Consider the following 112,083-nt stretch of genomic DNA (forward strand, 5'->3'; position numbering starts at 1 on the left):
AGAAGAAGGTGGAGGAGGGAGAGGGTGTCTCCTCTCTAGCTGTCCCAAGATGATTCCGAGCAGTGTCTGCTGTTTCCTAAAAGACAGGGAGTCCCTTGCCCTTCTTCAGTGGGATTGGTCCAAGGTCAGTGACTCCTCCTGCCCAATGACTAGTGAAAGCATCGGGGTGGGTGCACGCTGTCCCCTGAGGTCCTTAGCCTGCAGTACTAGTGGGAGTGGGAGGCTAAGGGTAGCTTCTTCTGTCCAGCTTATGTGGGGCTGGGGGGGCATGAGGGGGACTCCTCTCTCTCTCTCACTGGAGTAGCAAGCCGCCAGGGTGTAGAGCCCAGGGAAAGCCTTCCTTGCAAGGAATCAGAAGCAGAGCAGAGCAGCAGCATGGCCTAGTGGAAAGAGCATGGGCCTGGGAGTCAGACAACGTGGGTTCTAATCCTGGCTCCGCCACTTGTCTGCTGTGCGAGACCTTGGACAAGTCACTTAACTTCATTGGGCCTTAGCTACCTCATCTGTAGAACAGGGATTAAGAGTGTGAGTTCCATGGGGGACAGGGACGTTGTCCAATCTAAATAACGTGCATCCACCCCAGCTATTACAGCAGTGCTTGGCACATAGTAAGCACTTAACAAGTACCATATCATTATTATTGTTATTAATAAGGACCAAGGAACATCTAGGCCCAAAGGCCGGGGAAGGAACAAGATGACCCTGGTAGTCCTGGCCAATTCTGGGCCTGAAAGAAGACTGCAGCTGGACTCTGGGAGGCCAAAGCTGCAGTCACAGTGGAGTGGGAGGAAGTGAACAAGATTCAGATTCGCACCAAGGAAGTTAATTATGGGTTTAACCTTTTCGGGGAGGAGCATGTTGGGTACAGAAAGGCTGTAAATCTGAGCTAGCACCTGGGAACGCAATCCTCTCTCCCTCGTAACCTGCCTCAAATGACACGTTTGGTTCTGGAGCACAAAGCAGAAGGCAAGTCATCCCCATGCAGACTCAGGTTTCAGGGGGAAAGGGAAGGGCTCTTAGGAGTGGGAAATAGTGGGGGGGGGGGCGAGTCAGAGGCCCAAAATCAATCTGTCTGCATTCCCCCTCTCCAATTGTTCCATCCCAACTCAAGTCCACCTCCTCCAAGGAGCCTTTCCTGATTACCCCCTCTCACTTTTGTCTGTCTGTACTAATGAGAAATGTCTATGAACATCCCTGAGGGTAGAGATGTATTTGGTCTCCAACCGGGACCTCCAGTACCTGGAACTCTTTCCCAAGATAGATATGTTGGCCCCCTGCCTAAAACTGCCTATCTGCTTTCCTATCCCATTAGTCATAGTTTGAATTAATCTCCTACTCTGCGGAATGCTTTCCTGAGCCCTTGGGTAAGAATACCACAGAATTAGAAGATATGATCCCTGCCCTCAAGACGCTTGCATTCTAGCGAGGGAGACAGGAACTAAAATAAATTGCAGCTAGGAGGAAGAAGGAAAGGGGATTTACACACAAGTTGGTGCTTAAATAATTGGATCTGTACGATATGTACGTAAATGCTATGTTGGGCCGTGAATATTTATGTGCTTAGGGACAGAGGAACTACTGAATGGAGACTGGGGGTGGAAATTAAGGTGGAGAGAGTAGAGATAAATCCAGAAAGGGATTTTGAGGGAGGACTTTTTTTATGGTATCTGTTAAGCGTTTACTACTTTCCATGCACTCTACTGAGCGCTGGGATAGATACGAGACAATCAAATTGGACACAGTCCATGTTTCACAAGGGACTCAGTCCTAAACCCCCTTTTACAGATGAGGTAAAGGAAGCACAGAAAAGCAAAGCTTTGAAGATGGGAAAGGCTGTGGTCTGTAGAATTCGAAGGGGAAGAGAGTTTCAGGTAGAGAGTCAGAGGGAACTGGGTTCTAATCCCAGCTCTGCCACTTATCTGCTGTGTGACCTTGTGCTTCTCTGTGCCTCAGTTATTTCATCAGTAAAATGGGGATTAATACTGGGATCCCCTTGTGGACTGTGGACGGTGTCCAATGTGATTATCTGTTTCGATCCCAGATCTTAGTTCAGTGTCTGTCATATGGGAAGCGAGTAACAAATGCCATTAAAAAAAAAAAAAGGAATAGAATGCTCCTTCCAGAAGTCGCCTATAGGCGGCGATCTCTACATCCAGGGCCAGTTTTTGACGCTCGTCGGGTCATAATAGTAAAAATAATAATAATTGTTTTTTTGTTAAGCGCTTTCTTTGTGCCAGGCACTATACTAAGCGCTGGGGTGGATACAATCAAATTGGGCTGGACACAGGTGGGGCTCACAGTCTCGATTCCCATTTTTACAGATGAGGTAACTGAGGCCCAGAGAAGTGAAGTGACTTGACCAAGATCACACAACAGATGAGTGGCGGAGCCGGGATTAGAACCCTTGACCTTCTGACTCCCACACCCGTGCTTTATCCATTAGGCCATATCGCTTCTCTTAGTACTTGCACCGCTGACAGGCTGAGTCCTGCTTGCCCTGAAAGCTGACAATTTCGGGGAGAACGCCATTCAGAAGGGGCAACCAAATGGGAATCCTACCCTCCCAAGCCCCAAAGCCCCAGCTTTTCCTGAAAACCCAAATATTAGGATGTTCACTGTCAGGGAGGCAGGGAGTTGGGCCGGATGACCCTCTGAGCCCCTTTCCAGCCCTGGAAGTGCAGGATTCGTATCTGGACTGATCAGGGAGTCCAACCCTTTGGGACATAAACCATCCGGTGACAACAACACATAGACAATTTTCAAGGAGTTATCCCATCTCTAAATCTTCTCTCTGGGCTGCGAAGCCTCCTTGTCTGCCTGGCTTCCGTTCAGTGTTTGAGATCCACCTCTTTTCTGCTCCCAGTAACAGCTAAAATAAGGACGGAATCTCTCCATCCCTCCTCCTCCCCCTCTGCCTTATGCCTGGGCTCAGTGAAGTCCAGCGTGGAGACAAAGGGATTGGCTAAATATCCCCTAGAAGGCCTAAAATCCAGGGTCTCCATATTGATCTCGCTCTTTTTAGTTCTCGCTGGGTTACAGATCTACACCGATTTCAGGAGCAAGTGACAGCAGGGAAGGCAAGACCCAAAAAAAGGGTTGGTGGTTTGGAACAAGGGTTTGGGGCAGGGTTGGTTAGGCCAGAAGAGAGGGCTGAGGGCTGTGGAGGGGAGTTGGGGACGGGTCCCCGAGGGGCAGGGGAGGGGGCACCCGAAACCCCAGCTTTAGACGACCTGGAGAGCAAGGGACAACTCAGGCTGATGATTGACTGATGGATGGATTCGGTTCTCCCAATTCCAAAGAACGAGCCCCTTCCCCCGGAGACCCCATTCCCAACCCTCTCAGTCAGCCCGACCAGCCTCTGCCGGCTCTCCGTTGTTGTCCGGAGTGAGAAGGATAGGAGTCGTTGAAAGTTCCTTTTGCGTTTTAATAGACGAACCGCGGAAAGGGAAGACCGACGCGCGCGCGTGGACGCGCACACAACACATATACACGAAAGCATACACAGTCACACACTCGAAGGCGTCTTATGTACACACAGCGTGGGACAGGACTACTTCTGGAGGAGGGGAAAAAGCGGAGAAAGGAGGGGACCAAACTGGGCAGGAAGGGAGAAATCGTGGGGGGGAGGGTGGGTCTGGGGTCCCTCCAAGTGGGAAATAAGTTGTGCTGGGCTCCGAAGGGTGGGTCTGGGGTAACCAGAGAAGGGCGTCTCCAACGGGACGCCTCGAGGAGGAAGCGAAAGTTCCGAGCAATAGCGGCGCCTTTGAGGAACCCGGGAGAGCAGACAGCAGCAAGAGGGAGCGAGGGTAGAGCGGGACGTCCGCAGGAGGCGGAGGTTTTAGTGCTTGTAGCTCTTGCGGCTGGATGAGGTGGTGGACACAAACTTCACACTGGAGCCGCTGCCCCCGCCGCTGCCGAAGCCCCGGCCGCTCCCGGCGCTGAACCCGGCGACCCCCAGCCCGTGCCCGCTGCCCCCTCCCAGGCTGTGCCCGCCGCTGGTGGTGTAGGAGTAGCTGCCTCCGCCTCCGCCCAGCCCGTGGCCGCTGCCCGAGCCGAGACCGTAGCCGCTGCCGCTGCCATAGCCGCTGGACATCGTGGAGGTCACCACGGCTGTGGAGGGAAGGGAACGATCGCAACAACATCTCTTTCTCCCCCCACCGCTCCCTGCTCCTGCGGTTTTCCTCCTCCTGCCTCCTCCAGGAAGTATTCCCAGATTCACCCCCTCCATACTCTCCAGAGCTCCCCCCATCCCCACCCTTCACAACGGGTCTGCCTCACTCGGGTCTCCCCGATCAGACTGGAAGTCCCCCGCTCCAAGAGCAGGATAATTATTATTCTAACAGATTCCCTCTGCTCATTCTGAACCCACCCGCCAGAGACTGACTAGCCGATAGAGTCGATATCGGTTGTCTGAGCGTGTTTCCTTCTCTCCCGCCTTTTCTTCCCGCACTGTCGTGTCTTCGTAGGAGTGTGACCCCGGTTAGATGAAAGTCATCCCGTCCAGCCCCCAGGAAACCTTCCTCCTGTTGACACTCCCCTCGCCTCCGGCCTCTTCTCTCCTCAGGGACCCCGGGGAAAACCGCACCACCTACTCTGGTTCTGCGACCCCAAAGACAGAAGCGAAGGGATACTCACAGACGTTGACTGGAGACACGCCTTCGCCGCTCAGCCTGCCGCGAAAAACCCACAGTGGCCACGTTTGTACTCGGTTGGACCTTTTCACCGCCCCCCCCCCCCACGGAGTTCAGTCTGAGTATGACTCCTAACCCCCTACCCTCCATCACCCCTTGGGCAGGAACCACCAGTCTCCACCTGCCCTGGGTGGGCTGCGCTCTGGTTTGTCTTGTTTAGGCCACACCTCAGAATAGGGTTCTTGGGGTCCCCCCCACCATGGAGTAAACGTTGCTGTTTCCTCAGGCCAGAGGCCTCTGGGGAAGGTGCACCTGAGGACTGAGACTAGGTGAGGGAGAAAGACAAAATCCAAAGCAGGAAGAGATAGATGCTGCAGAGGGAGAGTGGGTGGGTGAAAGAACAATTTTTCTAGTGGGAGAGAGGCTCACCATTAGGGAGATGGAAGAAGGACCCTAACCCTAATCCTAAAAGTAAGAAATTAAGTGGGAGACAGGTGAATAGAAGTAGGGGCTACAGTCACTGTAGAAACGACTGCTTTTTGAGCAAGAACAACCTGGAATGATTCTAAACTGCCTGTCGCATAATCAGGAGGTTTTATAATAATAATATGTTAAGTGCTTTTTATGAGCCAAGGACTGTTCTAAGCGCTGGGAGAATACAGGTTGATCAGGTTGGACACAGTCCCTGTCCCAAATAGTCCTTATCCCACAGTCTAAGTAGGAAGGAGAACAGATATTGAACCCCCAACCTTCAGTTGAGGAAGCTGTGGCACAGAGAAATTCAGTGACTTGCCCAAGATCATACAGCAAGCAAATGACAGAACCAGGATTAGAGACCAGGTCCTCTGACTCCCAGACACATGCTCTTTCCACTAGGCCACTTTGCTTCTCCTAATCTCTTATATTTCAACAAGAGATGATTATCATGTAGACAGTAATAGCTTCCTTGTTGAGTCTAATCAGAAATACATTCACCGGGGGAATATAATAATGACAATGATGACGATAATATCTCAGTCTTGCAAACAGCTGCCAGCAGACGCTGGCCCCATAAGATACTCAAGCAGGAAAATTAATTACCCTGGCCTCCTTTCCAATTGCCTGCTGGAAATATCCTGACCCTGGGCGGGTGGACAGGTAGAAGGGTCTACAGTTAGTTATGTCCCCACCCTCAATTCGCACCCTCCCAAAATGGAAAAGTGGTAAACCCACCTGCACTCCTCGCCCTCCAGCAGCTTCCTGTAGGTAGCGATCTCGATGTCCAGCGCCAGTTTGACGTTCATCAACTCCTGGTACTCACGTAGCTGGCGAGCCATGTCCTGCTTGGCTTTCTGCAACGCGTCCTCCAGGTCGACCAGCTTGGCCCGGGCGTCCTTGAGGGCCATTTCCCCGCGCTGTTCAGCGTCGGCAATGGCCGTCTGCAGGCTGGCGCACTACAGGGATGTTGAGAAGTGGGAAGAGAAAAAGGTGACCGTGAACCTGGGGGTCTTCAGAAAGGGTTACTGAGTGGGAACTGGAAATATGAATCTAGAAAAACATTGGCTATTGAAATGTGGGGGCTTGAAGGCAGAGGACCAAAATGGGGGCTGGGGGGAACCAGGAGACTGTGAACGCTCAATAAATATGATTGAATGAATGAATGAATGAATGAATGGAAGGAGACTAGAATGAACATGGGGCTACGGGTCGGGGCCCGGAGATAACCCAGCAGTGGGGCCTGGGACCCCCGGATTCATTTCTGGGGCGTGAAGAGGAAGGGTCAAGGTCATCGAGCCTTGGGTGAGCCGGTCGCATGGCACCAGTCCGCCCTACCCCCCGAATAACGCGGCCTCCACGGAGCAGGGAACACTGGGGCGGGTGGGACTAGGCGGGGTAAGGAGTGGGCGAGATGGGAGGCGGTGGGATCAGGGAGTTGGGTCAGAAGGGAATTAGGAATGATGGAGCATGGAAAGGAGCAGGGGTGGGCAGGGCGGGGCGCGGACAACGCGCTACCTGCTTCTTGACGCTGTCAATCTCAGATCGGAGCCGCTGGATCATGCGATTCATCTCGGAGATTTCGTGCTTGGTGTTGCGCAGGTCATCCCCGTGGCGACCGGCGGTCACCTGCAGCTCCTCGTACTGAGATCAGAGAAGGAGACCAGAAGGGGCTCAGCGTCTCTCAAACGGCTATCCCGCCCAGCTTGGCCCAGCACGACGCCCCAAACCCTCACGCTCCTCTTGCCCCTCTCACCTTGGTCTGGTACCAGGATTCGGCTTCTGCTCGGCTGCGCTGGGCGATGTCCTCGTACTGGGCCTTGACCTCGGAGATGATGCTGTCCAGGTCCAGGCTGCGGTTGTTGTCCATGGACAGCACCACCGACGTGTCCGAGATCTGGGTCTGCATCTGGGACAGCTCCTTCAGGATCGGGGTGGGAGACAGAGGGGAACAAAGGCGTGATGGCACCTGCACTGTGTGCAGCGGGAGTTCTGGGAACCAGTTTCCCCCATTCCTCCAGCCAATCCCTTTCTTGCCCACCCAACCATGGGATCGAGGGCTAATTTTCCGTCCAGCCAGTTGCCAGAAAAACTGGACAGTGCCACCCTCTCCCACCCCAACCTGGACTCCACGTCGAGTAAGCATATTTACATATGATTTGCAGACATCTACATCTGGATCTGCTCTTGGATTTGTACCCATTATTCGCCTCTCCCTCAGTCCACAGCACTTACATACTTAACGGTAGTTTATTTATTCCCATTATTGCCTGTCTTCTCTAGGCTGTAAACTCGTTGAGGACAGGGAACATGTCCACCAACTCTGTTATTGTATTCTCTCAAGCACTTAATAAGGTGTTCTGCGCCCAGTAAGCGCCCGGTAAATTTGATTGGTTGATTAATTGATTGGCTACAGCCAATTTTCCCGTTTGGGAAAAATTTTCTAGTCCTCGCCTCGTCTTGACTCTCCTTCTATCTTTACTGCCTATTTTTCCCTTGCCCGCCCCTGTCCGTTCTCTCTCTTCCCTCAACGAGGCCCCCACGAAGGCGGGATGACTGCCTCCACTTCCCATAGGGGAAATCGAGGACACAGAGAGGGCGTGCAGCTCCACCAAGAACACACAGCACAGAGAAGCCGAGCCAGAATTAGAATTCAGAATCCGAGGGGATCTTTTCGGAAACCCACCGCCTCTTTGATCCATCCAGCTTCTTCCACCCCCCGGTAGGGAGCGGCAGAGGATTCTTCAGTGGGGCGGGAGATGCACAGAGCCAGGAAAGGGAGACAATAGGGACAGGGTGAAAAAATGTAACCACGCCCCTTGTCTAGTTTCTCACCGCCTCATACAGCACCCGCAGGAAGTTAATTTCGTCGGACAGAGAATTCACTTTGGCTTCCAGGTCCACCTTGTTCATGTAGGCACCGTCCACATCCTGAAAGACAGGAGCAAATCCTTAGCCTAAGAAACCAGGTGATGGAAGCTAAAGGAAACCGGGTGGTGGGCAGAACAGCTATGGAAATATGTCTCCGCCAGCTCCTTCCCTACTTCTCCGCCCCTACCCGTTGGAGGCTGAGGTCGGGGGGGCGGTCCCTGAATAGGATGGGCTTCAGGCAGATGTAGCTGGAGTCTGGGCGGAGGAAGCTGGGAAGCGGCTGTGGAGGAAAGGAGTGTGGCATGGGGGAAATGGGGACGGGGCCAGCACGGATTGTGCAGGCTGATACCGTTATGGTGGGCCTAGATCCATCTGCCAGGTGCCTTGGTTCTTTGGTTGAGGACGTGGGAAGCGGGGAAGGGATTGGGGCAGGGGAGATAGGAAAGGGGAAAAGGCAGGGTGGAGGGAGAAGGAGAATAGCCTAGGGAATCCCCCTTTGAATGGGACCACCTATACCCCCATTTCCCCCTGAAGAATCCCACCTTCTTGAGGGCCACAAACTCATTCTCAGCAGCTGTGCGCTTGTTAATTTCATCTTCATACCTATTGGGAAAGAAGTGGGGAGGTGAGTTTGGGGGCGGACAGTCTCGGCGTGAGGCAGAGGATGCGTGATGGGGTGAGAGTCAGGAGACCAGGGCTCATGTGCCCAGCTCCTCCACTGACATGCTGTGTGACCTGGGGTGAATCACTTGACCTCTCTGTTCCCCCCACTATAAAAATCTCTGCCCCCTCACTGGAATGTTGTAAACCCACACAACATGCAGGAACCTGGATGAAGGAGAATGTTTAAAAAGGCATGCACCCGTTGCTCCTCCAAACCTACACTCACACGCACCTACAAACCCCCAAGTTCTTGGTCTCATCACCTATCCTCTCTGGACTTCCAAACCTTCCCCTGCCATAGGGGAAGGGATTCCAAAATCCCAGGACCTGAAAACAATAGGGTAGGAGCTAGGGAGAATCTCAGTTAGAGAGAACAAGAAAGGAAACACATTGGGTGCAATAAAGGATCAAGATTTATGTCTGCCCGGTTGGATATCTGCCTGAAATCCCTCTCCCTGCAGATGAAGTCCATTCTTCAATTTTGGATCTCTTTTGTATGTTCCTTAAGTGTCCAGTACTGCATTCTTCACAGAGCTGGCACTTAGTAGAGAGTTTCCACCCAGCTGACACAACTGATGCCCAAAGCTGGTACTCAGCACAGTGCTCTGTACACAGTAGTTGCCCAGTACAGTCCTCTGTACCGAGCTGTTGCAATTCCGGTGCTCTACCCCAGCGGCAGCTTGGTCAAAGCTGGTGATACCGATGTTACGGTGGGCAGTGCTTGCCCCATCATCTTCCTCCTCAGGAAGCTTGAATTCCAGCCCTAAACTGAAGGGCTTAGGACAGTGCTCTGCACATAGTAATCGCTCAATAGATATGATTGAATGAATGAATGGCCCTTCGGCCACCAAACACAGAGGGATTGGCAGATATTGACCTTGGCTCTTAAACTCTCCGGGACGACGATGCCACACCCTTCCATGAGCATTTTTTAAAAGTGCTATTCATTAAGTGCTTATTTTCTGTCAAACACTGATCTAACACTAACACTCTCAAACACTAAGCTCTGGGGTAGATGAAAATCAATCGGGTCGGACATAGTCCCTATCCCACATGGGGCTCGCAGTCCTAGTAGGCGGGAGAACGGGCGTTAAATCTCATTTTTACAGTTGAGGAAACCGTAAAGAAGTTAATTGACTTGCCCAAGGTCACATAAAGCAGGTAAGTGGCAGAACCGGGGAGTACTCGGACTTCCTGGTCCGTGCTTTTTCCACTAGGCCATGCTGCTATTCCAGCGTCGAATCCCCTATCAGGACGCTCTTTCTCAAGTCTAACCCACATCTCTCTTGCTGCAGTTATTCAGTCCTCGACGGAGCAGAAGTTCAGCAGCTAAACCTCCTCCTAAAAACCCTTCGAGGCTCATAGTTCGTGACTCAGCGCCCCTCGGCCTTCTCTTCCCCACCCCCACACCTTATTTTCCTCTGCTGGATTTCCCACTACCGGGAGCCCGACCTGTGGAGGCAAGTGAGTTGGAAGTTGAGATGTCCCAACTTACTTGGCCTTGAAGTCTTCCACCACATCCTGCATGGACCTGAGTTCTGAGTCCAGTCTGCCCCGCTCGGCGGTCACCGTGTCCAGCTGGCGTCTCAGGTCACTGATGTAGGCATCGAAAAGCGGCTCCAGGTTCTGCCTTACGGTCTTGGTCCCCTGCTGCTGCAGCAGCTCCCACTTGGTGTCCAGTACCTTGTTCTGCTGCTCCAAGAAACGCACCTGGAAGCCACGGGAGGAGACTGACCAAGCATCCAGGGACGGAGGGAGAAAGTGATGGGGGACCTGGTTTCTAATGAAGCTGGCGTACTGTGTGACCTTGGGAGAATTGCCCACTCTGTCGGGTTTTTTTTGTGTGTGGTATTTGTAGACTGTAAACTCGTTGTGGGCAGGAAACGTGTCTGCCAATTCTATTGCACTGTACTCTCCGAAGGACTTAATACAGTGCTCTGCACATAATAAGCCCTCAGTGAATACCCTTTGATGGATTAACTGATTAGCACTTACTTTGTGCCAGGCACTGAGGTAGATGCAAACTAATCAGGTTGGACACCGTCCATGTCCCCCATGAGACTCAGTGCTGATCCCCAATTTACAGTTGAGGTAAATGAGGCACAGAGAAGTTAAATGAGTTGCCCTAGGTCCCAACCCAACTGTGTCCCCCAACCTCTCCCCGGCTCCCCCAGGATTGTATGAAGAGAAGGTTCCTTTTCCTCCTTATCCATCATAACCCCCGACTTCCAAACCGGGTTACCGACCAAACACGGTAACTGTCCTAATCTACGTGACTACTGATGGATAACTACCAGAAGAAAATCTCCTTTTTATGTGTCAAGTGTCGAGAATCAGTGACCTTTTGAAGGGAGACCGAGCGATAAGGAATCAGGGTTCCTTTCCCCGGAGAGCGAGGAGTGGCAGCGACCCCAGACTCCAGAGTTCTCTAAGAGCGGGACCCTAGGCTGGCAATCTCCACTCCGCGGGGATTCCCGGCCTTCTCACCTTGTCGATGAAGGAGGCGAACTTGTTGTTGAGGGTCTTGATCTGTTCGCGCTCCTCCTTCCGCACCCGCTGGATGGTGGGGTCGATCTGCAGGTTCAGCGGCGCCAGGAGGCTCTGGTTGATGGTCACCTCCTGGATGCCGCCCGGGGGGCACACGGGGAAGCCTCCGCCGAAGCCGCCCCCGAAGCCGCCGCCGAGGCCGGACCCCAAACCGTATCCGCCGCCGCCTCCGGCCCTCCCGCCGTATCCGCCCCGGAAGCCCCCGGAGCTGATGGAGACCCTCTTGGAGCCCCCCAGCCCGTAGAGGCTCCGACTGCCGAAGCCTCCGCCGCCGCAGCCGGTCCAGGCGAGTCCCCCGCCGCCGCCCCCGGCCCCGGAGCGGGACACCGACACGGAGCTGATGCGGGTGCGGCCGGCCGAGGGGGTGACGGCCGAGGCGGCGCTGAAGCCCTTGCGGCGGCCGCCGGTCTGGAAAGTGACGGTCGACTGGCGAGACATGGCAGCGGGCGAGGCGGGCACTGGCGGTGCGGGAACGGTGCGGGAGCAGGGCGAGGAAGAAGAGCAGGGCTCTGTAATCGGGTAGCTAGCAGGCGCCCCGGTTTTATGGGTGAGAGCCGGGGAGGGGGCGGGGGCCCTGGAAACGCTGGCAGACCCATTGATGCCACCCCCTTGGCATCTGCCCCCGCCCCGATCCCGAGTGGCGCAAACCCCCAGGTATCCCTGAAGAAAGATCTTTGCCTTCCAGCCCTGACTTGATCGGCAGACAATGCGAGAGGCATCTTAATTGCCCTAAGTGACTCTCCCCCCGCCGCCCCCCGCACCCCGCCGGGCAGACAACATACAGACCCATCCTACCTCATCCCAAGCTGCTTTCTTAGGCCGCGGCCTCACGCCGTGCCATCCAAACAGCCGGTGTCGACACCCGGGCCCGTTCATTATTGTCTCCCGAACCCTCCTCGCCCGCCCATGGCGGGACGCCTTCCCAGCTTGGGTCCCCGGCCAGCGACCTGCCCTTCCCCGCCCCCGCTCCCAACCTGCCCCGTTGAATTTTCCACCGGGGGCGGCGAGGGAAGACAACGCGGATGACGGAGGATTTTGTGTAAGGTGTTTGGTTTTCTTTTTTTTGGAGGGGGAAGCGGAATCTCGGAGCCCGGGGGCATCTCAAGGAAGTCATCTGGTCCGGCCCCCTGCCTTCCCGTCCGGGAGGACTGTTGGGGGCTTGGTCTGGGTTTAAAGGAACTGTGGACACACACACACACCCCACTCCGTAATCTCGATCCAGGATTGAATTCTAGGAACCTGGGAGTCAGAAGGTCGTGGGTTCTAATCCCGACTCCGCCACTTGTCTGCTGTGTCTTGGGTGTGTGACCTTGGGCAAGTCACTTCACTTCTCTGGGTCTCAGTTCCCTCATCTGGAAAATGGGGATTGAGATTATGAGCCCCACGTGACACAGGGACTGTGTCTAACCCGATTTTCTGGTACAGTGCCTGGCACATAGTAAGCGCTTAACTAGTACCATTATTATCATCATTATTATTATTATTATTAATTCCCCCCCATTAAAGAGTCAGGATGTTCTCAGTTATGTTCAACCTGATTCTCTCCTGCTGCAGTTTTAGCCTCTCTCGATGGGACCCTGGAGGGCGGTCTCTTCATGCCGTGTGGCTTAGTGGAAAGAACATGGGCTTGGGAGTCAGAGGACGTGGGTTCTAATTCTGCCTCCACCACTTGTGCTGTGTGACCTTGAGCAAGACACTTAATTTCTCTGTGCCTCAGTTACCTCATCTGTAAAATGGGGATTAAGACTGTGAGCCCCACGTGGGACATCCTGATTCCCCTGTGTCTACCCCAGCGCTTAGAACAGTGCTCGGCACATAGTAAGCGCTTAACAAATACCAACATTATTATTATTACTTCATCTGTAAAATGAGGATTGAGACTGTGAGCCTCATGTGGGACAACCTGATTACCTTGTATTTCCCCCACCGCTTAGAACAGTGCTTGGCACACAGTAAGCGTTTGACAAATACCATTATTTTAGGGTCAGAAAAACGGGGATCCAATCCGCTCTGCTCTGCCCACTCCCCACTCTCCCGCCCCTTCCTATGCCACCACCCTCAACCTTCTCATCCCAGTGCCCACCACCCGGTCCTCATCCCCCTCTTCTTGTTTTTAGATGGTATTCGTTAAGTGCTTACTATGTACCAGAAACTGTACTAAGCTCTGGAATAGGTATAATTCCACAGTCTCATTCCCCATTTTGCAGATGAGGTAACTAAGACCCAGAGAAATGAAGTGACTTATCCAAGATCACACAGCAGATAAATGGAAGAGTAAGAATCAGAACCCAGATCCTCTGACCCCTAGGCTTTCCACTAAGCCATACTGCTTCTTCTCTCAGGAACCTCTCTTCTCTCTGCCTCCCTGTCCCAAATCCTCTCGGGGATCATTTCTCTCATCCCCCCAAAGATGGGACCTCCAGGGACCCGGTTCTGCCCGCTCCCTGCGGGATCTTTGAGTCACAGTGTCCTTTTCTGGCTCAGGCCGAGAAGCGCCGCCGACGCAGAGCCCCGAAGAACGGAAAGTTCAGCAGGTTGGAGGGGCGAGGGGTGGGAAGGAATGGTGACTGTCACGGCCGAGCCTGGCCGGGTGCTGTGGGCCCCGGGATCGCTGCTCGGGGTCCCCTCTGGGACTGGTGCGGGGTGGGGCGGAGGTGGGGGAAGGTTTCGGAAGAGCCGTATCTCCAGGAGCATCTCCGGGCTTCGGGCTCCGGGGAAGGTCCGGTCTCCACCGCTGCGTCCCAAGGCTTGGGGGGGGGGGGGGGAGACGGGAGGGGAGGGAGGGAGAGGAAGTGGGGAAAGAGGGGGCGGGCTCAGCCCGTTGTGCGAGCCCTCTCCTCCCCGACAGACGCGCTGACTTCACGGCCTCAGGCTCTGCTACTCCGGAAATTATCAGCCTTGCTATTCCTGTTCACGGCCTCTTCTGTCTGACTGCCTGTCTGCCTGTCTGCCTGTCTGCCTATCTCTCTGTTTGTCTGCTTCTGCGTCTGCTTGACTGCCTGCCTCTGTCTGTCTGCCTGCTTCTGTCTGTCTCCCTGACTCTATGTCTGCCTGCCTCCCCCTCTATTTGCCTGTCCGCCTGATTGCCTGCCTTTCTGTCTCCCCCCCTCGACGTCTGCCTGCCTTTCTGTCTTCCTGTCTTTCTATCTGTCTGCTTGCCTGCCTGTCTGCCTGCCTCTCTTTGTGCCTGCCTTCCTCTACATCTGCCTTTTGCCGCTGTTTTTCTGCAGGTTGCCTGGCTGTCCAAGTGTTTTCCTCTCTGCCTATATCTCTGCCTACTTGCCGCTCTTTCTGTCTCTCTGCCTCTTTGGCTATCTCCTTCTCCGTCTTGTCTGCCCTCTTCTTTGTCTATTTCTTTATTTATCGGACTGTCTCCCTGCCTGCCTCCCTCTCTGACTGGCTGCCTCTCTGTCTCCCTGATTCCCTGTCAGCCTGCTTCTCTGCCTGCCTATCTGTTTGTCTTCCCGCCTCCCTCTGACGGGTTGCCAGTCTTTCTGTTTCTCCACTCTGATTCCGAGTCTTTGTCCCAGTCTTTTGTCTCTCTCTCGGTCCCTGTCTGGACCAGTTGCTGCCTGTCTCTTTCTCTCGCTCGTTTATCTAAGTTCTTCTTCCCTGTTTCCCGCCTGTCCCTCTGTCCTCCTGCCTGATCCGGTCTCTATCTGCCTCTGAATGTCTATTGGTAACTCTCTTTGTCTCAAGCCTTTATTTCTCAGACTTGTTCTTCATTCTTTGTCTCTGCCTTTTTGTTTGTCTCTTTGACTTCACTTCCATCTCACTGTTTGTCTCTATCTCTCTGAATGCCTCTTTCTTTATCCCCACCTCTCTGATGACTCAATACTTCTTAAGTGGCATTCTTTTTCTCTGCCCCCCTCCGCCCCCCGCCCGCGTTGTCTCTGCTTCTGAGCTCCGATAAGGACTGAGGCGGGGTTACCCTGCTTATTCGGGCTCTGTAGGGAGCGGGGAGAGGAGTTTAGTAGATGTTCTTCATTCCCTGACAGCTGGCTGTGGAGATCCCGGCTCCGCTCAGGGGAGGGGGCGTCAGTGGGGCGACACTCAAGAACTGAGACAATATCGAGGCGGTATCTTTCAACCCGGGGCAGAGAAGACTGTGGGAACACATGTCTTTCCGGCTGAAAAGGAGTGTGGTCTAATGGATAGAGCACAGGCCCGGGGATCAGAAGAACATGGGTACTAATTTCGGCTCTGCTACTTGTCTGCTGTGTGTCGTTGGGCAAGTTACTTTACTTTTCGGTACCTCAGTTCCCTCGTGTGTAAAATGGGGATTAAGACTATGAGCCCCATGTGAAACATGGACTGTATCTGACTGGCGTAGTTTGTATCTACCCCATAGTTTAGTGCAATGCCTGGCAGACAGTAAGCTCTTAGCAAACACCATAAAAAACAAACAAAAAAGGGCAAAGGGGAGGAGGGAAATTAGATAGAGAACCTTCCTATCTTCCTCCTACCCTCGATTCCTCCTCTCCTTTGTTTTCCTCTCCTTTTCTTCCTGTTGCAAAGGTAGGGTGCAGAATTGGAGACAGAGGGCTGGTTGGGATGGCTCCGGAGGTGTTGACTCGAGGAGAAAAGGAGGTTCCCCAGGACAAGAAGAAGGAGGAGGAGGAAGACGAGAAGGACTGAGAAGAGGAAGAGGAGATCCTTCCACATAGCTCATGCAGGACGATCTGTACCCCTTTAAGCACTTGATAGTCATCCCACATTCAACTCCACAGCACTTGCACACTTATCCTTATACTCTACCATTCTATCAGTAATTTATTTTAATGTCTTCCTTGATTAGAGGAAAAAGAGGTGGCGGAGGAAGAGGAGGAGGAGCAGGAAGAAACGGAGAGGAAAAGAGGTAGAGGAGGAATCGATTTATTTATCGAGCACTTACTGTATTCAGAATACTGTACCTAGCCCTCGGGAGAGGAAGAGGAGAAGGAGGGGGATGAAGATTGCTAGGATTGGACACGTCGGTGGGCGTGGTGCCTCTCGCCGTTTCAATTTCCCACTCCTCCCACGGGAGGAGCCCTTCTATCCATGGATTTTCCAGGGAGGGACCGCCGCGTCCCGCTTCGGTTCCAGGCAATAATGCCCCGTTCGTTCCCTCTTGTCTGCAACCGTCAAGATGCGGGTCTCGGGCCTGTCCCAACGATCCCGGCCCCCGCGACGCACTAAAACCCTTCTTTTCCTCTTCCGAGCAGGTTCGGGGAGTTTTTCGTTTCCTTGTCTTGGCGGAGGGCGGGGATGGGAGGGGCCGCGAGATTGCCAGGGTTGGAAGGAGACGGTGGGAGTGCCGAGAATCCCGGATCTCCGAGGCAGGAGAGAACCGCCAGAATCTTCGGAGCCAGCCCCCTGCCTCCAGGCAGGGAGAGAATGATATTCATTCGGGGCAGTGGTATACTCCATAGTCCGTTTCTAGCCTCCACGCTGGGGACACAGACTTGGCTGGGCGTCAGGAGTGGGCAGAAGGAGGAGTAGTCAGTCAGTCGTATTTATTGAGAGCTTAGTGTGTACACTATAATAAGCGCTTGGGAGAGTACAATATAGCAATATAACAGACACAGTCCTTGCCTTCTAAGGGTTGTTAATCTGATGGGGAAGACAGGACACACACAAACACACACAGTACTGGGCCCTGAGAGAGGGACTGAAGGAGATTCTGTCGCTCTCCTCAAGCACCTGCCAATCTAATGGAGGCGACAGAATCCGGACATACGCAGACACAAACACACTTAGAAATCAAGGAAATGGAAACTAAGAAACCTGCCCAGATTTTTTAATAGTATTTGTAAGCGCTTACTATGTGTCGAGCAGCGTTCAAGCTGGTGTAGATGCAAGTTAATCAGGCCGTGTACAGTCCCTGACCCACATGGTACTCTCAGTCTAAGTAGGAGGGAAAACAGGCATTGACTCCCCATCTTTCAGTTGAGGAAACTGAGGCACGGAGACGTTAAGTAACTTGACTAAGGTCACATAGGAGACAAGTGGCAGAATTGGAAACCGGGTCCTCTGGCTCCTAGGCGCTGGTTTTATCCGCTAGGCCACGCTGCTTCTAATATTCACTCGTGGATGCACGCCAGACACACAGGCACAGGGACTCAGGGACAGATCTCCTCTCCTTCCCAGCGTCTCTTTTTCCCGATTCTCCCCCAGCAAGAAATTTCCACGGTTGAATTTCCCAGGCTACCGCAATACCAGCTCGAGGCCCAGTGCGTCCACGTCCCCGGAAGAGGGCGCTCTCTGACCCGCTCTACCCCACCTCCTGCGCCTCCGCGGCCCCAATGGAGAAGGGGTGAAAGGATTCGGGTCTTGGGGAAAACCCGGGGCTCAGCAGAGTTGAGTGATGGGCCACAGTTGGCTCTGGTATGGTGTCCGTAATTCCCCCCTCCCGGGAGGAGAGGAAACCCTAACCCCTAGGATCTGCCCCCCCACCATCTCGAGAATCCAGTCTGACTCCTCCCCACCTTCCCAAATCGTTGTCTAACCCAAATCCCTCGAGCAACGGGCATGCCTTTTGTTGGGAGCGGTCCAGAAAAGGGTTACAGAGTGTGTCCGTGGCCCGGTCCTAGAAGAATAGAACCAAACAGCCCACCCCTCCCTCAGCTTTCTCTTCCCCAGGATGAATGCGCGGAATGCGGGGCAGAGAGATGTGGTCCTGCAGAGGGCGCTGAATCAGTATTGGGTGAAAGCAGCGAGGCCTGATAGATAGAGCTCGGGCCTGGGAGTGAAAAGGACCTGGGTTCTAATTCCAGCTCCACCACTTGTCTGCTGTGAGAACTTGGGCAAATCACTGAACTTCTCCGTGCCTCAGTTACCTCATCTGTAAAATGGAGATTAAGACTGCTAGCCTTACGTGGGACAGAGAGTGTGTCCAACTCAATTACCTCGTATCTACCCCAGCTCTTAGTGCAAAGCTTGGCAGATAGTAAGCGCTCAACAAATGCGATTGAATGAATGAACTCAGTCTCCCCCTTGCTTCCCCCTTTCAGTGCTGCTCCAGGTCCCAACGACCTCACCGCCCCCCGCCACACACACACAACCCCGCAACTGTAGAGCCAGGTGGGAACCACCACATGGACGAGGGAGGGCCATTTTCGAGCCGAGGGAAGAATCGAGATGCAGATAGATATCACAAATGCGCTTTATTGGACAAACAGGAGGCAGGGGAGGGAGCAGAGAAACACACATCCCAGAGAGAGGTTCTGTCCGCCCCGAAGGGGGATGCCACTCCTGGATTCAGCCTCCCCGCGGGACACGGTGGGGAGGGAGGTCTGGCGAGGGAGCGGGAGCCAGGCGAAGCCCACAGTGCAAGGGGCCAGGCGAGCCGGGGCCGAGAGCAGCCCCCAGGGGACGGCCGGAGTGGGCAGGGGTTGAGAGGCGAAGGGACGAGACGGTTTGAAGTACCCGCCTCTAGTGCTTGTAGCTCTTCCGGCTGGAGGACGTGGTGGTACTGAACCGGACGCTCGAGCTGCCGGTGCTGCCGGAGCCGAAGCCGCCGCCGAGACACCGCCCGCTGCTGGAGCTGAACGAGGAGCCGCCCACGCTCAGGCCTCCGGAGAGCCCGCTGCCTCCGCCCAGGCCGTAGCCGCTGCAGACACCGCTGCCGCCACCGTGGCCGCTGGACACGGTGGAGCTGACCACGGCTGCTCGAAGAAGGGAAGGGAGAGAACAGATCATGCGGTGAGAAGAGGGGGGAGGACGGCCCGAGACCCTCGCGGCGTGGGGACGGGTGGGAGGGGACCCTCGGGGGACGGGACAGTGGGAGGGGAGAGGAGACCCTTGAGGGCTGCAGAGAGGAAAGGGAACCCTTGAGAGGTGGGGAAGTGAACCTTCGAGCGGAGTAGATCGGGGGGGGCGAAGGGAGAAAACAAGCAGGATTCTGAGAAGAGACACTTACAGATATTGACGGGTCCGACCCCTTCTCCGCTCAGCCTAAAGGAGAAGCAAACGAGAGGTCAGCGGGCAGATGAGAGGCAGGGGGAGTCGTGGGGCAGAGAGAGTGGTGGAAAGAGCGTGGGCTTGTACTTGACCAAACGCTTAGTACAGTGTTCTGCACACAGTAAGCGCTCAACAAATGCGATCGAATGAATGAATGAGTCAGAAAACCGGCGTTCTCATCCCGGCTCCACTACTTGCCTACTGTGTGATTTGGGGGCAAGTCTCTTAACTATTCTGGGCCTCGGTTTCCTCATCGGTAAAATGGGGGTTCAATACTTGCTCCCCCTCCCCCTTAGTTTGCCAGCCCTGTTCGATCTGTTTGTATTGTATCTCCCTCAGCGCTTGGCATTATTAGTAAAGCGTTCAACAGATACCACGGTTAGTATTATCAGGGTTAGCCAAGGGCCCCAGGACACCGTGGAGGACATCTGCGAGAGTGGAGGTCCAGGTGGCGGGCCCCAGGGGTTTCCCATGAAACGGGGAACGGTACCGACTAGTTCCAACACGCGTCGTGGGCGTTTGAACGCAGGGCCCTCACCTGCACTCCTCGCCCTCCAAAAGCTTGCGGTAGGTAGCGATCTCCACATCCAGGGCCAGCTTGACGTTCATCAGCTCCTGGTACTCGCGCAGCTGGCGGGCCATGTCCTGCTTGGCCTTCTGCAGGGCGGCCTCCAGCTCCTCCAGCTTGACCCGGGCGTCCTTGAGGGCCAGCTCACCGCGCTGCTCCGCGTCAGCGATGGCGGCTTGCAGGTTGGCGCACTGCCAGAGGGAGGGGCGGGGGAGTGAGCGGGACGGAGCAAAGGATGAGCTGCCCCTCTTCCCCCCACCTCCCCGGAGCCGGTCTCTTTCCCTGGACCAGAGTCCGGGTGCCCAGTGGGTTTACGAAAGGGTGTCTTTCCCAGATCCCATCTTTCCCCACCGGGACCCCCAGGGAAAGGCTCCCTACCTGCTTCTTGACGTGGTCGATCTCAGACCGGAGTCGCTGGATCATGCGGTTCATCTCGGAGATCTCGTGCTTGGTGTTGCGCAGGTCATCCCCGTGGCGGCCGGCGGTCTGCTGCAGCTCCTCGTACTACCAGGCCCCAGTCAGAGAGAAAGAGGTTAGGGTGAGCGTCCCAACCACCGCCTTCGGGACATCAACCCTGCCCAGGCCCAGGGAAGGAGTAGGGAGGGAAATGGGTGGAAGGGGGAAGACAGGGAAGGAATTGGTGGAGGGTAAAGAGAGGGGAGAATAGGGAAATCGAGGGAGGCAGGGAGAAGGACGGGAATGAGTCGGACTGGTTACCCGCAGATCTCACCTTGGACTGGTACCAGGACTCGGCCTCGGCCCGGCTGCGCTGGGCGATCTCTTCGTACTGGGCTTTGACCTCGGCGATGATGCTGTCCAGGTCCAAGCAGCGGTTGTTGTCCATGGTCAGGACCACCGACGTGTCAGAGATCTGGGTCTGCATCTGGGACAGCTCCTAGAGGATGGGGGCATTTCCGACTTTCACCCCTGGGCCCTCCCGGGCCTAGGGCTCCACACCATTCAGCCTGTCCCACAGGAAGGAGACCGCGTGGGGCAGCCGGACTCCTTACCATCTCGTACAGCGCCCTCAGGAAGTTGATCTCGTCCATCAGGGAGTCTACCTTGGCGGTCAGTTCCACCTTGTTCATGTAAGCGGCGTCGACATCCTGGGGAGAGGTGGGGAAGGGACCGGCCGTGAGCACACCCAGTGGATGAAGCGGGCTCCCTCGGTGGGACGGGGAGACAACCTCCCTCCTCCCATCCTGCCCTGGGAGACCCCCAACTTACCTTCTTCAGGGTCACAAATTCGTTCTCGGCCGCGGTACGCTTGTTGATTTCGTCCTCATACCTGCAGAGATGGGGAGGGAGTGGATGTAGTAAATCCTGCGTGTATATGTGTGGGGGGGGGGCGGGTTGGGGGGGGGGAGGGCTAAGGTGGATCCGTCGACCTCTTGGCCAATCGAAAGCCGCCACTTTGTGGGACCACGAGGCCACAGGGAAGGAGCTTTGAAAGGGCATGGGACTGGGAATCGGAAGCCGAGGCTGCAGGCCCAGCTCTGTCACTAATCTGCTGTGTGACCCCAGGATAGTCGCTTATCCTCTCTGGACCTCGGTTTTCTCATCTGCAAAATGGATAGATTCTGCTCTCCTTCCTGGGGGACCCGCGTGGAACAGGGACTGGGTTACTACTGATCCTCTCGATCGTTTCCCCCAGGGCTTATCATGGGGCTTGATAAATAGTAAATGCTTAATTAAATATAATAACTAATAAAAAAAGAAGAGGCCAGCTCCCAAACAACTAAACTTGTGCCTTCCCAGTCCTCTCCCTGTACGTCTTTCATGTGGCTCGCTGGACACCCGGAAACCTCCCAGTTAGACAAAGATTTTGGAATCAGTCATGGGGTGAAGGGTAGATAGAAAAATGGTCCGGTGCTGAAAGAGTCCGAAGAGAGAACGGCCCTCCGAAGGACGAGCAGAACGGCTCAGTCGGGGAAAGAGAAGGCTTGGCAAAGGTTCAAGTAAGCCCTGCGTACAGTAAGCGCTTAATAAATACGACTGATAGATTATCTGATAGACAGGTGTCTACCCTTGTTCTCCAGGTCCACTGAAGAGGAGGAAAGAAGAAGCGGCAGGAGGAGGGACATGGGTTATGCATTAAAGAACTTCCTGGTTGCCTCACTCGCAACGGGCAAGCAAAAGAGGGTAGAACGTCCCTGGTTTGGGCTAATTCAGACTTCCCCACCTGGAGGCAGGGTGTTGAGCCATTTGACCATCCCCGCCCAACCACGAGGACCTTCTTATTTCTAGAATTCCAGTGTCTTGCTTCCCATATCTAGGGGCTTGTGCTTCCTAGTTCAGCCCCTTCCCGCTCTCTGGCCCCGCTGCCGTCCCTCCGTCCTCACTCACTTGGCCTTGAAGTCCTCCACCAGGTCCTGCATGCCCCGGAGCTCGGAATCCAGCCGGCCACGCTCGCTCAGGATGGAGTCCAGCTGGCGTCTCAGGTTGCTGATGTAGGACTCGAACAACGGCTCCAGGTTCTGATTCACAGTCTTGGTCCCCTGCTGCTGCAACAACTGCCACTTGGTGTCCAGCACCTTGTTCTGTTGCTCCAGGAAGCGCACCTGGAAGTCACGGGAAGAAGTCGGTCAAGAATCCAGGGAGCTGGGGGAAAGAATTGAACAATCTCCATCTCCCTCAGTGCGTTTTCCTGGGTGCTGTGTGTCCTTGGGAGAGTCACCCAACCTCTCTGAGACTCTGTTTCCCTCCCTCTGGAAATAGGGAGAAGAAACTCTGCCACTTAGTCTTGGGGAATGTGGTGTAGTTATTTAGGATAATTAATGGGAGAAGCGTTGTGGGGAAATAAACGAGCCGTGGAAACTCAATAAATCATAATTAAGTAATTGGGTAATAAATGTTACGGTATTCTCGCCCCTCCCAGAAAGCCTTCTGGCCGCAGCTTTACCAAACCCACGGCCCTGCCTGCTTTCAAAAGTTTATGAAATCACTTCGTCCAAGAAACATACCTGGATTAATCTACCCAAATTCCAAAGTTCCGACCACTCGCTCTCGGATACCAATAACTGTGGTCTTTGTCAAGCGCTTACCATGTACCCAGTTCTGTACTGAGCGCTGGGGCCGATACAAAATAACTTGGTCGGTCACAGTTTCTGTCCCCCACGGGGATGACAGTTTAAAGGAGAGAGAGAACAGGAAATTTCTCCCCATTTTACAGTTGAGGAATCTGAGGCACAGAGCCGTTAAGCGACCTGCCTAAGGTCACACAGCAAGCAAGTGGCAGAGCCGGAATTAGGACCCAGTCCTCTAATTCCCAGGCCTGTGCCCTTTCCCCTAGGCCACGCAGCTTCGGATCATTTATCTGTTTCTGATTCGCACGAATGGAGAATTTCTGACTATTCTTTAGTGTCCCGAGTTCTCTCGCTTGCCTCCCCCCCAATAGATTGTAAATCCCGAGAGAGCAGGGCTGGAGCCGTATCTTCCGTAGGTTGCCCAGAGCCCAGTATAGCTCCCTGTCCTCAGGAAGCGCCAGTCGACGGCCAGAGGAGCTGGATTGGGCGATCCGGAGTCTTCAGGCCTCTGCCCTGTCGTCAGCCCTCCTCAAAAACAACCCTCGCCCCTTGCAACCGGAGCTCAAGACCCCGGAGGAACGGAGGGAGATGTCCACGGAGTGGCAGTGCCCCTGCCAGCCTCTAGTGGATCCGAACTCTGACCCCAGGAGAGAGACGGGGACACCGGGGGGACGGGCGCAGGTTCAAGCCAGAGGCGGAGGGAACGGGGGGGTCCCGGCCCTCTCACCTTGTCGATGAAGGAGGCGAACTTGTTGTTGAGGGTCTTGATCTGCTCGCGCTCCTCGGTCCGCACCCGCTGGATGGTGGGGTCGATCTGCAGGTTCAGGGGGGCCAGGAGGCTCTGGTTGATGGTCACCTCCTGGATGCCGCCCGGGGGGCACACGGGGAAGCCTCCGCCGAAGCCGCCCCCGAAGCCGCCGCCCATGCCGGAGCCGAAGCCGCCGCCGAAGCCGCCGCCGAAGCCGGATCCGAACCCGCTACCGACAACGCCACCTCTCCCGCCGTAGCAGCCTCCGGCACTGATGGAGATGCGCTTGGATCCGCCCAGGTTGTAGAGGCTGCGGCTGCCGAAGCCGGCTCCGCCGGCGCCCCCGCCGCAGACCCGGCCGAAGCCGCTGCCCCCGGCCCCGGAGCGGGACACGGAGAGCGAGCTGAACCCGGTCCGGCAAGCTCCGGGGGCCAGGGCAGATGCGGCGCTGAAGCCACGGCGTCCGCTGCTGTGCATGGTGACGGTCGACTTGCAGGACATGGCGACTGGAGGAGAGCGAGGGAAAAGAGACAGAGCGAGAAAGAGAGAAGAGGGAAGGCAAGATCCGATGTCGGGGTGTCCGTCGCCGAAGCCTTATATAGGGGCGCTGAGGCCCCGGTCCCTCCCTCTTAGATGACCCCGCACATTCCGCGGGGCAGGCGTGACGAATCGTGATATCACCTGGGCCGGGCCGCGAGCGGGTGGGAAAGCGGAGGTTCGGTAACTCTGCGCACCTTCGAGGATGGAGAAAACGTCTCTTGCCTTCCAGCCTCGACTTGATCCGCATACAATAGCGCCCGCTGATGTCATTCGCCAGCCATGCCCCGCGCCGCGGCAGAGAACAGGGGCTGGGTGGGAATCGCTGACTCAGTTTCCAGATAGGTCTCCCCCCACACCCCACTCCGCCCTGCCCCGCCCGCCCCGCACACACTCCAGTTCTTCCTGGATAAGCGTCTCCCTCTCTCCCATCCGCCTTCCTGGGGCCCCTCGGGGGCTGCTCTCTAGGCAGGACTGGCTGGTTGGGTGCCACAGCGGGGAGAATCCGAACTGGGGATCTCTATTACCTGCTGGGGGGCGGGGGCGCGGAGAGGAGGCAGGAGAGAGGGGAAGGGGAGAAAGGGGAAGAGGGCGTTCTCCCCGAAACGGTGAATTCCACTGTTCTCCTCTTGGGAGGGTTCCCCTGGCAAAGCCTATCCAGTCGGAGCAATCGTCAACCTTGTGAGTTCCGAGATCTAGAAAGATGGGAAGGGTCCTTCCGGGTGTGGGGAGTTGGGGACATGCTCCCCGGGGTGGATGAGGAGGGTTGCCCTGTGCCTCTGGGAGTGGGTGGAGGGAGGGTCCCGGTAGTCTTTCCGTGTGTGGGGAGTCGGGGAGGGTCGTCAAGTGTCTCCGGGAGTGGGAGGGTCGCATCAGTCTCTCGGGGGGGGGGGGGGGGGACATGGACAGGATCGCGGCAGTCTCTCCGGAGGTGGGGGGTGGGGGCGGGGGAGGAATGGGAAGGGTCTTCAAATGTCTCCGAAAGTGTGTCGGTGGGGAGGGGGGGGCGAGGCAGACTCTCCGACGGTAGATGGGTTGGGTCGTCAAATGTCAGCAGCCGGTGGGCATTCGCCCTTGCCCCGACTGTGGCTTTGACGGAGCAGCGGACCTGACTCTTCTCTCTTCCCCACCGTCCTCCACTTTGGCTACTCCGGCCTCCCTTCCTGTCCTCCGGCCGCAAGCGGGGAGCTGTCCGAGGAGGATTCCAAGACAGAATTTCTGTGGCCACTTGTCCTGCGCTTCTACGGTGGCCCCTTCTGGGGAAGGGCTGTGGGGAGGGGCCGGACAGGGCGGTCACCACCAAAAGTCCTTCGAATTTGGTACAAGGTTTGTGGCTCCTGTCACCCCCTCCCCAGTTAGCTCGGCAGCCCCTCGAGGGCAGGGAACGTATCTTCTCCTCCCTCTGTCCCTTTTCCAATATCCAGCACGGCGTGTGTGTGTGTTTGTGTGTGTGTGTACGTGTGTCCTGTTTCCCCCCCTCAGGGCTCGGGTTAACCTAGAACTGAATCTATCCCCTTTGAGCTGAGGATGACCTGCAGCTGGACAGCACTGATGCGTTTCCAAGCCCCAGAGGAACGGAAGACCTTTGACTCGGGGAGAGAGGGGAGCTAGCACACAGTAAACACTGAATATATATTAGAAAAAAATAACTCGTTGTGGGCAGGGACCAGGCTAGGACTCTCAATTCCAGCCGGGCGGGACCAGATCGGGGGAATCCTCAGGGGAACACGGACCCCGCCCCCACCTCCACCCCAACCCTCTTCAGACGCTTTTGGGGGAGGCAAAGCAGACCAGAGGATAGAGACACATAGCGTGAGCAAACTCTACACCCAGGAGTAGAAAGATCAATTCAATAGAACATCCCTCGACACATGGGCTGATGGGGCGACTGATTGGGGACTGGGTGGGATGAATCTTGGAAAACTTCTTGAAGGAGGAAGAGGAGCAGAAGGGAAAGGACATAGTCGGGGTTGGAAGAAATCTTGCCGTCCGAAGTCTTTTTCTTCTCCCGAAACGCAATCCACCTTCACTCAGCACTAGAGGGGAGCGGGCGTGGGAGGGGAGAGGCTGAGCCAGCGCGGAACAATGCGCTGACTGTCGAGACCCAGGGCCAGAGGCCCTGAGTAACAGCAGGTGGCAACACAACCACCACCCTGGTGGGTTGGTCCAAACCAGCCCATCCTCGTTCCCGGTACAGCCACGGTGACTCCATGCTCTGCCATGGGCTTTGCCCTCGAGGGGCTGCCAGTCTATTCAAGAACACACACACACACACAAACACACACACTCCCCCCCACACATCCCCAGTGGGTGCTGGGGGGGAGACAGCGGGAGGGGATCTCTACCTCTGAGAGGCTGCTAAACTGTTGGTACACATACACACACACAGAGAGAGAGTACACTAGATTCCCTCTAGACTGCAAACTAGAGGAATACCGTGAAGCAGCGTGGCCTGGTGGTTAAAGCTCAGGCCCGAGCCAGAGGACCTGGGTTCTAATCCAGGCTCTGTCACTTGTCTGCTGTGTGACCTTGGACAAATCACTTCATTCTTCTGTGACTCAGTTACCTCATCTTTAAATGGGGATTAACACTGTGAGCTCTGTATGGGACATGTACTGTGTCCAATCTGATTGCCTTGTATCTACCCTAGCGCTTAACACAGTGCCTCGCACATAGTAAACACTGAACATATATTAGAAAAAAATAACTCGTTGTGGGAAGGGACCATGTCTACCAACTTTGTTGTATTGTACTCCCCTAAATGCTTAGTACAGTACAGTAAGTGAAGCAGCGTGGCGCAGTGGAAAGAGCACGGGCTTTGGAGTCAGGGCTCATGAGTTCGAATCCCAGCTCTGCCACTTGTCAGCTGTGTGACTGTGGGCAAGTCACTCAACTTCTCTGTGCCTCAGTTCCCTCATCTGTAAAATGGGGATTAAGTGTGAGCCCCACGTGGGACAACCTGATTCCCCTGTGTTTACCCCAGCGCTTAGAACAGTGCTCGGCACATAGTAAGCGCTTAACAAATACCAACATTATTACATTATTACAGTGCTTGGCATGCAGTAAGTGCTCAGTAAGTACACTTCATTGATTTTTGTCTTGACTGTCCAAAGAACTGCCCTGTATTTTAGCGTCTATCTCCCCAACTCGACTGTAAACTCCTTGACAGCAGAAATTGTGTCTACTCTTTCTATTGCGTCTTCCCAAGCCCTTAGTACCATGCTCTGCACAGAATGAGTGCTCAAAATATATGATGGATAATAATAACTGTGGTATTTGTTAATCACTTACTATGTGCCAGGCACTGTACTAAGCGTGGTGGCCGGGGGGTTCGGGGGAGGGGGAAGACTACAAGCAAATCGGATTGGACACATTTACATGGAGCTCACAGTTCTAACCCCCATTTTACAGATGCGGTAACTGAGGCCCAGATAAGTCAAGAGACTTGCCCAAGGTGATACAGCAGACAAGTGGTGGATCCGGGCTAAGAGCTCATGACCTGATTCCCACACCCATCCTCTATCCACTGGACCATTATGACTGACTGAGATTACATGAGTAGCAATATTTATTCCTACCCTTGAGAGGGAGACAATCTAGCGAAAGTGAAGCAGAAAGAAATTAATCACAAATAGTGGGGGTAATAATAATAAGGATAATAATACAATGATATAAAAGGAAATAGCACAGTCTAACTGAAGAAACGATTGAACAAGGAGATATCCATAAGTATAAAAATACCAAGGAGAGCAATTAAAAACATAAGTGCTCTGGGTGACTATTGGGTTGATGTGGGGCCCTTGAAGAGTGTACAGAATGATGTTAAAGGCAAATGCTCAGTACAGTGCTCTACACATAATAAGCACTAAATAAATAGCATCGACTGGTTGATTGATTGATGGACAGATACAGCCAGATGGACAAATAATATAAGGCGTAGTAGCAAGAGAAGCAAGAGTAACTGAAAAAAAAAAACAGATGAAAATATAAATAAGGGCAGGGCAAAGCATGGCGTTAACCAGAGTTATTCATAAGAGACAGAAAAAGGTTCAACAGGGGAAGGCTTCTTGGAGGAGACAGGTTTTAAGGACCATTTGAAAAGAGGAGGGGACAGGATTTGGAGAAGACGGGGAGGGCATTCTAAATCGCATTAGCCATTGGTGCCATAGGTCAGGTACAGAGTTGGGAGATTTCTCCTACATCTCCCTCCTCCCCAGATATTTCTCCAGGGGTCGTCTGGACATGTTCAATCTTCTCACTGGAGGGTTGGGTGGAGGGGAAACTGGCAAGTAGGGGGCTGTGCGGAGTGGGGAAACTGGCATCTGGACAATTGCCCTGGTGAAGCCTCCAGCTACCATGAGGAAGCCCATGGTGAGGATTTGTGTGTGTGTGTGTGTGTGTGTGTATGTATGTCTTTTTTTTAAAATGTGGGTGCCTGTCTGTGTGTTTGGGCGTGTGTCTATGTGTGTATGTGCGCCTCTGTGTTTTGTTGTGGGTGTGTGTCTGTGTGTTCGGGTGTGGGTGTGGGTGTGTGCCCTCAATCACTATTGCCTTTGTTCAGCTCTACCGCTGTGGGAGGAAGCAGGGACTGGGGAAAGGCCAATGGGTTGGGAGTCAGAATTCCTGATTCCTTTTCTTAACTTTCCCCTAACAATGCTGTCCGTCATCCAGTGGATCTCTTGCTCTTTCTGGACCCCCAGTCTCCCTTTCTGGAGACCGAGGAAGGATTTCCCCCTTCCCTGATAGACGCCCCATCCCAGCGAGGCTGCCCCCGGGTGAGATTCTCCCCCTGAGAGAAGTTGAATTCTCCCCATTTTCCTGCTGGGGTAGGCAGAAGCCCAGAGAGGTTAAGGGTCTTACTCAAGATCACCAGCACAGCCAGGGTTTGAACTGCTAGCACTGGATCACGTGCAGGGCAGGGAACCCAGTCGGGGGCAGTGCAGTAGGGACATGGCGGGGGTCTGGGTCGTCGGGTGGCAGTGACCTTGGGCAAGTCCCTTAACCTCTCTGTGCCTCAGTTCCCGCATCTGTAAAATGGGGATCAAGACTGTCAGCCTCATGTGGGACAGAGACTATGTCCAAACCAATTTGCTCATATTCACCCCAGTGCTTTATACGGTGCCTGGCACATAGTAAGCACTAAACAAATACCATTATTATTACTATTAACAATAATACTGGAGGGGTCTCAAGTGGGATGAGCAGGGAGGACTGGGAAAGTGGGCTGGGGGGCAGGGAGGGGCCGGTTTCGGTTCGGGAGGGCACCTCCGTGAAACCAGAGCTCAAAATCCTCGTTTCTTCATCTTCCCTGGCCACCCCGTGAGTCACAGATTCCCGCAGCCCCACGCGGGTCGGCACTAGAGGGGATCTGGTCCAGCCCCCTGCCTCCGGGCGAAGAACGCTTAAAGCTGCCAGATCAGCCGCCTGCCTACTCTTTCCTCCAAGCTCTCCTCCTCCCTTAAATATCTGATCCAGAGTAGACTTCCTGGAAGCTCATCTTGAAGTCTAAACCAACTCCCTCTTGCTGCAGTGGAGCCCAGAGAGCTGCAAGTACTCTTCCCCCTTCCTCCTTTCTTTTTCTTTCTTTTCTTTTTTTTTGGTATTGGTTTAAACACTTACTATGTGAGACGCAGCCTGGCCTAGTGGCAACAGCATGGGCTTGGGGGGTCAAAGGACATGGGTTCTAATTCCGGCTCTATCACCCGGCAAGTTACTTTACTTCTCTGTACCTTAGTTACCTCATCTGTAAAATGGGAATTAAGGCTATGAGGGATAACCTGATTACCTTGGGCCTACCTCGGCGCTTAGAACAGTGCTTGGCACATAGTAAGTGCTTGGCAAATACATTATTATTATTATGTGCCAGGGACTGTGTAACGGAGGCACAGAGAAGTTAAGCGATTTGCCCAAGGTCCCACAGCAGAGAAGTGGCAGAATCAGGATTAGAACCCACATCCTCTGACTCCCAAGCCGGTGCTCTTTCCACTAAACCATGCTGCTTCTCGTTGAGACTAAGATTAAGACTGTGAGCCCCATATGGGACATGGACTGTGTCTATCTTGATTTACTTGAATAATAATAATAATGTTGGTATTTGTTAAGCGCTTACTATGTGCCGAGCACTGTTCTAAGCGCTGGGGTAGACACAGGGGAATCAGGTTGTCCCACGTGGGGCTCACAGTCTTCATCCCCATTTAACAGATGAGGGAACTGAGGCACAGAGAAGTGACGCGACTTGCCCACAGTCCCACAGCTGACAAGTGGCAGCGCTGGGATTCGAACTCATGACCTCTGACTCCGAAGCCCGTGCTCTTGCCACTGAGCCACGCTGCTTCTCTAATCTACCCAGGGTTTAGAACAGGGCCCGGCACGTAGTAAGTGCTTAACAAATACCATTAAAAAAAAAAAAACACACCCAGAAAACGAGTTTGCAGTCATGTCGAACCGGAGACCTCGCGGCGGTCCGCGGCTTGGGCCGGTGGTTTTCCCTGCAGGGAAGAAACTTTGTCGGGCCTTGAGTTTCTCTCCCGGCTTATCCTGGGAGGTAACACTCCTCGAAAGAGCCAGCGCCGCCGGCGGACCCGCCACCCCGCCCCGCCCTACTCTTTTGTGCGTATTGTGTCTTTTGTCTCTTCTTCCCTCTAACAAACTTTTTAATTTCCCTCCGTCTGGGAACTCGGATTAGCTTTAGATCCTTTTAGATCCAGACGGCCTTGACTCAGATCCGGCCGCCTCTGGCCAAGGAGGCCGTTCTGGGAAGCCTCTAGAGGAGGCTGGAAGTCTCTCCCTGCCGTCCCCTCCCTACCCCGCCCGTCTCCTCCAGGGGAACCAGCCCGGATTTCTCCTATTCAGGAGTTGCGGTGGTGGTGATGGTGGGGAGGAAGTGGGGAGAAAGAATCAGCGTGGTCTAGTGGCAAGGGCATGTCCCATGTGGGACATGGACTGTGTCCAATTGAGGGAGTCAGGACACCTTGGTTCCAATCCCAAGTCTGCCACTTGGCTGCTGAGTGACCTTAGGCAAGTCACATAACTTCTTTTTGTCTCAATTTCCTCATCTGTAGAATGAGGATGAAATACCTGTTCTCCCTTAGCCACTGAACCCCATGGGGGCCAGGGGAGTGTCCGACTTGAATATCTGGTACCTAACCCAGCGCTTGGCACATAGTGAGGCTTTAACCAAGACCACAATTATTATCCTTATTAGACAGACTCGTAGAACTGGCATAAGGCGGCTCTGTGAGTCAAATTCTCTTTTGCATTGTATTGTAGTCTCCTAAACCCTTAGTACAATGCTCTGCACACAGTAAGCACTCAATAAAAAGCACTGATTGATCGATGGCAGGAGAACCGGCAGGGAAACGGATCACAGCTCAGAGTTGGGAGGTAATGTAGCCTAATGGAAAGAGCACGGGCTTGGGAGTCAAAGGACCTGTGTTCTTATCCCGGATCTGCCGGTTGTCTGTTTGTGTGCCTCAGTTTCCTCAACTGCAAATTGGGGGTTTCCTCCTTCTACTCAGACTATGAACCCCATGTGGGACAAATACTTGGGACGACCTGATTAACCTGTATCTACCCCACGGCCTAAAACAGTGCCTGTGCCAGGGATTGTCTTTCGTCCGGCGAAGGGTAGAGTAGCACTTATGTACATATCTTTAAATTATTTATTATAAATTACTTATTAACGTGTGTCTCCCCTTCTGGATTGTAAACTCATTTAGGTCAGGGAACGTGTCTTTGAATTCCGTTGAACTGTACTTTCCCAAGCGCTTGGAACAGTGCTCTGCACGTGGTAAGGGCTCAATAAATACTACTGATTGCTTAATTGCTGTGAATGGATTAGGAACGGGAGAGCGCAGAGATGGCGAAGAGATTCAGCAGGTTTTTCTACTACTAAGAAGAAAAGGCTCTTGCGCTCAACCCTAAAACCAAAAACCAAAGATGGAAGCTGTCCCAAAAGTCTATCGCATCCAGTCCCCTGCCTCCAAGCGGATAAAGACCTACCCACGACAGACTGGTGTCTATTTAACCGTCTACAAGTCCTCTAGAGACGGAAAATTTCAGTTCCCGCTTCCCTTGCCTCGGGATGGGATAGCCCTATCCACGTCGTTAAGCGGAAAATTTTTCTTTAAGTCTAACCCTAGTTTCCCCTGCTGTAACCTAAGATCTCTGGCTGTGGTCCACCCCTTGGTGGGCGCGGAACCCGACCAATCAGCATCCTCCTACCAGAAACCCTTCATCGAGACAGTGATCTGCACATAGTAAGCGCTCAATAAATACTATTGAATGAATGAGATGGGGAGAAGGCAAGGTTTCACCACTCCTCTCTCCCACCACCGTCCTTATTCTCAAGGCTCCCAGTACTGTGAACTCTACACTGTAAGGTCGTCGTGGGCGGGGAGTGTGTCTGTTTACTGTTGTACTGTACTTTCCCAATCGCTTAGTACAGTGTTCTACACGCGGTAAGCGCTTAATAAATACGAATGAATGAACGAAAGAACTTTCCCATGCAGCCGTGGACCGTGGAAGGGGAAGAATCCGGGTGGAGAGAGGGAAACTCAGATCTTCTTGGTTCCACCCTTCCCGTTCTTCGGGCCCCCTCCCCAGTGTGTATAATAATAAAAATAATAATTATAGTATTTGTTGAGCGCTTACTATGTTAAGCCATGGGGTAGATGCAGAGTAATCAGGTTGTCCCATGTGGGGCTCACAGTCTCAATCCCCGTTTTACAGATGAGGTAACTGAGGCACAGCTGAGGTTCAGCGATTTACCCAGAGTCATGCAGCAGACAAGTGGCGGAGGCGGGATTAGAACCCACGCCCTCTGACTCCCAAGCCCGTGTTCTTTCCACTAAACTACGCTGCTTCTCAATGTGTGTGTGTGTGTCTGTGTGTATGCGCGCAAGAACGGGAGACAATGACGGGGTAAATTAGAAATGCATTTTATTGGACAAACCCTAGCGAGCGGAGCGCGCCGAGAATCAACGATGGAGGATTCTTTTTATGCACACGCTGGGGCTGGATTCTTTCGGGGCCCCTGCCACCCCCACCAGGGTTTCCAAGGTCAATTCCGGCGGAGCCTCTCCCCACCCACCCACCTCCCTCAAAAACAGCTGGAAAGAAACCGCTGACCCACAGCTCCACCCTCACGCACCTCCCTCTTCCCGCAAACGGAGCGTGCGGTGGGCCGCAACCTGGAAAGGCGATCTCTGTGCGGGGGGCTCTGATGGAGGCAGAGACCACCCGGGGCTGGGGGAGGGTAGCGAGGGCTGGAAGGGGGGACGACGACGACGACGAGAAAGCTTAGGTGTCAGAGTGTTGGGCTTAGAACTCTCCGGGCCTGGATTTAACGTTTTCTCCGATTAACCGGGTTTATGATCGTGTAGGGCCCGCGTCCCCCACGCCGATCTCCCGGGAGGGGCGGGATGAGGAGGGTCGGGGGGTGGGGACAATAGGCCCAGAGAGGTTGAGCGATTTGCCCAAGGGCACACAGCAGTGAGCGGCAGAGCGCGGAGCGAGGCTCAGATCCCCGATGGCACAAAACTCTCACCTACCCAACGGGGCAGAAGGCACTGGAAAGAGGGGAAGGTTAGTTTGAGGAACAGAGAGACCGTCCCACCGCCCCCCCAACCCCGAGACTGGAACGCCCGGCCTGGAGGTGGGGTAAGGGGGTGGGAGGTTGGGTAAAGGGGGAGGGATCAGTGGGCCGGCGCACCGGACGGGTCAAGGCGTTTAGCTCTTGTAGCTTTTCCGACTGGAAGTGGTGGTGGAGACGAACTTGACGCTGGAGCCGCTGCTCCCGCCACTGCCGCCGCCGAAGCCCCCGCCCAGGCCCCGGCCGCTCCCGGCACTGAACCCGCCGCCGCCGGTGGAGACGCTCAGCCCGCCGCCCAGGCTGTGACCACCGCCGCTGGAGTACGAGTAGCCGCTGCCCCCTCCCAGTCCGCCGCCCAGTCCTCCTCCCAGGCCGAAGCCGCTGCCGCCCCCGCTGCCGTAGCCGCTGGAGACGCTGGACGTGACCACAGCTGGAGAGAGAGAAGAGAGGGGTCAGGGCTGGGTCCGATTTGATTATTCCTTTCCTGCCCCAGCGCTTAGTACAGTGCTCGGTGCGCAGTAAACGCTAAACAACTATTATTATTAATAAGCGTGGCCTAGTGGAAAGAGATGGGCCTAGGAGTCGGAGATGATGGGTTCTAATCCCGTCTCTGCCACATGTCCTGCCCCAGTGTGACCCTGGGGAAACCCCTTCCTTCTGTCTGTTCCCACCCCGCCTCCCCCGGGAGAGGCTATGGAGGCGTGAAGGGTGAAGGGAGTCTGCTGGGTGACCTTGGGCGTGTCGCTTCACTTCTCTGTGCCTCAGTTACCTCATCTGTAAAATGGGGATCAAGATGGTGAGCTCCATGAAGGACATGGACTGTGTGCAACCTAATGAGATGTACATCACCCTGATTCTATTTGCCATTGTTTTTATGAGATGTTCTTCCCCTTGACTCTATTTATTGCCATTGTTCTTGTCTGCCTGTCTCCCCCGATTAGACTGTAAACCCGTCAAAGGGCCGGGACTGTCTCTATCTGTTGCCGACTGGTCCATTCCAAGCGCTTAGTACAGTGCTCTGCACATAGTAAGCGCTCAATAAATACTATTGAATGAATGAATTACTTTGTGTCTATTCCGGCGTCTAGAAACAGTGCTTGGCACATAGTAAGCCCTTAACAAATACCACAATTATTAATTATTATCATTAACATATTCATATAATAATAATGACAATATTATTATGTCAGAAGGGTGAGGGTGGGTGTTCAATCATTCATTCATTCGATCGTATTTATTGAGCGCAAAGTACTGTACTCAGCTCTAGGGACAGTAAAATGTAAAAATAGACACGTTCCCTGTGTAGGTGAAGGGGAAAGGCCAGTGGGGTGGAAGAAGGGGGAAGGTCTGAGGGGTGGGAGGGGGAGGAGGAGGCTCTATGGGGTGGAATGGGTGGGATGGGAAGAAGAGGGGAGGGGTTTCCGAATCACCATCAGAGCACTTACAGATGTTGACGGGGTTGACGCCCTCTCCGCTCAACCTGAAGAGAGACAAAGGAGGAAGAGGAGATGGAGGGGCAGTGACCGGACTCCTTTCGTCCCATCTCTGAACTTTCCCGGCTCTAACCTGAATCCCTCCACCCGCACCGTCACCCCGCATCTCCGTTTTTCTTCCAAGGGTGAGGGGAGGGAGGGAACTGGCTCCCACCTGCACTCCTCGCCCTCCAAAAGCTTGCGGTAGGTAGCGATCTCGATGTCCAGCGCCAGCTTGACGTTCATCAGCTCCTGGTACTCGCGCAGCTGGCGGGCCATGTCCTGCTTGGCCTTCTGCAGGGCGGCCTCCAGCTCCTCCAGCTTGGCCCGGGCGTCCTTGAGGGCCAGTTCACCGCGCTGCTCCGCGTCAGCGATGGCGGCTTGCAGGTTGGCGCACTGCCAGAGGGAAGGGAGGGGGAGTGAGTGGGACGGAGCAAGAGATGAGCTGCCCCTCTTCCCCCCTCCATCCTCACCTCCCCAGCGTCAGTCTCTTTCCCTACCTGCTTCTTGACGTTGTCGATCTCGGACCGGAGCCGCTGGATCATACGGTTCATCTCGGAGATCTCATGCTTGGTGTTGCGCAGGTCATCCCCGTGGCGGCCGGCGGTCAGCTGTAGCTCCTCGTACTGCCCGGCCCGAGTCAGAGAGAGGTCTCAATACCCGGGGCTGAACCTCCCCTCCCTCGGGGCTGGAACCCAACCCAACGCGCCCGGCTTCAAATGGGGTTGCTGGGAGGTGCAGCGGGAGGGACTTAGTTGTCTGTATGGTTCTTGTCTGTCTGTCTCCCCCGATTAGACTGTAAACCCGTCAGACGGCCGGGACTGTCTGTATCTGTTGCCGACTTATTCATTCCAAGCGCTTAGTACAGTGCTCTGCACATAGTAAGCGCTCAATAAATACTATTGAATGAATGAATGAATGAATGAGACTCAGGAAAGAACTTCTCGGCAGGGAAGGGCTGTGGGAAAGCTGACTGGAAGGCAGACTCCCGGAGGTGGACGGGACCTCAAGAAGTCATGTGGTCAGCCTCTTGCCTCTAGCCAGATGGTGGTATGTATTAAGCTCTTACTATGCGTCCAACGCTCTTCTAAGCTCTGGGAAAGGTACAAGTTAATTGATCAAGGAAGGATGGGAAATGGAGTAAAAAGGGGCGGGCTGCAGGATGGTCCAGACCCACAGTTCTTTGTCGCCCTGCCAATCTATAAAAAGATCGATGGAATTATAACTCGTGTATTCAGCCTATTTGCATAGTTGAGAATGTGTGGACACGTGGGATTAATCTCGAGGGAGTCAGATGGGCAATCAGGACCAGAGTGTTCGGGGTGAGGTGTTCCCCTCGAACCCCGTCCCCTCGTGTCCGCCACCACCCCATAGTACCTGCCAGCCTCGCTCACCTTGGTCTGGTACCAGGACTCGGCCTCCGTCCGGCTGCGGTTGGCAATGTCCTCGTACTGGGCTTTGACCTCGGCGATGATGCTGTCCAGGTCCAGGCTGCGGTTGTTGTCCATGGACAGGACCACTGACGTGTCGGAGACAGACGTCTGCATCTGGGCCAGTTCCTGGAGTGGGGAGATGGAGAGTCAGAATCAGTTACTGGGACCCAAGACCTCAGTTTCCCTTCCGTCCCTAGGCTGTAGTCTTGAGGGGGTGGGGAGCAGAAATCCAGATTTGAAGGAACATGAATTTTTTTTAATTATATTTGTTAAACGCTTACTAACGCTGGGTTAAATACAAACAAGCTAAGTTGGTCGGACACAGTCCACGTCCCACATGAGGCTCACAGTCTTCATTCCCATTTTACAGATGAAGTACCTGAGGCACAGAGAAGTTAAATGACTTGCCCAAGGTCTCACAGCTGACAAGTTTAGGAGTTGGGATTAGACCCCATGTACTTCTGACTCCCAGGCCCATGGTCTGTACACTAAATCATGGCGGGATTTGAACCACAATTTTGGATTGAACCAGGGCGGGAGTGGGGGGATGACAGGAGGTATGACCCCGCCCACCCCCCACTACCCGGGAGAATTCAAAACAGAACCCTCCCTCTCTTCTCTACTTCCCTTCCTGATTCCCTCCCTCCTTTTCCTTCTCCTTCCCTCCCTCCCACCTTTCTTCCCTCCCTCTCTGTCTCTTTTCTCCCTCCTTCACGGTCTGTGTCATCAACTGAAATGGAAGGTGGGAGATTAAATGGAAGATTTGGAGATGGGAGCAGAAGTCCTGGGGCAGGGGGCGGGGGAATTTGTAGACCTGCAGAGTCCAGGTGTGTGTAGGGGCGGGGTGGGGAGGGGTATGCGGAGAGGGAGGGAGGGTTGAGGTGAAGTTTGACGTCAAGACTACTGCTGAAGGTGTGGGGGCAATGGGGAGTGGCTGTCGCAGAGAGCTCTCCTTTTTCCCACGGGAGAGGATCGGGCTGGTCCAGAGAAACGCAAGTTATCCAGACCCTCGAGGATTCGGGAAGTAGGGGGGGTAGGGGGTGGAGGAAGGGATGCTGCCCAAGAGAAAATCCCCGCTCGAGAATAGGGAGAAGAAAGAATGGGCGGGGTTCTTACCGCCTCGTACAGCGCCCGAAGGAAGTTGATCTCGTCTGTCAGGCCGTCCACCTTGGCTTCCAGCTCTACCTTGTTCATGTAGGCGGCGTCCACGTCCTGGGGGCGGGGGGGGGGGGGCACAGGGAAATGGGTGGGGATGAAGCCCGTTTTCCTCCCCCGCGGGGGTCGGGGATTTTGTTACTCTCCAGCGACACTCCCTCCTTTTACACTCCAATTTCTCTAGGAAGCCTTCCTGAACCACACCCCCGCACCCCGCAATCCTCCCCGTCTCCGATCCACCACTTTCACCCGTGCCCCGCCCCTCCTCCGCGGGTCCTTCCTAATCTGACTGTGACTGTCTTCTGCGATAGGGACATTTTGTGTGACCAGTGCCCCTGCCACCAGACAGGAAGCTTCCTGAGGGCAGGTACCTAGTTTAGAGCTCTGCAGGCTCCAGGGAACGCTCAGTATGTTACCAGACTCACCTTCTTGAGCATCACGAACTCGTTCTCGGCGGTAGTTCGCTTGTTGATCTCGTCCTCGTACCTGGAGGGAGGGCGAAGGGTCAGTGGGTGGGAGTGGGGGTGGATTGACTAGGACCCAAACCCCCAAATGCTCATCTGGCCCTCTTCGTCCAACAGAATCTGCTAGACTGTAAACCCCTTGAGGGAAGGGTGTCTATGGTATTTACCCAAATTCTTGGTTCAGTTTTCTGTATAGAGTAGGGACCCAATCAATACTATTGATTAAGTACCAAATTGATACCTCTTCCCTTCTTTTTGGCAGCGAATACAGGTCTACTCGGGTCTCTAATTACGCCTTGTTCCCCCCCACACACCTCCACCCCATCCGGATTTGGCGTTTGGACCTGAATTTTAATCTTTATCTTAGGTCGCTGTGACTGATTGAGTGATTGATTTTCTCCCGTGTAAAAACGGGCTGAGAGGGCAGTGGAGAGGGGGCGCACCACAGGTTGGAACGGAGCCCCACAGAGGGCAGCGGGGGAGCAGAAGATGTGTCCATTCCGACTCAGGGTCATTTGGTGTCCGGCAGGGGACAGACTACGAATCGCACCCTTATAAGGGTGCTCTCGAAGGGGTGGGGGGAGGGATGGAGGTGAAGAGGGAAGGTTCGGCTGTGGAATGATGATTATGGTATTTATTAAGCGCTTAAGGCACCGTACTTAAGCGCTGGGTACATACAAGCAAATCGAGTTGGACACAGTCCATGTCCCAAATGGGGTTCACAGTCTCAATCTCCATTTTACAGATAAGGTAACTGAGGCCCAGAGAAGTGAAGTCACTTGCGGGGTGGGGGGCTGGCGACCGCACCCCGTTCTGGAACGGTGCCAAAGGTGGGGCGGGCGGGGCCACCATCCTAACATACAAGGCCCTGGGCGGGGGAACCGATGCCAAGAGGGAAGCGGAGAGTCCCCACTGAAGAAAGCGGTGAATTCCGAAGAAAGGACTCTCTTCCAGATCGCCCCGCCCTCTCCCCCCCGCCCTCAGACCACAGGAACCCAGGCATGTCTCACCTCGCTCGCTCAGTGCTCTGCCCTGCCCCTTCCCCCTCCCCCCTCGGAGTCCCTGGTCCTCCCCCCGCTTCCCCCTCCCCCCCCAGCCCCCTGTCCTCCTCGCTCACGCACTTGGCCTTAAAGTCCTCCACCAGGTCCTGCATGCCCCGGAGCTCGGAATCCAGCCGGCCGCGCTCGTTCAGGATGGAGTCCAGCTGGCGTCTCAGGTTGCTGATGTAGGACTCGAACAGAGGCTCCAAGTTCTGCCTCACGGTCTTGGTCCCCTGCTGCTGCAGCAGCTCCCATTTGGTGTCCAGTACCTTGTTCTGCTGCTCCAGGAAACGCACCTGGAGGCCACGGGAGGAGAAATGTTCTGGAAAGGGGCGTGGCTGGAGGGCGGGGGACACTTGGAGGGGGACTCGCAGCTGGAGGGGAAGGGGGGGTGGCACGACCCAGCTGGGGGAAAGGACCCACCCCGAGGGAGAGGAGACACAAGTGAAAGACGACACAAAGACGAAGAGGACTCAGAGCTGGAGGGAGAGGCAGAGCTGGGCGGGGGGAGATACAGTTGGTGGAAGAAGCACAGCCAGAGGAGGACACAGCTGGAGGGAAAGGCATATCTTGGGGGGACACAGATGGGGGAAGAGGCAAATCTTGGGGGGACACAGCTGAAGGGAGACACTGCTGGTGGGAGACGCCCCGATTTAGCGGAACGAGGGTGGGAAGAGGACCACTATTTGATCTTTTTCCAGGAAACCTCCAGCGCCACGCAGGGAAAGGGCGGCTATATAAAGACTCCCTCCCACCCCCAGGATCTCCCGCCAGGGTCACCCCCGAGCCACCCGGGGAGAAGCACCTCAAGGGGGAACTCCCTTCACGCCCCTCCCCCGCCGGATCGTCCGGGCGTCGCACCTTGTCGATGAAGGAGGCGAACTTGTTGTTGAGGGTCTTGATCTGCTCGCGCTCCTCGGTCCGCACCCGCTGGATGGTGGGGTCGATCTGCAGGTTCAGGGGGGCCAGCAGGCTCTGGTTGACGGTCACCTCCTGGATGCCGCCCGGGGGGCACACGGGGAAGCCGCCCCCGAAGCCGCCCCCGAAGCCTCCGGCGCCGCCCCCGAGTGCGAATCCGCTCCCGGCGCCGCCGCCGAAGCCATAGCCGCCCCCGGAGCCGCCGCCGAAACCGTAACCTCCGCCTCCGCCCGCTCGGCCGCCGAATCCGCTGCGGTAGCCGCCCCCGCTGATGGAGATGCGCTTGGAGCCGCCCAGGTTGTAGAGGCTGCGGCTGCCGAAGCCGGGCCCGCAGGCCCCGCTGGCCCGGCCGAATCCGGCCCCGCCACCGCCGCCGCCGCTCCGGGACACCGACACGGAGCTGAAGCTAGTCCGGCTGGCCGACGGAGTGACCGCCGACGCGGCGCTGAAGCCTTTGCGGCCGCCGCTTTGGAAAGAGACGCTGGACTGTCGCAGCATGACGGCTGACTCTTGGGAGGAGCGGGACACCGGGAGAGAAAGGCGCAGAGACAGAGAGAGGCAGAGAAAGGGAGAAAGAAAGAGAGATGGGGTCGCTGGACGCCGGAGCCGAGGAAGAGGAGGAGGAGGCGGAAGAGGAGAAAGAGACGTCTCTGGTAGCCCGGAGCCTCGAATCCTCTCGCTCTTATAGGTTTTCCAGGACTGGGCTGGGCCCGCGCCCCGTCCGCGATCCTAGTGATTAAGTGGGTGGGTCCGCCCGGGGGGCAGGGAGCGCTGTGAGATCACCCGCTCACACCTGCGAGCAGCGGGGGGCGGGGGGTAGGGGGCTACAAAAGTCCCACCCCTGGCAGCTCCGCTCACTCCGAAAAAACCCGGCATCCGAACAACCGAACGGTGGCACCTCCCGGGCGCTCGCTTACTGTCCCACGCCCTTCCCGCCCCTGGCCTCCCCGCCGGCCCTGCCCAGGGTCGCCCCGAATTCAGCTCGATCCGGTGCTCGCACCCACCCCGGGGGCCACCAGTCCGGGCCTCGTCGATGGCCCTGCTCCCCGAACCGGAGAGGCTCTGGGTCTCAACTGCCCCGGCACGTGTCCCGGAGGAGCAAACCCAATCTGCCCAGGGTGGAGTATGTGTGTTGGGAGGGCGCGGGGGGAGTGGGGCGGGAGGGCCTGGGGGAGGGGGAGGGAATCCATCTGCCTTTCCCCGCAGCCTTCCAGCCATTCCAGAGCCGGAATAGGTGAATCACCGGATCTGTTGGTACAGGCTGAGCTCGGCCGCAAATCCATACCTGCAGGAGCTTTCTAATCTCGCTGCTAACGTGTTCGGAGATCTGCATACCTGCAGTAACGGGACAGTGCTTTGTTCGCGGCAACGAGCCGCGCGCGCGCCCGCCGAAATATTGGGGCGGGGAGCCGATTCCCCCATCTCCCCTCCTTCCCCCCTCCCTCCCCAGATACACGGAGAGACACGAAGGGGGCAGAGACATCACAGAATTACACAAAGGCGAGCCAGAGACAACCAGCGACTCACAGAGATACAGAGGCAGAGACAGTCTGCCTGTCAGAGATACAGAGGCAGATAGAGAGATACAGCTACAGAGATACAGAGGCAGAGATCTACGGGCAGGCAGGCGCAGACACGGGGATAGAAGGAGAAACGCAGAGACAGAGATATTCAAAGGCGAGGCTGAGACAGCCAGCGATTCACGGAGAGACAGAGGGGCAGAGGCAGACTGTAAACTCGCTGTGGGCAAGGCATGTTTCCGTTTTTTGCTGTATTGCACTCTCCCAGGAGCTTAGTACAGTGCTCGGCACGCAATAAGTACTCAATAAATACTATTGAATGAAAAATAAGATCGAATGGGTAACCGCAGATGCCCAGAGAGGAGGGGCAGAGACAGCTACAGGGACTAGCCAAGAGGCACAGAGGCACGGAAACAGATACAGAAAGTTGGAGACAGAAACTCAGACAGATCCAGAGAGATAGGTACAAAGAGACACAAGACATGGAGACTTCTAGAAAGACAGATACGGTTTCAGATACCCAGAGAGACAGACAGCCAAAGAGACAGGGCAAGCTTGAGAGCAGGAAGAGAGGTCTCAGGAACGCCAGGCGGTCCTGCAAACAAGGGGACCAGAGACAGGGCGAGGCTCCGAGAAGTAAGACCGGATCGGATACCTTACATACCGGGCAGGGCCAGGTTATTACATAATAGTGATAATAACAATAATAATAATAATGGCATTTGTTAAGCGCTTACTATGTGTAAAGCACTGTTCTAAGCGCTGGGAAGGATACAAGGTGATCAGGTTGTCCCACGTGGGGCTCACAGTCTTAATCCCCATTTTACAGATGAGGTAACTGAGACACAGAGAAGTTAAGTGACTTGCCCAAAGTCACACAGCTGACAAGCGGCTGAGCCGGTATTTGAACCCACGACTTCTGACTCCCAAGCCTGTCATCTGTCCACTGAGCCATGGGAAACCATCTGTCGCTCGGGGGGGGGGGGGCAGTTGCGACCCCCGAACTGAGCCCCCGCCCCATTTCCTGTTCGTCTAACACCCCTCTCGCCCTTTCCCCCCTTTAGTCCTGCCCGGGATTCGGGTCGGGAATCGAATCCAAACGGATGGGGGAAGGGGGGTAAAGCTAAGATGAATCACCCAAGGGTCCCGTCCAGCAGCATGGGCAGCTCGAGCTGTTGGCACAGGCCCGCGGGGAGCCGGGGGAGGTAGAAACTTTCGGGGAATGAGGCCTTTGGCGGTCCCACCCGCAGCTGGGAGAGGAGGACAAACCTTCCCCTTTCGGCAGAAACTCTCGGACTCCCGTCCCGTCCACGGTGGGAACACCCCCCTGTCCCCCCACCCAGCCCCGACTCCTACCTGGCGCCCCTCCCCCGCGACCGCCTAGACTCGGGCGAGGCCCAGAGGGCGGGATCGTGCACTGCCGGGCCTGGAAGACGCTGGGACCCAATCCAAGACGAAGAGGCGACCCGGGTCGTTCTCCACAGTGGAGACATCGGAGGGAAATGTTGTCACGTGCGTCATGTTGTCTCTCCCTCTAATAATAATAATACTAATGACGGTATTTGTTAAGCTCTTACTATGTGCCAGGCGCTGTTCTAGGCACTGCGGTTGATACAAGGTAATCTAATTTATCAGCTCCTTGTGGGCAGGGGCCACGTCTGCTTACTCTATTGTGTTGTATTAATCAATCAATGGCATTTATTCACTCACTCATTCATTCATTCAATCGTATTTAATGAGCGCTTACTGTGTGCAGAACACTGTACTAAGCTTTGGGGAGAGTACAATATAACAATAAACGGACACATTCCTTGCTCACACCAGTTTACTGAGCGCTTACTCTGTGCAGGGCACTGTACAGTGCAACAAAATTAGCATTAGAATTAGCCCATAACAAGCTCTTCGAAGCTCTCTGCACATAGTAAGGGCTCAGTAGATATCATTGATTAATCGATCGATTGGTCGCCACGCCCGCCGTGTTCCCCTCGTCTTCTCCTGGTTACAGATCCTCCATCTTTTCACAGGGGATAATAGTGGACTGACCACAACGCAGGCGATTTCCTCTTCCTTCCCCTGACTGCAGGGGGTAGTGCGGGTGGGTGGCACCCTGGCATATGCCAGCTGCAGTACCAGGCATGCTCCGACTCCGGGCCTCCAGATCCTAAGGCTGGCAAACTGCCCCGCGGAGGTTCCACGCTTAATGTCCACGTGGGGAGGAGACGGACCGTTAACAGGGATCCGAGTTTTTTCGCTGGTTGTCACAGGGGCCAAGGCTAAAGCAACTTCTTCCGCCCCCTCTGCCACCCACTTTCCCTCTCCCATTGCCCCCGAACACTGTAAAGTGTGACTTCAAAAAATACTGGTGGATTAATTCCTGCAGCCCAGATTTTTCATATTGCTGCAATAGTCGGAACCCGTCTCCCGAGAAAACTCAGAACGAGACTCCAGTTCCTTCTTAACCCAATGAGAAGACACAGGGAGACTGGAATCACAGGATCAGTTGTCTCCCTGGCATGAACGTCCAACCCCTCCTCTTCTCCATGTGCTCCCCTCTTCCTGGAGCCCCTCGGTGAGACCGGATTGAGAGCTCTCAGTAACGTGGAGCGGGGTCTGAAATCCCGAGTAGCCAGTCCAGACACTCGGAATGGAGCCTCAGCCTCCCTGCTCCAGGGCTGTGTGATCTTGGACGGTTATATAATCTCTCTGGGCCTCAAGTTCCCATTTGGGGGCATAGGGGAGGGGAAGAAGGAGGAGACTTGAGCTTCCCGTAGGACTACCGAATTGCGTTCTTCCTTGTTGGGCCTCGAATCCGACCCCCTGGGCGGATGTCAGCCTGGAGAAGGGGCCGCAGCTCTCTCTTCAACGGGTCCCGACAAGTTGCGGGAACATTCTGTGCTTGTTAGAGCGAGTTGCTTGCAGCACGCAGGAAATTTCCCCCGTCTCTGTGCGCCCCCACCCCCATGAGAACCATCAACCTCAAAAGGACACCTGCTGTTTATTGGACCTGAAAGGAATAGGCGGATTGAGACGAAGTGCAGTGAGTGAGCTATGATGGAGACCAAATCGAGCCCCCTCACGCTTGTGCGATCACATAAAGCGGGTGGGTTTGGAGGGAGCATAAGAGGCCTGATGGAGAAGTGCAGGAGCTCAGATGGGGGCAGCAAAGCAGCCTTTCTTTTTTTATTAGCCTTGCAAATAGGTACTCGTCCACTGGCCACGGGAGAGTGTCAACGTGGGTCACGTGAGTGGGCGAAAGAGCGAATTCCGTTTGGACGCCCCCGAGAGGCCTGTTGGAGTGGAGAGATGTTGTGAGCGGTGATCGGGGGAAAGCTTATTGTGGGGAGGGCCGACGGAAGATTTGGGTCATTTATTGATTCTATAGGATAGTCGTGAAGCTGGTCGTGGTTCCCGACGCTATTTTCACACCGGAACTGCCTGCATCTGTCCCCTTTCCAGCGCTCTAGTCCCTGCCTGAAGTGAAGCAGCTTTGACCCAAGCTGAACAGGGACCCCGCTCCGAAGTTGCCTGTGAGCATTGCTAAATGAAAATCAGAGGGGATACCAATTGCTATTTAATAATGTTGGTATTTGTTAAGCGCTTACTATGTGCCGAGCACTGTTCTAAGCGCTGGGGTAGACATAGGGGAATCAGGTTGTCCCACGTGGGGCTCACAGTCTTAATCCCCATTTTACAGATGAGGGAACTGAGGCACAGAGAAGTTAAGTGACTTGCCCACAGTCACACAGCCGACAAGTGGCAGAGCTGGGATTCGAACTCATGAGCCCTGACTCCAAAGCCCATGCTCTTTCCACTGAGCCACGTTATTTCAGCCCCCTCCCCTCGTCCCCCCAACCACCGCTGCCTCCACGCCCAAGAACCATCGGGATTCCTTCCCTCACCCCTCCCTTCTTGCCTCCTTCTCCAGATCTCCCCGGAGGAAGTCGAGGCACTTACTGAAGTCTTCCAGAGAGAGGCCGTCCCCAGCGAGCCTGTAAGAGGAGCAAGAGAAAAAGGGGATTCAAGCGGGTCTTGCCAACCCCCATGCCACACTTGGAGACCTCAGGAGCATGGAGATGGGGGGATGGACGAAATGGAACCAGGCATCCGATCCCGAGCCATCCTCGGGGAAACTGATCCTTCAGGCTCCCCACCCTCCACTTCTGTCCCTCTCTTCTGGTCTCAGAGATCCTGGGGTCTCCTGGGACCAAATTATCCCCGTTCCGTACTGGGACTCCCCACACTCAGAGCACTAGAGGGAAAAAAAAAAGACAGAAGAGAGTAACTATTCCTCCTCATTTAGACCTGGGACCTGATTTCTTCTAGGTGAACTGCCTGATTTCTGTTAGGCTCACTGCCTGATTTCTTGGCTTTGCAGGCCTGTGGTCAATGACTCGACCGGAGCAGAGTCCGAGCCTCTTTGGGGCTCTGTACCCTTGGTCGAGAGCATCCCAGCAGTGAACAAAAGCTCCATTCATGCATGGTCCCCACAACAGTGACAGGTCTTTTTTGTCGTTTAACTGGATTCCCTCTAGCTGCACCTTCACCCTGCTCCCTCTTGTTTTCTCCCCAGGGTTGGGGCGAGGGGAGCGACTGATGCCCACCTATTCTTTTTGCCCTCCAGCAGCTTCTGGTAGGTGGCCATCTCGATATCCAGTCCCAGCTTGATTTTCATCAGCTCCTGGTCCAGCTTGCACAGCTGGCGGGCCTCGTCCTGCTTGGCCTTCTGCAGGGTGGCCTCCAGCTCCTCCAGCTTGGCCCAGGCACCCTTGAGTGCCAGCTCACCGTGCTGCTCCGCCTTGGCGATGGCAGCCTGCAGGCTGGCACACTTCCCGCCCCCTGGGAACAATAGGCCATTATGGTTGGTGAGGCCTCACATTCCTCCAGCGCCAGCTACTCAGCTCCAGACATTGCCTCAGCCCTTCTCCCAACCCACCTGGGAGGCAGGGAGGAGGGCGGAGGAGATTACACCACACTTTTACCTAGGGCCCCGCCAAGGCCCAGAGAGGTTTAGTGGCTGGCTCAGGGTCACACAGCTCATCAGAGGTAGACAAAGGGTTAGAATCCGGATCCCCAACCTGCTTTTCATCCCAGAGCTGCCTGTCTCCCCCACAGCAGAAAGAACCAGATAGCTGAAGGAGCTGACCATGGCCCTTGAGATTCCCGGAGCCAGATCCTAAACTTCACTGGGTTCATTCCCCTGCCTCCGGACCCGGGAATCCCCAAACTCTTTACAACAGTGGAGCATATATGTGTGCATTCAATTGTCCATTCAATGATTTATTCTGATATTTCACGTGGACATATTCATTCTATGTGCTATCTGATTATGGTTCTCCCCCTGACCCCACAATGTGTAAATATTTTTAAGTCTGTCTGCCCCAGTCAGTAAGTCATATTTACTGAGAGCTTACTGTGTGCAGAGCACCATACTAAGTGCTTGAGAGAGTACGATATAACAATGTAACAATATAACAGACACATTCCCTATTTGACTATAAGCTCCTTGAGGGCAGGGAGCATGCCTAATGCTTCTGTTGTACATTTTTTTATGGAATTTTTTAAACCTTTACTATGTTCCAGGCACTACATAACTACAAGCTAAACAGATTGGACACAGTCTATGTCCCACATAGGGCTCACAGTCTTAATCCCCATTTTAAAGATGAGGTAACTGAGGCCCAAAGAATGAAAGTGACTTGCCCAAGGTCGCCCTGCAGACAAGTGGAGGAGCTGGGATTAGAATCCAGGTCCTTTTGATTCCCAGATCTGTGTTCTATGCACCAGGCCACACTGCTTCCCAAATATTTAGTGGGGTGCAGTGCACTTGGCACTCAATAAACATTATTAAATCTTGGTGGGTGGCTGGCATCAATCTGGGCATCTGATCTATCTCCCCTTTCAGATGGGAAGCTATCTGGGGGCAGGGGGCAGTGATGCTCCCAGTGTGTGTCCGCAGTTCATTGGCTGATCCAGCTGGTCTAGAGCTGAGGAGTGGGTAGCAAAGAGGGGCAGAGAACTACAGCAAGTGGCTGTGGGGATCGGAGGAGGTGAGACGGGGGAGATGCGATTCTGACCAACCTCCATTGTCAACTTTCTGCTTCACTATGGTTGCACCTCCAATCTACCCCTTTCCCAGCTTCCCCCTGCCCTCCCTCCTTGGGCAGGGAGTCAGCCAGACCCTTCCCAACCTGCTTCTTGATGCCATCAATCTTGTTTTGCAGGCACTGGACAAGCTGGGTGCCCTAGGCGGTCTCAGACCTGATGCTCCGCAGGTCCTCACAGTGCCTACTGGTCACCCGCTGCAGCTCCTCACACTGCCAAGGAATGGACAAAGGAGAGCTTAGTCAGGGAAGACTTCTTGGAGGCGAGGTATCTCCCTGCACCCAGCCCCAACCCTGTCCCAGGACCCTTCCATCCCCTTCTAAAGATCACCTTGGTTTGGTAACAGGAGTCTGCATCCTCGCTGCTCCACTGGGTGATGTGTTCTTACTGGGCCTTGATGTTGATAATTATGCCATCCAGATCCAGGCTCCTGCTGGACAAGAACACCTACGTGTCCAAGGTCTGACTCTTCAGCTGGACCAGCTCCTGGGGACTATACAAAGGGACATGGAATAGAGAGAGTTGTCAGGGGGCCCCACCTTATGAATGTCACCCAATCTTCCTTCTACATTCCCTGCTCCAGGCAAGAATACTGGCTTGCTAACTCCTCTACACAATCCTCCTGCCTTTATACCACCACCCCCACACCTGGAATGTCCCCTAACCTGCACCTCTTCACCCTATCAGTTCATTCCTGCCTCCCCCTTTGGAACGCATTTTAAAACTCTTCCTCCTCCTGGAAGTCTTCCCAGATTAATCCACCTCCTCTCATCACTCTAGTCTCTTCAATAACCCCCTTAGTTCTTATATCTGCCTCGAATGGTCACATGGCGTGGCCTACTGGATAGACCGCGGGTCTGAGAGTCAGAGGGACCTGGGTTAATTAATTAATGATGGTATTTGTTAAGCGCTTGCTATGTGCCAAGCACTGTGATCAGGTTGTCCCACTTGGGGCTCACAGTCTTAATCTCCATTTTACAGATGAGGTAACTGAGGCACAGAGAAATGAAGTGACTTGCTCAAAGTCACACAGCTGACAAGTGGTGGAGCCGGGAATAGAACCCACGACCTCTGACTCGAAGCCCACGCTCTTTCCACTAAGCCACGCTTCTTCTCTGATTGTAATACCGGCTCCATCACTTGTTTGCTGTATGACCTTGGGCAAATCACTTAACTTCTCTGTGTTTCAGCTACTTCATCTGTAAAATGGGGAATAAGATTGTGAGCCTCATGCGGGACAGGGACCGTGTCCAACCTGATTAGATTGTATGTATTCCAGCATGTAGAATACTGCTTGACACATAGTAAGCACTTAACAAATACCATCATCGTTATTATTTTTGCTTTTCTCGACATGTGATTTGGCAATTTCCTTTCTCTCCCATTAGAATGGCAGCCCCTTGAGGGCAGAGACCTTGTCTCCTCCTCCCTCTACTTTCCCCCAGTGCTCAGCAGAGTGTGTATGTGTGTTCTGTCTCCCCCATCAACCTGGCAATCCCCAGAGAGGGTGGGCTAGGTCTCTTCACCTCCGCCGTGTACTCTCTCCCTTGGTGCCCAGGAGTTGGACAGTATCTGAAGGTGCTCTCTGCCTCATACAGGACACACAGGAAGTTGACCTCATTGGTCAGGGAATCCACCATGGCCTGCAGCTCCTGCAGTAGGTGGTGTCCACATTCTGGGGGACCAGGTCCATTGGATGACCTGAGGTTCTCAGTGTGGGTTCTGGCCCCCAGCGGTTCTCTCACCCTGCCCCCATGCCCCCCTTCCCCAGTAGATGGGTGACTTCCCTACCCTCTAGACCCCTAGCAGGGAGAGGGAGGCTGGACAATCCTCTTGACAGCCTGGTCTCCTAGGACACAGGGGCAAAGGGAAGTGAAGATTTAATTTGGCCAGTGTAAGCAATAGTACTGGTGTATGCAAGTTAAAGAATCATCATCATTATCATCATCAGTGGTACTTATTGAGCACTTATTATGTGTGGAGTACTGCACTAAGCGTTTGGGAGAGTACAATTCAACAGCTGACGGACACGATCACTGCTCATAATGAGCTTACAGACTAAAGGGGGAGACAGACATTAATATAAATAAATAGTTTTCTGTTCTGGGGCCTGGTTCTTGTTCTCCCCCATGGCAAATTGGCCTGTAGATTCCTGCTGACCTTTTGTTGGTCATGCCTGGCCCATTGCTGGTCCTTTACTCATCCTTCGCTGGTCCTTTGCTGGACGTATGGCTGGCGTTCAATTTTTCTTCAATTTCACCTGTAGCCTCTCCTTCACTCTCTTTCACCCTGGCACCATGCCTGCCTGATCCTGGTCTTTACACCTGGTCTTGTTCATCATTCTGGCCCCTTCCCACCACCAATCTCTCTCTTGGCAAGGGCAGGAGGAATGGGGATGGGACATTTCCCCAGTAAAGACCTTTCTCCTCTCCCTTCCCCCACATTCCCTCCAGGGGCTGAATGGAAAAGCCTCATTTGGCTGAGGTCCAGAGAGGTGAAACAAACAGCCCTAAATCACAGAGCATCTGACATACTCCTGCCGCTCCCTGTTCTATCCTTGTCATTCCTACTGCTCCCACTATCTATCAATCGTTTTAGTGTGTTTGTCTCTCCAGTTGCTTTGTAAGTCCCTCAAAGGCAAAGATCATGTCGTTAGAGTGGCCTACAGGAAAGAACACCGTCCTGGGAGTCAGATGACCTGGGATCTAATCCCAGCTCTGCCTCTTGTCTACTGTTTGGCCTTGGGCCACCCACTTCACTTCTCTGTGCCTCACTTACCTCATCTATAAAATGGGGATTAGCACTTTGAGCCCTATGTGGGACAAGGACTGTGTCCAACCAAATTATCTCGTATCGAGCCCAGTGCTAGTACAGTGCCAAGCACAGGGTAAGAGTTTAACAAAGACCACAAAAAGGTGCTCAATAAATATTATTCATATGTTGATTGAATGGGGGGTGGGAAGGGAGATTAGGTGGGAAGGGAGATTAGAATATCCAACACAGAGGTGCCCTCCATGTAAGGGTGAGCAGCAGCACGGCCTAATGGATAGAGCACAGACCTGGGAGTCAAAAGGTCATGGGTTCTAATCCCAGATCCCCAACTCGTCTGCTGGGTGAATTTGGGCAAGTAACTTTCACTTCTCTGTGCCTCAGTTCCCTCATCTGTAAAACGGGGATTAAGACCGTGAGCTCTAAGTGGCATTGTGGAGGGATTGTGTCCAACCTGATTGTCTTGCTTCTACTTTAGCACTTAGAATAGTGGCCTGGCACATAGTAAGTACTTAACAAATACTGTAACTATTCATTATTATTAATGGTGGTGGGCTGGCTAGCATGGTCTGGAGTTTAGGTGGGCTATCTCTGCTCCTGAGGGAGCCTGAGTGAAGGCCCCAGACTCAGCTCAGTGTAGAGATACCCACTTTTCATTTTGAGCTAGAGATTAAAGGCAAGATGGATTTTAGTTGGGGTGAAGCCTGACCAGAGGAACCCCCTTTCTCCCATAATTTCTTGCTCCCTATCTCCCACTCTGCTTCCTGGGAACACTGAGATGATTCATTCATTCATTCATTCAATTGTATTTATTGAGCACTTACTGTGTGCAGAGCACTCTAGTAAGAGCTTGGAAAGTACAATTCAGCAACAAAGAGAGACAATCCCTGCCCCCAATGGGCTCATTCATTCATTCAGTCATATTTATTGAGCGCTTACTATGTGCAGAGCACTGTACTAAGCACTTGTAATGTACAGTTCGGCAACAGAAAGACAGTCTAGAAAGGGAGAGACAGACATCAAAAAAAGTAAACAGGCATCAGTAGCATCAGTAAAAATAAAAAGAATTACAGATACGTATACACACCAGAACAAGTAAAACAGGAATTAATATAAATAAATAGAATTATAGATATGTACATATACACACTAGTGCTGTACGTCGGGGGGTGGGTAGAGCAAAAGGAGCGAGTTGGGGTGAGGTGGGGGGAGGGTGAGCTGAGGAAAGGGGGGCTTAGTCTGGGAAGGTGATCAACGTTCTTGATCCAGGGGTGACCCAGGGTGCCTATAGAGGAGGAGTTTTCCTTTTCAGTAGGTTCCCTGGTTCACCCCTGGGACAAGGCCTAGTGGAGAAAGCATGGGTCTGGGAACCAGGACACCTGGATTTTCATCCTAGTTCTACCATACTGAGCTGCTGGGTGACCTTGGGCAAGTCATTTAACCTGTCTGAGTCTCAGTCTCCTCATTTGCAAAATGGGAGAAGATACTTGTTTGGGAACAGTGTGACGCCTCAGCTTCCGGGTGCCTCTCTCAGCCTGCTCAGGGCTGCAGGGTGGGAAGCCACAGGCCTAGAGGCCTCAGGGCAAATAGAACTGGGCAAGGTGCCCCAAACCTCTCTGTAACTGCTGAATTAGTCTAGCTGGAGGAGTGTAGAGGACCAAGAGAGGGTGGGCGTTCCTGGGATTGAGGCAGGGTGAGACACCCCTCCCAAAGACATAAAAAGCCTCCCTCATTTGAGAAAATACTCTCCCCAAAGGGTGGAATACCATGCTCAGGAGTATTAAGTGCTCTCAGAAAGGTGCTCCCTCGGGAAGGGAGTTCTGGGCTACTCGGAAAGTCCCAACCCAAAGAAAAGAGGTGGGGCTTCTATCTTGGAAACAGGAAAATCAAAGAGGGCAGGGAGAGCCAGTCTCTGGAGGGGGGTTGGAGGGAGGGGGCGGGGAGTGTTGCTGGGGCCCTCTTGCTCCAGGCAAACTCCGCCTCACCACACCCCATTCTGGAGAGGGTCCCATGGGGCTGTGGGCAAGACACGGGCAAGGTGGGACTTGTGGAAACTCTGGAGCAGATTTTGAGAGACAGATAACCGGGAAGGTGACTTCCAGTTACTGGGGCTGACCACTGCAGTGACCAGACAGAAAATCCAGTTGTCCACTTGAGAGAGGGGAAATGACCGGTGAAAACTTGCCCTGCTCATGCTTTACCTAGCCGTGGACAACCTCTTCACTCCCTAACTGTAACCACCCACCCCTTTTGTTTTCTCCTCCCTGCAGGATGCCAGCCCAGATTCCCCAGCCCTTACCCCCTCCCTCAGGACTCCCTTCTCTCTGTCTCTGGAGGGAGTTTCACTCCTGCCCTCCCCTGATGGCTGATTGACAGGCCGAAACCTGGCACAGGGGGCTGGAGGGCTTTGCCTAGGTTAGTGCCCGCTTTTTACTTGTTCTTCATGTCTTCTACCAGGACCTGCATTGCTCTGAGCTCCAAGTCCAGTTGGTTATGGTCTTCTCCAAGCCTGTCCAGCTGGCATCGCAGGTCACTGTTATAGGGCTAGAACAGCAGCTTCAGGTCCTGCCTCTCCATCTTGGTGGCTTTTTGGTAAAGCAGCTCCCACTTGGTCTCCAGTACCTTGTTCTGCTGCTCCAGGAACCGGACCTGGAGTCAGACATATGGTCGGTCAGCCCCGGGCCCCAGGGGAGGGGAAGGAGTGAAAGAACACCCGGGGAGGAGCCAGTGTAACTCTGGGCCTGGGGTCTCTGAGAGAGAGAGACCTGTCACGATCACCCCTGCCCCCTCCCCCAGCCAAATGGAGGAGATCAAACTGACATTTTCAGCCTCCATCTGGACAGGCAAGTCAGGTGGGAGGGAGAGAGGGTAGTGAGAGAGAGGGGGAGCTTGAGGGGGTTGATGGGTTGGAGTGTGTGATGAAGGGAAGGCTTCCTGTTGGAGGAGGTGGTCTTGTGCCGCCATAGGAGCCACCAGGGAGACTCCGAAGCCACTAGCATGAGCCCCTTTCCCTTCTAGGCTTAGGACCAGGGAACATACTATTAACTGATCAATGATTGATCAGGTTCAGCCCCTTGCCTCCAGATGGACAGGTGTCTTCTCCTCGATGGTCTTAGGCTCGGTCCCCTGTTCTGCATTTTGAAACACCTGTAAGTTCTTTACATCTAACCTGCCTCTCTCTTGCTGTAACCTACACTTGTATCCTCCAGTTCTCTCTCCATGGGTATAGACAACAAGAAGATCAACATCTGTCTCCTCCTCAGAGATGGTGTTTTGGCATCACTTTGCCCGTCTCTTCTCCAGGTAAATTATCCCTCTTATTCCCACCTCGCCTCCTGGGACCTGTTGATTGATGGGATGGTGCAGGGAGTGAGCCTGGTGGGGGTCGTCTCATCATCAGGAGATACGGGTTGTAATCTCAGTCCTGCTTCTGATCTGCTGTGTGACCTTGATCAGGTCGCTGTCCTTCTCTGGGCCTCCAGCTGCACAGGTCCTGACCCAAGAAAGACCTGATGGACTCCCAGCTCTCTCACCTTGTAGATGAAAGAGGCAAACTTGTTGTTGAGGTTCTCGATCTGCTCGTGCTCCTCGTTCCACACCCGTTGGATCTTGGGGTCAATCTGCAGATTCAGCGGCGCCAGCAGGCTCTGGTTAATTGTCACAGTCTGGATGCCACCCACTTCCTCCCCCGCCCCATGGGCACACAGAGAAGCTGTCCCCAGACCCGAACCCACCCCAGGCTCCCCAGACAGAGGGGCTGCCGGAGACCCTTTTGCCGAAACCTGGTCAGTAGAGGTTGTGGCGGCTGAAGCCACTGCTGCCGGTGGCCATCGCGGACGGGGGTGGAATGGAAGCCACAGGACCCTCTCTGCAGGGCCATAGCCAAGATGGAACTGAAATTCTACCTCGAGGAGCGGTTGCTCATGGCGGCGGAGGAGGCGGGCACTGGAGCTGGGTGTTGGAGCCGAGAAGCGGAACCCCTGAGCGGCTGCAGGGAGGGCTAGCACCTCCTTTTATCCCCCTGGAGGGGACCTGGCGCGGCCAGCAGAGAGAGCGACAGTAATCCTGGCTGTGGATCCTCAGCTTCCTTGTCCTCTCCCTCCACCCAAGCCCCAGCCTTCCACTGTCCCCCCCACCGCCCCCGCAGTAACACACCACTTTAGCGCCGATCCGGGCTTCAGGAAAGAACGGCAGGGTGGAAAGTTCCCTGCTTACTAAGGAGTCAAGCAGAACGGGCCAAGCTCACGGGGCCCAGAGAGGGCATGGCTAGCAGCCAAGGTCACACAGCATGTCAGGTGGGTGGGCTCGGACTGCTCTGGGATGAGTCATGAAAGGAGGTGGGGCAGGGGGAGCACTAGGATCAACAAGGCAAACCTATGCCCTCTCTCCTAGAAAGGGGGAGAAGAAATGCAGGCGTGGTTAGGATCATTTCATCCATTCTCCTGTGCCTGGGCAGAGTGGCACCAAACTGAGGAGATAGCTCTCCCCAGTCCCGCATTCCCACATCCAAAGCCACCCTCCTGGGTCTTCGATCAATCAATCAATGGTATTTCTTGAGTGTTTACTATGTGCAGAACTCTGCGCTTAGCGCTTGGGAGAGTACAATATAACGGAGTCGGTAGGTACGTTCCCTGTCCATAAAGAGCTTGCAGTCTAGCCAGGCCTCTGCAGCCCTTAACACTAGTGAGACTCATCTATAAAGTCCTTCCTTATGTCTAACCTAACTCCCTCTCCCTGCAGCTGAGCAGCGTCTCATCTGGATCTCGGAAGGCAAGGTGGCCTAGTAGAAAGAACATGGGACTTGGAATCAGGAGAACAGGGTTCAAATCCTCGTTCCGCCATTGCCTGCAATGGGAGCTTGGGCAAGTCATTTAACTTCCCTGGGCCTCAGTCTCTTCATCTATCAAATGGGGATAAAATATCTGCTGCCTCCTGGGGGACAGTGCATGTGTCCAATGTGATTATTTTGTACCTACCTCTGCACACAGTAAACACTGAAAAATTACAGTGCTTTCTATTATCAGCCCCCCGCTTTACCCGGCTAATAATTTCGCACACCTGATGGGAGTGATCCAGTGCTTCCCACCCTTCAGCCTTCTCTTCTGCGGGCTGGACGGCCTCGGCTCCCTTCGCCTCCTGTCTGGTGTCTCGTTCCAGGTTTTCCACCTCTCCGAAGACTCCGAGCCTGGACCTGCCTCGGGGTCTGCCTGCCCGATCTTGTGGGACCCTCGTTCCTCGCCAAAAAGGGAATCTGGGTGGGGGTCGGGGGAGCTTTTCCAGCCCTGGCCCTCGTTTCTTCTGCGGGCCGAGAGGGTGAGTCACCCTCTCGGCCGGTCGCGGCCTTATCGGGAGATCGAACGCAGAAGGGAGGTTCGAGACTGGAGAGGGGGAGACAATTGACATCTGTGTGGAGTGAACCGGGGGCGGGGGGAGAGGGGGGCCCTGGGCTCCCGCCAACCAGGATTGGGCACTCCCTGCCGGGGAAAGGGTGGTGGGAGGCGGAGACACGGCCTCCGCCCTCGGGGGGCTGCCAATCTGATGGGAGAGTCAACGTGCACACGCGTGCACACACATATACAATCACACACACACACACTCTCTCTCCCCCACTTCCCTCTCCTTCCCTCTCCTTTTCCCTCCCCCCCCCCTTTTTCTTTTTCGTTCTCTTCCCCCTGGGCTCTAAGGGAAGGGTCGAGGTGGAAGAAGACATGGTCCCCCAAAGATCTGCTAAACAAACGGGGTGAACAGCACACAACAGTCACACACAAACACACCCTCAGAGATTTCTCCCGAGATGCTCATAATCATGGCCACCAGCCACACAGACTCTGAGACAGTGAAACTACACAGATCCAAGCACTTCTCCTAACCCACCTTGACTACTGCATCAGCCTCCTCCCTGACCTCCCTGCCTCCTGTCTCTCTTCACTCCAGTCCATACTTCACTCTGCTGCCCGGATCATTTTTCTACAAAAACGTTCTGACCATGTTTCCCAACTCCTCATGAACCTCCAGTGGCTGCCCACACACCTCCAAATCAAACATAAACTTGTTACCATAGGCTTTAAAGCTCTCCATAACCTTGCCCCCTACCTTACCTCCCTGATTTTCTATTTCAACATAGCCCACTCAATTCACCCCTCCTTTGACAACCTACCCACTGAACTTCAATCTTTTCTGTCTCTCCACTGACTCGATGCCCATATCCTCCCTCTGGCCTGGAACTCCCTCCCCCTTCATATATAACAGATTACCTCTCCTCCCACCTTCAGAGCCTTTGTAAAATCACATCTCCTCCAAGAAGTCTTTCCTAACTAAGCCCTAATTTCCTCATTTCCTTTTGCATCATTCTTGCACTTGGATTTGTATCCTTTAAGCACTTGATAGTAGTAATAATAATGGTATTTCTTAAGCACTTATTTTATGCCTGGCCCTGCACGAAGTGCTGGGATAGATAAAAGCAAATCAGATTGGATATAATCCCTGTGCATATGGGCCTCACAGTCTTAATCCCCAGTTAACAGATGAGGTAACTGAGACACAGAGAAATGAGTGACTTGCCCAAGGTAACTCAGTAGACAAGTGGTGGAACCAGTATTAGAACCCAGATCCTTCTGCCTCCCAGGCCTGTGCTCTATCTCCTGCTCTGAGAACAGTGCTTGGCATAAAGTAAGTGCTTAAATACTATTATTATTATTATAGGCCACACTGCTTCTCTATAGTCACCCCATGCTTAGTCCACACTTATGTACATATGTACATATCTGTAATTTATTTTCATACCTGCGTCCCTCTCAAGACTGTAAACTCCTTGTAATCAGGGAACATGTCTTCCACCTCTCTTGTAATGTACTCTCCCAAATGCTTAGTTCAATTCTGTGCACATGGTATGTGCTAACTAAATACCATTAATTGATTGACAAGTAGATATTAGCACTGGAAAGAGTGGGAGAGATCAGAACCACTCACTGAAGCTAGGTGTGGTCAGTCTGGGAAAGCTTCTTGGAGGATGTGGTTTTCTTTAGGTTTTGAAAAGAGGGAGGAACATGCTTTGGGGAAGAGGAATGAGGAGAGCTCACTCCATTAGGAGGGAATGGCTTCGAGCTGTACAAGAGGGAAAAGTAAAGAGGGGATAAAATGGAGAGGGGAAATCAACTCTGGATCAAGAATTCTAATTCTACCTGAATAGTAATATCTGGGACCATCACTGGGTGTGGAATCCCAGAATCCCAGAGCTAACAAGACCTTGAGAACACTCTGCCTCTGTGAAAGTGAACACCTAAACTCTCCAGGAGTCTGTCCTGGTCAGGAAGTTCTCTTTTTCATCTACCCCAACTCCTTCTTGCTGCAGCCTAAGCCACTTCCCTCTCTTTGGGGTTTCTGAGGTTTACAGTGCTTTTTCCCCATTAAAATTCTTCATAGACTCGATGACAGAGATGTATCATCTTCAGACCAATTCCCTAATTCTCTTCCCCTTTCCACTGCAGCATGGCCTATTGGAAAGACCATGCAACTGGGAGTCAGAGGACCTGCCTTCTAATCCCAGTTCTGCCACTCTTCTGCTGTGTGACTTGGGGCAAATCACTTCACTTCTCTGTGCCTAAATTTATTCATCTGTGAAACAGTTATAAGATACTCGCTCTTCCTCTCTCTTTGACTATGAATCCTGTGAGGGACAGTCCTCTAGACAGTAAACTTGTGAGCAAGGAACGTGTCTACCAACTCTGTTACATTATACTCTCCCAAGCACTTAGTAAGTACAGTGCTCTGCACATAGTAAGTGCTCAATAAATGCCATTGATTGATTGCTCTGCACAGATAGCCCTGAAGAAATGCAATTGATTGATTGTTTGGACAGGGACTATGTCTGATTATCTTGTATCTAGCCCAGTGCTTAGCATATGGGAAGTACTTAAATGTCATTATTTTTATTTGTGGGAGAGCTGAATATGTTTAAGCACTTTACTTCCTCTCTTTGGACTATAAACTTATGTGGGCAGGAAACATGTCTACCAACTTAGTTATATTGTACTCTCCTAAGTGCTTTATATAGGGCTCGGCACAAAGTAAGTGCTTAATAAATACGATTGATTGCTTGATTGATTCTCAGTTCTTTCCTGGTTGAATATTGTACAGTTAAGGAGCATTAGCTAATAAACTAGCTGCTAATACGATACGAACACTGATTTATCTGCCATCTGTTTCCTTAAACAAAGTTGTCTACATGGACCAATGAGACTGTTTGCATCCTTCATTTGGTTATAATTATTACTGTGATTCTTGTTAGGTGCTTTCTATGTGCCAAGCACTGCACTCAATACTGGGGTAGATACAAGATTAACGGATTAATCACACAGTCCCTGTCCCACATGGGGTTCACAATCTAAGTATTGAATCCCCATTTTATGGATGAAGAAACTGAGGAATACTGAAGTTATGTGATCTACTCAAGGTTACACAGCTAGGTAAGTGGCAGAGACGGGGGTTCGAATCCAGGCCTTCTGATTCCCAGGCCCGGTCTATTTCCACTGGGCCTCTTCTCCCTTGTCTAACATGACTGTGCCTTTCAAACAACTTATTCTTTCATTCACTTTAGTTGTTCCTTTTCTCTGTGATTGTCTACGGAGCTAATGGCCCACTCATTTAATTGCCATGTGAGTCACTGCTCTTCACTCGCTGAGGATTGGGGCTTCGCCCAAGGCTCATTTGGGGAGTTGGCTGGCCTTGATCTGTCCACCGACACCACTAATTAAGCGCCTCCTGTGGGCGCAGCGCTGAATTGCGCTCTTAGGAGTGAACAATAGCAATAGTATTAATGATAATGGCATTTTTTAAGCACCATGTGCCAAGACATAACCAGGTCGGACACGCTGTGGCTCGCAGTCTAAGGGGGGGGGGGGGGGAGAACAGATATTTCTTCCCATGTGGGATAGGGGCTGCGTGTTTAATCCGTTAATCTTGTATCTACCCCAGTGTTAAATGCAGTGCTTGATACATAGTAAGCACCTAACGAGAATCACAGTCATTATAATTATAACCAAATCAAGGATGCCAACAGCCTTTTTTGTCCTTGTAGACACCTTTGTTTACGGAAATAGATGGCAGATAAATCAGAGTTCTTATCTTATTAGCAGTTGGCTTATTAGCAGTGGAAAGAGCCTAGGCTTCGGAGTCAGGGGTCATGGGTTCGACTCCCGGCTCTACCACTTGTCAGCTGTGTGACTGTGGGCGAGTCACTTAACTGCTCTGTGCCTCAGTTACCTCATCTGTAAAATGGGGATTAACTGTGAGCCTCACGTGGGACAACCTGATTACCCTGTATCTCCCCCAGCGCTTAGAACAGTGCTCTGCACGTAGTAAGCGCTTAACAAATACCAACATTATTATTATTAATATTCCTTAACTGTATAATATGCAACCAGGAAGGAACTGAGAATCAATCAAGCAATCAATCGTTTTTACTGAGCAGGGTTTGTGCAGAGCCCCATACAAAGCTCTTAGGATAGTACAATATAATGATGAGGGAACTGAGGTACAGAGAAATTAACCGATTTGCCCAAGGCCTCATAGCAGGTGGGATTAGAACCCAAGTCCCCTGACTCCCCAGGATCAGGTTCTTTTCACTAGACCAAGCTGCTTCCTACTAAATATGATCCCTGTCAGCAGGAGAGATAGACACTAACATAACAAGGGGAACGAACAGGGAATAAAGCTAAGTATAAAATCACTATGGGAGGGGTTTATATTTAGGCGTACCTGGGAGGGGTGAAAATGCATGTGGCAAGTGGGGGTTTACACGGTGAGGAAATTAGAAATCAATCCCGGTGGCCTCCAGGAGGAGATGTGATTTTTTGGAAGGAGACCACTGACTGGTTTCTTCGAGAACCCCAACCTGTGGGTGAATCTTGATTTCCTGGGTTGGTACTAGCCCGAGGCTTGTCTAGCCCGCCTTGGTCAGTCATTCGGGTCCAAGACAGAGACTCGGTCGCTGCTTGCGTGGGCCTCTGTCGAGGCCTCGGGGAGCTCGAGCACTCCATTTCCCCTGACTTCTGACGGCCCCAGACTCTCCGAGAGTGTTAGACTCAGTTTTCCCCTGGGTCTGGGTCCCCTTTGAGGGGGCAGAGGAGCCAGTCTGCAAAATCCCCGTGTTCCACGCACCTGCCCCCGTCTCCTCCCTTTCTCCCTCCCAGTCGCAGGTCGGGCCGGTCCCGGTAGAGAAGGCGGAACCGAAACCGGTGTTATCCGACCTGGAGAGGAGTCTGGAGGTCACTGTGGAGAGTTTTGGCCCAGTCGCCCCTGCTGGCCCCCCAAGCTTATTCCTCCTCTGCTGGCCCCGTCTCTACCGACCCCGACCCCTCCCTGTCCTCTGGCCCGCTTCATCCCACGGTTATCTACTTTCGGGGGTTAGGGAGGGGGGATAAGGGCGAACCAGCCTGACAGCCACGGGCCAGCGCGTTTTCCGCTTCAGAGGAAATGGCTCTAAATCCGCGGGGCGTCTCCCAGCATGGAGGTGCTCTCTCTCTCCTCTTTGCCAAGCCTTGCCAATCGTTACATATCCAAATCTGAACCTCGCCCCGACCTGGAAACTTTGGCAGGTGTTAACTGTGTCGGACTCTGGCACCCCGATTGCTTCAGCCCTGGTGTCTTTCCCAAAATGGTGCACATTTCTCTCTCTTTCTCTCCCTTTCTCTCTTTCTCTCTCTCTGTATGTGTGTTTGTGTGTGTTCTGAGAAAAACACCATCGTGGAGCGACAGAAGATAGACTGCAATTTATTGGAGGCGGGATGGAAGGGTTAAGGGAGGAGACGGAAGGAAAGGGAGGGGAGGGCAGAGAAGAAGGCGGGAGGGAGGAAGGAAAGGGAGAGGTGCTGGAGTGGGGTAAATCCGTGTCGCTGTCCCACGTTATCGCGGAGATTTCCGGGTGGGCGAGACAAGCGAGGACCCCTTGGCCAGGGCATCCTTGAAGTCGCTAGCGCTGCCCCTCCGGGCCTCTCCCGCTCGAGCTCCACTGGAGCTGCTGCCCCCGCCGCTGACCGCATAGCCACCGCTGACCGCATAGCCGCTGCTGACCGCATAACCGCCACTAACGGCACTGGGTCGGTAGCCGTAGCCAGTGGACCCGCTGGGGCCACTGGTGCTGCTGATGACGGCTGTGAGGGGAGAGGGAAGATGGAGAGAAAGTCCCCTGCCATGCTCAGCCCACGAGCTGATTAGGGGTGGGAGACCCCCGCACCAGCGCAGCTGCCTCCTGACACACTTTCCATCCCTCTCCCATTGACCCTCTCCCCGGTCTGCTCCTTCTCTACCCTTCCTCCTGCCCACTGCAGCTCAGGAATCTGATTGATCCTCCCTCTTCCAACCTGCTATCCGGGTCCCAACCCTGAATATCCATCTGTAAGGATAGGGACAGGGAACTCCCTGAGAGACTGGTTTGTTCCCTAAGAAGAGCCCAGCCCTGCTTCTGAGCTCTGGGAGTGAGCTGGTCAAGCAAGCTCCTGCGGGCAGGGGTCGTGTCCAACTCTATTGTACTTCCAAGCGTTTAGCTCAGTGGTCTGTACACATTAAGCGTCCGATAAATACCATTGGCTAACTGATTGAGAGTAGAGGTTGGGGAATCCCTGCCTGGCACAGTGCACTTGCAGTGGGGTGGGGGAAGACACAAGAGAGGAATTGGGGGAAGGGAAATACTCACAGATGCTCACGGAGGATGGAAAATCTCCAGACATCCTGTTAGGGGAAATGGAACAACCAGTCAATCAATCATCTATCCCACGGGCCTCATTGCCAGGTCAATCGATCTCCAAATATCATCTTGGGTTCCAAAATTCCAGATGGTTTGGTAAAATTCAGATTCTGGGGGCCCGAATCTCAAGCTTCCATGGGCTGTGAAGATGGCACAGAAAGGTGCTCCGAAATGAGCGATTTTGAAGGCAGCAAATGGGAGAAAGAGACTTCAAATTCATTTTGGAGTGGCGTCTACAGCCATAAACTAGAAGATCTGGATAAGATCAGGTCTAGAAAGAACCACCGCCATGCCCAAATCACTAGGGCCAAAGGATGTGCCACAGTAAGCCTGGGCCAGATCCACACTGCCAGCAGCTAAGAGGTTCCAATCTTAATAGCTGAAACTAGTTTCCTTGAAAAACACATTCACAAGCAGAGACATCTCCTCCGGCCTTTTGGAGTGGAGTTTGTTCACGCAGGGAAAGCTGCATAGAAACGGCTTTCTGCAAATCGACTTGCACCAGTCCGGGACAAGAGGTGAGTGAGGTAGTTGATTGGCAGTAGTGATGCTAATCTAACCAGTTGTCATTTGTAGGGAGGTCAGTGAGACCACGATCCCGGCAGATTCTTGAAAAGAATGCTTTGTAAAGTCCCCAGAGAACTGGGGGTGGATTTCGGATTCATCTCCTGCCAGAGAAACACTCTCCAACTCATCAATCTGCAAGAAGGAGCTGTCTCATCAGCCCACAAGAGGGAGTTCCGTCTGTTCATCCTGCAGTGGTTTGTTCGAATAAATGAAGCTAACAGATGTTGGAAGCGCCCGAAAACCCCCCTCCGCCCCCCACCCACCCACCCACCTGCACTCCTCTCCTTCCAGCAACTTCCGGTAGGTGGCGATCTCCACGTCCAGCGCCAGCTTAACGCTCATCAGCTCCTGGTAATCGCGTAGCAGCCGAGCCAGCTCTTCCTTGGCGCTGTGCAGGGCGCCCTCCAAATCGTCCAGCTTGGCCCGGGCATCCTTCAGGGCACAGTCCCCGCGCTGCTCCGCATCGGCGATGGCCGTCTCCAGGTTGGCACACTGCCGGAGAGGGGAGAACCAGAGGATCCTGAGGGCTGGGAGCGACCTCAGTAGGTCACCACTCTGCCTCCCGTCTCCACCTAAACCTACACCCTGGGCCCAGTTTCCCTGACTCCCTTTCGCTTCTCCTGCCCATCTGCACAGTTTTAGTCTAGCCTAAATCCTTCACGCTGCAATTTAGGCTTTGTTTCTCTCTTCTGTATCCGTGAAAACCAAACTGATGGCAGGGTGGAATCTCTTCTACACTCACCGTTTACCCCTCTTTCGGGCTACGGTGGAGATTGCACTACCCTCTACCAAGTCAAATGATACCAGGCGACAGACAGAACCACATGGCAGTCGTCTCTATACAAGTCAATTATCTTGATAATTCGCCCTCCCTCTCTCCCACCTGCTTCTTGGCATTCTCGATCTCCGAGCGAATCCGCTGGATGAGACGACTCAGCTCCGAGATCTCGTTCTTGGTGTGTTTCAAGTCGTCCCCGTGCCTGCCGGCTACCAGCTGCAGCTCTAGAAACTGAGGGTACAGGAGCAGGAGGGAATGTTATGTCAGGGGGACCTGGGGGATGGATTAGCCCGAGATAGGAACGGGGGTTCGTGGTTCCTGTTCCAGGCCCAAATACTAGATTGGCATCACTATTACCCTGGTCTGGTACAGAGCACCTTCCAGCCTGATCCATGAGTAGGTGGGGTCAGAGGGTGAAAACTGTGGGGGCCCCCTATGGACCCAAATGTACCATAGTTTGGTACAGGGCACCTTCAACGTGATCCATGTTGGGGGCTGATGGGTGATAACAAGGGGGCAGGGGGAGATCTCTGGGACAGGAACTCACCCTGGTCTGTTACAGACCCCCCCACCCCGACTTCTACAGTTCCTATAATAGGGGAAATCAGTGGGTGGGTGGGAACTGGGGGGCAGGGGTGGGGAGTGCATGGTCTCCACTCACCTTGGTCTGGTACAGGGCCTCGGCCTCAGCCTTGCTCTTGAGGGCGATGTCCTCATACTGCACACGCACTTCGTCGATGATGCTGTCCAGGTCCAGGTCACGGTTGTTGTCCATGGACAAGATGACTGATGTATCGCTGATGTGGGACTGGATCTGGGCGATCTCCTGCGTGAGGACGGGGGGCGCAAAGAATTCTGGATCCCCTGTCGTGTCCTGGTCTGGTCCTCCTCCCAACCTGTCAGCCCCTTGCTCCGCCTGCTGCCGACACCAACTCTACCCAGATCCTAACGGCCAGGATGGAAGGGACCCCTGGGATCCCAGTCATCCCTGAGCAGATCTTGTCTATACTGGCAATTGATCTGGATAATTCCAACTCCGAAATCCATGCTGGTCAGGGCTATTTCAGCAAATTGCCTGGATATTCCTGGCCCAGAGGGCTCCTCTTACCGCTTCATGCAGACACTTGAGGAACTTGATCTCGCCGTCTAGTGAGTCCACCTTGGCCTGCAGCTCCACCTTGTTAGTGTAGGCGGCGTCCACGTCCTGGAAGGGGGAGGTGGTCAGGACTATAATAGATTAAGCCTACCGAGCTAAGAACCGGATCAGATACACGGTCCCTGTCTAACTCGGAGCTCCCATTCTAGGAGGGAGGGAAAGCAGGCATTTTACCCCCAATTTACAGATGAAGAAACTGAGACATAATCTCTCCCATTCCTCTAGGGGTTGGCGAGAGGGCTGGATCCTTCTTTGGGGACCCTGGAGAATAATTTAGTCCTCCCACTGCCTCTTGGTCCCCAGATGAACATCTTCCCTCACCTGCTCAGGATCCCCATGGAAAGCCCTCCCAAAGTCCACCCTAAATTCCCGCTACCGCAGCAAAACCCTACTGTCCTTTTGTCACCACTTCATGCATCTGGGGAAGACCTTGTAGCAACCTCCTGTCCTCAATCTTCTCTTCTCCGGGACAGACAGTCTTAGAACTTCCCTTGTCCTACTAGGGCAGCATCAGGGCTGGTGTCCCTCATGCTTCCCTCATCAGAAGGTAGCCCGCCCTCCAGAGATCACCCCCCCCCCACACAACCAGTGGCCCATCCCCCATCCCTCACCTTCTTGAGAACCACAAACTCGTTCTCAGCAGCTGTTCGTCTGTTTATTTCCTCTTCGTACCTTCGCCCGAGAGAGAAGGAGATGAGTTATGGCTGAGCTTGGCTGGCAGAAAGATCAGCCCCAAAGAGGCTCTGCTAGCACCTGCTCTGCCCTCCTCCCCATTCCATTCGCCGCCCCCTTCCCCCCATTAGCAATACCCTCCTCCTCTTCCTCAACCCCCATCCCTCCCACCCTTCAAGCACCTCTAAAAATCCACTCGCCCAGAAAGCCTTCACAGATTAGCCTGTTTCCAGTCCAGGTGGCTCACTCTGTTCCCCGCGTTGACCGATCCCCTCCCCTCAGGAATTCCCCATCGCCCCTCAAGAGGCACAGAGGGGGCCCATGCTGTTGGACGGGGCGATTCCTCTTCACCAGCCTCATCTGAGATGCTGAAGCATCTTTTCTCAATTACCCTAAGAGGCATTTCGAGTCCAATGGGGAATGAGACTGGAAGAAGATACAGCAGAGTTGAATGGGAAAAGCCCAAACTGTGGAATACTGAATCCGAGTTCAAGCTCTGCCCCTGGGGTATGCTGAATCCCCTCGGGTAGGTCAAACAGCCTCTCTGAATCTTCAAACCCCTAGTGAGCTGCCATCCAAACATCCAGATTAGCTGTAGAATCCTGAAAATTACTCTTCGGATGAACATTTTTAGGAAATTTGTCGATGCTTCAGGCCAAGATCAATTTTAGGGGAAGGAGGTTTAGTTTGGGGAAGATAATTGGCGTGTGAAGACGTAAGCAGCATCCACAGGTAAAGTGAAGTGGAAATTTGTCAATTATCTGGAGAATTTGATCCATGTAAATAGTCCAACCAGATAAATTGAGCCAGAAAACTACTTTGTTCCATGTACTCACCTTTTCTTGAGGACATGGGGAAGAGGACAGGGGAGGGCACTCTGGGCTGTGGGCATAGGATGGCAAGTATTCCCACCCACAATCTCCTTGAGAAATGAGCCATAGGAAAGAGGACAAGGAAGGACACTCCAGGATGGGAGCTTAGGATGGCAAATGCTCCCTCCTGCCTATCCTTGAAGGCTGGGCAATGGGGAATGGGACAGGGAAGGGCACTCCAGGTTGTGGGCAAGATCTGATAACCGCTACCCCTCACCTCTTCTTGAAGTCCTCCACCAGATCCCGCACGCTGCGGAGCTCCGAATCCAGCCGCACGCGGTCTCCGTTCAGGCCCTCCACCTGCCGGCGCAGGTTGCTGATGTAGCCCTCGAAGATGGGCTCCAGGTTGTTCTTGCAGTTACTCAGATCGAGCTGCTGCAGCAGGTCCCACTTGGTCTCCAGCACCTGGTTCTGCTGCTCCAGGAACCGCACCTGGAACCGAAGGGGTGGAGTTGGCTCAGCAGGGGACCCCAATCCCTCTCCTGGGGATTTCTGGAAGAACCTCTTTAACCCTGAAGTTGGACATGGTACCTTCATCGGTATAATAGCACCAGCTCTCCATTATCCACTATCATAGGGGAAAAGAAAGAATGGATAATAGATATTATAAAACTCCAGTGGAATTAAATATTTCAAATCTCCAAATTGACTTCCAAGTGAACGGGATTCCCCTTCCTCTCCCATAAGAGCCTGAGTCATTGGATCCCGGATAATTGAGAGGCTTGTAGAAGCAGAGATCTAAGCAAAGAAGGTTTCAAAAGCAGATGCAGCCTTGGATCAATCTCTGTCCCCTCAAAACTAGCCCTTTTAGTGGATTCTGTGCTCTTCTCCCCTCCTCGCTCCACCTTCTACCCTAGAGGGAGCCCTGGTAAAGCAGCGGAATGCGCAGAAAGCTAGGTCTGGGGCCAGTTAGTCAGGAAACCTGTTCCCTAGTCTACTGCCGGCTGACTTTTAGGGAGTGGTCCAACCTCTCTGATCTTGTGAGCCTTTATGACACAGAGATGCCTGCAATGAGCAGCAGCTTTTCAGATCCCTGGGGGCTGGACACCGGTGGGACCAGAAGGACCCCCCTCTGGGGTCGTGTCTACAGGGACGATCTGGGGACGTTTCTACATAGGATACAAATGGACTTAGTGCTCAGCGGTCCAACTTCAGACTTCAGACCAGGACTCTCCCTAACTTCAAAGCCCTATTCAAATCGTAGCTCCTCCAGGAAGCCTTCCCTAAATTCTCATTCCCCAGTTTATTCGCCCTCCCTGAAATTTCACCCATGCATTTAGTCCCACCCTCTAAGCACTTAGATAATCACCCACCCCCAGTCCCACCACATTTATGTACCCCTACTTATACTCACTCCGTTATTTATCCTTGTCTGTCTCCTCTAATAAACTGCAAGTTACTTGAGGACAAGGATCGCCTCTATCCACTCTATTGCACGCTATTAAGTGCTTAGTACCATGCTCTGCACAAACTAAAGGCTCAATAAATATCATGGATTGATTGATGCACTCTATCAGGAGCACGTATGAATTTTGTCGGAAAAGATGGGTTTTCTGCCCCTTAGGTGAAAGCATTGGAGAGAGAAAGAAACGGAGGGAAGAGGAGGGGGGGAAAGGGGAATGGGGTTCAGATTGGGACCTGATGTGGATATACCTTAGGGGATATATGATGAGCTAAACCTAGGCCCTGCGGGGCTGGTGAAGGCACACCTCCCCCGGTCGTAGGAAAGTCCCTCCTGGAGTCTATCCTGCATCCCTCCCGCTGCGCCAGCCCGGGCTCGGACCCACCTTGTCGATGAAGGAGGCGAACTTGTTGTTGAGGACCTTGATCTGCTCGCGCTCCTGAGTCCGCACCTTCTGGATCTCGGGGTCGACCTTGACGTCCAGCGGCTGCAGGAGGCTCTGGTTGACGGTCACTTGGTGGATGCCCCCGGGGGGGCAGGAGGAGGGGCAGGCGGGTCCCAGGGCCACGCTGCCGAACATGCTGCCCGCGAAGCCGCTGGCCCGGACCCGGCCGGGCCCGCAGCCGCCAGCCCCCGCACCGAACCCGTAGCCCGAGCTGCGGGTGCCGCCGCCGCCGCCGGCCACGTTGAGCGAGATGCTGCGGGTCCCGCCCAGGCTGTACAGGCTCCGGCTGCCGAAGCCGCCCACGACCCCCGCCGCCGCCGTAGCCTTGGACCCGGCCCTATACGAGCCTGAGCTGGCCCCCCTTCCCCCGGGCAGGATGGCCGAGCGCCCGCTGAAACTCCCCTTGCTGGATTTGCAGTTGAATTGGCGACTCATGGTGGCTTCTCTTCTCCTGGCGTCCTAGAAGAGATGCAGAGCGGTGCTGGGCTAGAGTGGCCTGGACTGGACTAAGATGGGCTAGACTGGTCGGCGCTGGGATGTTCTGGGAACGGCTGGACTAGATGGAGCTGGGCTGCGCTGGGAAGTGCTGGTCTCGGCTGAAGTCCGGTCCGCTGCCGGCGGTCTGTTCCGGCCCCTTTTATGCGCAGGGGTCGGTGCTATAATTCGAGGGTTTGGTCAGCCCGCGAGCATCCATCCGTCATTTTCTTGCAGGAGAGCCTCGGGCTCTTGGCCCTCCCCACCTCTGAAACAACACGAAACCCGCAAATTGCTCGGCGTGCAACGCCTCGTTGGGGCAATTTCCCTCTTATCACACCCGTCCGCCCTCCCGCTTCCCGCGTAATTACCGCGAACCGGGTTATCCGAGCTCATCTCTGCCGCTCTCGGCTCCCTGTCATCGCCCCGCTGGCTCTGCCGGGGGGCTTGGAGGGAGCGGGGGTGGACCCTCAGGGCCAGGTCTACATGGTCAAGGGATCCCGGGTACTCAAAGCATCCTTCCTGGCCTCAGATATCCGGAGAATTCAGGCAGGGCTATAATTATCTGGATAATGGAAAATGTAGCGCCTTTTCGAGACCCCTTTAATCCAGATAACTGGCTAATGTAAAGTTTTTCCCCGGTCGTCCGGGAGACTTCCACCTGAAATATTGTCAATTCTCAAACGCCAAGGATCTAGACCGTTTGCCTGTGAAAATCCAGGATGGCCTAGTCGATAGAGCACGTGCCCGGGAGTCAGAAGAAAGTGGGTTCCAATCCCGGCTCTGCCACTTGTCAGCTGTGTGACCTTGGGCAAGTAACTTCACTCCTCTGGGCCTCAGTTACCTCATCTATCGAATGGGGATTAACACGGTGAGCCCCACGTGGAACGGGGATTGTGCCGAACCCGATTTCCTTGTATCGATCCCAGAGCTAAGCACAGTGCCTAACACATAGTAAGCCCTTAACAAATACCACCATACCCAGGTGGTCTGTGCTCACATTCCCTCCCTTCTGCGCCGTCTACATGGGCGAATTACTCACATAATTCCAACCACTGGGCCAAATAACCTGCACAGTTCAAATCATAGCATCCATCTGCCTAACCTCTTCAAATCATTGAGACCTAAATTATTGCATTAGAAGACACAGTATCTCCACCCGCGTCTGCATTTGGAGAGCCCAGCAGGGAACGACATCCGGTGTTCGGGCCTACACCATTTTAATATCGAATATTTCAGATTCCAAAGATACACTCGGCTTCAGTTGAACGGGATCTTTCTGGAAAGGGTGGCTTTGGCCGGAGACATCAGGAGGGTTTAGTACAGTACTCTGCACACAATAAGCGCTCAATAAATACAATTGAATGAATGAATGAGGGTTAGCTGATCCAGGTTTTTGGCTGATGGACACCCGGTTATCGGCGCTCACTCTGGTCCATGGCCAGACGATTTAGGCTTCATTTCAGCTGAGCCTGGGAAGTCGGGCTGGTTCCTTAGCTTGGACGGAGGAAACCACTGGGCCATTGTTACTTTTAAGGGAGTGATGATCCGTTGCCCCCTCTTCTGTGCCCTTATTGTGAATAATAATAATGATAATACTGACAATACATAAATTTGCTAATTATTACATTTTACTAAGAGCCAAGCACTGTACCAAACCCTGGAGTAAATACAACCAGAACAGACACAGTCTCTGTCCTCCATCACAGTCTAGAAGGGAGGAAAAATAGATATTTCATCCCCACTTTACAAACGAGGAAAATGAACGAATGACTTGTCCAAAGTCACATAACTGGCAGAGCCAGGATTAGAACCTAGGTCCACTGAGTCCCAGAGCCGGGTTTTTTCCACGAGGCCTCCCCTCACCTCCCTCTCCACTCCTGGCCCCACTAAGACCACTATTCTCCTCTCGGCCCTTCCCTCACTGGCTCCCTCCCCCGCTGCCCTCCCCCCTCCACCCCTCCACCCCTCCACCCCTCTGTCTGACTCAGGGGAAACGTGGAGTCTGGAGCCTTGTCCACGGAGCGCGGCTGCCTGACTCAGCGCCGCCCGGTTTCGCTGCCCCAACCTCCTGCGGGGCGACCCGGGGGCCAGGGGAGTTGGGGGCTGGTGAGGGAGGGGCCTGCTGGCGCCCTACCAACATTTCCTCATCTCCATCCAAGTCGTCCCTCCTTATCCCCTCTGCGAGTAATAAGGCTGGGAAGGAAGCCTGCTCAGTTAATGGTTGTGATGCGGGAGGATGGGGGGCGATGCCGTGTCACCGGCAGAGAAGTCCTTCGACGACCCCTACCTCCTCTGAACCCACCAGCCCACTTCCCAACCCGGACCCGCCCACACCCTCCGCCTCGGATCCACTGGTCTCATCTCCTCCTCCCCCTCAGCACACACCATTCCCACCTCAATCCGACCAGTCCACCCCTCCAGCAGCCAGTGTTCTGGGAAGTCAAGACTGTAAACTGGGCTCTAGACTGCAAATAAATTATGGGCAGGGAATGTGTCTATTTACTGTTATCAGTGTATTCTTCCAAGCACTTAGTATAGTGCTTCGCACACAGTAAGCGCTCAATGAATAGACCGAATGAATACATGAATGAAAGTCTGTAACATCATTTGGGCCGAATGAAGTTCTAAGACTGTATTATCCTGACAAAAAAGTCGGTGTAGATCCCCCCCACCCCCACCCCGCCCGACTTTTTCTCGGTATCGTACTGGGGTGTGGGTTGGGAACATGGGGGAGAGGATGTGAAAACAGATCTTGTCTCGTGGGTTCTTCTCCCATTCTGTTGTAGATGAAGTTGACTTCTTCATCCTTCCACACAGACTGCAGGAGAAACTGAGGTGAGGAGGAGGTTCGGGCCGCAGCAGAGTGAGGGGTGGAGGGAAAGACTGCGGAGAAATGTCTTTTCTGGGGACTAGGAATGGGCAAGAAGGGAAATAGCATACTGTAGTTATCTGAAGAAATATTTCTGAACCATCACGAAGTTCTCAGGGGTTGGACTCTCCGTCTGGAGAGAGCTGATCCAGTTCCAAAACCAGGCCGAATCCTTCATTTCCTTCATGTTGAGCGTGGGCTGGTAATGGTTGATCCTTATCTGTAAGGCTGCATTACCTCTGCCCTGTTCCCCACTCTCCTTCCCCGCCCCTAAGTGATGTCACACAGGACACCACCAATCCTCAACTGACCCAAAAAGTCATTACTTAGCTCAGAAGGTAATAAGCACATGGAAGTGATTCCCACAAGAAGCTGTGAGGCCAGAAATGCCACCTCGTTCAAGTCGGGGTTGGAGTCGGGGGATATGAATGTCGACGGGGGTCGGTTCAACTCTGACTGTGAGGTCGGGTGTGTTTTCAGGAGGGCGACCAGCCTGGACAGGTTCTCTGAGCATCCTGGTGAGCAGGGCTGTGTGTCTACTCCAGTTTCTGACAGATCCCTTTTGAGATGGATCCGGAGTATTGGCTTGATTAAAGGAGAATGAGAGGGATCTGTTTGCAGGAGTGGGGGGAGAGGACCCTCAGTAGAAAGGCGGTGGGCCTGCTCCAGTTAACTGTACTCCTGAAAGTGTTTTAGTTTTCCCGGAGTCCGTGGGAGTGCGGGAAGCCTCCTGAGAAGTCCCCGACTTACTATTGGAAACCCCTGGATCGGGTCTTGTCTTGAGAAATTCCCCAGTGAGCCCAGCACACGGCTTGTCTTGTGCTTGTCAGCATGCCTACTGCCTGCCCGGTCCCGGGTCTGGATGAAACAACAGACAGACAAATGGACCGACAAATGATTGAAAAAGCAAATAAATGATGAAAGAAGCATCTTCCGATGACTCCAGCAAGCTACTTCCACCCTGACCCAAGGGTGAAAATGAGAAAAATAGAGTTTTCCCGACTTTTCAGAAAACGCTCCCCCTTCTTACACACATTTCCCCCACCGGTCCCGCTCCCCTCTCCTAGCCCGTAGGGCTCCTCCAACTTCGGCCCCGAAGTCGTCACCCTTGGTCGACCCTAAAGCGAGACGGGGCTACAGACAGGCGGTAGTCTGGACTCCCCGTATCCCGCGATCTTAACGAGTGTGCCACTCATTAATTAAGCCTCCCCGGCAGATAAGGTCTCGTGTCCCCATTTCCCTGGTAGGTAAACTGAGTCACCGACCGGTGCGGGGACCCGGCCCAGGTCACCTAGAGAATCAGGGATGGAGTTTGGGTGCTGATCGGCCTTCAAGAGATACGGGTTGAAATGATGTCCGGCAGCATGAGGGATTCGGGTTAGATTCAAGGAAAAAATTCTTCGGTGAGGTTATTAAACCCTGACACCAAGGACAGAGGTAGGGGAGTGGAATCCCCATGAGAGTCTTCAGGCATCACAGAGACGATGGGGGGCGCATACAAATCTTGTGAACGTTGTGGATGCAGGGAGAAAGAGAGGGAGGATTTTGAAAGAGCCACAGAGGGGAGGAGCGAGAAGGATTCGAAGCGCAACGGGCAGAGGCCCGGTTTGGATGTTATCTGTCCGGTCGGAACCCCGGGATGATCGATTCGGTTCCAGCCTAGATGGCTGTGTGGGAGGGGACCATGGTTTAGCAACATCTGGAAAAGCGGAGGCACTCCACCTTACCGTCGCCACGAAGTTAGCATCCGTTCGCCTGGGGTGGACTAGGCACGCAAATCCAGCCCAGAAATCCGAGGTGTCCCCATCCCGGGACACACGCAATTTGGCCCAGCGGTGCAGTTAGAGAGAATGACCAAGAACATACGAGTCTCTTGAGCCAGCGGGAAGTTTATTGATTCCAGGCCGCCGAGCGGAAAGGAGGAAAGACGGCAGACAAAGCAGCACTGGAGACTATGTACACTAAGAGCTCAGAATCCCTTGACCCACAGTCCCGGGGGACCCGCAGATTCGCCGCAAGGAAAGTCCGGCGAAGCCCACGGTCGGGGCCGGGGAGGATCTGGAAACGAGAAGAGACAGGGTGGGAGGGAGAGAGGCCGCTGCCTTCGGCTTTGGGGGCGCGGAAAGGAGGAAAGGGGCATCCGAGGCGGGAGGTGACTTTCGCAGCAGAAACCGATTCCTTCGTCTGGGGCCTCTCCGGGTCCTTATCTCGACGTCTTCTTGGCCGGAGAGCCCCCGCCGCTCGCCGTCTTCACCAGCACGTCCTTTGGCTCACTAGTATTGGGCACCTTGACCTTGGCATCTCCCCCGCGGGCCCCGCCGGCCGGGCTACCTGCGAGACTCGCTGAATAGCCACCGCTGACGGCGCTGGGGCGATAGCCGTAGCCGCCGCCGCCGCTGCTGATGACCGCTGAGAGGAGAGAGGCCCAGGTTACTGATGAGGGAGAGGGACTGGGGCAGGAACTGGTCCTGATGTGGGCGTGAGCAGGGCAAAAGGGAAGTGGGGTACTATTACAAAGAGGGGGATGAAAGTTGGACCAAAGGAAGAACTTCCCGACTCTTTCCAAGCGCTTAATACAGTGCTCTGCACACAGTAAGCGCTCAATAAATACGAATGAATGAACGAGACTGAAGTCTGTAAGCTTGGAGAGTCCAGACTGTAAATTCCTTATGGGCAAGGAACGTGTCTTTCAACTCTGTTGTATTTTTTAATGGGGTTTTTTGTTTATTTTGTATTTATATTGTGTTTGTTAAGCGCTTACTATGTGCCAGGCGCCGTACTAAGCTCTGGGGTAGGTACAAAGTAATCAGGTTGGGCACAGTGCATGTCCCACATGGGGCTCACAGTCTTAACCCCCATTTTACAGATGAGGTAACTGAGGCACACAGAAGTTAAATGGCTTGCCTCAGGTCGCTCAGCAGACAAGTGGCGGAGCAAGGATTAGAATCTAGGTCCTTCTGATCCCCAGACCTGTTCTCTATCCACTAGGCCACGCTGTTGTATTGTGCTCTCCCAAGTGGTTAGTACAGTGCTCAACACAAGGTACTTGCTCATTGACTGACCCTGAAATAATCCCCAAGGCACGTGGTGGAGTCTGGGCCCCTAGAACAAGAGTCAGAGAGAAGTTAGAGAGTGTGGAACAGAGAAAGAAAGTAAGAGCGACGCCGAGAAAAACCGAGACAGAGAACTCGACAGCGACAGAGATAGAGGAGAGACAGAAGTAGAAAGACAAAGAGACAGAGACAAAGGGTTAGGCAAAGGCCAAGAGCGACACAGAGACACAAAAAGAAGCCCAGAGGCAGATAATGGCACAGAGACAGAGACAGAGCGGTAGAAAAAGAGTCAGAGACAAAGTGATAGAGAGACAGTGAGAGTGACACAGAGACAATGAGAGCGATGAACAGAGACAGACAGAAACAGAAGCAGAAAGGCAGTAAGACAGACAAAGAAAGCACCAGAGCGGCACAGAGAAAGGGAAACAGAGAGTTGTCCGAATGGGATGGGGGACGGTCCAGATGTAGGGGAATGATGTGATGACCTACATGACTCACTGTTCAACCCCTTGCCCCCAACCCGACTAAACAGGAAATGGGGTGAAGGAAGCAGCTACTCACAGATGCTCACGGAAGATGGATTCTCTCCAGACATCCTGTTGGGGGAAAAAGCCAGTGCCACTGAGTCCCAGGACCAGCCCTCATTCCCCATCTCCCCACTCCCTTCATCCCTCGAGGATCAGGTCTCATTCCCCGGGAGAGAGTGGGTCAGACACGACAGCCTGGTCCCTCCCTTTACAACCAAGGCCCTAAACGCGCCTAACTCTGATGCTCGGTGTGGTCAGGGACAGCTACTCTGGTGGGAATCGACAGAGAAGGTAAATGACACCATCTCTTCTCCCAGCAAGTCCCATGGACTGCCGATGGGACATCGTGGGGACTTTCCCGTCCTATCTAGGGGAAAGGTAAGTGAGCCCTGGTTTAGAGGTCACGAACAAAATCTCCCCCTCAAAGAAGCGAGGGGAATCAGACGTGGTTCTCTTTTCGTGCCCACCTGCACTCCTCGCCCTCCAGCAGCTTCCTGTAAGTGGCGATCTCCACGTCCAGCGCCAGCTTGACGCTCATTAGTTCTTGGTAATCGCGTAGCAGCCGGGCTAGCTCTTCCTTGGCGCTGTGCAGGGCGCCTTCCAAATCGTCCAACTTGGCCCGAGCATCCTTCAGGGCACAGTCCCCGCGCTGTTCTGCATCAGCGATAGCCGTCTCCAGGTTGGCACACTTTGGGGGTGGGGGGGAAAGGGGGAGTCACGGAGACTTTCATCAGTGCCAGGCTGTAGGACTCGGGTGCCTGTGGGCTTTATCTCCCCGGGAGGCCCATGCCTAGTCTCCATTGGGTCCAGCCAGGGAAATGGGGTGGCCCTCCCAGCTCAGACTCTTTAGTGCCCCCGAAAGGGGCAACTCTCTCAGGTCAGGGTCTACACTGTTCCTCAAATGAAGCAGCATGGCCTAACTACCAACATTATTATTATTATTATGGAAACAACACGGCCCTGGTAGTCAGAAGGACCTGGGTTCTAATCCCGGATACACCATTTGTCTGCTGGGTGACCTTGGGCAACTCACTTCACTTCTCTGCCCGTCAAACGGCAGGGACTGTCTCTATCTGTTGCCGACTTGTTCATTCCAAGCGCTTAGTACAGTGCTCTGCACATAGTAAGCGCTCAATAAATACTACTGAATGAATTCTCTGTGTCTCAATTACCTCATCTGGGAGGTGAGGATTGAGAATGTGAGCCCCAAGTGGGACAGAGACCGTGTCCAACCCGATTATCTTGTATCTACCTCTGTGCTTAATACTGTGCTTGGCACAGAGTAAGTGCTTAACAAATACCACAATTGTTATTATTATTTATTCTTCCAGCTCAGAGTCTCCACTGCCCCTCCAAAAGGGAAGCCTCCAGGGTCAGTCTCTACTCCAAACAGGGCAGGCCTCTCTGCTCAGAGAGCAAGTCTATGCTGCTCTTCTCCTCTCCATCCTTCCGTTGGTCATCTGTTTTCTTCCTTTATCCCCTTCTCTCCCTCTCCCCTCCCATCTCCTTCCCACCCCAGGCCGGGGCTTTCCACTCTGAGCGGTTCTGCTGACCCACCTGTTTCTTCACGTTGGTGACCTCACAGCGGATCCGCTGAATGAGGCGGTTCAGCTCCGAGATCTCATTCTTGGTATGTTTTAGATCGTCCCCATGCCGGCCAGCTGCCAGCTGCAACTCCTGGATCTACATTTTCCAGGCAAGGACAGAATTTGGGGAGTCGGGACAGAGGTGGGGATCAGGTGGCCTTGCAACAACCCTGTGCTCAGAGGTGAGGATGGACGGGGTGGCTTAATGGTTGGCAACAATCCCGCTCGTGGAATCAAAGAGCTGGGTTCGAGTTGTTCCTCCATACACAGCAAGGTGGAATTCCCAGCCTACTCCTCACCCTTCCGTTCTCCTCCTCCTCTTCCCCCTCCCTCACTCTTTTTCAACACCCATGCACCTGGGCCTTCCCCCAGCTCCGATCTTGGCTTCCCTCTTGAGGTGGCCAAGCAGTTCCAGGACATCAGGGTGGTTAGACAGTGAGTCTGACCTGAGAAGGTCATTCCAGGGAGGGAGCAGTATGGGTTTAAAGGTCTTCCTCTTCCCCCCATCCCCCACCGCTCCACTCCAGGTCACCGTTGCCAGGAAAGCAAGATGCTCCTGATATCTAGAGGCTGGAAAGATATCCATCAAATTCCCAGCATGGCCAGTCCTTCGATGGAAGTTCTACTCATTGATAAGTCCCGGAGTGATATCACAAAGGGCCCACCCTCCCCATCCAATGGCAGCAGGGAAATGGTCGAGTGTCCTCTGGGATAGTTCAACTCTGCCCCCACTTAGTCCCAGGGTAGACGTTTGCCCTGGTCCCCACCTTGCTCTGGTACAGGGCCTCGGCCTCGGACTTGCTCTTGAGCGCGATGTCTTCATATTGGCTCCTCACTTCTTCGATGATGCTGTCCAGGTCCAGGTCGCGGTTGTTGTCCATGGACAGGATGACGGAGGTTTCGCTGACGTGGGTCTGGATCTGGGCGATTTCCTGGAGTGGAGGGTGGGCCAAGGGGGAGGAGTTGGTCCCCATCTCTCTATTTCCCTACCCCATGACCTTTGGAAACGCTGCACCGACCTCCTCTCTGTCCCCCATCCAATGAGACATTCCCTCCCCAAGGCGTGCCCTCCCTATTCCTCTTCTCCAAATCATGATCCTCTCCTCCTAATCAATGCTGCTAGGAAATCATCTCTTCCAGGAAGCCTTCCCGTATATACTTCACTTAGCTCTATACCCTCTGTTCCTTCCCTCCTGATCCCCTAAGTGTCAATAAGACACAGCATGGCCTAGTAAAAAAAAACACGGGCTGGGAGTTAAAAGGATTTAAGGTTTAATCCCAGCTCTGCTACTTGGCCGCTGTGTGACTTTAGGCAAGCTATTTAACATCTCTGGGCCTCAGTTTCCTCATCTGTAAAATGGGAATTTAATACCTGTTCTCTCACATTTAAACTGTGAACCCCACTGGGACAGGAACAGTGTCCAACCTGGTTAACTTCTACCTACACCCGAGCTTAGAATAGAGAAGAAGGAAGGAGAAGAAAAGAAAGAGAAGAAAGAGGAGGACCAGGAGGCTGCAGCCCCTCAAAAATAGGGGTCATGTGTCCTCCTCTCTTGCACTGGGGGATGCAACGTCTGAGCCTAGAAGCCCTATCCCACCTTGACAGAAGGCCCCCCGCGAACTAAACACTTTTTGAAGAATACAGTAGTAAGAAGGCTTTTCGTTAGCCACCAGAAGGAATCTCCTGGCAGTGAGATAACTTGAAGATTTCACCGCAATCGATAGATTCCTTAGTCTGGGGCGGGAGGGCACTTTATGAGGTAACCCTGTCTATCCCCCTGCTTCGGGAACACTTAACCTTACCTGGCCTTGTGAGACTCTCTCCCCTCTGTCCCCACACCTCTATAGATTCCATGCTCTCTCTGTCATCCACCCCACATTTCCGATTTAGTCCCAGAAGGAAGTCTTCACTCGCTGTTTAGCCTCAATCCCGCTTGCTGCAGCTGATTCCGTTGCCAAGTCAATGTTCCTTACTTAATAACAATAACAGTAATGGTATGTACTAAGCGCTTACTATGTGACAAACACTGTGCTAAGCGCTGGAATGGATACAAGCAAATCGAGTTGGACACAGTCTCTGTCCCATATGGGGCTCACAGTCTCAATCCCCATTTTACAGATGAGGCAACTGAGGCCCGGAGAAGTGAAATGACTTCCCCAAGGTCACCCAGCTGACAAGTGGCGGATCCTGGATTAGAACCCATGATCTTCTGACTCCCAGGCCCTGTCCACTACAACATGCTGCTCATTCCCTGGCCACAGCTCCATGGCCGGCCGGCCTCGTGACTGTCCAGAGAAGGAAGAATGAGTGGGATAGGTAGTGTGTGTGTGTGCGTGCGTGTGTGTGTAGGAACTTACCGCATCATACAGACACTTGAGGAACTTGATTTCCTTGTCCAACGAGTCCACTTTGGCCTGCAGCTCCACCTTGACCGTGTAGGCGGCATCGGCGTCCTGGGGGGATTCTCAGTCATCTCAGAATTTTTGCCAGGAAAGCCCGGGAAATGCATCCCCTCCAGGAAACCCTCCCGGATTAGCCTGCACTCCTAAGGGCACATCTGACTCCATATATTATGTACATTCTGAACGCTTCCCTGACACACTCTCTTAAGGTTGGGTATGAAAGGGTCTCAGCCTCTGTCTTTTGGCCCTCTACGACTATGCTTCCCCAATCAAACTGGCGGCTCCTTGAGGGCAGGGACCAAGTCTCTTCCACTCTCTGCCCCTCTTCAAGCATATAGGACGCCGAACTGGGGATGATGAAGCAGAGGGCACATATCAAAGTCTCAAAATTACCATTTCTTGTTTCTTCTTTCACACTTTCTCCGGTCCCTTTAAATTCCCACCTGTCCAGCCACCCACAGTAGAAGCGGCAGGAACACCTGCTAATTAGCACCTGGTTGTTTCCCATTTCCTTCCTCTGTGCTTTCCCAGCTCTGATCTTATTTCAACCCTCCAAGCCCCTGGAGGAAAGGAGGAGCAGCGATTTTAATCCCATTTTGTAGATGGGGAAATTGAGGTTCAGTGAGGGTGGGTGACTTGTCTAAAGTCACACAGCGTTTAGGGCAGAACTGGAATGATGAGCCAAGTTTCCCGGGCTCTCTTGAAGTGTCCACTTTGAGTCCCAAATCAGCTTCCTCTTCTTTGATTTTTCCTTAAGGTTCATCCTCAATCTCTGACTGATTCATTTCCTTTCCACCCTCCTTGGGCCACTCTCACCTTCTTGAGAAGTACGAACTGATTTTCTGCCTCCGTTCGCCTGTTGATTTCCAGCTCATACCTGCAAGGAAGGAGTTGGGAGAGAGAATCAGAGAGATGGTGGAGGAATTAGACCTTAGAAAGGAAAAAGGGCTTCATGGGAGCAGGGCCTAGAGGATTGGTGAAGTTCAAAGGGAATGCTCGACTGGCTAGCTCCCTCCCAAGTAGGGCATAGTCTACCCTGTGGTCCACCTGACCAATACCGGCCATCTGAGATTCTCCTGTCCCTATACGCCGGGAACGTTCGGCATAAAGCCCAGGCCTATACAACATTTAGGGAGTGGGATGGAAATGCAGACGGTGTAGACCAAATAATCTGAACTAAGTCAGGCTTCTTGACCCAAATTATCAGGATAATTATCTCTAGGCAGACCTGGTTTAGACAACAACGCAGGTCAGAGGAAGTGGAATACTGATGATCGGATGATGTAGTCAAACCACAATTATTTGTATACTTCAGGTCGAAGAGTTCTTTCTGAGCAGGCTTCCTGAGCAAACTCGAATGAGGCGGATTTGAGGCTGGGTTTTGAAGAAGAAAAAGACTGGGCCATGGGGAAGAGGACAGGGAAGGGTACTCCAGGTTGCGGGCATTGGATGGCAAATGCTCATTTACTCTTCTCCTTGAAGGCTGGGCCATGGGGACGATGACAAGGGAGGGCACTCCAGGCTGTGCGGAGAAGAAGACAGGGGAGGACACTCCAGGCTGCGGGCATGGAATGATAACTGCTCCCACCTACCTCTTCTTGAAGTCCTCCACCAGGTCCCGCACGCTGCGGAGCTCCGAGTCCAGCCGCACGCGGTCCCCACTTAGGCCCTCCAGCTGTCGGCGCAGGTTGCCGATGTAGCCCTCGAAGATGGGTTCTAAATTTTTCTTGCAGTTGTTCAGATCGAGCTGCTGCAGCAGCTCCCATTTGGTCTCCAGCACCTGGTTCTGTTGCTCCAGAAACCGCACCTAGAACCGATGAGACGGAGCCGACTCAGTTGGGCGTGGGGGGAAAAAGGGGAGGGTTGAAGTGAAAGGTCAACCTGGCCATCCCCTACCCTTCACCCATTTTAGGTTCAAAGATCCTCAGAGGAGACCAAATCCACCCAAAATCCAAATCCTCTGGTGTTGACCTATTTCTGCTGGATTCCTGGCATGGTTCTCTCTCAAATTTTGGAGTTCAAATTTACACTAGCAAATTATCCAGATCACTCACCCTTTCTCCCCATGCCCTCCTCCTTCAGTGGCCTCCAAGGGCCTAGTTTGTGGAATGTATGAGACAGACTTAACCTCAGAGGTGCCACCTTTTCTCTTTTCATTTAAATTTTCTTTTTTTAGTGGTATTCGTTAAGCGCTTAACAGGTGCCACTGTGCTACCTCTTGGGTAGATGCTAATTAATCAGGTTGGGCACATTCCCTATCTCACATGGAGCTCACCAGTCTTAGTCCCCATTTCAGAGATGTGATAACCGAGGCACAGAGAAGTGACGTAGCTTGTCCAAGGTTGCAGACAAAACTAGCAGAGTCAGGATTAGAACCCAGGTCCTTCTGATTCCCAGGTCCATGCTCTATCAGCTAGGTCTTACTGCTTCTCTGCTCCTGAGCTGCCTGGGAAGAATGATGTTGGCATATCCACCTGATTGACAGGTGACATTCAGGGTCTGCCTCCTCCCATCCCTACACCATTTCACTGCTGCTGCCCTGGAAAGCTGAGAACAGTCTGTAGGGACCCGGCTAGCTGTCCAGGGGCAAGACATTCTACCAATTAACCAATCAATCATATTTATTAAGCGCTTACTGGGTGTATAGCACTGTACTAAGTGCTTGGGAGAGCACAGTATAACAGGGTTGGTAGATATGTTCTCTGCCCACAAGGAGTTTACAGTCTAGAGGGGGAGACAGACATTAATACAAATAAATGAATCAAGCATATTTACCTAAGTCCTGGGAGGCTGAGGGCAGGGTGAAGGGTGAAGGACGATGCAGAAGAGAGTGGGAGAAGAGAAAATGAGGGCCTAAATGGGGGAGGCCTCTTGGAGATATCTCTTCAATAAGGCTTTGAAGGCGGATAAAGTGATCGTCCACCAGGGGCCCAGTTGTACTCCTTGTGAATTCCAGTTCTCCCAGGACTCAGGAGAAGGGGTTCGCCTGCCAGCCAGATGCCCGATGTGCCGAACTCAGCCTCGCGGGAATATCAAATCACATGATATTCCAACCCCTGTCATCTAACGCCCAAGGTGGACAAAAGAAAAGTACTAGCGTGGAAGAACCCTGGTACCATCCTTATTTCCCCATACCGTTTTCTTTCAGTCCTGCCTTGATTTCCTTTTTGGGTCTCCTTGTGCTCCACGTGAGGCTGTGTTGAAGCAAGAATCATTCTCTGAGGCGTGACCCCTGAGACGTGGACGGGAGATTTGGCCGGGAGATGAGACGCCTTCCCAAATTAAGTCCTCCTTTCCCCGTCTCGCTCTCCTTTCTGTGTCGTCTATGTACTCCCTTTGGGCATTTGATTTTCGCCCCACCTTCAACCCCACAGCACTTATGTCTTTATACTTAAATTACATATTATAAATTACTTATATATATTATTGTCTGTCTCCCTCTCTAGACAGTAAAACCGTTATGGGCAGGAGAAGTGCCTGTTTATTTTGTGTTGCACTCTCCCAAACCCTTAGTACAGTGGTCTGCACATAGTAAACTCTCAATAAATGCCACTGACGGAGATTTCCAAGACAAATGCCCTCCTCGGATCCCACCTCACAGTCTCCCCGGACCCAAGGAGGATATTCTACCCATTCCCCTGCCCCTGAGTACCTTCTGAAGCCAAGGATCATGCCTCTTCTTAAAAAGATCAAGGGAGTATGATGCCTGGTTTCTCCAGGACCCGAGAATCCTGACGGTCAAGGAGGTCCCAGTCTACCCTGCATCCCTCCGGCTGCGCCAGCCCGCGCTCAGACCCACCTTGTCGATGAAGGAGGCGAACTTGTTGTTGAGGACCTTGATCTGCTCGCGCTCCTGAGTCCGCACCTTCTGGATCTCGGGGTCGACCTTGACGTCCAGCGGCTGCAGGAGGCTCTGGTTGACGGTCACTTGGTGGATGCCGCCGGGGGGGCAGGAGGAGGGGCAGGCGGGTCCCAGGGCCACGCTGCCGAACATGCTGCCCGCGAAGCCGCTGGCCCGGACCCGGCCGGGCCCGTAGCCGCCAGCCCCCGCACCGAACCCGTAGCCCGAGCTGCGGGCGCAGCCGCCGGCCACGTTGAGCGAGATGCTGCGGGTCCCGCCCAGGCTGTACAGGCTCCGGCTGCCGAAGCCGCCCACGACCCCCGCTGCCCCCGCAACTTTGGGCCCGGCCCGGTACGAGCCCGAGCTGGAACCCCCTTTACGGGCTAGAACGGCCGAGAGCGAGCTCAAGTCTCCTCTCTCGGCGTTGGGTCTGCAGCTCAGCTGACGACTCATGGTTCTTGCAACAGAGATTTCAGGAAAGCCGGAGCGGGAGGAAGGCGAGGGTCGAATAAAGCCGGGAGCCCGTGCCCGGTCCCTTAAATCCTCTCCGGACCGCTCGCCCCCGAGTCGGAGGGGGAGCCGAATCTGCTGAACAGCCAATTCCACACCTCCTGCGCCCACAGAAGCAGCCGTCCACCGGCAGAATCTGCTGCCCTTGCAAGCCGGATTTGTGCAATTTAGGCTTTATCTGCATGCTCCCCGCAAGCAGCAATTAAAATTTATCCCCCCGCGAAATCTCCCGACGCTTCCCGGTCCTCCTGCTTGGGACATCCGGGGGGAAACAGGCTTTCCAAGATTTGCCGTCTCTTCTGAAAAGTCCTTCTCCTCCTGGCGTTTCCTATCCATAAACCCCGTCTCCACCCCTTCGGGGACAAAGTAGCATGGCCTAGTGGAAAGTGCCGGGGTCTGAGAGAAGACCACTTGTCTGCTGTGTGACCTTGGGCAAGTCTTAGTTTCCTCACTTCTTATATGAGCCCCTGCAGGACAGGAAATGTGTCCGACCTAATAAACTTATACCCATCCCAGGGCTTAGAACAGCATTTGACATATAGTTGGCGCTTAAGAAATACCGCAAGAAAATAGCTCGATGATTCGGCCCCTTCCCCACTTATCCATGCCCACCTAGGCCTGGTTTGGGTCTAGTCACTTAACGTCTCTATGTCTCAGTTTTCTCAACTGTAAAGTGGGGATTAAATACATGTTCTGCCTTTTACTTAGGCTGTGAGTCCCATACGGGACAGGGACACTTGGGCTTACTTTGTGCCAGGCACTGTACTTACTATGTACTTGCTATCTGCCAGGCACTCCCCCAGTTCTTAGAACAGTGTTGGGCACATAATAAGGACTTAATAAATACCATAAAAAAGAACTCCGTGATTCGGTGCCCTTCCCCCATTTATCCGTGCCCATCTAGACTTGATTTGGGGGATGGAGAAGCCACGAGGGAAGCTAGGTCTTCACGAGCGGACTGTCTGGGGCATTCAGACCCACGAGCTCTGCTCGGGTCTCAAGAATCCACCAATTTCAGGCCAATTCAAACAATCTCCCTCACCTATCCTCCACCCCGACAAACCTTTCCTTTTCAAAAATCTACATTATTTGGGGGAAAGTAGATTTTTGGAGAGTGAAGGGGCTGAACAATCCGATTAATTTCTGTGCAGGTGGAGTGAGTTATCAGCTCCTTATAAGCAGGAAACATGTGTACCAATTCTGTTATATTGCATTCTCCCACATGTTTAGTACAGTTCTCAGCACACAGTAAAAGCTCAATAAATACCATTGAATGATTGTTCTGCACATAGTAAGTACTCAAAAAATACCACTGATTGATTGGGGGTGAAGTGAATATCAGCTCCTTGTGGACAGGGAACATGTCTACCAAAATTATATTTCAGGTACCAGAAGGTGGGTCCTGTTGTATTTCACTCTCCCAAGTGCGTAGTACAATGAGTGCTCGGTACACATCATGTTGTCCCCCTGTGACACTGAGGTAATTGAGAATGGACTGCTTGTGATGAGAAGATATGAGTTCCCGTTGATTGTAATGGCCTAGGAAACACTACGCCCTTTTTTTGTGTCCATATGGGCAAGTGTTTACTGAGGGGAGAAAAACCCACTTATCATAGAGGCAGAATGGTCTTGTGGAAAGAACCTGGGCCTGAGAGTCAGAGGACAAATACTCTGTGCCTGCTGTGTGACCTTGGCAAAATTATTTAATTTATGTGTGTCTCAGTTTCTTCATCTGTAAAATAGAGTTTCAGTACTTGCTTTTTCCTCCTACTTAGATTACGAGTCCCATGTAGAACCCAGACTCTTTCAGACCAGATTATCTTGTATCTAGCCCAGAGTTTAGTGCAATGCTTGATACATGAAAAGGATTTAGCGACTACCACTATTATTAGCCTAAAATAATTGGACTTTCAAGGCATTTTGGTTTGAAATTGTGTCTACTAATTCTATTGTATTCTCCCAACATATCTACCAACTCTGTTATACTGTACTCTCCCAAGCGCTCAGTACAGAGCTCTGCACAGAGTAAGCATTCAATATTAGTACAGTGTTCTTCACATAGTAAGCGCTCAATAAATACGACAGAATGAATAAATACTAATGACTGATTAAAATATCCAGCTACCTGAGGCCACCTGCGATCTTTAAAACTCAATTTCCCAAATATTTTTCCTTTGGAAGCCTATTCTCTGGCTTCCAGATGAGCTGTCCACACAGTCCTGATTCAGCAGATTGTTGCCACCCTTTCCATAATCCCTTGAGATTTCTTCCCAAAGTTCTCTTCTGGGTAGGTGCTCTTGGTCCTCCACTAACAAATTAAATTTTTGGCCTAAATATTCACTCTTCAAATGATTTATGCTGTTGTCATCCCCATTATCCCAGAATGCCGAGTGAGCTATAAGAATGACTGATTGGTTGATTGAATGGCCTGGGTCAACTGAGAGTAAATTTGATCAAATCTCAAAGCCAGAAGGGACGTCCAGTGGTCATCGAGTCCAGACCCAGCCTCTAAACAGGTCGGAGTCAAAGCCCTCCACAATAAGCAGTCGCCCATCCCGGGTGGAAAAGTCCCCAAGTGTTCCTGGTTTTATGGTTCTAACATTGAATTCTCCTGGAAGCCAGGAAGTTCTTCCTGAAGTCTAACCCAACTCTCTCTTGCTGCGATACACACCCATTTCCTCTCATTTGATCCACAGTGGGCGTGAACAGCCGCCGCCCCCCGCCCCCGACAGTCCGCTTGTGAAGACCTAGCTTCCCTCGTGGCTTCTCCATCTGCCTCTATGATTGGCCCCGGTGGAGGAAGGCAGCTTCGTGGATCCTGGGAAAGCGATTTGATCTTCCGATCTCGGCTGGGATATTAGTCTTTTGATTCTCTTCAACCCTTCGCCCCCCGGGCCCTGCCCCTCTCTAGCTCAAACAGCTGGGGCCACTCACCCCCCCTGGGCGCTCATTAACGCTGCAATCACCTTGCTAATGACACGGTCCCCCTCTCCTTCTGCCCCCCCACCTCCCGCTATCTTCCATCTGCGGTTTCCCAGCCCCGGTCTAACAGGAAATTGGGGGGGGTGGGGGCCGGGGGCGCTGACTCAGCAGAGGGACGGGGGCGAGGGGCAGGTTTCCCCCGCCCCCACCCCACCAACTCAAGATATAAGGATCAGAGTCTGGCTCTACCTTCTCCCCTCCCGGGCCAGGTTCGAACTCAAAGGGAAGAGGGCTCGGTGGCTGGGGCCTGCTTGGGATGGTGCCAATCTGGGCCGTGGGGAAGTTGCCTCCCTGTTTCCTGCCCCCTAAAGAGGGGCTGGGGGAACCTAGGGAATGCATACTCGCTGCTCTGGTGGTCCAGAGAGAAGAGGGCACAGGGGAAAGGGGAGTGAGCTAAATCGCCTCCACTGTCCCCCCACCCCTACTCCTCCACAGAGACACCCGGGGATTTCTGGAATAGAGCCACCAAGTCCAGAGAGGGTTAGCAACCTACCAAAGGTCACACCGCGAGTCAAAAGTGGAATACAAGCCTCCGCCTGCTCCCCGCCGCCCTCCGTCTTCCCCCGCTTCCTCCAGTCAGTCCAGCAATCCAGCAGATTCCCACTCAGGATATGGAAGCAGAGAGGAAATGACGCCGAAATAAGGCATTTTAGCAAAATCCCTGTCAACTCAATCGATCTCCCTTGCCGTCAGTCCACCAAGAGAGTCATCGAAGACGGCAGAGAAGGGATGCTGTTGTACAGGGAATGGTCTGCAGGGGGCGCCGTGGTCCATGAGCCCCCCCCGCCAAAAAAAAAACACAGAGGCGTGGGAGGGAACTAGTTCTTAGTAATAATAATGATGATGATGGTATTTGTTAAGCGCTTACTATGTACCAAGCACTGTTCTAAGCACTGGAGCAGGATGGAGTTGCTTGACCTTTTTCCTGCCTTAATCCGCTTGCACCCACAAGGTTTCTAGGACGGTTGAACTCTGGCTCTTAGCCAGGGACTATGGGACGTCTTCTTCGGTCGTGTGTGTGTGTGTGTATGTGTGTGTGCCCCCCTTCAGACTGGCAGTCCCTCGAGGACAGGGACTGTGTCTCCTCCTTCCTTTGTTCCTACCCCATCAGCCCCCAAAAAGAGAGATAGGGAGAGACTGAGAGAGAGAGATAGGGGAGAGAGAGAGTCTGATGGAGATTCAAACTGACCCCACTCTGCCGACAATTCAGAAACTTGGGCCTTCTCCCTTTCCACCTCCACACACTCTCCCTCTTCCCCATGCTGGGATTCCTAACCTGCTGTCCCATATACTCCCTTTCCTCCCCCTGCCCTTCCCGCAGGCCCCTGTCCTCTGCTGCCAGTCCACGGCACCAGGCAGGGAAGGGAGGGAAAACACCATTTATTTGGGATCAGGACAGACGGAAATTGGGCCAGAGCTGGCCGGAGTGAGTGAATGTCACCCAGCAGACAAAGTTGACCTAGGGTGGGGAGGCTGAGTTGGGTGGGGAGGGAGTCCAGATGTGGAGAAAGAAAGACAAGAGAGAAGAGGACTGAGACTGAAACACCCTTGACTTGCGGTCACACTCTCAGACCCTGTAGGTCTTCCCGCTCATCCTCACAACATCCCCATTTTCCGTGTAGGGAAATCAAGGCTCAGAGAGATTAAGTGCCTTGCCCAAAGTCACACAGCAGTATGGCCTGCCCAAATGACTCGGCCTCACCTCTCTGCTCCCCGCGAGGTTAGCGTAGGAGGGTCCTGAAGGCGTGTGAGAGCAAGTCTTCATCTAACAAAGTCTTCCCCGGAGCCAGGAAGGGGTGGGGAGAGTCTGAGGTAGCATAGACGATAGGAGCCCCACTCCCGCCCCCAACCGTGGGCGGGAAAACTGAGGAGAAACCAGTGGTGAGGCATCTCCAGTGAGGATGGAAGGCTAATCCAGTGGAAGGGGTTGAGAAGAGGTACAGGCATAACAAGGGAAGCACCCCCTTAAAAGTTTTGGGACAACGAGAGTCAGAAAGATGGTCGGACAGTATACGTACGCCCGCATGAAGAATGAAAGAGGGATCTGATTGCCCTTTCCCAAAGATGGGATCTTTTGGATGGAGAAGGAAAGAAAGGGAAGTGATCTTTCTCGAGGGATGGAATGAGGGGTGGGTTTCTCCAAGATGGATAGGAAATGAAGGGGCCCTTCTAGAAGGGAAAGAATTATCGGTCTCTCCAGAGAGGCTGGGGTCTTTGTCGAGGAAGAGAAGAGGAGGGGGTCTCCCCGAGGGACTTGGTGTGGGGGGCGGGGAGCTTCCTGGAGGGACGGGAGGGTGTCCCGTTATCTGGGGTTCTTTTTCGGCAGGGAAACGGCACCCGGAGCCTTGGACTCCTTGGCCTCGCTGCTGCATCCCGCCTTGGTCTTGACATCGGTGGCTCCCGCTTTGTAGCTGTAGCCACTGGTGGAGCCGAACCCCACGCTGAAGGCGCCGGCCCCTCCACCGCCGCTGGTGCTGCTGATCACCGCTGGGGAGAAAACCGGGGGTTCCACTCTGCCTGACCCCCCGCCGCCCCTTCACCTCCAGGCACCCCCAGACATTCCTCCTCCCCACCCTATCCAGCCCCTCCTCTTCCAAAAGCACTCAGACGTAGCCCCACTTAAAAGCCCCCCACCCAGAGCTCTTGCCAGCCTCACGCCAACTCGTGCATACACGCCGTTATACCCGCACACACACAAACCCATGATGTACACCACTAAAGACTCACATATACAGATATACACTCAAAGGCTGCCCCTCAGACCACCCCTTGTCCCCGTGCCAGGGAGAAAACAACAGACCCCGGTCTTTCTGGGCGCACCCTGCCAACCAAACTGCTCATCTACAATTTCAGGAAGTCCTTCCCAGCATCTAATCCAAACCCTTCCTGCTGTAAGGATCACCAACTTCTTCTTGTTGGGACCGCGGAGAATCTGGACCCCGGGAGATACCCACTTCCTTACCCTAAACTTTCCAGAGGTCCTACCACCCTCCCTCATCCTCCTCTTCTCCGCTGACGCCCTCTACCCCCTTCCCATCAGATTCTCTGGGTGTCCCCTTCCCCTCCCGCCTCCGGCTCCGCAGGTACGTACAGATGCTCACGGAATTGGGGTACTCCCCGGACATCCTAGGGACGACAGAGAAATACAAACACTCAATAGGACTCTGCTTTTGACGCCCCTTAAAATGAAAATAATAATGTTGGTATTTAAGTGCTTACTATGTGCAGAGCACTTTTCTAAGCGCCGGGGTAGAGACAGGGTAGTCAGGTTGTCCCACGTGAGGCTCACAGTCTTAATCCCCATTTTGCAGATGAGGTCTTTGAGGCACAGAGAAGTTAAGTGACTTGCCCACAGTCACACAGCTGAGAAGTGGCAGATCAGGGATTCGAACCCATGACCTCTGACTCCCAAGCCCGGGCCCTCTTTCCACGGAGCCTTCCAAGGAGCATTTTTCCATGGAAAACCTCATCCTTTAAGGTGTTCAGCCTTACTTCTGCCTCCCCCTTCCCAATAATAATAATAATAATGATGATAATAGACAAGGGCTTGCTGTGTGGCAAGAATTGTGCTAAGCAGTGGAGTAGATACAATATAATCTAGTTGGACATGAAGCTCATAAGAGTATGGACCCACCCCCCTTTAACCCAGGAAGTTACTGTTGTCTAACCTTAATCCCCCAATTGAAAATCTCAACTGAATCCTTAGACTCGGCTCCCTCCCCAAGGGTCTTTCCACATCTAGTATCTCAGAACTACCCAAGGCAGGGAATTCTTTCTCAGCCCATAGATGGAAAGACTTCAAGGAGGCACTGGGTCCGGTCTCTTGCCTCTGGGAAGGTCGACCCTAAATTAAATCTCGGCTCCGACACTTATCTGCTGTGTGACCTTAGGCAAGCCACTTTACTTCTCTGTGCCTCAGTTCTCTCATCTGTAAAATGGGGATTAAGACTGTGAGCCCTGTATGGGACTGGGACTGTGTCCTACCCGATTATCTTGTCACTACCCCAGCACTTAGAACAGTGCCTGGCACATAGCGCTTAACAAAAACCATAATAATAATAATTATTATTCAATCGTACTTATTAAGCGCTTACTGTGTGCAAAACACTGTACTAAATGCTTAATCACCGCTCCCTGCCTACTCAGGCAGGTCAGAGATGCTCCACCCTTCCTGGTACCCACCTGCACTCCTCGCCCTCTAGCAGTTTTCGGTAGGTAGCGATCTCAATATCCAGTGCCAGCTTGACGCTCATCAGCTCCTGGTAGTCACGCAGCAGCCGGGCCAGCTCCTCCTTGGCGCTGTTCAAGGCACCCTCCAACTCATCCAACTTGGCCCGGGCGTCCTTCAGAGCGCAGTCCCCACGCTGTTCTGCATCAGCAATGGCCATCTCCAGGTTGGCACACTGCGTGGGGCAGGGAGCTGTCTGTCAGTTCCATGGCAGAGGACCCAGGGGCCCACCCCAGAGCCGAACCCATTCTCTATTCCCCACCTCGATGCTCCTGCCACCTTCCATTCAGGGATGACCCCTCCACTCCTCTTGTGGGCAGAAGGACGGATAAGTGGATTTGTGGATGGATGACTGGATGGAAGGATGGAATTGCACATTCGAATTGTACATTCCAGTGCTCTGCACATAGTAAGCGCTCAATAAATACTATTGAATGAATGGAAGGTTGGATGGGTAGATGGGTTCATGGATGGGTCGATGGATGGCTGGCTGACTGGCTGGATGGATGGGTGCATGAATGAACGGATGGATGGATGGATGGATGGATGGATGGATGGATGGATGGATGGATGGATGGATAAAGATGGATGAATAGGTAGATGCATGAATGAACCGGGTGCCCTAACCTGCAGGCAGCAATGTCTCGCTTCTAACCATAAAGCTGCATTAAAGGGCACACGGCTTCACTTCACTAAACTGGAATGCCATCATTCCACAGCTCAACCCGGTAAAGCAAAGGACTGTGAAAGCAACCAATCGAACCATTCCAATCCCAATCCCACCTGCTTCTTCACATTCCCGATTTCGGAACGGATCCTCTGGATCAGCCGGTTCAGCTCCAGGATCTCGCCCTTGGTGTGCTTCAGGTCGTCTCCGTGTCGGCCAGCTGCCACCTGCAGCTCCTGGATCTGATGTCCCAGCCCAAGGGGGCAGAGACATTAAGGGCTACCCTTATTCGAAGGGGATAGAGTAAAACGCCATGGTGCCAAACCAAGGGCGGAGCTTCTAGGGATTAATGGCATCCTTTGCAACATCACTAACTCAGGGGCAGGGGGAGGGCGTAATTTGGGGCTGGGCAGAGGGGAGAAGAGGGAAGAAAATGCAACTCCCTTCAGAGATCACTGGAAACTTGCCCAGATGGCTTGGATCAGTCAGTCAGTAAGTCAGTCGTATTTATTGAGCGCTTAACGTGTGCAGAACACTGTTCTAAGCGCTTGGGAGAATCCAAGAATAAAAAGACACATTCCTTGCCCCCAACGAGGTTGCAGTCTAGAGGGGGAGGCAAACATTAATATAAACGAATACATTAAAGGCATGTACATAAGTGCTGGGGGCCTGGGGGGGGGGGTGAATAAAGGAAGCCAGTTGGGCAATGCAGAGGGAGTGGGTGGGTAGCCCAATCCTGATGTTAAGGGAGGTGGGGACCTGAAGCTAGTGGGAGAGGGAAAATAGAGATATTATCCCTCCCAAGACCCATCTTGACCCACCCAACCGGCGACCACTTGATTTGCTTGTGCTCCTCTCTGGGACCCGAACCTATCCTAGTCTGTTACAGTTAATAGATAAAGTACGGGCATGGAAGTCGGCAGGACCTAGGTTCTAATCCTGGTTTTGCCACTTGTCTGCTGTGTGACCTTGCACAAGTCACTTCACTTCTCTGTGCCCCAGTTTACTCATCTATAAAATGGGGATTGAAAGTGTGAGCCCCAGGTGGGCCAGGGGCTGTGTCCCACGTGATTAACGTGTACCTACCTTGGAGCTTAGAACACTGCTTGGCACATAGTAAGCGCTTAACAAACACCATAAACAAACACTCACCCTCCTTCCAGTTCTGCGCTTAACAAGTATAACAATTATTACCACTCAACTCATCAATCAATCAATGGCATTTATGATACCATGGTGGGGGGCTTTGGCGGGTTGGGGTGGGGGGAGATGGAGAAGGCAGGGGCAGCGGATCCCCTCTCTGGACCCACCTTGTTCTGGTACAGGGCCTCGGCCTCGGCCTTGCTCTTGTGCGCGATGTCCTCGTACTGCAGACGCACTTCGTCGATGATGCTGTCCAGGTCCAGGTCACGGTTGTTGTCCATGGACAGGATGACCGACGTGTCGCTGATGTGGGACTGGATTTGGGCGATCTCCTGGTGGGGGTTGGGGAGAGGAGCAGCTGGCCATTACCTCCTCTAAGAGACGCCATTATGACTAGCTCCTTGACCCCCATCACTCTCAATCAATCAATCAATTGAATTTATTGAGCTCTTACAGTGTGCAGAGCACTGAACTGAGCTCTCAGGAGAGTGCAGTATAACAAAGCCAGAGAGAATCCAACTCAACAGCTGCGAGTCCCACCTCTCCCGCCTGCCTCCCTCCTCCCCCCATCGGCTCCCTCTCTTCTACTCATATAACTCTCTCTAGCTCTCTCCTTCCCTACATCCACTCCCACTCTCCTGGTCGACAGAGCATGGGCCTGGGAGTCAGAAGGACCTGAGTTCCAATCCTGATCTGCCATTTACTGTGTGACCTTGGGCAAGTCACTTCATTACCTCATCTGTAAAATGGGGATTGAGACTTAGAGCCCATGTGGGACAGGTACTGTGGTCAACCTGATTAGCCTGAGTCTACCCCACTGCTCAGTACAGTGCTTGGCAAATGAAACTGTGGTCAACCCGGTTAGCTTTTAGGTACCACCTGCTCACTAGAGAGCTTGGCACATGGTAAGAGCTTAACAGAAACCATAAACGCACCTTTCTTCCAATTCTGCAGATATCCTTCTAAGTTTCATCTTCCCATCACCCTCTAGTCTGCAAACTCCTTGTGAACAAGGGGTCATGTCTATCAATATTATTGTACTCTGCTCTTCTAAGTGCTTAGAGAAGCAGCGTGGCTCAGTGGAAAGAGCACGGGTTTAGGGGTCAGAGGTCATGGGTTCTAATCCCGGCTCCACCACCTGTCAGCTGTATGACTTTGGGTAAGTCACTTCACTTCTCAGTGCCTTAGTTACCTCATCTGGAAAATGGGGATTAAGACTGTGAGCTCCACGTGGGTCAACCTGATTACCTTGTATCTACCCCAGCACTTAGAATAGCGCTCGGCATAGTAAATGCTTAACAAATACCAACATTATTATTAGTAGTTCCCTGCATACGGAAAGAGCTCATTAAATACCACTGATTGATTAATTTTCAAACCCATCAGTCCCCTCAGTTCCCTGCTTTCCTGATTCTCTATCCATCCAAATGGACTGGAGTTGCCAATGTGTGTCTCCCCTTTGTCTACCTCTCTCTGATGGGGTGCTCCTGGGGATAGGGACTGTGCCTGCACCTCGATTTCATCTATCTCACTGCTGACCTCTTGCCCGCATCCTGCCTCTGGCCCGGAACGCTTTCCCTCCTCATATATTCTCATAGAGGCAATTGTTATCCCCCTCTTTAAAGCTTTGTTGAAGGGTTGAAGGCACATCTCCTCCAAGAGGTCTTCCCTGACTAAACCCTGTTTTCCTCTTCTCCCACTCCCTTCTAAACCGCCCTGTTTTGCTCCCTTCATTCATCTCCCGCCACACCCCCGCCCTCAGTCCCATAGCACTAATGTTCAGATCTGTCATTTATTTATTTCTATTGTCTGTCTCCCCATCTAGACTGTAAGTTTGTTGTGGGCAGGGAATATGTCTGTTATATTGTACTCTCCAAAGCCCTTAGTACTGTGCTCTTTATATAGTAAGCGCTCAATAAATAGGATTGACTGACTGACTGCATCTTAATAAGGATCCCCAGGACCTGGATATGGGCAGTGCTGAGGAAGCCCCGAAAGGGATCAACCCTCGATCACACCCTTTCTCATGGTCTTTCTCTTTGGACTAACCCTTTCTCCCCATCGCCTACCCTCCTCACCCTCCCGAGTAATCGATGTATCATGGACATTCTCCTCCATTCACCGGGCATGAAAACCTTCCCGGTCTGGGCCGGGGAGCTGTGGGGCTTTCTCGATTTCCCTAGGGGAAAGAAAAAAATCCTCACCCCTTCATACAAGCACTTGAGGAACTTGATCTCGCCATCCAACGAGTCCACCTTGGCCTGCAGCTCCACCTTGTTGGTGTAGGCGGCGTCCACGTCCTAGAAGAGGGGAGAACCGGGAAGGGGGTCGGCTACAGGTGCAAAGATGAAGAGATCGTCTCCCATTCTCACTCCCAGCCCAGGGCAGAGGGTGTTCAGTTGATCACAAGGAAGAAGGCCCCATCTCCGGGGTCCCATCCTGCCCTTTCAGCTATTTTTGGCTCGCTGCTCCTCACTCCAGCCCTACTTCTGTAGTAGCCCCCCTCTCCGCACTCAGCACCCCGGCCCCCCCAACTTAGGGAAGTTCAAGCTTACATTGACCATCAGCAGCGGCAGCCCGCAACCCCCGGATTTCTCGGGGGACCAGCCACAAGGGCCAGGTATCTGGCTCGATTCCAAAATTAATCTGGGTTGGGGTGGAAGGAGGGATGTAGACGTCTCCAAGGATACAGATGTTGCAGATACAGATGTTTGAGTCCAGTCGTTGCTCCTGGCCAGTGTCCCAGGAGAGGCCAATGGCTGCCCGGAGTTCTCCAGGAGGAGAGACTGAGGCACCACACGACCTCGCCTGGGCTAACCTGGGACTTCCCTGAGGTGAGTGGGCGAGTAGCACTTGAGCCAAGAATGACACCTAGGGCTCCTTACCTTTTTGAGCACCACAAATTCATTCTCTGCAGCCGTGCGCCGGTTTATCTCGTTCTCGTACCTGGAGGGGAGGGAAACAAGGAGGGAACAGTGGAGATTTGATGTTCAGCCTCTTGGATTCTTGCAGACAGGCCCTCCCTCCCCGAGGGAGCCCAATCCTGAAACCCCTTTTGGCTCATCCATTCAATCGTACTTACTGAGCGCTTCCTGTGAGCAGAGCACTGTCCTAAGAGCTTGGGAGAGTGCAATATAACAATAAACAGACACATTCCCTGCCCACAACGAGCTTGCAGTTTAGCGTGGTGGGAGCACAGTTCGGTCAGTTTGTCCCATCTCTCATTTGGAGGAGAACAGGAGGAGGAGCAGAGGAGATGCCAACCATCGGGAAACATTCGTTCACAGAGAAGACGACCAAAAGGACTATGGATAAAGGCAAAGACCATTCCAGGGCCAGGACACCGGACACAGATTTAAGGTCCCAGAAACAGACATCAGTGGGGAAGGGGACGGTGTGACTAGAGGCACAATATGAACAACCTTTGCTTATATTTACCCCAGCGCTTAGTACAGTGCTTAGCATATAGTAAGTGCTTAACAAATACCACAATTATCATTTGGATTCCGGGAGGGGTCTGCTTTGGGAGGCATTTCGAAGAAGGAGATGACTGAGTCGTGGGACAGAGAACAAGGGAGGGCCGTCGAGGCTGGAGGAATGGAATAGTAATGCTCCCGTTCATTCATTCATTCATTCAATAGTATTTGTTGGACGTTTACTGTGTGCACTACTGTGTGTTTTCTAAGCGTCTGGGAGAAGACAGTATAACAATAAACAGACACATTCCCTACCCACCCCTTCTTTGAGGGCTATGGGGAAGAGGATGGGGAAGGACACTCCACACTGATGGTAAGGGATGGTGGAAAGTTCTCACCCACCTCTTCTTGAAGTCCTCCACCAGATCCCGCATACTGCGGAGCTCCGAATCCAGCCGCACGCGGTCCCCGTTCAGACACTCCACCTGCCGTCGCAGGTTGCTGATGTAGCCCTCGAAGATGGGCTCCAGGTTGTTCTTGCAGTTGCTCAGATCGAGCTGCTGCAGCAGGTCCCACTTGGTCTCCAGCACCTGGTTCTGCTGCTCCAGGAACCGCACCTGGAACCGACGGGGCGGACACGGCTCGGTGATTGGGACGAGTGTGTGTGAGAAATGATAATAATAATTGTAGTGTATGCTAAGCTCTTACTATGGGCCGGACACCATTCTAGGCACTGGGACGGATTCGAGCTAATTGAGTTGGGCACCACCCCTGTCCCACATAGGGCTAACAGTCTTCATTCCCCATTTTACGGATGAGTGAGCTGAGGCACAGAGAAGAGAAGTGACTTGCCCAAAGTCACACAGTAGACAAATGGTAGAGCCGGAAATAGAGCCCAGGTCTTTCTGACTCCCAAACCCGGGCTTTATCCACGCTGCTTTTCAGATAAACATTCTATTCCCCTGCCCCTGGGCAGGGCTCGGAGAAGGGAGCTGGGCGGCCTTTAAAATTCAGCCCTGGAAACCGGCCCTAGGTTCTGGGGATGTCCTCTAGTGGCTGGGTATATTACTCTGAGGAATTGTTCTCTTGCAAGCGCTCAATACCGTGCTCTGCATACACTAAGTGCTCAATAAATACCGTTGTTTGATTAATTTGTTGTTCTCCAACTCTGGAGTCTCCCATGGCCTGGGGAAGGAGGTGGATTTGGATGTGCGGGGGGGGGGGGGGGTTGTTCCTTCCCCGGGCCGCCGCCCCTCCCGTGCCTCCCCACCCTCGTCCTCACCTTGTCGATGAAGGAGGCGAACTTGTTGTTGAGGACCTTGATCTGCTCGCGCTCCTGGGTCCTCACCCGTTGGATCTCGGGATCCACCTGCACGTGGAGCGGTGCCAACAGGCTCTTGTTGACGGTCACTTGGGGGATCCCCCCGGGGGGACACACGGAGGGGCAGAGGGGCCCCAGCCCGGCGCTGCCAAACACGGTGCCCACGAAGCCGGCCCCGCGGCCGCCCACGAGCCCGGTCCCGGCCCCGGCCCCCAGGGCGAGGCTGCCGCTCCGGCTCACACCCCCCGCGGCGCTGATGGAGATGCGCCGGCTGCCCCCCAGGCTGAAGAGGCTGCGGCTACCGAAGCCCGCACAGGAGCCCTTGACCCCGGCCCGAAAGGAGGCCGTGCTGCTGCTGACACGGCTGGAGATGACGGCCGAGCAGCCGCTGAAACCCAGTCGCTCCCCTGCGGGACGGCAGTTTAATTGACGGCTCATGGCGGCGGCCTGGAGAGCGCTATACGGCGCAGAGAGGAGCAACGGGGGAGAGGAGGAGCGGGGCCGAAGGCAAAGGAGCAGAACTGTCCCCGCTCCAGGAGGGGCTCCTTATATATCTCGGACGGGGCCGACGGAGGCGGCCCTCTAATTTGTAGTTTGAGAGAGGCCGGATAGATTCTCTCTCCCGGGGGCCTTGGGCTCTCCGCCGCGGCCCTGTAAAACGGGCCAGGCGCCTTGGTCTTTGCGCCTTCGAGAGGCGCTCACTTAATTTGACCTTATCTGGGCTCTCTGCCCTCGTGTCATTAGACCTATCGGCCTGGGATCTCTGGGACCTGTTTCCAGGCTGTCTGGGTCCCTCCTCTTCTTCGCCCCACCAACTCTTCCCTCTACACCTGGTTGATTATCCGCCAAGTGCCCCCCCCTCCTTACCTCCGTCGCCAGACAGCTCCCCTCCACCCCTCTGCCGTGAGGTCACCCCTGCAGACCCCAACGGCGGAGGGAGGGGAAATGGGGAAAAGGGGAACCTTCTCCAGGCTCCGCGGACCTCGAGTCCCCTCCGTACATCTCCTTGACCGATCCCAGGGCAGATCTCTCCACTCCTGTCCCTAGACTTTGTGTTATCCGCGTGGCTTCTCCCCTACTTGAAGCCCAAGGGATTACCATGTCTCTGGGAGCCCGGGAAAACGGTTTCAGGGATGGAGACCAGAGGGAGACGAGGACGACTGGAGAATCGTGGCTTAGAGAGGGGTTTCAAGAGGTCCAACCCTCTATCTCCAGGCAGAGAGAAGCCCCCTCCCACGAGATGCGAACCCCCAGACATTCTAGTGGGGCCTGCCGGTGATACTCTAATGGAGAGGGCGGGGTCAGTCGGCCTGGGCGTGGTCTTTGCCCGGATAATTTTGGGGAGTGTTTTGTTTACTGTCTGAAACCTGTATCTGACTCCTTAGATTTAGGAAAACAAAATCACCAAATCTTCTCTTCAGCTTTCTAGCAGGAACCTGGAAATGTGGCACTCCCCCCCGCCCTTCCACCCTGCCACCCAACACATACACATCCCAGGGGTCCTTCTGGGGTCTCTCTAGGAGGTCGAAGAATGATCTCATTGAGACACTTTCAGAGGGGGTGTCTCAAGGATTCCCTGGGGAGTGTCCCCCCAATTTTATCCCCTGGTTGTGAGTCACCTTCCCTGCCCCCAGCCTCGGTCCCAAATGACAAGGTCTTTGCCTCGTTAATGGCCACTCGGCCTAGATAATGACCTGACATTGCCATCCTCCACCTCCGGCAGGCTCCCGCGGGGGAAAACTGAGACAGAGTGAGAGTGCAGGGGCCTGAGACACCTCTTCTCCCCACCCCGATCCAGGTGTTTTGATCATCCCACTCCTCTCGCTGCCCTCGCCTGCCCCTCTCGTAGCCCGGCCTGGCCCTCGGGACTGGATTACGGTTGAGGGAGCTGGAGCCTGAGCTTGGTCCATCATCCACGTGTGTCGTCCATCTGGATGTGCTTCCAGGCCCAAAGCAGCCCTGACAGAGGGGGATCCCTGGATTTATATTTCTCCAGCCGGGGTCAGCCCACCCACCACCCACCACTGGCTGCCTGCCTTCTTTGTCACTTGGGAACCCCTGAGTCAGACTTGCCTTCCTAGTGTCTGACCTGCATCCCTCCTGCTACTGTTTAACCCACACTTTCTTGACTTCACCATACTGAATAATAATAATTATGAACCCGCTCTCCCTTCCCTCCCTCGGATTCCTCCCCCATGTGGTACTGAACTGCAGAGACCTCTCCCAGAGGGACCCGGGCATCACAGCCCCCTGGCAGGCCTGTCTTGAACTCCCTTCACTGAATCCCTCCTCCTCCTCGCCCCACCAACCCTCCACACGACACTTGGTGGATTATCCGCGGGACACGTTTAAATGTCCTCTGGAATCCCTCTTCAACTGACCTCTTCCCCTCTCTATCCCTGCTCACCTGCCCTCCTGTCTGAGCTTCAGTCGGGTCCCCTCAGGCTTCCTATCTCTGTCCATCTCTTTCCGGCGCCGAGCCTCGGCTAGCAGCCATTCCGGAGCAGACACCTCAGCTGTTATTACTCGGTTGGACCCGCCAGCGAGGCAGCTTGAGCCGTCTGCCCTCCGGAGCCCCCCGCCACACACCCCCTCGGCTCCCACCCGCATCCCCCGGGTCCCGCAAGAGCCCTGCGGTGACTGAGGGAGTGGCAGGGCTGGTAATACGGTGGAGGGTCGGCTTCCCGGAGGTGGTGGCGTGGTAGAAGGTCCTTGAGGGAGGAGGCACGTGGTTTGGCAAGGCTGAGGGAGGGGGCGTTCCCACGAAGTCGAAAGCAGGGACTGTGAGTTTTGTTCAGGAGGAACGAAAGGCACGGGTTGAGGTGGAATGGGAGAAGGGAGCAGGGTGAGGAGCGGGAGGGAGAGGGAGCCCGTGGGGACGGGTGGGGAGAGCCTCTAAGCCAACCGCCTGTGAATTTCTAATAATAATTGTAATAATTGTATTTGTTAAGCGCCTACTATGTGCCAAGCACTATACTAAGCGCCGGGGTGGATACAAGCAAATCGGGTTGGACACAGTCCGTGTCCCATGTGGGTTTCACAGTCTCAGATGAGGGAGATGAGGCCTAAAGGAATAAAATGACTTGCCAAAGTTCATGCAGCAGACAAGTGGTGGGTCCGGGTTTAGAGCCTATGACCTTCTGACTCCCAGGCCTGTGCTCTAGCCACTAGGCCACGCTGCCCCCCTAGTCCTATCTCTAGTGATGTCACTTTAGTCATCACCAATACTCCAGAACCTCTTCTCCTACGTGGCCTAATGGTCTAGTGGTTAGGCCTCATAAGAATTTGCCCAGGCTGATGGAAGGACGTAGTTCACGTCCAAGGGAAACACGTTCATGCTGGACCACGGACCCAGGGCCTAAAAGAAATCAGGCTTCGGGATCATTCTGCCAGGGGAGCATGAGTTAGTTTCTCTGGCTCTGATAGAGAGCGAGCTGGGCCATGTGACTTCCCGAGGTGCTGCTAGCTGTCAGAGAGGGGCAGCAGGGCTTCAGCTGGCTGGGGATGGTCCGAATGGAGAAGGTCTGGAGGTGACAGGCCACTCACTGCAGTGACTCAACTGTTTGGGCACGCTCAGGTGAGGGGAGAAGAGAAGGGAGGGAGGAAGAAAGAAAGGAGAAGAGGAAAGGGAAAGAGGGAAAGGGAGAGGGGAAGGGGAGAGGTGAAAAAGGAAAAGGGCAAAAAGGGAGGAGACAGAAAGGGATGAAAGGAGAAAAGGAGAAGGGAGAATGAAGGAGGAAAGGAGGGAAGAAGAGAGGTAGAAAGAATGGGAAATTCTTGTTCCTAGGCTTAGGAGTTGGGTCCTCTAGATTGTAAATTCGTGTGACAAGGGAAAGTGCCAACTCTGTTGTATTGTACACTCCCAAGCGCTTAGTAGAGTGTTCTGCACATAGGGAGCACTCAAATGCCATTGATGATGATGATATTGATGATGATGGGTCAGTTTGAATAAAGTGGAGAAGGGAAACAAACCAGGGTGGAGTGGAAGCTCCCCAGAGCGACCCTCCTCCAACGCCCCCATCAAACTCCCATTCCCCGTCCCTGGATCTCCCTTTCCTACCCTCGAACCTCTGCCTCCTCCTGCCAATCCCAGCTCAAGTCTTCCTCCTCCAAGAAGACTTCAATGATTCTTCCTCTCTTCCACTCTTCTGTCAGTACCCTCTCTCGATCACGTCTTCCACCTGCCTCCCCCCGTCCTCCCTGTGTCTGTCTGTCTATGAAGCTAGGGACAATCCAAATCTCTCCTTTCCGGCTAGGAAGTCCCTGGAGGATCCACAGGAGAAGGGGGCTGACTAAGAGGATCCTAGGGAAGTCCTGGGGGGAGAGGGCGAGGCAGTAATAATGTTGAAGAAGACGAGGCCAGGTGTGGATGTGCCAGGTTTTATTAACGAGATGCCTGAAAGCGGAATGTGAGAAGAAATTAGCACAACACAAAGCCGGGACTCCCACGAAGCTCGTCCCGTCCAGGGACACTCCGATCAGCCCGAGAAGCAAGCGATTGAATTGTGTAGTGCCTGCATTTTGGTGGGCACAAGATTCCTGCGAGATCGCCCCTCTTGGATCACAAAACCAACCCTGAGGCCATTCGGAATCCACTTCGAGTGCTGGTAACTGGTTCACCTTCGCCCCAGCCCCAACCCGAGGGTTTCACCTCCGCCCCCGGCAGCAGATTGAGTTAGGAATTCCAAGCTGGTTGCAGAGAAAGGGATGGGGGCTAGACTCTAGGGGAAAACCATCCGATTTGAGAGGCTGGGAGGCCCTCTGTCTGGTTCTCAAAGAGATGGGGTGGTGTTCTCCGGAGATCGATAGAAAAGGCAGACAGAGGGATCGCTGATATGACCTCTTGGGTTCCCCGCGCCCTCCCCGACCGCCCCGCCTCCCTCCCCACGACACCAATCTGAGGCTTCTGTGATTCTAGTACAGGACGAGATCCCACAAGAGCAGAAGTCCAATGAGGAGAGAGAAACGGGATCACGGTTGGACTATTTTCCTCCCCGCTTCTCGCCTCCCTAGGATTGGCGAGTTCTTGCGTGATATCGCTAAAGGGGCAGTCCACGGAAGCTGGATCAATGCCGAAGGTCCAGGTGCCCGGGCCGGGTCCCACCCTGGGAGAGACTGACAAAACGGGGTGCAAGACGCAGGGGGTTTGCCCACAAGCAAAGAGGGAGCTAGTAGGGGAGCTGCAGCTCCTGACCGGATGCGGGGGAGAAGAGAGGGGATGGGTCACCGGAGAAGCTTCTATCTCGTGGTTTTCTTCGTGGGCGAGCTGAGCGCCGGGGCCTTCGTCAGGGTGTCCTTGAACTCGCCTGCGCTGCCCTTGCTGGTCCTCACATCTCCCCGGGGGGTGCAGGACCCCCCACCTGTGACGCAGCCCCCGAAGCCTCCTCCCGCCGACCCGGGCCGGTAGCCGTAGGCGCTGGCGCTGCTGAGGCCGAAGCCGCCGGCGCTTGTTGCCGTGGAGCTGCTGATCACGGCTGTAGGAGTGGAGGAGAGAAATGGGGTTCAGGGGTGGGTTCAGAGGGGGACACCTGCCTCTCTCCCCACGGACTTGGACCCTCTCCCTCCCGCCCCCCAGAGCTTTAGAAGACTCTCGATCACCTGCGCTAGGGAAGGCTGGTCTACACTGGAAGGTTAAAATCGCTTCCGGAGTTACAGAGGATGAAGGCAAAAGGGGATGGATTCAGCATCTCTCCCTCACCCCCAAAATTGTCTGGCCCCTGTGGTTCTGAGCCAGGGCGGGGCTTCCACCACTTCAATCGATCAATCAATCGTATTTACTGAACACCACTGTTCTAAGCGCTTGGGAGAGTACATTATTTTACATAGTTGGTAGACACGTTCCCTGCCCAGGAGCTTACGGTCTAGAGGGAGGGACAGACATTACCTCAAACGCTTCCCCTTGACACACACTTAACTCTGACACTGTGCGTGATTTAGAGGGAAATCAGGGCCTTATTCCTCAGGTTGGAGTTCCGAGAGGTCGGGAAATCACATCCTAACCCTTCCGGAGGTCGGGGAGAGCCACCCGTTCAATATAAACTAAGGAACACGCTCCAACTACTCACAGATGCTCACGGAATTCGAATATTCCCCAGACATCCTAAGAGAGAGAGAGAGAGAGAGAAAATACAAATCATTAAGTCGTTCTTTAAAGCATCACACTGGAATTGGACAACCCTCTTATTTTCCCAAATGGCATTCTCGTCAGTGATCTCATTCAAACAATCAATTAATGGTATCTATTGAGGGCTTACGGTGTGCACAGCACTGTACTAAGCGCGAGGGAGAGTACAATATAACAGAGTTGGTAGAAATGTTCCCTGCCTACAAGGAATTCATAGCTTAAAGGGAAAGTTCGACACAAATTATGGATATGGACCTAAGTGCTGTGGGGCTGAGGGTGGGGAGAATAAAGGGTACAAATCCAAATTCAAGGACGATCCAGAAGGGAGGGGGAGTAGAGAGTTCTCACCCCTTCCCTGTGGAGGAAGAAATTAGGATTCCTTTTTTACGGAAGGTGAGGGGTGGAAACTTAAACCCAGAGCTTTTGAAGTGACTTGCTTAAAGGCGGAAGTGGTGGATCAGGACTCGAACCCAGATCTCCTGCCTCCCAGCTCTGGGCCCTTTCTACCCGACTTTACGGCTCCCCACAGGAACACATCTCAAAGAGCAGAAGCCCACGAGAGCCCAGCAGCAACACGGTCCAATCCATCTCTAAATTGACTGACACACTCCAACCCTCTCAGTTCCTCTTTCCCTAGCTTCTCCAATTCAGTCATCTAGGAGAGGAGCAGCTTGGCCTAGTGGAAAGGGCACAAGACTGGGAGTCAGGGAACCTGTGTTCTAATCCTGACCATGCCATTGGCCAGCTGTTTGACTATAGGGGAGCCATTAAATGAATCTGTACCTCAGTTTCCTCACCTGTTAAATACCTGTTCTCCCCTCCTTCCAACTCCCCCATTCCTTAAACTCTGAGTCCCGGTGGGAAACTCCCCCAAAGTTTAGTACAGGGCTTGGCACATAGCCCGCGCTTAAGGAATATCACAGTGATCATTATTTGACCCTCATGCCCCAACTTGACGGATGCCCACCTGCACTCCTCGCCCTCCAGCAGTTTCCGGTAAGTGGCAATCTCAATGTCCAGCGCCAGTTTGACGCTCATCAGCTCCTGGTAATCGCGCAACAGCCGGGCCAGCTCTTCCTTGGCGCTATGCAGGGCGCCCTCCAACTCGTCCATCTTGGCCCGGGCATCTTTCAGAGCACAGTCTCCGCGCTGCTCCGCGTCAGCGATAGCCGTCTCCAGGTTGGCACACTAATGAACCAAGTGTTTTCAGTGCTCAATTTCCCGGTGCCTGATTAACCTCAATGTAGATTATTCGGGCACCAGGGAAGGGACTGACACTGGAGGCATATCCCCTTCCCGTTTTAGGGCTTTTGTCCTGGTTTGGGGTCACAGACAGGGCTCCCTTCCACTGGTCCCCAACCATCCGGGGTTCCCCCGCCCTCCTTTTCCCCCACCTGCTTCTTGGCGTTCTCGATCTCCAAGCGGATCCGCTGGATGAGCCGGCTCAGCTCCGAGATCTCGTTCTTGGTGTGTTTCAAGTCGTCCCCGTGACGGCCAGCCGCCAGCTGAAGCTCCTGAAACTGGTCCCCGAAAAAATACAGTGAGCAGAGAGATACAGACAGACACAAAGAGACACCTCGACCTCTTGAGACACCACCACTGGCTCAACCCCACTGCCCCGTTGTCCCATGTCCTGCCGGTGGCACTAGAAAGTTCCAAGAAACCGAGTGGAATCAGGATTCTTCTTCTTCTTTATAATAATATAATATAATCCCCGCTCCACCACTTGTCAGCTGTGTGACTGTGGGCAAGTCACTTAACTTCTCTGTGCCTCAGTTACCTCATCTGTAAAATGGGGATTTAGACTGTGAGCCCCACGTGGGACAACCTGATTCCCTTGTGTCTACCCCAGCGCTTTGAACAGTGCTCTGCACATAGTAAGCGCTTAACAAATACCATCATTAATAATAATCATGTATGTTTATTATTATACTGTGCTCTGCCAAGCAATTAGTACAGTGCCTTGCAGACCGAAAGCGCTCAATAAATACTATTGACCGACTAATAATAATTGAGTGCTTACTATGTGCCACGCATGTACTAAAAGCTGTGATTGACACTAGTTAATCCGTTTGAATGTAGTTTCTGGTTCACATGGGGCTCGCATTCTAAGTGGGAAAGAATAGATATTTTATCCCCATTTTACAGATGATGACGATGATGACGATGATAATAATGTTGGTATTTGTTAAACACTTACTATGAGCAGAGCACTGTTTTAAGCGCTGGGGTAGATACAGGGTAATCAGGTTGTCCCACATGAGGCTCACAGCCTTAATCCCCATTTTACAGATGAAGTAACTGAGGCACAGAGAAGTTAAGTGACTTGCCCACAGTCACACAGCTGCCAAGTGGCAGAGCCAGGATTCGAACCCATGACCTCTGACTTCCATGTGGGCTCAGGGTCATAACAGCAGGTAAGTAGGAGAGTCGGAATTAGAACCCAGGTTCTCTGACTCTCAAGCCCGAGCTCTTTCCACTAGGCCAAGCTGCTTCTCAGGTCTAGATTTTAATCCTCGCTCTGCCACTTTCCTGCTGTATAACCTTGGGCAAGTCACGTGCCTTCGCTGGACCTCAGTTTCCTCATCTGTAAAACGATGATCAAATATGTGTTCTCCCTTACTCCTTTGATTGTGAGCCTCACGAGGAACAGGGACTGTGTTCGATCGGATTATCTTGTATCTACACCAACCCTTAGTACAGTGTTTTTTTGAGCGTAGTAAGGGCCTAACAAATATCCCGATTATTAATCTTACTAGGGGGATTCGGGGGCTGGCACAGGGGAGGGGGAGAATGGACAGGGACACGGGTCAGGGGGAAATATTAACAGAGACAGAGAGAAGCCCAGAGAGGAAGGCAATCAAAGGACTGTTGTCTTAAATCGGGAGAGGGTTAGAGCCGCTGGGGTGAGTGGATTTGGGAAGGGGAGAGGGCACAAAGACAGAAAGAAAATGGGCCGTCAAGCCTCCATCCCCTGAGGGTGGGGATTTGGGCAGACTCCATCCTAGTGGCAGGGGTCGGGCCCCGTTGACCTCTCGCAATCCCTCTGCTAATAAGAACAATATTGTATTAGGTATTTGTTAAGCGCTTACTATGTGCCAGGCACTGTACTAAGCGCTGGGGTGGATACAAGCAAATCGGGTTGGGCACAGCCCCTGCCCCACATTGGACTCACAGTCTTAATCCCCATTTTACAGATGAGGGAACTGAGGCAGAGGGAAGTGACTTGCCCAAGGCCACCCACCAGTTTTGTGGCGGAGCCGGGATTAGAACCCATGACCTTCTGCCTCCCAGCCCCGTATTCTATCCACTACGCCATGCTGCTTCCCAACGCTGCTCTGTCCCAACTCCCAGATGGGTCCAGCTTCTCTACCTCGGTCTCCCCATGGCCGCTCTGGGCAGACACCGCCCCTTCCCCTCCCTTGCCCTCACGCCCCCAGCTGCCCTCCGGAGGGGAGGCGGGAGATAAGGTCTGTTCGGTGCTTTGAGCTGGCTTGGGAACCGGCGCGATAGCCCCACGGGGGGGTCATTAGGGCGGGGCCTTGCCCCGGGAGGTTGAGAGCCCCGGTAATCGGAGCCATCAGCCTCCCCGCCCGCCGCCCATTAGAGGAGTTAAAATCTGGTGACTCACATTCCCTTCTCCCCATGCTCGGGCTCGAGAGAGGAGATCCTGGGGAAAGTGTCCCCCAGCCTGGTCCGGCCCGCGGCGGAAGAGGGGGATGTGGGTCGGTGGGTGGGACATAAAGGGAAAAGACGGGGGGAATCCCCTCTCTGGACCCACCTTGGTCTGGTACAGGGCCTCAGCCTCGGCCTTGCTCTTGAGCGCGATGTCCTCGTACTGCACGCGCACTTCGTCAATGATGCTGTCGAGGTCCAGGTCGCGGTTGTTGTCCATGGACAGGATGACCGACGTATCACTGATGTGGGACTGGATCTGGGCGATCTCCTGGTGGGGGCGGGGGTGGAAGGGAGAGAAGCGACGGGCGGTGAAGGTTAACTCCCACTAGATCTGCCCTGAGTGTTCCCGACGGTACAACCATGTCCTGGTCATCCATGAGGTGAAGGGATAGGTGGTGGACAAGGCAGCCGAATAATAAATCCTCGAATCTGCAGGGCGCCAAAGTAGTTTCTCCTCCATCCCCTCGTTTTATCCTTGTCTCATCCCTGTTGAGGTAGCATGAAGCAGGGGTTTTTCTAACCCTCTTCTACAGAGGAAGAAACTGAGATCCAGGAAAGGAAAATTACTTGCCCAAGGTCACACAGCAGGCCGAGGACAGAACTGGGAGTAGATTCCAGCCCCTTGACCCTTCCATTAGACCATACTGCCTTAGAGGGTTTGACGGTCCGACGAGGTGCAGGTTGGGATTCAGGACAGACTTGCAGAAAACCACACCTGGCACTGGGTGATGGAGGGGGAGGAGGATAGAGGATGAAAGAGCCCCCTTTTTGTTGTTGGTTTTTTTCAAAATGGTCTTGATACCGATGCGATGCTGTGATGGACAGAGCGAATTACAAGAGCCACTTGTCTACTGTGTAACTTTGAGCAAGTCACTTCAAAATGGGAATTGAGACTGTGAGTCCCATATGGGACATAGACTCTGTCCAACCTAATTAGCAGCGCTTAGTGTAGTGTCTGGTACATAGTGAGTGTTTAACCAATACCATTAAATAATTTTAAAAGGGCGTTATAGATGCAAAGATACGATAAGGCACCGATCTGGGAGCTCTTGGGTAGGTGATAGGGGGAATTCTGAGGCTTCTCACCCCTTCGTACAGGCACTTAAGGAACTTGATCTCGCCGTCCAACGAATCCACCTTGGCCTGTAGCTCTACTTTGTTGGTGTAGGCGGCGTCCACATCCTGGAGGGAAAAGGAAAGTTGCCAGCTCGGTCTGGACTGATTGGATCCAGCCCTCAACCCAACCCAGGCACTGACCCTCCTAGTCTTTTTTCATCCAAAAGATGGAGCGAGAAAGGGTACTGTGAGAGCAGCAATCAGGTCCTGAGTGCGTTTGCGGATTGCGAAAACCTGACACCACTTCCCCTACCACGCACTGCAGCATCCACACTCCCCCTATACCCCGGGAAGACGGCTCTCAGGGGGGAATCCGCCCCTGCCCCCCAACCCCCGAAAGACGTTTGGCCCAATCTCTCACCTTCTTGAGCACCACGAATTCGTTCTCCGCGGCGGTGCGCTTGTTGATCTCCTCCTCGTACCTGCGGGGAGATGGAAGATGGAGTAGGGCCAGTTGGGCCTTCAGAGAAGAGGAGGCAACTTTGGTGTAAGGGGTTTTCGGAATTATTGGGGAGCCTTGCAGAGATCCACCAGCCCACTGTGGTGTTTCCCAGCCCAAGGAGGGAATCTTTAGCCACTCAGGGGAATAACTGGCTAATTCCCCCAAGGCAGTCAACAAGGTGCCATTTAATAGCGCCCCAGAAAATGTTGGCCCAGGGGACCCCAGGCTGATAGCAGGTCCCACCTACGTAGTCGCGATCAGCCGTTACTTGGGATTACGGTACTTGTTAAAAGCTTACTATGTGCCAAGCACTGTTCAAAACTGGAGTAGATGGACACAGCCCCTGTCCCACACGGAGCTCGCCCTCTTATCCCCGATTTGCAGATGAAATAACTGAGGCACAGAGGAAGTGAAGTGACTTGCCCAAGGTCACAGCTGACACACGGCTGCCCCACCCACCCTTCCTTGATGGCTGGGCCGTAGGGAAGAGGACGAGGGAGGGCACTCCACGCTGGAGGAGGGATGGCGGAAAGTTTCCACCCACCTCTTCTTGAAGTCCTCCACCAGATCCCGCATGCTGCGGAGCTCCGAATCCAGCCGCACGCGGTCGCCGTTCAGACCCTCCACCTGCCGGCGCAGGTTGCTGATGTACCCCTCGAAGATGGGCTCCAGGTTATTCTTGCAGTTACTCAGATCGAGCTGCTGCAGCAGGTCCCACTTAGTCTCCAGCACCTGGTTTTGCTGCTCCAGGAACCGCACCTAGAGCCGACAGGGCAGACAAGGCTCAGCGGTTGGTGGGGGAAGAGGGGTGCGAGACATGAATTTAATTGTAATCCCTTCTGACTTTCTTAAACGTAGACAAGGGAGTAGTGTCTCCCTTTATTTCACTCCCTTGGGTCTGTTGGATGGGAACATCCATTTGCAGTCATACGGAGTCAAGTCCCGATTTTCACATTAATGGAAAGGGAGAAGGAAGACAGATAAAACAAGACAAGGGATCATTTCAAATGCAGGACTCAGTCTGATTCATCCGTGTTTGGAGGATGAATCTGATTATCTGACTATCTGATTCATAGTGGTCTTGAAGGGATAAAGTTGGGGGAACGAGGCTCACAACTGGGGAAACTCTTAAGAATCTAACCCCAGATAATCCGCGGAGTGGGTAATCCTCAAGTGGATGAACAGGAGTTGTTGTTGTCTGTGAAGTAAAATTCACTTCCAAAAGGATTGTTTTATCTGTTCAATGAAATCAGGCTCATCTGGGATAAACGCATGAGAAACGTTCTCAGAAATCACTGTCGCCAATTTATTCGGTGATATTTGTGCATTCCTCGGGCTGGGTCGGTCCGTTCGCGACTGAGTGGTTTCTGAGCAACCCTGGGATACAGAGGTCCAAGCTGGAAGCTATGACACGTACCGGAAGACTGAATGGTGTCTCACTGACCAGTTTAAAATTTGTTAAACTGCGAATTTAGTGGTGGATTCAGGTCAGACTCTAGCATGGGGTAGCTGCCAGCAGCCTCCCCGCGGAACCAGAGGGCAAGGATAAGGATTTTAAATGAAAAGCCAGTTGGATAGAACACAGACCTGGGAGTCAGAAAGACCTGGATTCTAATCCTGCCTCTGCCATTTATCCGCTGTGTGACCTTGGGCAAGCCGCTTAATTTGTGACTCAGTTAGCTTAACTGTAAAATGGGGATTAAGACTGTGAACCCCATGTAGGATATGGACGATGGGCAACTTGAGTAACTTGTATCTACCCCAGCGCTTAGTTCAGACTTACTAAGAGGGTAACAAATACCATTAAAGAAAGCATGAGGGCTCCAGGGTCTAGGGTAGACATTCAGAAGAACTTCCTGACCATCTTATTGTACTATGGAGCAGGAGGTTGAAAAAGACTGAGATATCGTCCTCCCCAGGACGCCCTCCGGATGGGATTGTTTAGGGGGTTAACTTGCCCAGAGATAGAAGGATGACCGATTTTTCATCCAAGGTCCCTTCCCTTCAAAATTCCCAAAATCCATATTGGAAAATTTCCGCAAATTTTCCCATCCCCGCCCCTCCCCAAGAGGTAGTGTTGGAAAATCAGTCAGCAACGCAGATTTAGGACTTTCAACACTTATCGGGCTGGGGATTTTGTATTCCCTTCTTCAGCTTTGACCGGGCTCACAAACTCTCTCCAACGCTTCTGAGCAAGTAAGGAGAAGTGGGCAGGCAGGGGAGAAGGTGAGGGGATAGGACAACGGGCCATTCCACATTGGTGAACTAATAACCAAAAATAACACTGCTAGATTTACAAGAAATGTTCCCACTTCCTCCCACACCACCACGGTTTCTTCAAGTTAAAAAGGCGCCGAGAAAAAAGCTCCTTAGCATAGCTCCTTTGAGTGCCCGGTAGCAACGGACCTCCGGGATCCAGAAACCACTACGAGTGGCTCCCCCGCAGGCGGAGAGTTCCTCCTGAAGTCTACCCCCCATCCCTCCGGCTGCGCCAGCCCGGGCTCAGACCCACCTTGTCGATGAAGGAGGCGAACTTGTTGTTGAGGACCTTGATCTGCTCGCGCTCCTGAGTCCGCACCTTCTGGATCTCGGGGTCGACCTTGACGTCCAGCGGCTGCAGGAGGCTCTGGTTGACGGTCACTTGGTGGATGCCCCCGGGGGGGCAGGAGGAGGGGCAGGCGGGCCCCAGGGCCACGCTGCCGAACATGCTGCCCGCGAAGCCGCTGGCCCGGACCCGGCCGGGCCCGTAGCCCCCAGCCCCCGCACCGAACCCGTAGCCCGAGTTGCGGGCCCCGCCGCCACCGGCCACGTTGAGCGAGATGCTGCGGGTCCCGCCCAGGCTGTACAGGCTCCGGCTGCCGAAGCCGCCCACGACCCCCGCTGCCCCCGCAGCCTTGGGCCCGGCCCGGTACGAGCCCGAGCTGGCGCCCCTTCCCCCGGGTAGCACGGCCGAGCAGCCGCTGAATCCCCCCTTGCCGGGCACCCCGGACTTGTAGGTAAATTGGCGGCTCATGGAGATGGCGGGAGAGTCACGCAGCGAGGAAGTGCAGGAGTGCGGGAGAGAGCGGTCCGGTGGAGAGCAGGCAGACACCTCCCTCGCTTATATAGGCCGGGAGGGGGGCGCGGGACGGTTGGGGCGGGGGGAGATGCCCCTTAATTCGAGGGTTTGGTTCTCCCACCGTAGCCAGCCAGCCCGCTATTAAGTGCCGAAACTTGCAAGCCGGCGACGCCTCTCCCGGATAATTTCCCGGTTATCTCACGCGCCCGCTGGGCCGGTGAAATTGCTGTTAGGTCGAGCTATCCGTTAAGGGATCTCTGAGGTTTCTCGCTGTCTCATCGGCTTTTTCGGGATGGGGGGTGGGGGAGGGAGGGCATCACGTTCCTCCAATCTCCCCGCCCCCCGGGCCCAGGCTATTTTCCTGCCAGCCCTCTTTCATGTGGTCGAAGAACCCTATTTCTGGGCTCCGTTTCCCAGAGAGGGCGGGGAGAACCTCTCACGGTGAGGCTAGCCCGTTGCCAGGTCGCCACATCATCATAATAATAGCAATTGTTGTATTTGTTCAGTACTCACTATGTGCCAAGCGCTGCGATGGA

The 112,083-nt window shown here is 53.6% G+C and overlaps 7 protein-coding genes and 1 pseudogene across 14 annotated transcripts; all 8 read right to left on the reverse strand.

Moving 5' to 3' along the window:
* Positions 1-3,726: 3,726 nt before the first annotated feature.
* Positions 3,727-11,624, reverse strand: LOC114814612 (keratin, type II cytoskeletal 75-like). 6 transcript variants are annotated; one of them, XM_029073179.1, is made up of 10 exons: positions 11,127-11,624; positions 10,135-10,349; positions 8,519-8,579; positions 7,941-8,036; positions 6,862-7,026; positions 6,624-6,749; positions 5,844-6,064; positions 4,636-4,670; positions 4,048-4,110; positions 3,727-3,975 (listed from the first exon to the last, which is right to left on the reverse strand). In XM_029073179.1, exons 1-10 carry the CDS (start codon positions 11,622-11,624, stop codon positions 3,839-3,841), a joined length of 1,617 nt encoding a protein of 538 aa, XP_028929012.1. In that variant the 3' UTR covers positions 3,727-3,838. The 6 variants fall into 6 exon arrangements, with proteins under 6 accessions (XP_028929012.1, XP_028929011.1, XP_028929013.1 ...); XM_029073178.1 differs by having other exon boundaries at positions 4,042-4,110; XM_029073180.1 differs by having other exon boundaries at positions 3,727-3,938; positions 4,035-4,110.
* A 6,688-nt stretch (positions 11,625-18,312) lies between these two features.
* LOC100092858 (keratin, type II cytoskeletal 6A-like) lies at positions 18,313-23,994 on the reverse strand. Its single transcript, XM_001514475.3, has 9 exons — positions 23,449-23,994; positions 22,042-22,256; positions 20,923-20,983; positions 20,706-20,801; positions 20,426-20,590; positions 20,074-20,199; positions 19,666-19,886; positions 19,087-19,121; positions 18,313-18,832 (listed from the first exon to the last, which is right to left on the reverse strand). The coding sequence occupies exons 1-9, from the start codon at positions 23,968-23,970 to the stop codon at positions 18,600-18,602; spliced, it is 1,674 nt and encodes a 557-aa protein (XP_001514525.1). The 5' UTR covers positions 23,971-23,994; the 3' UTR covers positions 18,313-18,599.
* An 8,935-nt stretch (positions 23,995-32,929) lies between these two features.
* LOC103168998 (keratin, type II cytoskeletal 5-like) lies at positions 32,930-40,782 on the reverse strand. Its single transcript, XM_029073174.1, has 9 exons — positions 40,024-40,782; positions 39,244-39,458; positions 38,084-38,144; positions 37,620-37,715; positions 36,465-36,629; positions 35,571-35,696; positions 35,246-35,466; positions 35,044-35,078; positions 32,930-34,028 (listed from the first exon to the last, which is right to left on the reverse strand). The coding sequence occupies exons 1-9, from the start codon at positions 40,576-40,578 to the stop codon at positions 33,736-33,738; spliced, it is 1,767 nt and encodes a 588-aa protein (XP_028929007.1). The 5' UTR covers positions 40,579-40,782; the 3' UTR covers positions 32,930-33,735.
* A 4,713-nt stretch (positions 40,783-45,495) lies between these two features.
* LOC114814567 lies at positions 45,496-56,549 on the reverse strand (annotated as a pseudogene).
* A 4,757-nt stretch (positions 56,550-61,306) lies between these two features.
* On the reverse strand, positions 61,307-68,656 carry LOC100092898 (keratin, type II cytoskeletal 71-like). The gene is made up of 9 exons (XM_029073184.1): positions 68,047-68,656; positions 66,477-66,691; positions 65,327-65,387; positions 64,668-64,763; positions 64,221-64,385; positions 63,665-63,790; positions 63,053-63,273; positions 62,164-62,198; positions 61,307-61,621 (listed from the first exon to the last, which is right to left on the reverse strand). Exons 1-9 carry the CDS (start codon positions 68,539-68,541, stop codon positions 61,374-61,376), a joined length of 1,662 nt encoding a protein of 553 aa, XP_028929017.1. The 5' UTR covers positions 68,542-68,656; the 3' UTR covers positions 61,307-61,373.
* A 4,667-nt stretch (positions 68,657-73,323) lies between these two features.
* Positions 73,324-83,315, reverse strand: LOC100092892 (keratin, type II cytoskeletal 71). The gene is made up of 9 exons (XM_007656020.3): positions 82,821-83,315; positions 80,614-80,828; positions 79,838-79,898; positions 78,977-79,072; positions 77,386-77,550; positions 76,590-76,715; positions 75,500-75,720; positions 75,067-75,101; positions 73,324-73,861 (listed from the first exon to the last, which is right to left on the reverse strand). Exons 1-9 carry the CDS (start codon positions 83,313-83,315, stop codon positions 73,656-73,658), a joined length of 1,620 nt encoding a protein of 539 aa, XP_007654210.1. The 3' UTR covers positions 73,324-73,655.
* Positions 83,316-88,656: 5,341 nt separating this feature from the next.
* Positions 88,657-97,567, reverse strand: LOC100092888 (keratin, type II cytoskeletal 72-like). Its single transcript, XM_029072925.1, has 9 exons — positions 97,091-97,567; positions 96,211-96,425; positions 95,278-95,338; positions 94,597-94,692; positions 92,560-92,724; positions 91,366-91,491; positions 90,537-90,757; positions 89,446-89,480; positions 88,657-88,841 (listed from the first exon to the last, which is right to left on the reverse strand). Exons 1-9 carry the CDS (start codon positions 97,565-97,567, stop codon positions 88,657-88,659), a joined length of 1,581 nt encoding a protein of 526 aa, XP_028928758.1.
* A 4,540-nt stretch (positions 97,568-102,107) lies between these two features.
* On the reverse strand, positions 102,108-111,580 carry LOC100092881 (keratin, type II cytoskeletal 73). 3 transcript variants are annotated; one of them, XM_029073187.2, is made up of 10 exons: positions 111,261-111,580; positions 111,002-111,212; positions 109,034-109,248; positions 108,409-108,469; positions 108,018-108,113; positions 107,035-107,199; positions 104,648-104,773; positions 104,221-104,441; positions 103,195-103,229; positions 102,108-102,603 (listed from the first exon to the last, which is right to left on the reverse strand). In XM_029073187.2, the coding sequence occupies exons 1-10, from the start codon at positions 111,500-111,502 to the stop codon at positions 102,368-102,370; spliced, it is 1,608 nt and encodes a 535-aa protein (XP_028929020.1). In that variant the 5' UTR covers positions 111,503-111,580; the 3' UTR covers positions 102,108-102,367. The 3 variants fall into 3 exon arrangements, with proteins under 3 accessions (XP_028929020.1, XP_028929021.1, XP_001521385.3); XM_029073188.2 differs by lacking the exon at positions 104,648-104,773; XM_001521335.4 differs by having other exon boundaries at positions 111,002-111,580.
* Positions 111,581-112,083: the final 503 nt, after the last annotated feature.

Source organism: Ornithorhynchus anatinus, chromosome 10, assembly GCF_004115215.2.
Source record: "Ornithorhynchus anatinus isolate Pmale09 chromosome 10, mOrnAna1.pri.v4, whole genome shotgun sequence".
NCBI lineage: Eukaryota > Metazoa > Chordata > Mammalia > Monotremata > Ornithorhynchidae > Ornithorhynchus > Ornithorhynchus anatinus.

Coding starts and splice junctions, on each gene's coding strand:
- LOC114814612 (XM_029073175.1), bottom strand. CDS start 11,624: ATGTCTCGCCAGTCGACCGTCACTTTCCAGACCGGCGGCCGCCGCAAG. Junction 6,065..6,623: donor TTGACAGCGTCAAGAAGCAG/GTAGCGCGTTGT, acceptor ACATCCCTGTAG/TGCGCCAGCCTGCAGACGGC. Junction 4,671..5,843: donor CTGGAGGGCGAGGAGTGCAG/GTGGGTTTACCA, acceptor TTTTCGCGGCAG/GCTGAGCGGCGAAGGCGTGT.
- LOC100092892 (XM_007656020.3), bottom strand. CDS start 83,315: ATGAGTCGTCAGCTGAGCTGCAGACCCAACGCCGAGAGAGGAGACTTG. Junction 76,716..77,385: donor AGGCCCTGTACCAGAGCAAG/GTGGGGACCAGG, acceptor TGGAAAATGTAG/ATCCAGGAGTTGCAGCTGGC. Junction 75,721..76,589: donor TCACCAACGTGAAGAAACAG/GTGGGTCAGCAG, acceptor CCACCCCCAAAG/TGTGCCAACCTGGAGACGGC.
- LOC100092898 (XM_029073184.1), bottom strand. CDS start 68,541: ATGAGTCGCCAATTCAACTGCAAATCCAGCAAGGGGAGTTTCAGCGGG. Junction 66,692..68,046: donor TCGCCTCCTTCATCGACAAG/GTGGGTCCGAGC, acceptor CTTCGGTTCCAG/GTGCGGTTCCTGGAGCAGCA. Junction 63,791..64,220: donor AGGCCCTGTACCAGACCAAG/GTGAGTGGAGAC, acceptor CTGTACCCTCAG/TTTCTAGAGCTGCAGCTGGT.
- LOC100092888 (XM_029072925.1), bottom strand. CDS start 97,567: ATGAGCCGTCAATTAAACTGCCGTCCCGCAGGGGAGCGACTGGGTTTC. Junction 89,481..90,536: donor CTAGAGGGCGAGGAGTGCAG/GTGGGTACCAGG, acceptor TGTCGTCCCTAG/GATGTCCGGGGAGTACCCCA. Junction 88,842..89,445: donor CCCCAATTCCGTGAGCATCT/GTACGTACCTGC, acceptor TTTTCTCCCCAG/CGGTGATCAGCAGCACCAGC.
- LOC103168998 (XM_029073174.1), bottom strand. CDS start 40,578: ATGCTGCGACAGTCCAGCGTCTCTTTCCAAAGCGGCGGCCGCAAAGGC. Junction 38,145..39,243: donor GTGGAGGACTTTAAGGCCAA/GTGCGTGAGCGA, acceptor CCCTCCCTCCAG/GTACGAGGACGAGATCAACA. Junction 35,467..35,570: donor TCGACAACGTCAAGAAGCAG/GTAGGGAAAGAG, acceptor TCCCTCTGGCAG/TGCGCCAACCTGCAAGCCGC.
- LOC100092881 (XM_001521335.4), bottom strand. CDS start 111,502: ATGAGCCGCCAATTTACCTACAAGTCCGGGGTGCCCGGCAAGGGGGGA. Junction 108,114..108,408: donor AATTCGTGGTGCTCAAGAAG/GTGAGAGATTGG, acceptor TTTTCCCTCCAG/GATGTGGACGCCGCCTACAC. Junction 103,230..104,220: donor CTGGAGGGCGAGGAGTGCAG/GTGGGCATCCGT, acceptor TCTCTCTCTTAG/GATGTCTGGGGAATATTCGA.
- LOC100092858 (XM_001514475.3), bottom strand. CDS start 23,970: ATGTCCTGCAAGTCGACCGTCACCATGCACAGCAGCGGACGCCGTGGC. Junction 20,802..20,922: donor AATTTGTGACCCTGAAGAAG/GTAAGTTGGGGG, acceptor ACCTCTCCCCAG/GATGTCGACGCCGCTTACAT. Junction 19,122..19,665: donor TTGGAGGGCGAGGAGTGCAG/GTGAGGGCCCTG, acceptor CTTCTCCTTTAG/GCTGAGCGGAGAAGGGGTCG.